This window comes from Lepus europaeus, chromosome 3 (genome assembly GCF_033115175.1).
Source record: "Lepus europaeus isolate LE1 chromosome 3, mLepTim1.pri, whole genome shotgun sequence".
In the NCBI taxonomy this organism is placed as follows: Eukaryota; Metazoa; Chordata; class Mammalia; order Lagomorpha; family Leporidae; genus Lepus; species Lepus europaeus.
Window position 1 is genome coordinate 105,027,986 of NC_084829.1, and position 142,249 is coordinate 105,170,234.

Here is a 142,249-nt window from a genome sequence, read left to right on the forward strand (position 1 = left end):
TAAAATTAATTCTGCTAAATTATTGTTGGCTGTGCCACCTGTCTTGATGAAAACTGCAAGAAACAGGAGTGGGCTTTTGGTACTTGAGATGCCCATGTCCCATGCCTGGGTTTGAGTCCTGGTTTCACTCTGACTCCAGCTGCCTGCTAATGCATCTTCTGGAAGGTAATACATAAGGGCTCAAGTAGTTAGGTCCCTGTCACCTCTGTGGGAGATGCAGACTGAGTTCTGGGCTCCTGGCTTTGCCCTGGCCCAGCCCTAACTCTGAGGGGCATTTGTGAAGTGTACTGGTGGATGGAAGATCTCTTTCTGTCTGCATGTCTGTCTCTGATATTTTTTCCTCTCTCTTCTTTGCAAATAAAATTAAATAAATTTTTTAAAAGAATGTAATAAGTGGATATAGGAATGCTGATACACTTGTTGTAGGGACATTGCCAACAACGTTGTTCATATTTCACCTGGAAACCTCTCCATCAGGCCTCGGCACCTCTGGTTTAGTTGTGTATTTATAGTATTTATTTCCATTGTCCCTAGTAGGTATTTAAAACCCAATGATAAATATCCTTGATGTCTATCCATAAATTCTTAGGCTTTTTTTCTATCCTTATTTATCTCAAAGTTCCCATTTACAGATAATCTGTCATATAATACATATTTCTATAAGTTGACTCGAAGTCCTTTCTTTTTATTTATTTATTTATTTATTTATTTATTTTTTATTTTTTGACAAGCAGAGTGGATAGTGAGAGAGAGACAGACAGAGAGAAAGGTCTTCCTTTTTGCTGTTGGTTCACCCTCCAATGGCCGCTGCGGCCGGCGCATCTCGCTGATCCAAAGCCAGGAGCCAGGTGCCTCTCCTGGTCTCCCATACGGGTGCAGGGCCCAAGGACTTGGGCCATCCTCCTCTGCCTTCCCGGGCCACAGCAGAGAGCTGGCCTGGAAGAGGGGCAACCAGGATAGAATCCGGCGCCCCAACCGGGACTAGAACCCGGTGTGCCGGCGCCGCAAGGTGGAAGATTAGCCTGTTAAGCCACGGCGCCGGCCTTCGAAGTCCTTTCTTTAGAGGGGGAGGAGAAATGAGACATAGAACAAATAAGCAAATAAGCAAGTAATAAGTAAATATAGCAAGCAAGCAATTAACCTAGCAGTTAAGTTACTTGTATGTCACACGGGAATGCCTGGGTTTGATTCCTGCCTCTGGTTCTTGACTTCTGCAGTGATTGTTTTTAAAATGTATTTTATTATTTATTTGAAAGTCAGAGTTACAGAGAGACAGAGAAAGAGAGAGATCTTCCATCTGCTGGTTCACTTCCCAGATGGCAGCAATGGCCAGGGCTGGGCCAGGCTGAAACCAGGAGCCAGGAGCTTCTTCTGTGCCTCCCAGGTGGGTGCAGGGGCCCAGGGACTTGGACCATCTTCCACTGCTTTTCTGTGCACATTAACAGGGAGCTGGACTGGAAGAGGAGCAGCCTGGACGTGAACCAGCACCCATATGGCATGCCGACATTCCAGGAGGCAGCTTAACCCACTACGCCATAGTGCCGGCCCCCTGCCTCTGACTGTCTCCAAATCCTTGTGCCCCACAAAGGTACTCACACCAGGACTCTGCATGGAAATCAGAACGGACACTTTCCTCCAGCCCACTGTTTGGATTTCGATCCAGGGAAGACCCTGGGAAGCAGTGGCAATGGCTTAAGTAATTGGTTCCTGCCACCCATGTAGGAGACCTGGATTGTATCCCTGGCTATGGCTCCTGCACAACCCCAGCCATTGCAAGTATTTGTGGAGTAAACCAGTGGATATGAGAGCTCTGTCTCTGTTGCTCAGATAAATTTTTAAAAAAAAACTGAAAATGAATACAAAACTGAATCCAGTCTGACAGACATGGTGATATGACCATCGTTTGAGCAGCAATCAAATTCAAGCCATTGTAGCAGTGTTGGGAGGTGGGGCCTTCTGGTGATGGGGTCGCTAAGAGGGACAAATGCCCTTCTCTAGGGAGTGGGTTCGTTACTGTGTGAGCGGCTTGTTACAAGTCAAAGGCAGCCCTTCGGCTCTCCTTCTCATACTCCCTTCCCTTCTGCTTTCCCACCAGGCTAGGGTACAGCACAGGATCCTCACTAGAAGCTGCTCCCAATCTTGGACTTCTAACTGCATAAACTTCTTTCCTTTATAAATTGCTTGGGCTCGGCTACTGTGTCATAGCAACAGAAAACAGCATTAGACAGGTCATAATGAGCCTTCACCGGGAAGCCCGGTTTCCTGATTGTATTCACACTCATGTCTCAACAAGCCTTGTGTCACTGCTTGTCTTTCATAAGCCCGCCAAACAGTTCAAAGCTGTTGCAAGCTCATTTCAGAAGAACAGCCACCCCTAATTAGACAGTCAACTATGCTAATCTATCATTCAAAGAAACCTTTTCTAAGTCCCCATAAAATATAGTAGGGTGCAAAAATGACAATCAAGTGACACAATCAATGAATATGATGAAAGTCTGGGATATCTCCTAGACTAATAACAATGAATTTGCATGCATTTTTGCAGGCTCAGCTTGGGAGCACTGAGCCCAGTTGTTCATGGCTGAGAGAGTAAGCTCATAGAAGCTCACAGAAAAAAAACACCATTTGGAATATTCCTGATTTTTTTTTTCTTTTTTAAGTTGGGTGGAATCTTCGTATTTTCAAACTGGAAAGTGCAGTCCTCTAGAAACGCCAAGATGCTTTGGGATGCTTTGGCCACAAGTTGGTAGACCCAGGGCTGAGGTCAGAATCTGCTGCCAGTGGTGTCTCAGCCACTGGACACAGATGGCGCTAGCATAAAACCATGTCTCCCATTGAAGCTGAATGTGCTATCTGCCCAACTTAAAGGATGTATAGCCTGCCAATGGCTCAGAGGGGAGGGGTGCCCTCCATGGCCCCACATGCCCTAAAGGAGATTGCCGGGAACACACAACAGAAGCACTTCATCAACCTTTTGGGGTTGGGACTGGAGGCAAATGACCTTACTGATCTCCAAGCAGAATCCTGATGTGAGTCCCTCTGCTGGGCACAAGGACTTGAAGCCCAAGGTCTAGGCCGTATCTGAGTCAGCCAGCCCCAGCCAGCCACTGGGTCTGGGAGAGCAGAGTCGCCCACTCTCACACCTGTGCCTTTCAATTTGGCTGTAATTTAGAATCACCCGGGGAGCTTTGCAGAACTACTGATGGCTGAGCTCTACCACACCAATGAAATCTGAATCTCCTAGGTCAGTAGAGATGGCAGACATCACCAGTTTAAAAAGCTCCCCAGGTGGTTCTAATATGCAGTCACAGTTGAGAACCACTGCTATAGTTAGACAAGGAGACTGCTTAGCTAAGGAGAACCAAGCTGCCCTGAGAGGCCAGCTGCTTAGAAATAGTTCTTACCGTCTATGGCCATACCACCCAGAACATGGAAGCTAAGCAGGGTTGGGCCTGGTTAGTACTTGGATGGGAGAAATAGCCCCTATCATCCCTTCCGACTCCCCCGCGTTACCTAATACAGCATCCAACATCGACCCTCCCTGCCTCAGCACCACTACTCTGATACTAAGCTAGTGCTATTGCATATTTCCCCTTACTCAACATTACCTGAGCATCCGCTCTGAGTCAGACAGCAGGAACCCAGAAGTAAATAGGACACAGTTCCTACCTTCAAGGACCTCACAGACAATCAACACAACTTCCGTACATGGAAAAAAAAAAAAAAAAAAAACCCCATTGGCCAATGTTTCACAATGACTTGCAACAGGCCAGATTCTCTTCTGAAATTTTGCATATTATTTCAATTCTTCCGAGAACCTTTTGAGATAGGTACCGTGACTATGCAGCCCATTTGATAGACACGACTCCTGGGCTGGCTGTAGAGTATTAACGTAATCACCTAAAGTTCTTTAGCCCTGGCATCCGCATCTTCCATGCTGCACCATGTGGATAAGTAGACGTGCTGTTTGATTCGAAGAATGATTGAGTAATCCAGCATGGGTGGATTTGGGCTGAAAAGGTGGATTGGGGCCAGAATGTGAAAGGTCTTCTGTGTCACAAACAGAAGTTGCTATTGTACCTCCAGCAGACAGAAAGCAGCCAGCCCAAGTTTTAAATTGGGAGCCACCACCTCTTAGGAGATGAGAGTGAGAATAACCACAGGGTGATGAGATAGGCAGAGCAAGACAGTGGCAGCGGAGCAAGCAGGGGACAGACCTGAAGACACTTCTGCCTTGGAGGAATGACAGGGCTCCTGGCTGATTGGAGATGGGGAGAGGGGAGGAAGGCAGCTCCCGGGTTGATAATGAGAGCAGCCTGGCAGGTAGGTGCTCTCAGTAGAGAACGAATGGATCTGTGGAGGGAAGGGAATGAGTTCAGCTTTGGATGTGTTCCGTCTCCACAAACCTTCCTACCTGCCAACTGCTAAGAGGCAAGACAGTTAAACCGTTTCAGACTCTTTGGACTCGGATTTTTTTAATTTTAATTTTTTGCAAAATCATAAATAGAGAAACTTCCTAAATTTGCATAGAAGTGCATTGACTTTGGAATTTAGATGCGATTTGAAGAGAAACTAAGAAGCAAACCAAGATGATGATTTTGTTGTTTTAAAAAGTGCCATCCTACCAAAATTAGAAAAAAAAAAAAAGACTCTTTATACTGAGTAAAGAATCCAAAAATAACCAGGCCAACCCCAAATGAGGTCTATGAGACATGACAAACACATATTTTTCAGCTACCTAAATATTTGACTTCTATTTTAAAGACAGTGGTGGTATTGGGTGTGTGTGGTTAAAGCATGTTTCATTCTAAATAGATTTTCCTCATCTTGACTTCATGGCATTGTGCTTCGGCTAGCTTCTTGGCTGCCTATTCGTGCTTATCTATGAGGCTAAGCTTAGCAGAAGAGACACTCATACAATTGCTACTCATCGCTCAATTTTGTCATAAATTATATGTCCAGTGTTTAAGTGTGCACACTAAAAAATACAAACAGTTCTGATTAGGTTAAAATCATTTTCAAAGAAAGTTAGAGAAGTCATTTCATCTTCCATGATAATTGAGCATTATTTTTTTTTAAAAAAGGACATTTTCTAAAGTGATTATTTTTTTAATCTACTAGAAAGGCAGTTCCCTCCCCGCAAATGTCCACAACAGCCAGAGCTGGGCCAGGTCAAAGCTGGGAGCCAGGAACTTCATCTGTGTCTCCCACATGGATGGCACTGGCCCAAGTACTTGGGCCATCTTCTTTTTTTTTTTTAAGATTTTATTTATTTATTTGAGAGGTAGAGTTACAGACAGTGAAAGGGAGAGACAGAGAAAGGTCTTCCTTTCATTGGTTCACTCCCCAAATGGCCGCAAAGGCCAGAGCTGCACCAATCTGAAGCCAGGAGCCAGGTGCTTCTTCCTGGTCTCTCACATGGGTATAGGGGCCCAAGCATTTGGGTCATCTTCTACTGTTTTCCCAGGCCATAGCAGAGAGCTGGATTGGAAGAGGAACAGCAAAGACTTGAACAGGTGCCCATACGGGATGCCAGCACCTCAGGCGGAGGATTAACCTACTGCACCATGGCACTAGACCCACTGGGCCATCTTCTGCTGACTCCCAGGATGCATTAGCAGGAAGCTTGAAAAGAAACAGAGCAGCTGAGACTCAAACCTGCACTTTGATGCAGTGTCCCAAGCAGTGGCTTAACCCACTTTACCACAACACCTACCATTGATCATTACTTTTTAAAGACATAGCCAGGGGCCAGCACCGTGGCTCACTTGGTTAATCCTCCGCCTGCGGCGCCGGCATCCCATATGGGCGCCAGGTCCTAGCCCCAGTCGCTCCTCTTCCAGTCCAGCTCTCTGCTGTGGCCCGGGAAGGCAGTGGAGGATGGCCCAAGTCCTTGGGCCCCTGCACCCGCATGGGAGACCAAGAAGAAGCACCTGGCTCCTGGCTTCAGATTGGCATAGCTCCGGCCGTAGTGGCCATTTTGGGGAGTGAACCAATGGAAGGAAGACCTTTCTCTCTGTCTCTCACTGTCTAACTCTATCTGTCAAATAAATTAAATAAATAAATAAAGACATAGCCAGGGGGTAAAGCCGCTACCTACAGTGTTGGCATCCCATACGGGCACCAGTTCGAATCCCAGCTGCTCCACTTCTGATCCAGCCTCTGCTATGGCCTAGAAGATGTCCCGAGTCCCATGTGGGAAACCCAGAAAAAGCTCCTGGCTCCTGGCTTCCAACTGTTGCTGACATTTGGAGAGTGAACTAGCAGATGGAAGACTTTCTTTCTTCTCTCTCTCTCTCCCTCTCTCTGCCTCTCTGTAACTCTGCCTTTCAAATAATAAATAAGTAAATAAATATTTTTAAAAAAAGAAAAAAAACCTCACGGGAGACCCAGAAGAAGCTCCAGGCTCCTGGCTTCAGATTGGCCCAGCTCTGGCCATTGCAGCCATTTGGGGAGTGAACCAGTGAATGGAAGATTCTCTCTCTCTGTCTCTGTCTCTGTCTCTCTCTCTGCCTCTCTGTAACTTTGCCTTTCAAATAAATTAATTAATTAAATCTTTTTTTAAAAAATGTATCCAAGGGCTCGTGGTTAAGAAGCCCACATCAGAGTACCCAGGTGTAATACTCGGCTCTGCCTCCTGACCCCAGCTCCCTGCTAATGCAGACCTTGGGAAGCAGTGATAATGGCTCAAGTAGTTGGGCCCCTGCCACCCATGTGGAGACCTGGGGTGAGTGCTTAGCTCCAAACTTCAGCCTGGTCCAGCCTTAGATGTTGCAGATTTGGGAGAGAACCAGCCAACAGATGGGACCCTGCGTTTCTCTCTCTTTCTCTCTCTCTCTCTCTCTCTCTTTCTCTCTCTCTTGCTCACCCTCTTTCTCTCCCAATCACTTTCAAGAAAAAAAGATGCACCCCAAATTTTTACTGTGTCCCTATTAATTGATATTAATTGCAGGGTTGCTATGATGGTCAACTTTAGAATTTGAAAGCAAAGCCCTCCTATCCTCTGCAGACAGCAAGGTTTTTTGAGTGCTCGTTGTAGGCTCATTGCTGTGCTTTAGTAGAGACTGGGTCCTTAACCATGAGCTACCACATGACCTGCCATGTAGAACTGTCTGTTATGAACCAGGTGTGTTCCAAACCACCAGATCATAAAGTCTGGTATGTACAGTGGTGCTCTAGTACCAAATCAAGGTGCTATACAGGATACTTCAAAAGTTCATGGAAGGGGCTGGTACTGTAGCGTAGCTGGTTAAGCCACCATCTGCAGTGCTGGCATCCCATGTAGGCACCAGTTTGAGTCCCAGATGTTCCACTTTTGATCCAGCTCCCTTCTAATGCACCTGGGAAAGCAGCAGATGACAACTCAAGTGCTTGGGCCCCTGCACCCATGTGGGAGACTTGGAAGAAGCTCCTGGCTCCTGACTTCAGCCTGGCCCAGCCCCAGCTGTTGCACCATTTGAGAAGTGAACCAGCGAACAGAAGACCTCTCTCTCTCTCTCTCTCTCTCTCTCTCTCTCCCTCTCAACTCTGCCTTTCAAATAAATAAATATTTTTTAAAGGTCATGGACAATGCATATTGTGAAAAAATTATGCATAGATTTCAAACATTTTTGCACCATAGTACATTTATTTTTCAGTTCCATTTTTCCAGGAACTTGAGACTGGCTTTGAGGAGGCCCTACAGACACAAGTAAGTTACATAAAGATGTGGTACAAATGCCCATGGCCCCTAACCCAGCCACACTGCCTCCTTTCTCCCACCCTGCACTGACGGCCTCATGAAGAGCTCCCTATGATGAGTTGAGAAAGAGGAAACTCGGGTTAGGTTTGTAAGATTCTGCACGGGAGCCAGCGCTGTGATGCAGCTGGTTAAGCCACCATTTGTGATGCCAGTATTCTACACTGGAGTGCTGGTTCAAGTTCTGGCTGCTCTGCTTCTGATCCAGCTCCTTGCCAATGAACATGGGAAAGCAATGGATAATGACCCAAGTGCTTAGGCTCCTGCCACCCATGTGGGAGACCAAGATAGAGTCCCAGGCTCCTGGTTTTGGCCATCTGGGGAATGAACCAACTGATGGAAGTTCTCTCCTCTCTCTCTCTCTCTCTCTCTCCCTCTCCCTCTCCCTCTCCCTCTCCCTCTCTCTTTTCCTTTCTGTCTCTGTCACTCTGCCTTTCAAATAAATAAATATTTAAAAATAACATCATAGATGTCTTTTTAAACAAAAACGTTCTGCAAAATATGCTGGCAGTTTCTGGGCTGAGGCAAGCATTTGGTACCAGTGAAGCGCCTAGTTCAGAGCGCACAGGCTCAAGTCCCAGCTCCCCTTCTGATTCCAGCTTCCCGCCAATGTGCACCCTGGGAGGCAGCAGGTGAAGGCTCAAGTACTTGGGACCCTGGCACCCACATGGGAGACCTGGATAGATTCCCAGGCTCTTGGCTTTGGCCTAGGCTAGCCTTGGTTGTTGTGGGCATTTGGGGAGTGAACTAAAAGATGAAAGATCTTTCCCTGACTCGTTTGATCTCTATGTTAAATAAAATAAATAAGTACGTTTAAATGACTATAACCCTAACTAAAATATTGCTTTTTAAAGACTTATCTATTTGAAAGGCAGAGCAAGACACACACACACACACACACACACGTATCTTCCATCCTCTGGTTCACTCCCCAAATGCCCACAACAACCTGGAAGCAAGGAGCCAGGAACTCCATCTGGGACTCCCACGTGGACGGCAGGGACACACACAGTTGGGCTACCTTCTGCTGCCTTCCCAGGAGCATTAGCAGGGAGCTGGATGAGAAGCAGAGCAGCCAGGACTCCAGCTGGCACTCCTATATGGGGAGTAGCTTAACCAGCCATGCCACAACACCAGTTTCCAAAACATTTTAAAACATGGACCCATGCAGCTCTAAAACCCCTCCAGGACACCCCTCCAGAACAGTGACGTGGGGCGATGCTCTCCTCACAGGGCATTCTGCTCGGAAGGAGAAATACTTAGCAGTCTATCTATCCCGACCACTGGGTTGTGGCCAGTGGTTCGTCTGGATGGAGTTGGAAGTAACATGATTGGAAAACTGGTGACAAATCATCCAGGGGCGAGCACGGAGGGAAATGGGCCAAACATGTGAGATATTCATGTCCCATGTGAATGCTCACCAAGGGGTGACCTCAGCAGATACGGGTTTTAATAATCAATGGAGGGGCCAGCGCTGTGGCGCAGTGGGTTACCACCCTGGCCTGAAGCAGTGGCATCCCATTTGGGCACCGGTTCAACACCTGGCTGCTCCACTTCCAATCCAGCTCTCTGCTATGGCCTAGGAAAGCAGTAGAAGATGGCCCAAGTCCTTGGGCCTCTGCACCCGCGTGGGACACCTGGAAGAAGCTCCTGGCTCCTGGCTTTGGATCTGCACAACTTCAGCCATTTCAGCCAATTAGAGAGTGAACCAGCAGATGGAAGACCTTTCTCACTGCCTCTCCTTCTCTGTGTAACTCTTTTAAATAAATAAATAAATCATAAAAAAAAAAAATCAATGGATAGGGTGACCCATTCTGTGGCTACCAGCTAGCTTCTTTCTCTGTCACTGCTCATGAACAAAGTGGCCATGGGGGCAGAGGCCCAGGACAGAGACTTATTTTCACCATAGCCCACCTGACCACAACCAAGTAGTGCCAACTCAGCTGCCACAGAGACCAGCACTGAGGGCCCTAAATGACACCATCCCTCAGGGTGACTAGCCAGCTACTCGGGGGAAGGTTAATTACACTGGCATTTCCATTGGGAAAGGGACGGTGCTCTGTTCTCACTGGGATATGCTTATTCTAGACATGAACTTGCCTTCCCTGTACACTAAGCCTCTACCAAAAGTGTCATCATGGGCTCTCAGCGTTTTATCCCCCATCACGGCAACCCACACCGCTTCTGACCAAGAAATTCACCTCACAGCCAATGGCGTGTAGCAACAGGCCCGTGGTCATGGGACTCAGTGATCTTGTCATGTTCTCCACCGTCCCGGCTGCATAACAGAGGAATCACCTTTTGAAAACTCATGTTGCAGGGCTGGCGCTGTGGCGCACTAGGTTAATCCTCCGCCTGCGGCGCCAGCATCCCATATGGGCACCGGGTTCTAGTCCCAGTTGCTCCTCTTCCAGTCCAGCTCTCTGCTGTGGTCCGGGAGTGCAGTGGAGGATGGCCCAAGTGCTTGGGCCCTGCACCCACATGGGAGACCAGGAGGGAGCACCTGGCTCCTGGCTCCTGTAGCTCCAGCCATCGTGGCCATTTGGGGAGTGAACCAGCAGATGGAAGACCTTTCTCTCTGTCTCTCTCTCTCACTGTCTGTAACTCTACCTGTCAAATAAATAAAAATCTTAAAAAAAAAAAAAAAAACTCGTGTTGCAGCACCAGCCTAGGACAATGCCTTGCAGGGCTGAAGCAATGTTCTCCAGGTTATATATGCTCTAAACATGGTGCCATTTCCCCTAGGCAAGTGGCACGGATCTAGCAATGCAGAGGCAGAAATGGAGGAGTATCACTCACTATTGCCTCTAGGGGTTCACTAGCAAAGTTCTATTCCCTGTCCGTGAGCCACTATGCTCAACCAGTCTAGAAGTCTTCGTTCCAAAGGGAGAAAGGCTTCCCCCAGGAGACAAAGCAAATGAGCTCGCTGAAGTATCGGGTTGAGCCAGCGACCCAGCCCACTCTAGGCTCAAGCCACTTCCTCAAAAGGCAAAGAAGGGAGCTCCAGGGCTTGTGGAGTGACAGACACTGAGTTGCTACTACACAGTGCAGGATAAGGAAGAGTATGTCGGAAATACAGATCCCTTAGGCACCTGTTAGTATCACCGCGTCCTGTGATTAAAGCAACACTACAAATGAATGCAAGCAAAGGCTTGGCTCACTCTGCCAGGCTGGAGAACCATGACCCTCCCCCCCCCCAGGTGCTTACTGGCACATAGAGACCCTTCATCTGAGCAGGCCTGACTGCAACAGAAAGCACAGAACCGAGGTCCCTTGAAGACACCCCGCCGGTGGCTGCACCCCCCACTGACTCCCTGGAGTTCCAGCCTCCTTTCCTAAACTAAGATGTCAGAGTTGCAAATCCAGGCACGCACTTGATGGGACAAAGGAATCCAGTGGGTGCAAAAGAAACAAAGAGGAGTTAATGTCCAGGAAATCAGTGTTCTTGTAGGCCTCCATGCAGATATCGAAAAAGCGGTGCAGGCTGAAATTTAACACATGCTGTTCCACCCACCGGGAATTCCCCCCCAGATCTTCCCACCAATGTCGTCATCTAGAGCTCAGTATAAACATCTAAGGCACTCACAGCCCTGTCTGACAGCATTTGACAGTATACTGCCCCCTTGTCATTATACAGATGTCTTTCTCAAATGAAAATTTTGTCCGGGGGCAAGCACTGTAGCATAGTAGACTAAGTTTCTGCCTGGGGTGCCAGCATCCCACATGGGATTGAATCCCAGATGCTCCACTTCTGATCCAGTTCCCTGCTGGTGACCTGGGAAAGTAGTGGAGGATGGTGTAAGTGCTTTGGCCCCTACACCCCTGTGGGAGACCTGGAAGAAGCTCTTGGCTCCTGGCTTCAGATTGGCCCAGCTCCAGCCATTGTGGCCATTTGGGGAGTGAACCAGCAGATGGACGATCCCTCCCTGTGTAACGCTGCCTCTCAGATAATAAATCTTTAAAATATACATTTTGTCCAACAAGTTCATCATTCAATCTTCAGTGTCCTGGTATATAACAAGTAGTTGCTGAATCTAAGGGTGCCCCTGTAAAGGCTTAAAGATGTTAACTTCTGGGGCTGGCACTGTGGCACAGGTTAATCCTCCGCCTATGGCGCCGGCATCCCATATGGTCGCTGTTTCTAGTCCCAGCTGCTCCACTTCCTATCCAGCTCTCTGCTATGGCCTGGGAAAGCAGTAAAAAAGATGGCCCAAATCCTTGGGCCCCTGCACCCATGTGGGAGACCCGGAAGAAGCTCCTGGCTCCTGGCTTTGGACTGGTGCAGCTCCAGCCATTGCAGCCATTTGGGGAATGAACCAGCGGATGGAAGATCTTTCTCTCTGTCTCTCCTTCGATCTGTAACTCTACCTCTCAAATAAATAAATAAATCTTTTTTAAAAAAAGTTAACTTTTAGATAGAATTCTCCAGTCACAACTTGATGCTGGTTGGGAATATGGAAATAGATGAACTGTAATAATGCTGTTAACAGGCAACTATTGAGGTACATCCCAAATGGTTTCAGTGAACCATGAGCACACACAATTTCTCTCTCGTACTAGAAAAAATTAATATTCAAGGATTTCTCTTTCAGCCATTTATTTCTTTTTTATTTACAGTTTGTGTTCAATGCAAATCAATTCCATAACATGAGAAGTTACTATGAATCAAAGCATAAATACACAAACACATATACAATCCAAAATAGATGTACAGCATTTAGGTATGAAGCAAAAGGGAGTGTTCATTCACACACACAGTAGCTTCAGATCTGTCCAACCTGGTTGTTCCCATGTAGGTCTCTAGGGATGGTTAAGAAAAAAACAAAAAGACCTTGGTTAAAGACTCCTGTGGCCATAATTAGCTAGTGGAACAGCTAAGCATCAGTGTGTGACCATGCGAACAAAAGATTTCAGGGAGTGTCTTTTTTCTTTTAAAAGGTCTCTGTGCATTGAGGGAGTTGTGAAAGATTTACTGCAGACTGAAGCCAACGTTAGGCTTAAAACTATCTAACTATCTAAAAATATTGACTGGTAACAGAAAGTGTTCCAAATGTGGCTATTCTGATCCATCGTTGTTGGATTCTTTTTTTCTAAAAAAAGTATTTACATAAAGAGTATAAAAGTTTTTGTGAATTTAATGCAAGTTAGCTTTCAGTCTTCACTTCCCAAATACTTGATTTACAGTTTTGGCTTCTTTGCGTTTTTGCCGATTTTTTTATTTCAACATGTCTCACTTCACCTTTAGAACAGACCCTTTTGGAAACTGCAAAAAGTACTCAACAGAGGCAGAAATAAAGCAGCAGCATTTTGAAATTAGTTGAGGTCAGTGCAATTCTACTCTTTGGAATCGGTTTAAATGATCCTGACACTCTTGTTGAAAGAAAATACAGGGTGGAAAATGCCTACCATTTGACTTTATGAGGATAAGCAAGATTTACTCATGCCTGGATTTGGGGGTAGATTCCAATCCATCATTGCCCTGGTACAAGTCAAGTACTACACAAAAGGTCAAATGCAATGTCAAATCCAAAGCCTCCAAGAAAGAGTTCAGTCCTTAAGAGAACAGTGATAACTTCACCATGTGAAACTTTAGAGAGGATCAGCATTCAATTAGTACTGCTGAAACAACACACTGAGGAGCTACAAGAACACCTGGAATTCCTTCTAATGTACATATAAATAGAATCATGGGAGCTTTTTGTATCACCTAACTGGTTTATGGCCTTATACATTTGATAAACCAAATGAAAAGTGAATCTCCATTCCACATCCCACCCTTTATCACTAGGTAAGACAAAAATCTATTTGGATTTTCAAGGTAGAGTTCTAAGTGTTTGTAAATTTCTTCCGCCACATTCAAGGAAATGATGTCTTTAATTTTGGACGTTGTCTCTCTTCATCTTGAACATAAAACTCCAGCAGATTTAATATTGGCATTCATCACCTGGCCAAACTCTTCCTATGTTCTTCAAGCCAATGAAATTTGGGATTCTCAACATTTTCTGTGTCAACAAAACAAGGCATGGAATCAGTAGATTTGATGAAGATCTGGTTTTTCCTGGCCACTCTGGACTTCTAGTCGCCATCTGGATTGGGTTTAGAAGAGGGGAAAATGCTGATGTTTCTTGGTCTGAGTCTCTTTTAACAGTAGAGATGTAGAAGAGAGAGTGAGACCATGAGGAGACTGGCTGCTGTCGACTGTAGGACATTGCCATCTGCCCTACTGGTGGCATTGGTTGGACTTGGAGCAGTCGAAGAAACATTCGGGGAGGAGTTACTTGACATTGTTACAACAGTTGTTTGATTTGAATAAATCTAAAACATACAAAAAGTTAGACTGATAAATTGCCACATGCCACAGCTACCACCATGTACATTCTAACATATAATCAAGGTAGATGATATGTTGTTAGATTTCCCATTGTTCCCTTGCACACATCATTGAGTTCTGAACCCCTGCCCAGTTCCACCAAGGTCATTCTCATTAGTTCCAAAACAAATGACTTAAGAATCCCTAAGGAATGCAACTGGGGAGAGGGCATTTGGAGCAGCAATGAGGCCACTGCTTGGGACAACTGCCTTCCATGTCAGGGTGTCTGATTAGAGTCTGGGCGGCTCCCCTCTCCACCCCAGCCTCCCACTCTCAGGCATCCTGGGAGGCAGTGGGTGTTGCCTCAAGCAGCTTGATCCTTGCCACCCACGTGGAAGACCTGGATTGAGTTCCCAGCTCCTACTTTTGTCCCAGCTGGCTCTGCCTGTTGTGGACATTTAGGAAGTAAACCAGTGGACAGAAAACCTCTATCTTCTTGCCTTTCAAATACATTTTTTCAAAAACACTTTTCAAAAAAGAACACAAGTAGCAACAAGAACAAAACAGTTCTTCGGTAAGTATGATCATTTTAAATTCTGTGCAGAGAAAGAGCCAATGATCTAAAGAAGTTTCTGAGATTATACATACTCCCTGGCATTGCAATGTTTTCTCTATTTTCTTAGGGAAACACTTTAATGTTGTGTGAAATCTTTGGACTTTTCAATATTATAAACAAAACATATGGCTCTATAATTGATTGCATCACTATCCCAGATGGGCTAGTAACTTTCACATTACCATACAGTCTTTGTAATTTTCCCTTAGTCTTTAAAGGGCAATTTCTCCTTTACCTGAAGGGGGCATTCATCCGGGTATCTCATCTGCTCCCTTGAAATACTGAAAAAAAATCTGCTCCCTTCTCAAAAATGGCAATATTTGTTTTAAATTGCAAAAAATAACAAACTCTTGCTTTAAGACAGAATGACTTCATCCACCGAAAACACCATAAAGTCAGGACTTCACAAAAGACAGGGAGAAGGTTTGGTGTTAAGTTTCGCCAGCAGCAGGCTCCCTGCCTGGTCACTCAGTTCAGAGCTATGGCCAAGAACCAAGGTCCCCTCGGTGTCCCAGCATCTGAGTGGCATCATTCACCACTGATTTTTTTTTTTTTTTTTTTGAGCCGTGAAATGCACAGTCCAGTGGAGCACGTGATAATCTCGCCTTTGTCGGGGAACAAAGGCAGGTCCCAGCTTTCAGCTCTCCCTGCGAGGGAGGGTTTACATGGGCTTCTGATTACAGGCGGGAGGGAGGAGGTGGCACCAAGAGTCTGCGAGCCACATGTACATTTGGCTGCCTATTAATCCAAAGATAAAACCCTCCTACATCAGCACTGGGGCCCTTTGTTGGGAACCCATAAACAAATATTGACCGAAGAAATGTACAAATCGTATCAAAAACAGACTCATGGGGCACCTACGGTGTGCAAGATTCAGCTTGCCCTGTGAAGAACCAACCCTGCCACTAACCGGAAAGCGTTAATATGATAAATTATGGAAAACTGTGTGCCCTGTTTGGGAGGCCCGGTGTGGGGTGCCTGAAAAAGGTAACCTGTTCTTTGTTTGTTTAAAAAAAAAAAAAAAGAGCTTTAGTGTAGCAGGTAACTTAAAAAAAAAAAAAAAAGCAACAAAAAAATACTAGTGCATCCACCTGAAAATCTAAGAGTCCACCACACTACCACCCACGGAGGTTCATCTATCAAACTGACACTAAACAAAAATTTTCCCTTCCTAGCTAGGTTTACTTCAATGTGGGGAATAAAGTCGGGTGGGAGAGGGGGTGGGGTGAGCGAGTTGGTTCCCGGCGGCCGCGCCCCTCCCCCACCGGGCACCGAGAAAGGGGAGCGCAGGACAACAAAAGGGTCCGGTTCCCGGGTCCCAGAGCGCTCCGCACGCTCAGGCTGCGCTCCCAGACCAGCCCGGAGGCTAGGTGTCTGGCGACACCACGGACCCAGCGCACCCAACTTTTTGGGGCAGAAACCCCGGGAGACACAGCTCAGAAAACCGAGCTGTGCAAAGTCACCTCTCCACTCCACCCAACCCCACCCTACCCCGGTTCCGCCACGCCCGACCCCCCCCCCTCCAGCCGGGGGAAAAAAAAAAAAACCCTAGTTCCCGCCGGGGGCACCCACGCATTCACCCCCGGGACAGCGCGGCGACTCTCCAGGCTCCCGCGCCGGGGTTCCGAGAAGGGGTCGACGACGGGGACCCAGACAAAGCCTAGCGGGGGGGGGGGGGGGGGGGCTCGAGACAGAAATGTCCCGTCAAGCCACCTCCCCGGAGCGAGCCGGTCCAGGCTAGCGCCGGGCTCCTAAGGTGACAAGGGACGGACGGATAAGGTCGCACCGTAGAGACCACAGGGTCCCTGCCCAGGCTTCGGCGCTGGGTGGAGGGAGGGGGTGGGAGATAGGGCGAGAGGGCAGGGGCTTCCTCCGGATCCCCAAGCCCCCTCCGGCGGTGGAGGAGGGGCAGGAGCCGCGCTCCCCCCAAAAGGGACCGTCCCCTCTCTCTTTGTGTGGCGCGCAGGGAGCGCGAAGACACTCCTGGAGGGAAGCGGCCCTCGAGAGGTGGGGGGGCGGGGGTGTGAGGACCTCGCCAAGAGCCGGGGCTCCCCGGGAAGGGAGGAAGAGGGGAGCACACCCTCTATTCCTGGGTGGAACCTGGGGGTGAGCGTGGGTGGGGGGCGGTGTGCTCCCTGGGGTGGGGCAGGGTCCTCTCAGCCGGTGCATTGTTCCCGGGACCACGGGAAGGGCGGGGGCAACCTGCACGAGGGAGTGCAAAGGAGGGACCCCGTTTTCCTTCCCCCTGGGTCAGTTAGGAAAGATCCTTTTCTAGTCGATGGCCCGAGGTTGGGGCGCAGGCTGGGCCCCGGAGGGGCTGCTCCACCCACCCACCCGGGGCACAGCTCCCCAGCCCCTCTGGGCGCCGGGGTCTCACCTGCGTGGGTAGGAGCAGTGCCAGCAGCAGCAGCCCCAGTCCAAGCCTGGCCACCATTGCTCTGCCCATGTCCGCTCCGTCGGTGCGCGGCGCGTCTCGTGGGATGCCGGGTGCGCGGGGATCGGCGGGCTCCGGGCGGGCGCAGGCGAGGTGGGGAGCGCGGCGCGCCGCGGGACCTTATATACCGGGACCGCTACAATAGGCGTGACGTGGCGCCGCCCGCCCGCCGCCCGCCCCGCCCCCCGCCGGGCTCCCTGCCGCCCCCTCCCCCTGCCCCCAGCCCCCACCCCCCACCCCGCCACCGCCGCCGCCGCCCGGGCGCTCGCGGGCCGACGCTCCCGGGGCGGCTGCCACAGCAGGTGGGCGGGCGCCGCGGGCTCCTGGCACCCGGGGTGTGTTTCCCCAAGCGGGCTGCGTACGGGCTCGCACGGGCGCCCCGCGACTCCCACGCAGGACCCTGGGCAAACACGCGAGCCACACACGCCGCTCTCGGGGCTGGGCCCAAGTTTCCTTTGTTTCTCCCGGATCTGCCATCTTCCTCCCCCAAAGCAAAGTAATAGCCTGCCGCGCGGCGGGGCAGCCGCTAGTCCCGGCTGGGACCGCGACGCTGGGGCCAGAGAAAGGGGGTCCTACTCAGGCATCGGGGGCCTCCCTGGCCGTCCCGCTGGCATTCACTGCCCCTCTCGGGCTTGGTAGGTCCCTGGGTCTGTCGGGCTTGGTAGGTCCCTGGGACCTGGCGCCGGCGCGCACCGGAGCCAAGTGTGCGCTCCTGTCCCCGGCCGCCCCTTTCCCCAGCGCTGGCTTTGTGTCTGGAGCTTCTCGCGTCCGCCGGGCGGTGCCAGCTCCCTGGGACACCCCGGGGCGCACCCTCCCGAGAGCTGGGGAATGCACACTGCTGGCCACTGGGTTTCGCTCCCCTTAAACACACGCACACACACTCCCCGCGCTCCCGCTGCAGTGGCAGGAGGAGGTGGCCCACCCAGTGGGACGTCTCCTCCCTCCCGCACGGAGTAGCTCCCGGGTCCTCCAGAATCCCCCGCCACTCTCGAATTCCTGGGGACCCGCTTCTTGCGTCTCTGGGAGAACTCACTTGCTCGCCAGTCGTTTCGCGAGCAAAAGCGTACAGGCTAAAAGCATTTATTTTCCATCGTTGCCATTAGACAACTTAATGAACTGGCACAAATAGGAGATTAGTCATCATTCTGCGCCTTTTAGTGGAATATTTTTTCCATCCATTCCATTGGGAAAACTTTCAAACATCCGGCAGAAGTTGAAATAATTTTTGGTGTAGTTTTTAATGGCAAGGCTTAATTCTTTTCTGTAACGGATAGATAGCCCGAGTGCTCTAGGTCTCTGAAACAAACAACAGAGCCCCAGCCTTGTGAGGGGTTGAGTTTGTTTAAATTTCACTTTTGCGGAACACTCTTGTAAAAACAAGGCCAGTTTTATGGAAGGCAAGTGACAATGGAAACCACAGTAGCCGGTCTGAAGCAGGCTGTGCCTTAATGGTGAGCCACTTCAGCTCGGTAACTTTCCACGTTTTAGGATGTGCTCAGGAACACACGGGTCTCTGTCAAGCACCACTGGATTTTCCTGTTCAACAGTGTTACCACATTGTATAGAAATAGGCTGGCTTGCGCCTGGCTTCCCCTCTCCTCTCCCAGCGGGAAGAAAGGACTGCTTGTGACTCGGAGCGCCGGGCTCCAGGGCTCACAGTAACCGGCATTCATAGGATCCACTTACCCTGCCCTTCACTTTTTTCCTATTCCTCCTCCTCCTTCTTCTCCCTCGGTCCCCTTTCCTGGCATTAATGTAAGGAAGTGGACTCATGGAGCAGGGAGAGCCAGACTGCCTGCCTTCAAGTCCTGGCCGTGCGGCCTCAGCTTGAGGCCCGAAACCTTGGTTCCTTCATTCATAGAATGGAGCTACCACCACCAGGACTAAAAGTTCCTAAAAGTCTAACAGTGCCTGCCCCACAGAGGTGCTGCTCACTCGATATTTGCTCTCACCCCCACCTCCACTCCACCCCCAAAGGTGCCTGCTTACTTTCTTTGCGGCTCTGTGATTCATGAAAGAAATACCCAGCTCCACGTCGTGCCCCTGGTGGGTGAGCGCTGGGTGTCTGCATGTGGTAAACCACCTCGTCTTTGGCCAAGGAGGCTGCATAACTCACAGAGCAAAAGGCCTTCACCCCTGCCAAGAAATGGCCCCAGCCCGATCCCCGGCTCTCCCAGGGTGTCACTCTGCACTGTGGCAATTCTGTGTCCTGGCGGTTTCTCCCAGCTAATGAAGTCCTCCTGAGAGATCCCGGACAGCAACCCATTTCCTGGACACCCAGGCACTCAAAAAACTGGCTTGAACTCTCCTGTACCATTCTCTCTCTGTGAATCTTTCCCTCTTTTCTCCTAGTTTCCCAAGGTTCGCTTGCTTTTCTCTTGGCCAGTGACGGCTCATGCCATTAGAATAAACTGAGAAACTTCTCAGTTCTTCTGAAATGTTTCTTAAGACACCTCACTGGTTTCCATTTTATAGAGAAAAGAGCACATGAAACAACTTTGAAACAGAATGGCTGCAGGAACTGATGTGTGTGTTTTCAGATTGTCTCATGGGGAGGTAGGGGGCCTCTGTTTTTTACTTTAGCTGTCTTCTGAGTGATATCAAAGAAAAATACTTAAAATTTCTTTGTTTATTTATTTGAAATGCAGAGAGGCAGAGAGAAGACAGAGATCTTCCAGCCGATGGTTCACTCCTCACGTGTCCATCCAGAACAGGTGGAAGCCAGGAGCCAGGAACTCCATCCAGGTCTCCCATGTGGATGACAGGGACCCAAGTCCCTGAGCCATCATCCAATGCCTCGTGGGGTGCACAGTAACAGGAGACTGGATCTGAAGTGGAGACAGACGCAGGCATCCCAAGTGGCAGCTTAATTCACTGGAGCCCCACACCCTGCCCCATGCTACAGTTTCTAAGTACGGATCTGAGAGGAATGAGGGAGAACCAGGCTGACGCAGTACAAAGTGACATGCAGGGTCAGACCTGGATGGGAATCCTGCTCCACCGCCTTCTAGCAGGCTGACTCTGAACACCGTGGGTCCCTAGGGTAGGACTAATAACAACTACCACTAGGGGAATGACCGTCGAAGAGTCAGGAGTACCTAGCACACAGTCAGCCAGGACTCACCAGGCTGCCACTTCTGTTACTACAGGACACGTGCATTTGAGCTTATACAAATCTTTTATGTGTGCAACAATTGCTCTTTGCATCTGTACGTCTGTGAGGTCAGAAGGCATCTGGCATTAATATCACTTTCATCTCAGAGGTACAGAGAAGTTAAATAATTTCCCCAGGGTCACATAGCCAGTTTATAGTGCCACATCTAAAGCTAGCATCAAAGTTTCCTGACCCAGGTCCTGCGAGTTTTCTGCTTCACTAATGAGAAAGTAACCCATGTGTTGTCTCTCCTGCACCTGGCACTCCATCAATATTTGCTGGTGGAATGGACTAATATTTAGGGAGGAAGCTAATTTGCTTTTTTAAAAGAATTTATTTATTTTTATTATTTATTTAAAAGGCAGAGAGGAAGACACATAGACAGAGAGACCTGCCATCCACTGGTTCACACCCCCAAATGCCCACAATATCCAGGACTGGGCCAGGCTGAAGCCAGGAGCCAGGAACTCAATCCAGGTCTCCCCTCTGGGTGGCAGGGACCCAAGCATTTCAGCCTGTTGCCTCCCAGGGTGCACATTAGCTAGAAACTATGGAGAATAGAGCCTGGACTCAAACCTGCACATTCCAATATAGGACACTGAAATCCAAAGCCATGGCTTAACTGCTATGTCAAATGCCCACCCCACATTAAATCCTATTTTTTTAGGGGAATAGAAGATATAGGTGCACATTATCTGACATTTTTAGCACTTTTTGTCAAAATGCATATGAAATATAATGTGAATCCAATAAAGGAGATCCCTTCAGTGCTTCTACAATACTGTGCTGGTGCTGTCTTCATTTACCGTCTCAATAATCTTTTCCCCTTAATTCCACGTCGTCTTGCAGCTGGCTGGCATTGGAGATTTCCATTTATTCTGATCCTTTGTTGCCCGCTCAGTCCCTCCAGCCTGCTCCAACCATGAGATGGCAGTGAAGGTAACAAAGTGAGTTTGCCTTTCTGCCTGATGCGAGCCCCTAAGCCCCCAGCCGGATGTTGAAGCAGCTGGTGGGTTGGAAGCCCACTCTTGGTGGGGATGTGCTGCCCCCTGCTGGCCACAGGGGCCCTACACGCCCACTATCAAAAAAATTCTTTGTGCTAACTATAAAAAGCCCTGAATTTTGAAATCTTGTCTGAGTTAATAAACCACAATGAATTTCTTCTACTGATAGCTTCTTTCCCCCCCTCTATGATCAGGCAAATGTTCCCAGGTCTTAAGCTTCTTTCAAACCAGAAAGCAAATGGAAAGAGAGAGATTTGTGACTATTTTCTGATGCAAATTGAGTAATAGGATGCTCGCCTTTAAGCATCCTGGGGACTTTTTTTTTTGTTTTAGGAAAATGAAAGAAAAAGAAGCAACTCTTAATCTCTTTGGTCAGCATTTAAATTTGCTGTCTCCATTGTGTTTGCAAGGAGGTGAAAAAAAACAGGCCCTCTCTTGAGACTGGGGAGCTTGTAGCAAGGAATCTGACATCCTTCAGCAGGAATAATGCACAGTCCCTCTGAGCTCACCATTCTAACTGGAGGAATTTGGCCTACAGATAAACTAGCACAAATGCAAAAGGATACATGTAAGAGTAAATGTTTGTAAATCGCCTAAGGATACAAAAATCTGGCTGAAGAAATATAACATATCCACGCAATAAAATGTTATGAAAATAACTTAAAATAGCAAAAAGAACACTCCAAGATATTGGTGTAGGGGGTGACTTCTTGGACAAGACCCTCAAAGCACAGGCAATAAAAGCAAAACTAAACAAATAAGACTATATCATACCCAGAAGCTTTTGCACAGCAGGGGAAATGATCCATAAAGAGACATCCAGCCAGCACCATGGCTCAACAGGCTAATCCTCCGCCTTGCAGCACTGGCACACCGGGTTCTAGTCCCGGTTGCCCCTCTTCCAGGCCAGCTCTCTGCTATGGCCTGGGAGTGCAGTGGAGGATGGCCCAAGTGCTTGGGCCCTGCACCCGCATGGGAGACCAGGAGAAGCACCTGGCTCCTGCCTTCGGATCAGCGCGGTGCGCCGGCTGCAGCGTGCCGGCCGCGGCAGCCATTGGAGGGTGAACCAACAGCAAAGGAAGACCTTTCTTTCTGTCTCTCTCTCTCTGTCCACTCTGCCTGTCAAAAAAAAAAAAAGAGAGAGAGAGAGAGAGACATCCAACAGAATGGGAAAATTATTTGCAAACCACCTATCTGACAAAGAATTAATATCCTGAATATATCAGCAACTTTAAAAACCCATCAAGCAATAAAACAACCAATCTAGTTGAGAAATGGGCAAAGAACTTCAATAGACAGTTCTCAAAAGAAGAAATACAAATAGCCAACAAATATATGAAAAAATGCTCAACATCACTAGCCATCAGGGAAATGCAAATCAAAACCACGATGAGATATCACTGCAATCCTGTCAGAATGGCTAAAATCCAAAACGCAGAGAATAACAAATGCTGGCAAGGATGTGGACAAAGGGGAACACTTATACACTGTTGGTGGGAATGTAACTTAGTGCAGCCACTGTGGAAAACAGTGTGGAGATTTCTTTAAAAACTGGAAATAGACTTGCCATATAATCTAGCAATCCCACTACTGGATACATACCCAAAAGACTTGAACACAATGTATCAAAGAGACACCTGCACTACCATAACTATAGCAGCACTGTTCACAACAGCCAAAACCTGGAATCAAGCAAGGTGTCTTTATGTTTGTATACATAAAGAAAATGTGATATATATACACAATGGAATAGTATTCAGCTATAAAAAAAAATGCAATTCTACCATTTGCAGCAAAATGAATGCAACCGGAGGACATCATGTCATCATGTTAAGTGAAATAAGCTGGATCCAGTTCTCACTTTTATGCAGGAGCTAAACTTTTAAAAACAAACAAAAAAGAAAGAAATGCCTGTGTGTATCAGTACTACTGCAAATACAGCTTTGTAAAACTTTGTTTTGTACCTTTGTCAAACCAATGGTTAAGAATGTTATACTACTGGGGCCCGGCACTGTGGTATAGCAGGTAAAGCCACCGCCTGCAGTGTCAGCATCCCATATGGGCGCTGGTTCAATTCCCAGCTGCTCCACTTCCAATCCAGCTCTCTGCTGTGGCCTGGGAAAGCAGTAGAAGATGGCCCAAGTCCTTGGGCCCCTGCACCCACATGGGAGACCTGGAAGAAGCTCCTGACTCCTGGCCTTGGATAGGTGCAGCTCCAGCCATTGCTGCCAATTGGGGAGTGAACCAGGGATGGAAGACCCCCCCACACACACTCACTGTCTCTCCCTCTGTCTCTCTCCTCCTCTCTCTGTGTAACTCTTTCAAATAAATAAATACATCTTTTTTAAAAATGTACCTACTGAATCTGTTTAAAAAAAAAAAAAAGAACCAAAAATTATCATTAAATTAAAAGAAGAGCAAAAGGGCTTTTCTATACTGCAGAGAGATATCCCCAAGATAAACAAAATCAAAAAAGCAATACACACAGCAGTGGACACAGTATGGCACTATCTGTATTTAAACAACTTGGCAAGAAATGGTTAGGCCACTGAGAAGAGCTGGGCAGCCAGGGCTCCAAAGTGACATACGTTTCTTCATCATACGCCAGTTTCCACATAGCTCATGCACAAAGAGTAAATTTGTAAATTAGCACATCAGTACCTTCTGTGGTTTTCCCCTCCCCAATTCCCACAAAGCAAATATGAGCAAAACCATCCTCCTCCCCTCCAACTCCTCGCCCCCCCCAACCAGGTTTTTGAACAGAAATGAAGAGTTTTGCATGAGTTCATCCATCCGATGCTAACTGTGTGACCATGTGCTCTCAGGCGCACTCACTCAAAATCTTTCCGTAAAAATAAAGAAAAATGAAAGAACACCACGCTGTAGAAAAATCCTGAGAGATCTCTTTGCAAACATCAGCTCCCGCATCCCTGTGGGTGCCTGGAGGTATGGAGGTCGTGGGGGAAGCAAAGCTCCCGGGGCAGAGCAGAGCCAGGCTCGGAGCGAGCATCGCCTGGGCCAGGTGGTCTCAGCCCCATAAAGACAACCTAGGATCCCTGCCCCTCCCCGGACAGGAGGCAGAGGCAGGGCCCAGTTGGGATATTTAAGTTCCAGCAGAGATGAAATCCTACCTCCACCTCGGAGAAAATTCCCCAGACCACACTCCAGGGCTTGTCTGAGGCAGGAAACCCACACAGAACCTTTGCAGCCATGGGATGCCTGAGGCTTCTCCCCACGTCGCCTGTTTTTCTCAGCTCCTTCACTTTCCCTCGGGTTTAAAACTGGAGGTCCCTTCTGCTGTGAGACATGAGTATGATTTTCAGTGGAAAGGAAAATTGGAGGAACTGTTTTTTTTTTTTTTTTTTTTTTTTTAATAAACCTAAAGAACAACGGTGCATTTCACGAGATGTTGCATTGAGCCTAAGTCAGGGCTCGCTTTTTCATACTTTATGACATTCTTTCTAAATCTGTCAACAAGCTTGTTCTAAGATTCCACTCCATAATATCCAAAGCAGACACTGGCTTCCATCTTGTTTGATGCTATTTTAAGATGTCATTCCAAGGAAGAAGTCTTCTGTAATAGTTAGCCATTAAAACAAAGCCAGATGAATTTCATTAGCTTTGTTGAAGAAGGACTTCTCTGGTGACAGTACAAGATTTGTGTGTTGGGGCAGCACTGTGGTGCAGTAGGCTAAGCTTCTGTTAATGCGCCTGGAAGAGCAGTGGAGGATAGCCCAAGGGCTTGGGTCCCTGCACCCACACAGGAGACCTGGAAGCAGCTCCTGGCTCCTGATCGACACAGTTCCAGCTGTTGCAGCCCTTTGGGGAATGAACCAGTGATAGAAGACCTTTCCCTCTGTCTCTCCCTGTCTCTGTAACTCTGTCTCTCAAATAATTCTTCTTAAAAAATTTGTAAGTCTTGAAGTTTAAGAAGTTCTTCTGCATATTCTTTTAGATATCCATATTTAAATTTATTTTCCATAATCATAAGGGTAGGACACATCCAAAATAAAAAATTTGGAAAATATAGAAAAGTATAATAAAGATTACTAAAATTACCCCCAGCCTGCTAACCACTAACAATTTTTAAAAATGTATTTTTATTTGTATATATCAGACTATGTCTAGTTGTGTGTTCGTTTTGCTGAATTGGGAGTTAACATGCATGTTTTCTACCTTGCTTTTTTCTTTTTTTCATTCAATAGAAAACATTTTTAAAAAGTAATCACTGGAGCTGGAACTGTGGCATAATGGGTAAAGCCACCACCTGCAGTACCGGCATTCCATGTGGGTGCCAGTTCGAGTCCCAGCTGCTCCACTTCCAATCCAGCTCCCTGCTGTGGCTTAGGAAAGCAGTAAAATTTGACCCAAGTCCTTGGGCCCCTGCACCCACGTGGGAGACCGGAAGCAGCTCCTAGCTCCTGGTTCCTGGCTTCGAATCAGCACAGCTCCAGCCATTGTAGACATTTGGGAAGTTGAACCAGTGGATGGAAGACTTTTAATTTCTCTTTCTCTTTCTCTCTCTCTCTCTCTCTCTGCCTCTGCCTTTCAAATAAATAAATAATCTTTAAAACAAAAAGTCTTTAAAAATAAAAGTAATCCCAACACGTGAGATCACATTCCTGCAAAGTTAATGAAATACTTGGGATGTCCTTTGTAGGTGACCAGCCAGGACTTGTGCAAGATCCAGATCCATCCGGGTCCTGGCTTCAGTTTGGTGCACCTGATGGCATTTATCTGCTCTGCACATCCATGGGGAACATTCTGGATTTCAGTTAGCAGGACTTGCAGGAGAGCTACAGCAATTTTCAGAATCTCTTGGAGCTAGAACCCTGGGGGCAGAACTCCCTGCCCTACTCAGTTCTCTTTCTAGTCCCCACAGCACATGGATGAAAACTTTAATGAATTCCATTAGGGAAAAGCATCTGATGAGGAAACAGTCACTGGATCTGAATTTTTGCACTGACTCAGGACAGAGTTTTTGCCAGGCTTTATTGTTATTTTTCTTTATCATGACATGTTTTTCTTTTTTTTTTTTTTAAGATTTATTTATTTATTTGAAAAGCAGAGTTACAGAGACAGAGGAAGAGACAAAGAGATCATCCATCTACTGGTTCAGTCCCCAGATGGCCCCAATGTCCAGGGCTAGGCCAGGACAAAGCCAGGAGCTTCATCCGGGTCTCCTACGTGGGTGGCAGGGGCCCAAGCACTTGGGACATCATCTTATAGTTTCCCAGGTCATTGACAGGGAGCTGGATCGAAGGTGGCAGCTTAATCAGCTGTGCCACAAGGCCGGCCCCAGGGACCTCCACTTCTGATCCAGCTTCCTGTTAATTTGCACCCTGGGAGGCAGCTGATGACAGCTGAAGCACATGGGTTCATGCCATCCATGTGGGAGATCCAGTGTCCTGGCTTTGACCTGTCTGGGACCTGACTCCTGTAGATATTTGGGGAGTGAACCATCTGAAGGAAGATCCCTACATGTGTCTATCTGTCTCTCTCTCTACCTTTCAAATAAAATGGGAAAAAAGTAACCTCATAACACTATCATACACATTTTGTTCTTGTTTATCATTATTTTATTATGTTCCATTCCTGAAAGTGGTAGTCTGATCTTGAAATCAACTGCCAAACCGTCCTCCAGAGATGTACATTCACAACAGTGGTGTGTCTTGCCTTATCTATAGACCTTTGCTAAATGTGAGAAGCAGAGTGCAAAATATATTCTTTTATTCCATTTTTTTAAAGAGTTTTATTTATTTATTTGAGACGTAGAGTTATAGAGAGGCAGAGCAGAGGTAGAGAGGTAGAGGTAGAGGTAGAGGTAGAGGTAGAGGTAGAGGTAGAGGTAGAGGTAGAGGTAGAGGTAGAGGTAGAGAGAGAGAGAGAGACGTCTTCCATCTGCTGATTCACTTTCCAGTTGGCCACACGGCCAGAGCTGCGATGATCCAAACCCAGGAGCCAGGAGCTTCTTCCGGGTCTCCCACGCAGGTGCAGGGGCCCAAGCATTTGAGCTATCTTCTACTGCTTTCCCAGGCCACGGCAGAGAGCTGGATCAGAAGAGGAGCAGCCGGGACTAGAACCAGCGTCTATGTGGGATGCTAGCACCACAGGCGGAGAATTAACCTACTGCGCCATAGTGCTGGCCTCTTCCTTCATTTTTAACTTGCATTTTCACCATCAAACAGATAAAACTTTTGTCCAGCTACTGACTGACCATTTGGGATTCTCCTTTTAAGAATAAGTTTCCCTATCTCTAGACATGACACACATACCGTAAGTGCGCTCAGGGTAAGGAGAGATGAGACATCTCTGGGCTGGATCAAACAGGGCCCAGCTGCCTGGGGGTTACAGAAGCAGGGCCAGGTAGTCAGGTAGCAAAGCAGGGAAGGCTACAGTCTTTCCCAGGAAAGTCATGTGTTTCCAGTTCCTGGATCTCCTCACTGGGACAAAGAACTGCAGATGATGCCTCTGGGTGAGTGAGGCTGAGATCAGAACTTACAGAAATGTAGTTCATTCTCTCTCTCTCTCTTTCTGTGTGTGTGTGTGTGTGTACACCCAGTCTCATTTCTATGAGGCAAAAACCATCTGCACATAAACGTCTCTAAATGTGTTGTAGCATCCACCTTGACAGGCCAGGCACACCTCAATTTTTTGAATTAAACAATTTTATGAATTAAACATATGATTATGGGCTATGGTACCCTGAGACATGAACTCAGTCCTCTTACTCACTTTCAGCTTGCACGAGGTAACACATCCTGGTTTGAGAACATTTTTGAAAATAGGTAGCAATTTCCCAAACATTTTTTGGATGTCAAGCTAACAAGTCCTTAGATCAGCTTTATCAGGTTTATCCTGTTTCAATCTTGTTTGATTATAAGAGCTCTTTATATATTAAGGAACACTTGCTCATTAGAAATTTATTTGAGTGAGGCTCTTGCACGTATGACTACCAGAGCCGATTTCTAGGTGGGGACAGCTGGACAATGCCAAGTGTAGTGGTCCACAAGGGGCCCAACAGTACCACTAGAAATGAGATGGACAATCAGAGTTCCTTTAAAACCCTTCTTTCTGGTGGAATTTTGGACGTGGTTTCAAGGAATATTTGATATTCACTTGAAAGAAGAAGCACTAGATGATGTTAACTTGTTTCACTGTTATTTACTTTGGCTGGCTAACTTGCCAAGCAACAGAGGAGACATGAGTGTTACAGCAGCTGTTTCCCTCAACTTTTCAAACTCTCCTCTAAAGAAAGGTACAGGAGCTGGCACTATGGCTTAGTGGGTTAAACCACCATCTGCAAAGCTAGCATCCCATATGGGCGCTGGTCCAAGACCCAGGTGCTCCACTTTTGATCCAACTCCCTGCTACTGCACCTGGGAAGGCAGTGGAAGCTGGCCCAAGTGCTTGGGCCCATGCACCCATGTAGGAGACCCAGAAGAAGCTCCTGGCTTCAGCCTGGCCCAGCCCTGGCCACTATGGCCATTTGGGGAGTGAACCAGGGAGCAGAAGACCTCTCTGTGTGTGTCTCTCCTTCTCTAACTCTGCCTTTCAAATAAGCAAAAATAAATCTTTTTAAAAAAGATATGAATAAATATATTTAATTTAAAGCAGAAAGATGCAGAGACTTCCCATCCAGTGGTTCATTCTCCAAATTCCTGCAATGGCCAGGGGCTGGGAACTCCATCCAGGTCTCCCACCCAACTACCTGAGCCATCACCACTGCCTCCCAGGGCTCACATTTGCAGAAGCTGAACTGGGTCTCAAGCCCAGGGACTCCAACATGGGATCCCAACAGCCCAAGCAACATCTGGACTGCTAGGCCACATACCAGCCCTTCAATATTTGTAACTATGAGTTTGAAGGCACAACAACCAGCTGCCCCATGTAGGGCACCCAAATGTCTCAGGTACCTTTGATTTATTCTCAACATGTTTGTCTGTCCTAACATCCTGGAGGGCTACAGCAGTCTCCATTAGTATCAGTGGCTCTGGACAGCAGCAGCTCCCGGTGTGGGAGCAGGAATCAGGACCTCTGGAGGGCGTGTGCTTTCAAAGACTCCCAGAGCCCAGGATCACCAGTCCTGGCATTACAGCTTTCCTAATTAGTCACAAAGGATGAAGCCTGCACCGTGGAGCATTAATCAGCTAAAGGCAAACGTAAGACACAGTGCATAAACAAATAATTCAAAATAATTAGCATTTATTCCCTGAATGTGTAGCTCCCATAGCAAATAAGGAAGTTCAAGATGCCATGTGAAATTTGTGATTGTTTTCTCCTTTTAATTACATCTGCCACCTGCTGTTAATTTGAAACAAATTAAACCCTGAAGATGGCATCCAAAAGTAAGGAACTTAAGCAGATTTCACCTCTGGGCAAAAATTATGCGACAACTTCCACCCATGTTCAAGGGTGAAACGTTCTCTTCCTGAGAGGTGTGCTATTTTCTGTTTCAATAGCATGGAGTGAGAACGACAGTCAGCTCCCTCCGGGGTGCCGAGCTGTGTAAGCCACAGGAAATTCCTGCCTCCCTGGTGTTCAGAGCAGTGTTGCCCAATGCAAATAGGATGCAAACCACAGATTTTTAAATTTTAAGACTTCTAGTAGTTGCATTAAAAAGTGAAAAGGAATAGGTTGAATTAACTTTGCTAAAAAAGTATCTAATCCAACAGACCCCAAATATTATCATTTCAATATCATTTCAATATCATCAATATTAAGCAGTTAGTGATGAGATCTCTTTTTTTTTTTTTTTTTTTTGGTATTGCATAATAAATTACTACAGATTTGGCAGCCTAAGAGAACACAGCTCCCAGTTTCTGTGAGTCAGGGATCCAGGGACAGCTTAGCTCTGCTTCCCTGCCTCTCCCAGGACAGCAGCCAGGGAGGGTCTTGTCCAAGACTCAACGAGGGAAGAATTCACTTCCAAGTTCACACGATCGCCAGCGGGGGATTCCGTTCCTCTTCTTCTCTTAATGTTTATTTATTCTATCTACTAGGCAGAGAGAGAGAGAGAGAGGTGTCTTTCATCTCCTGGTGATTCACTCCTCAAATGCCTACAATAGCCAGAACTGGACCAGGCTGAAGCCAGGAGCTGGGAATTCCATCCAGGTCTCCCACACAGATGACAGGGGCCCAAGCACCTAATTCATCATCTGCTGTCTTCCTAGGATGCATTAGCAGGAAGCTGGATTGGAAGCAGAGTATCTGGTACTTGAAGCAGCACTCCAACATGGGATGCTGGCGACTCGAGAGGCAGCTTAACTGACTGCGCCGCAATGCCTGCCTCAGGGGATTCAGTTCTATGGGAACCAGCAGACTAAGGGTCTCACTTCCCATGCTGGTTGTCAGCCGGAAGTTCCTTGCCTCGGGGAAGGTGGGTTATTTCATCAAAGCCAGCGTGAGAGAAAGGAAGCAGAGTGTGCTAGTGAAATGAAGTTAGACTCTTCTGTAATGAAATCACAGAAGGGCTGTTCCCTCATTGCCACATTCTACAGGCTAGAAGCAGGCACAGGTCTCGCCCACTCTCCTAGGGGAGGAGATTATACAAAGGTGTGGCTATCAGAAGACAGGAATTAATGGGAGCCATTAGAGTCTGTCCATTATATGTACTCAGTCTCTGAGACCTACTGTGCACTTGACATTTACAACGTATCTTAAATCAGATCAGCCACATTGCAAGAACTCAATAGCCACTGGCTGGTGGTTACCATACTGGACAGTGCCATTCTACAACAAATAACCAAAACAGATTAATCAAAGAGTACCCAAGTACTTGGGCCCCTGCCACCCACACAGGAGACTGGAATAGAGTTCCTGGCTTTGGCCTGGCCCAGACCCTGGCTGTTGTGGCCATCTGGGGAGTGAACCAGCAGATGGGAAATCTCAATCTCAAGCTTGCTTGCTCGCGCTCGCGCTCTCTCTCTCTCTCTCTCTCTCTCTCTCTGTGTGTGTGTGTGTGTGAGAGAGAGAGAGAGAGAGAGAGACAGACAGACAGACAGACAGACTCTGTCTTTGAAATAATAAATCTTTCAGCCGGCGCCGCGGCTCACTAGGCTAATCCTCCGCCTTGCGGTGCCGGCACACTGGGTTCTAGTCCCGGTCGGGGCACCGATTCTGTCCCGGTTGCCCCTCTTCCAGGCCAGCTCTCTGCTGTGGCCAGGGAGTGCAGTGGAGGGTGGCCCAAGTTCTTGGGCCCTGCACCCCATGGGAGACCAGGATAAGCACTTGGCTCCTGCCATCGGAATAGCGCGGTGCACCGGCCGCAGCGCGCCTAACGCGGCGGCCATTGGAGGGTGAACCAATGGCAAAAGGAAGACCTTTCTCTCCCTGTCTCCCTCTACTGTCCACTCTGCCTGTCAAAAAAAAAAAAAGAAAGAAATAATAAATCTTTCAATAAATAAATAAATGATACCCAAGCCCTGGTGTAAGCAATCGTATGTTTGTATACAGAATGTAATCTCAAAAGAACTGGCAGCTGGGAGGGATGGAGGGATGGAGAAAGGATGGCTACTGGGTACAGGTGAGCAGTTAGATGGGCGTGGCATCTAATATCCTATAGCACAGTAGGATAACTATGGCTGACAACAACTAATTGAATACTTCAAAATAACTAGTAGACATGATGTTGAATGTCCCCAACACAAAGAAATGATGTATGTCTAGGGTGATAGATATGCCAGTGACCCTAATCTGATCATTACACACTTACACATGTTTTGAAGTGCCATAATACACCACATAAATATGTATAATTATTAGGTGTTGGTTAAAAATAAAAAGTTATAGAGGTATATATTTAGCATAGTAGTTAAATCACCCCTTGAGACGCCTTAGTCCCACATACGAATACCTAGTTCAAGTCTTGGGCCCTCTACTTCTAATCCAGCTTTGTGCTAATATTGGGAGACAGCAGATGATGGCTCAAGTACTTGAGTCCCTGCCACCCATGTGAGAGACTCAGATGGCTCCTGGCCTCAGCCTGGTCTGGCCCTGGCCATGGTGGGCATTTGGGAAGTAAACCAGCAAATGGAAGATCTCTATTTGCTTTCTTATTTTTTTAATAAAAGATTTATTTATTTGAAAAGTAGAGTTAGAGCAAGGTCTCCTATTCACTCACTCTCCAAATGCCCACAATAGCCAGGACTGAGCCAGACCAAAGCCAAGAGCCTCATCCAAGTCTCCCACGTGGATGGCAAGGACCCAAGCTTCTTCAGATGCTTTTCCCAGGCCATAGCCAAGAGCTGGATCAGAAGTGGAGCAGCTAGGACTCAAACCAGCGCCCATATGGGATGCCAGCACCACAGGCAGCAGCTTTATCCACTATGCCATAGTGCCGGCCCCTCTATTGTCTTTAAAGCTGTTCATCATCCTGGATGCCTTTCAGAGTCCCTCATGCACTTCTTAAACACAGCCTCCTGGATCAAACCCCAAACCTACGGGCAAAGACTGCTAACTTCTGTCCTCTTTTTTTTTTTTTTTTTTTAATTATTTGACGGGTAGAGTTATAGACAGTGAGAGAGAGAGACAGACAGGTCTTCCTTCCATTGGTTCACTCCCCAAATGGCCGCCAGGAGCCTCTTCCTGGTCTCCCATGTGGGTGCAGGGGCCCAAACATTTGGGCCATCCTCCACTGCCTTCCTGGGCCACAACAGAGAGCTGGACTGGATGAGGAACGACCGGGACTAGAACCAGTGCCCATACGGGATGCCGACACCACAGGCAAAGGATTAACCAAGTGAGCTACGGCACCAGCCCCACTTTTGTTCTCTTATGTTTGCTTTCATCTCTTCCACAGTCTTTATGCAAAGAAAATGAGAAGAAAAAAACTCCATTTCCCAGCCTCCTTTGCAGCAAGGCATGGCCACTGGATATAAACAAGACATCAAGACATGGTATTTTCCTCCCCTTTTCTCTTTGCTGTGGGCAACAATGGAAATGTAAGCAATTCTTTTTTTTGACAGGCAGAGTGGACAGTGAGAGAGAGAGAGACAGAAAGAAAGATCTTCCTTTTTGCCGTTGGTTCACCCTTCAATGGCTGCTGCAGTCGGTGCATCGCGCGGATCCGAAGCCAGGAGCCAGGTGCTTCTCCTGGTCTTCCATGCGGGTGCCATGGACTTGGGCCATCCTCCACTGCACTCGCGGGCCACAGCAGAGAGCTGATCTGAAAGAGGGGCAACCGGGACAGAACTGGCACCCCAACCGGGACTAGTACCCGGTGTGCCGGCACTGCAGGTGGAGGATTAGCTTATTGAGCCATGGCACCGGCCTAAGCTGGAGCAATTCTATGTGTTAAAGATGCCACAGTAGAAAGGTGGGGTTCCTTGATGACTGTGGAGCTCCCATATTAGGTATGGCTGGCTCATGTTTCCATACAGGAGAAAGGACTCCTGGCTCTTGTTTAAGCCACTACTATTTTGGATTTCTGTCATGCACACTCCAATTTAATCCTAACTTCATTCCCTCTTCTCAATCTATCACTAAACTTGCTGATTCTCCCCCCTCCAGACGCACCACCATTGCCTTAGTTCAGTTCCTCAACATTTCTTGCAAAGATTGTTGTGTTAAGCTCCTAGCGCTCCCACAGCCTCCAGCTGTGCTCCTCCTCAGTGCTGCCCAGGTAAGCGGTTCAAAACCACAACACTGATCAGGAAAAACCCAGGCCAAGCTCCCTCTCTGCTTGAACAGCATCTGTGCTTTCTTTGGGATCCAGGTTCAATGTCACACGCCACGGGAAGCCATCTGTGGCCCTCCAGTCCGGATGAAGGCCATTCTGAGATGTCCACTCCCTGGCTCCCCTGTCCTCACACCTTCCTCCCTGATTTTCTACATGCAACACACATTGCAACTTTCTCCTCACTGGATTGAGCTCCTTAATGGGAGGAAACAGGTTTTGATTTTTGCTGTTTTTTAATTTTTACTTATTTTCATTTATTTGAAAGGCAGAGAGAGAGAGAGAGAGAGAGAGAGAGAGAGAGAGAGAGAGATCCTCTACTCACAGGGTCACTGCACAAGCATCTGCAGCAGTAGGGACTGGGCCATGTGGGTGGCAGGGACCCAAGTACTTGAGGCATCATCTTTCGTCTCCTATGGTGCACACTAGCAGGAAGCTGTTTTGGGAAGTGGAGTAGCTGGAACTTGAACCAGGCATTCTGTTATGGAATGCAGGAATCCCAAGCAGTATCATAACCGCTACACCAAATGCCCACCCCAGAAGCATATCTTGTTGCTATTTGTCTCCCCAGTGCCTAATAAAATCCATATCAAATAACAAGTCCTTCATGAACAAATCACCACAAGAAACTGCCAGAATCCAAGCACATGAGAAAATAGCTATGCTTTATTCTAACTTTACCCACTTGTTTTGACTTAAATTTATTAATACCTGAGGCTAAATTGAAAGCAATTATATATTTCAACCCAAATAGCAATCTTGGAAATATTGCCAAGTAACACTTAAATTAGGATACTGTTGGACCTGTTGGCCAATCACAAGGCCCTTAGCAATTTGTCATTTGTATATCCAGTTTTTTCTAAAAATAAAACAAATTCATCCTATTACAAACTGAAATGTATGTGGGTCCCCCTTCCAAAATTTGCATTTTACTTTTTTTTATAAGAACACTGATTTTATTTATCTATTTGAGAGAGAGATAGAGAGATAGATACACAGAGATCTTCCACCTGCTTGTTCATTCCCTTAATGTCTGAAACAGGCAGAACTGGGCCAGGCTGAATCCCAGAGCCAGGAACTCAATCCTAGTCTCCTATGTGGGTGGCAGGGACCCAACCATCACGGTCGCCTCCCAAGGTCTTCACTGGCAGGAAGCCAGAACTGAGTCTCGAGACCAGGCAGTCCAACGTGTGACACGGGCAGTTAAGCACCAGGCAAACACCCATCCCTGTTTTGTTTTAGCTGTATATGAAGACTTTCACTTGGTTGTACATAAATGAGTTTATCTGTCACAGTGGTGGCGATTTTCCACTAACCCTAGAGTCTACAGTGTGGCCACCCAGGGTACAAAGGGGTTGATCCCTCCTATGTCACCCCGATCCTAGAAGCCTGGAGCCCCATGCTCAGATCTCTGATCCTCACATACACCTTCTATTTGCCTTTCTGAGCCTCCTATCAAATGAAAGCAATCATACCGATCCTGCAGCCTGGGATAGGATGTGAATGTGGGAGCGCTTCCTGTCTCTGTTTCAACAAAACGCCGGGAACCAAGTCCTCCACCTGCCAAAGACAGGGGCCAGACTCTCCCTTCTCCCCAGCCAGGGCAGCGCGAGGCACTTTAAGGGGAGCACCAGAAGTGACCACGTGCCTCTTGGAAATCCGTGCAACACAAACACCTCAGAAGTATAAAGGCTGCAACTGCGGCACAGCCCCGAGGGACTGCATTGTGGGCAGCCCGTGCAGCCTCCAGCGTCAGCCCAGAGGCGCTCACCTCCACGGGCTGGCCCGCTCTCTACTGGCCTGGGGAGCGTTTTGAAAGGCTGCGCTTGAGATGGCCACGGTCATGGGCGAGTCAGCCTCTGTGGAGGTTCTCTACGGAGCGGAAGCCGTGGGAGTCAGAAGCCAGGCAGCCACGTTGCCAGACCCAGGGCTGTCTCCACACAAGAGGTAGACCCTGCGAGCTTGCAGGAGTTGGCTGAACCTTCTCAGGGCACACACACACACACAGGCGTGAATTCACAACAGCTGTTTGCTCTGCTAGGTCCAGAATGCCCTTGGGTGAGCAGTGCTGGCATGGATGTGAAATATAAGATTCATAAAATCAGAGTGAGCCTCTGGGCTAATGGATGCCTGCCCTTCTGACTCCTGCTTCCTGCTAATGTAGACTCTTGGAGGCAGCAGTCATGACTCAATAATGGGGGGCCAGCGCTGTGGCATAGCAGGGAAAGCCGCCACCTGCAATGCCGGCATCCCATATGGGCAGCAGTGCGAGTCCCAGCTGGTCCACTTCCGATCCAGCTCTCTGCTATGGCCTGGGAAATCAGTAGAAGATGGCCCCAAGTCCTTGGGCTGCTACACCCGCATGGGAGACCCGGAAGAAGCTCCTGGCTCCTGGCTTCAGATCAGCTCAGTTCCAGCCATTGTGGCCAACTGGGGAGTGAACCAGCAGATGGAAGACCTCTCTCTCTTTCTCTCTCTCTGCCTCTCCTCTCTCTGTGTAACTCTGACTTTCAAATAAATAAATAAATATTTAAAAAATATAATTGGGTTCCTGCCTTCTGCATGGGGGACCTACATTGAGTCCTGGTTCCTGGCTTCTACTTCAGCCATCACTGAAGGCACTGGGAGTGAACCAGCCAAAAGGAGCTCTCTCTCTCTCTCTGCCTCACTCTGTCACTCAAATAAGTGAGAGATAAAGAAGTAAGTTCTCATGCTGCAATATAAAAACATCCATTAAAACATACATTTTTTGGAACCAAGGTGGAGAAATGATAGTCTAATTTGATTTTCTGTGACAAGTCGGTAAAGGGGAGGCTAGTGTACTGATGCTCATTATAATGGTGTCAGTCGTTAATTCTTCTGGCAAAAAGAGACTCTCCACTTAGAAATTGCATAATATAGGGCAGGCATTTGGTGCAGCAGCTAAGACCCTGCTTGTGACACCTGTGTCCCACACAGGAGCCCCTGGATTGAAGTCCTTGCTGTGTTCCTGATTCTATCTTCTTGTTGATGTAGGTTGCTCTTAAAACCCTAGGAGACAGCAGGTGATGGCCCAAGCACTTGGGTCCCTGCCACCTGTGTGGGGAAACTGGATTGAGTTCCTGGCTCCTAGTTTTGCTCTGACCCAGCCCCAACTGTTGTAGACATTTAAGGAGCGAACCAGCAGATGGAAGATCTCTGTCCATCTGTCTCTTACTGTCTCTCTGCCTTTCAAACAATTTTTTTAAAAAGATTTTATGTATTTGAAAGGCAGAGTTACAGAGAGGTAGAGACAGAGACAGAGAGGTCTTCCATCCGCTGGCTCACTCCCTAAATGGCTCCAATGGCTGGAGCTGAGCCAATCCGAAGCCAGGAGCTTCTTCTGGGTGTCCCACGTGGGTGCAGGGGTCCAAGGACTTGGGCCATCCTCCATGACTTTCCTAGGCCCATTAGCAGGGAGCTGGATTGGAAGTGGAGCAGCCAGGACTCAATTCGGCACCCATATAGGACACAGCACTGCAGGCTGGGGCTTTAACCCACTGCGCCACAGCACTGGCCCCATAGATAATCTTTGAAAGAAAATGAAAAATAAACTTAGAGAACAATTATGAATTATGTGTATCTTTTTAGCTGGAGCCAAGCAGTGGCAGCTCATTGACCGGACAATCAGAAGTCAGCGCTGATAAGGAGACGCAGCAGTGCTGTTCCACCGGCCTGCTGTCATAGAAAAGCGATCATCTCACCCATGCTGTATTTTATCATCAGGGAGGTGCAATTGTCGATGCAGGAGCATAACGCGTATTGAGCAGGTGCGGGCTTGACTTGTAGCCGTTTTGTGTTTAGCCATGCAGGATGTGCCTCCGTCTGCTCGCCCTGCATGTGAGTGATTTAGGATGACTCAGCAGCCTGTTAGCAATCTCTCGGGATGAAGCGCAATGTCACCTGGCACATTGACTCACAACTGTAATCTCTGCAATCACTCAGAAACAAGAGAGGCCCTTTTAAAGGGAAGCTCCTGTGGTCTGCATTGTGGTGGAGCAGGTAACGCTGCCCACTGGGACGCCGGCATCCTATATGGGTGCTGGTTCATGTCCCGGCTGCTCCACTTCCAATCCAGCTCCCTGCTAACGCCCTGCGAAAAGCAGAGGAGGATGGCTCAAGTGTTTGGGTCCCTGCCACCCACATAGGAGACCTGGATGAAGCTTCTGGCTTTGTTATAGCCATCGGGGGCATGAACCAATGGATGTAAGGTTGATCTCTCTCTCTCTCTCTCCTTTTTTTTTTTTAAGAGACAGAGTTACAGGAAGAGGGAGAGACAGAAGAGAGGTCTTCTCTATTTTTTTTTTTTTTTTTTTTACAGGCAGAGTTAGACAGTGAGAGAGAGAGAGAGAAAGGTCTTCCTTTTTGCCATTGGTTCACCCTCCAGTGGCCACTGTGGTGATCCGAAGGCAGGAGCCAGGTGCTTCTCCTGGTCTCCCATGGGGTTCAGGGCCCAAGGACTTGGGCCATCCTCCACTGCATTCCCTGGCCACAGCAGAGAGCTGGCCTGGAAGAGGGGCAACCGGGACAGAATCAGTGCCCCGACCGGGACTAGAACCCGGTGTGCCGGTGCCGCAAGGCGGAGGATTAGCCTGTTGAGCCGTGGCGCCGGCTCAGAAGAGAGGTCTTCTATCCACTGGTTCACTCCACAGATGGCCATAATGGCTGGAGCTGAGCCAATCCAAAGCCAGGAGCCAGGAGCTTCTTCCGGGTCTCCTACATGGGTGCAGAGGCTCAAGCACTTGGGCCATCTTCCACTGCTTTTCCAGGTGCATTAGCAAGGAGCTGTATCAGAAGTGGAGCCACCAGGACTTAAACTGGCACCCATATGGGATGCTGGTGCCATAGGCAGAGACTTAACCTACTATGCCACAGCACCAGCTTGTGACTTTTTTTTTTTTTTAAGATTTTATTTTATTTACTTGAAAGTCAGAGTTACACAGAGAGAGAATGAGAAGCAGAAGCAGAGAGGGAGGTCATCCATCTGCTGGTTCACTCCCTAGATGGCCACAAAGGCCAGAGCTGTGCCGATATGAAGCCAGGAGCCAGCGCCCATATAGGATGCTGGCGTCCCATGTGGATGCAGAGGCCCAAGGACTTGGGCCATCTTCTACTGCTTTTCCAGGCCATAACAGAGAGCTGGATCGGAAGAGGAGCAGCTGGGACTTGAACCGGCACCCCTATGGGATGCTGTGGCCACGCCACAGCACCGGCCATGACTTTCAAGATAAATAAATCTTTAAAAGTGAAGCTCTTCTTGAACATTGTCTATTCACAGTGCCGCCTTATGATGGGATGTCTTAGACAGTGATGGAGTAGAGACATTCCAATACAAGTGGAAAGGTCCTATCTCACAGAGGAACAAGGCAAATTCGGCAGGAGGAAGCAGGTGCACTGAAGGCGACATTTTACCTGTTGTTGAAAGGAGCTTAGTAATGAACACTTAACAGAGGGTGAGGCTGTGTCAGGCTTACTAGCCAGGGAAATGGGGAGAGAAACTGGTCACTTCTAGGGACTCGAAAAGGCATCGAGGAAGAGCAAGGAGAAGCCACTGGTTGGGAGAGAGAAAAGGAACAAAGGTGCAAGGAAAAGGGGCAGAACTGAGATCCATTGAACGCCCACCGCGTGCCAGGCCCACGGCCAGGCATCTCACACGCCCTGACAGACATCAGTGTTTTTGACAGGATTTAATCCACGGAAGCTGCAGGAAGGAGCCCACTTCAAATAGCCCTACTGCATGTCCAGCAAAGTTCACACTTGACAGCAAGGCACAGGCCACCTCTTCCCATTTGTCCCCAGGTGATCACCCCAGCATGGTGCACGTCTCACCCCTCCCTCCCCAGCATGCCAGCTGTTCCATGTCACGATGCCTTCCTATGTGCTGTTCATGAGGCCAATGTTACCTCAGTCCACTGGCAAACTCCTACCCATCCTTCAAAGCCCAGCTCAAATGTCACCTCCTCTATGAGTCTTCCCTCTGCTTCTATAAGAGCCCCCATATCGTCATACATATTAAAGCACTTATTGCATCTTCCAAATGGGTTACCTGGCACCTGTACTGGATATGAGAACCACTGAATGAATGAATGCACACAGGCACTATTTACTGAACAATGACATGGTAGTGACCCACTAGAACACCTCGGTGTCACTTCCTTCATTTTAGTACAGCCTGTTCAGTGAGATCTGAGTGTTGCCCTCCACTCTTGGCAATATCATTGAGACATAGGAAACATGCAAATGAATCAAATGACATATGGCACATGTCAACATTTGACAACAGGGTTGGGCATTTGAAATAGTGGTAAAGAATGCTGAGGAAACATCATGCCCCATATTGGAGTGCCTGGGTGGGAGTCCCAGCTCCACCCCAACTTCCTACTAATTCATACTCTGGGAGGCAGCAGATGCTGGCTCAAGTACTTGGATCCCTGCTGCCTACATGGGAGACTCAGATTGAATTCATGGTTCCTGGCTTTGACCTGGCCCAGCTGTGGCTGTTGCAGGCATCTGGGGAGTAAACCAGTAGATGGGAGATCTTTTCCTTTCTCTTTCTATCCCTCTGCATTTCAAATGAAATAAAAGAACTTTTAAACATACACCGTGACAGCAATAGACTACTTTAGACCAGCGCAGCCAAAAGAGCATCTGCAATGATGGAAATAAGGCTATTTCTGTGCTTGCTGATAGCCACCAGCTGCAGGCAACTTTCAAGGACCTGAAATGCACTGAGAGCAAATGAGGAAATGAATGTTTAATTTTAATTTAAGATAACCACATGTGCTTAGGAACTACTATATTGGACAGCATAAATTTAAATGATTTTTTAAAAGATTTATTTATTTGAAAGGCAGAGAGAGATCTTCCCTTTGCTGGTTCACTCCCCCCAAGCCCCCACAGTCACTAGACCGAGGCCAGCCAAAGCCCAGAAACTCCATCTGGATCTCCCACAGGGGTGGCAGGAACACAAGTCCCTGGGCCCTCCTCTGCGGCATCCCAAGTGCGTTCACAGGGAGCTCGATCAGAAGCATGGAGAAGTCAGGACTCAGCCAGGTGCTTGGACTTGGGACACAGGAGCCCTCAGCTGAACCATAACACCTGTCTCTGGATTAACTAACAACATAGTAGGGAACTTCTAACCGTCATTTTTCTGTACCCCCTCCCCACAAAAAAAAAAAAAAACACAAAAATTCCCAAAACTTGGCCCCTTGCAAGCTGAGAAATGCCCTTCACCCTTCTTTCTCATTTTAGCCTTCTAAACCAAGCAAGAGGGACTGGATCTGTAAAACCAACAGCTCCCAGCTTAGTGCAGGCTCAGTGTTCTCTGGGCTAGATTTCAGCAAGGACAGCTGAAGGAGCGCTCTGTACGCCTCCCCAAGCAGGAGACAATGCTCATGCAGCCACAGGGAGTGGACCGCGGGTGTCCTCTGCAGAATGACAGATGTGGATTCACTCCGATCAGTGAGTCAGGACCCCACGCCAGAAACAGCAGCGGGTCCTCCAGGCCTCAAGTCCTGCAGCTGGTGCAGTTTGGCAGCTCATGGTCTGTATGCAGCTTCTCCCCCTTGGATTTTTGTGCCTCTTGTGAAGCCTGCCAGACTTAGTCAGGTTGACATAGCTTGCCTTTCTTTCACCTGCAAAAAGTATGTTTGCAACCTCTCAGCTCCAAGGAGAGAAAATGAAAACTCCACTTCCCAGGTTCTCTAAGACACCAGGACTCCTGTGTCCCTGGCAGCTTTGGAAGACCAGCCCTGGCCCTTTCTCCTAAAAGCAAAGTGGGTAAGAGGGTAGGAGGGGAAGGAGCAGAGAGGATGCAGGTCTGGGGGAAGAGAGAAGGAATGGGAGGAAGAGGAAGGTGAAAAGGGCAGGAGGACAGCAGCTGCTGTAGCTCTAGGCTGGTGATTCTCCAAGCTCAGTGTGCGTCAGACTCACCAGCACAGTCTGTTAAATTAGAGTGCTAGGCCCTACAGGATCCATTATGTACAACTGCTGTATATATATATATTTTAAATATTTTATTTATTTGAAAGTCAGAGTTACACAGAGAGAGAAGGAAAAGCAGAGAGAGACAGAGAGTCTTCCATCCATTGTTTCATTCCCCAATTGGCTGCAGTGGCCAGAATTTCACCAATCGGAAGCCAGGAGCCAGCAGCTTCCTCCGGGTCTTTCCAAGCAGGTGCAGGGGCCCAAGGACTTGGGCCAACTTCTACTGCTTTCCCAGGCAATAGCAGAGAGCTGGATCAGAAGAGGAGCAGCTGGAACTCGAACCAGTGCCCATATGGGATGCTGGCACTGCAGGTGGCAGCTTTACCCGCTACGCCACAGCACCAGCCCCAGCTGTGTATGTTTATAGATAGTTCTGTATGGTGTGTGTTTCTTTATGACCACACACTCCAATCCCTTCAGAACTGCAGCCTGGGAACCTGGTGGCTGCTGCCAGCCACATGACCCAGTGCAAATGTCTGGGAGAACTTTCCATTGATTCCAGTTACCTGCCTGGGGCCCTTGGTGAAGGGCAGGCATGCCACAGCTACCTGGCAGGACACTCATTTTGCCACCACAACTTGTCAAGGGCCATTGTGCTAAGCAGCATTATCGTCTCCTGTCAATAATAAAGAAAATTTAGAAATATGTAAGGTTCTTTGACAACATTGTAGGTTGGTCATTTATGAGGGAAGAGTTCATATCTTGACAGAGGAATCAAGGTTAGGATGACTAACTGCCCAGTGCAGAGGCCAGCGCCATCACATAGCAGGTTAAACTGCCAGCATCCCACATAGGTGCTGGTTCATATCCCAGCTGCTCCACTTCTAATCCAGGTCCCTGCTAATGCACCTGGAAAAACAGTGGAAGATGGCCCAAATGCTTGGGCCCCTGCCATCCACGAAGACCTGGGCGAAGCTACTGGCCCCTGGCTTCGGCCTGGCCCGGCATTGGCCATATGGGGAGTGAACCAGAAAATGGAAGACCTCTTTCTATAACTCTGCCTTTCAAATGAAAAATAAACAAAATTTTTTAAAAAAATAAATTGTCCAGTGCATTGAAGGACATTACACAGATGTTCTGCCTCTAGGCAAAGACTCATATTTTCTTCTTTTTTGTAGCATTTATATTTTACGTACCATGTGTCAAGTTCTGATCTGAGTACTTTGCATATATAAGTTCATTTAACCCTGAGCACAATCCTCTAAGATGCACTTATTGTTCCCACTTTACAGATACAAAATTGGGCATAGTTTTTACATGACATGGCCAAGGTGAACCAAGATTTGAACTCCAGGTATCTGGCTTCTGAATGCATATTATAATCAACCTATACACTGTATTTTCTGTTCATCTACTTTACTCATTTGTCTTGAGAAAGATTATTGACAAGAAAAGAATACTTGGGTGGAAGGGCCAGCATTTACATCTCCCAAAAGGAAAGTCTAGTTGAGAAACAGCCTCCAGACACATAGAATCAAGATAATGCCAGCTGGAAGACCTCAGCGACCCTGACAGCCAGGCTCATGCACAGAGCTCCTTCCACTAACTGACCAAGAAGACATGTGTTAACCAGCTGGCCAGTGCCACAAAGCATTTGTCCTGCCCTTTCCTATGTGCAAAGCATGCTGTGAGGTCCTGGGTGATAGGGCTAGGAAACAGGAACAAATCACAATCCCTGCCCTCAGGAAGCTTATGGTCCCGGGGAAGTTGAAGAGGTGAACACTAGAATACCACAGGTTACGTTATAGCAGGGATCAGTCAGGCTGCTGGGTGAGATTTGAGAGATGCCTTCCCATTTGTACAATACCCTTGATGGAAACACAGGAAATGGCTTTTATTTATTTGCACTGGGCACTCTAATGAACACATTGCTCAGACAGAGTTGCCAGATAAAATCCAAGCTGGAAAATGTGAATGCATATGTCCTGTGCAATATTTAGAACATACTGATACTAAACAGTATGCTAAAATTGCACACTATAGTGTTTGCAATTCCGCTGTAATTTATAGATTTTTTAACTAATTTATTTTCATTTTATTTGAAAGGGAGAGAGAGAGAGAGAGAGAGAGAGAGAGAGAGAGAGAGAGAGAGAGAGATATCTTCCATTTGCAAGTTCACTCCCCAAATGACCACAACAGCTAGGGCTGGGTTAGGCTGATGCCAAGAGACTGGAGCTCCTTCCAGGTCTCTCTTATAGGTGTCAGGGACCCAAGTACTTGAACCACCAGCAGCTGCCTCCAAGGGCGCGCATCAGCAGGAAGCTAGAATGGGGAGTAGAGCTAAGACTCAAACCCAGGCACTCCAATGGTGGGTGTGGGCCTCCCTAATAGCATCCTAACCACTGTGCCAAATGCCTGCCCCTGAAATTCAAATTTAATTGAGCATTCCCAATTTTTACTTTCTAAATCTTGCAATGCCACACATAGATTAATGTTAATTCTCACAATAATTCTGTGGTGTGGACACCATTCACACATGCAGAAACTGAGACACAGTCAGACCAAGTGACATATCCATCTGCTGGCACACACTGCGATACCAAGCTCTCAGGCATGGCCAATCTCATGCATTCCGTGTTAACTACCATCATCCACTGAATCCTGTTTTCTGGCCTTGTTTGCAAATTATCAGAAGACATCCCACTTAGCAATTAATATGCAAAGCTCTGGACCCCAATTTTCAGAGTTAAAAAGAACTTCAAGAGAGGCATTTGGCACAGTAGTTAAGATGCTGCTTGGAGTCCCAGTTGCTCCACTTCCAATCCAGTTCCTTGCTAATGTACCTGGAAAAGCAGTAGAAGATGGCTCAAGTCCTTGGGTTCCTGCACCCACATGGGAGACCCATATGAAGCTCCTGGCTCCTGGTGTCAGCCTGGCCCAGCCCCAGCGGTTGCAGCCTTTGGGGAGTGAACCAGCAAATAGAAGATATCTCTCTACTCCCTCCCACTCTCTCTCCCCATACCTCTGCCTTTCAAAACAAAACAAGCAAACAACAACAACAAAAATTCAACCTTAACTTACTTAGTAGCTTTGAATTTTAAAGTTTATCAACATGTGACACAACTACTTTAATTTTCTCCCATTTTTTTTTTCCTGTAGCCAAAAAGGGAGCTTTCATGACATGGCATGGATTTGCTTCTATTCAAGCTCTAATTATACAAGGCTGAGCCATAGGAAATTGCTATCTTTGTCAGCTAAAAATGGTCAAACATCAGCAATTTCATGTGGTTCAACTTAGTATAAATACACAGGCTACATAACTCACTGCATTCCTCCCCCTATCCTCCAGACTGGTGGGACTACAACAAAACAGCCCCCAAGCATCCTGATTACCTGTACAAGATGCACCCAAATACAGAGCTTCGAAATTAGGGACTAGCAGAAAATGAATGGTGGCAAAGGGGGGTATTCGTGGAAAATTAGGACAAATTACAGATTCAGGCCTCGAACATAATTACACAAAACATGAAAAGCTGCCCAGGAGGACATTCCACATCACGTGGTTCAAAGAACTGAGGCCATTTCTGGCCAAAGAACTTTTCATTCTACTAGAAAGCTCTAATTTTTGGTTTGTCCTTCTGGCTAGGGTAGAGAACAAATAAAAAGAATATTTATGCGGCAGGCCTCTGGTGCGGCAGTTAAGCTGCTGCTCGGGACACTGGCATCCCATACTGGAGTGCCGGGGTTCGAGTCTCAGTTCCATTCCTGATTCCAGCTTCCTACTGATATGCATCCTGGGAGATAGCAGATGATGACACAAGGGGTCGAATCCCTGTCTCCCACACGGGAGACCCAGTTCAGTTGCAGACTCCTTACTTTGGCCTGGCCCAGCCCCTGGCTGTTGCAGGCATTTGGAGGTATGGAAGCAAATGAAAAATCTGTCTGTCTGTCTGCCTTTCAAATAAATAAGCAAAAAATGTTAAAAGAACATCTATGAAGACAATTGTCATTTTCCTTGATCAACTGTTTGACACTTAAGCAAATATTTGAGAGCTGACACCTTCTCCTCACTGGTTCATGTTTTGGGCCACTCGCTTCATTGTTTACTACTGGCATTGCCTTATCACCCCTAGGATTCTACAATCCTCATGACAGGGAAAGTTCTCAGCTTTGCAGCTTTGCACAGTTTTAAGGGTGAGTCACAGCCGGTGCCATGGCTCACTTGGCTAATCCTCCACCTGCGGTGCCGGCACCCCAGGTTCTAGTCCCGGTTGCTCCTCTTCCAGTCCAGCTCTCTGCTGTGGCCTGGGAGTGCAGTGGAGGATGGCCCAAGTGCTTGGGCCCTGCACCCACATGGGAGACCAGGAGGAAGCACCTGGCTCCTGGCTTCGGATCAGTACAGTGCGCCAGCTATAGTGGCCATTTTGGGGGGTGAACCAACAGAAGGAAGACCTTTCTGTCTCTCTAACTCTGCCTGTCAAAAGAAAAAAAAGGAGGGGGGGATGAGTCACAACTAAAATGCACAACAGATTCACTTCACCTGGTGGATAGGAGGGGGTGTGAGCAGTACCTGCTGCAGGATTCCCACTTCCTAAACTGACTACTGCCACGACCTACAGTTAGTAAATGTGCAACAAATGTAGTTTACTCTATAAATTCATCTATACCATCAACCCCAATGAAAGAATAGAACTGGAAATACTTGTGGGGTACAATTAGAGCAGTCCTTAGAAATACATAGTCTTGGCTGGCGCCATGGCTGACTTGACTAATCCTCCGCCTGTGGCACCGGTACCCCAGGTTCTAGTCCCAGTTGGGGCACCGGATTCTGTCCTGGTTGCTCCTCTTCCAGTCCAGCTCTCTGCTGTGGCCCAGGAAGGCAGTGGAGGATAGCCCAAGTGCTTGGACCCTGCACCTGCATGGGAGACCAGGAGGAAGCACCTGGCTCCTGGCTTCAGATCAGCACAGCACGCTGGCTGTAGCGGCCATTTGGGGGGTGAACCAACAGAAAGGAAGACCTTTCTCTCTGTCTCTCTAACTCTGCCTGTCAAAAAAAAAAAAAAATTACAGTTCACAAAATAAGAACATTGATAAGCTAATCGTCCAGCTAGAGAAATTACAAAAACACAACAAAATATACTAAGACAAAGTACAAGGAAGGAAATAAAGAAAAAAGCAGAAATTGAGGTGGGCTTTTGGCATAGTGGTTCAGCCACCATTTGGTATGCCCGTATCCCATACTGGAGCACCTGGGCTTGAGTCCCAGCTCTGTTTCCAAACCAGCCTCCTACCAATGTGCACCCTGAGAGGCAGCAGGTGATGAGCTCAAGGTAGTCCCTGCCACACATGTGAAACCTGGATTGGAGTTCTTGGGTGCTAGCTCCAGGGTAGCCAAGCACCAACCATTACAGGCACTTGGGGCATGAACCAACACACGGGAATTCTCTCTGCCCTTCAAGAAAATAAAATAAATAAATTGTTCATGTAGGCATTAGCTAACTAGAAAGTAGATAATCAAGAATTTTTTAAGATGTTATTTTTAATTTGAGAAGTAGAGTTATAGACAGAGGGAGAGACAGAAAGGTCTTCCATCCACTGGTTCACTCCCCAAATGGCCTCAACAGCTGGAGCTGGGCCAATCTGAAGTCAGGAGCTTCTTTTGGGTCTCCCATGCAGGTACAGAAACCCAAGGACTTGGGCCACCATCTGCTGCTTTCCAGGCACATTAGCAGGGAGCTGGATTGGAAGTGGAGCAGCTGAGCTCAAATCAGCCCCCATATGGGATGCCAGTGCTACAAGCTAGGGCTTTAACCTGCTGTGCCACAGCGCCAATCTCAGAAGATTTCTTGGCCGGCGCCGCAGCTCACTAGGCTAATCCTCCGCCTTGCGGCGCCGGCACACCGGGTTCTAGTCCCGGTCGGGGCACCGATCCTGTCCCGGTTGCCCCTCTTCCAGGCCAGCCCTCTGCTGTGGCCAGGGAGTGCAGTGGAGGATGGCCCAAGTCCTTGGGCCCTGCACCCCATGGGAGACCAGGATAAGCACCTGGCTCCTGCCATCGGATCAGCACGGTGCGCCGGCCGCAGCGCGCCTACCGCGGCGGCCATTGGAGGGTGAACCAATGGCAAAAGGAAGACCTTTCTCTCTGTCTCTCTCTCACTGTCCACTCTGCCTGCCAAAAATAAATAAATAAATTAATTAATTAAAAAAAGAAGATTTCTTAAAAGCTTAAAGTTGGCCCCTGCACCCGTGTAGGAGATCTAGAAGAAGCTGGCCAGCGCTGTGGCTTAACATGCTAATCCTCCACCTTGTGGCGCCAGCACACCGGGTTCTAGTCCCGGTTGGGGCACCGGATTCTATCCCGGTTGCCCCTCTTCCAGGCCAGCTCTCTGCTATGGCCCGGGAAGGCAGTGGAGGATGGCCCAAGTGCTTGGGCCCTGCACCTGCATGGGAGACCAGGAGAAGCACCTGGCTCCTGGCTTCGGATCAGTGCGATGTGCCGGCCATGGCGGCCATTGGAGGGTGAACCAATGGCAAAAAGGAAGACCTTTCTCTCTGTCTCTCTGTCACTATCCACTCTGCCTGTCAAAAAAAAAAAAAAAAAGAAGAAGAAGAAGAAGCTCCTGGCTCCTGGCTTTGGATCAGTCCAGCTCTAGCTGTTGTGGGCATTTGGGGAATGGACCAGTAGATGAAAGATATATCTCTCTCTCTGTCTCTCTTTCCTTCTCTGTCACTGTCTTTCAAATAGATAAATCTTTAAATAACTATGCAACTTTCTTTTTAAAAAAAATATTTGCTTATTTGAAAGGCAGAGTTAGAGAGAGAGAGGCCTTCCATCTGCTGGTTCACTCCCCAAATGGCCACAACGGCTAGAGCTTGGGGCTGGGTCAGGCCAAATTTAGGAGTCAGGAGCCAGAGTCTCCATCCATGTGGGTGGCAGGAATTCAAATACTTGAGCCATCACCTGCTGTTTCCAAGTATGCATTAGCAGGAAGCTGGATTGGAAGTGGAGTAACTGGGACTTGAACTAGCACTCTGTTATGGGACATGGGCATCTGAAGTGGGGACTTAATCTGCTCTGTCCCAATATCTGTCCTGAAAGTTAGGTATCTAAAAACACCATTAAAATTAATCCTTGGCAGAGTAGGTGTTGTGGCACAATAGGTTAAGATGCTGCCTGTGATGCTGGCATCTCATCTGAGTGTTGGTTTGAGTCCCAGCTGTTCCAGTTCCAATCCAGCTATCTGCTAATGCACCTTGGAAAGCAGCAGAGGATGGCCCAAGTACCTGGGCCCCTGCCACCCATGTGGGAGACCTGCCTGGAGTTCCTGGCTCCTGGCTTCAGCCTGGCCCAGCCCTGGCCATTGCAGCCACGTGGGGAGTGAACCAGTGGATGGGAGATCTTTTTCTCTGTGTCTCTTCCCTCTACCTCTGTCACTTTCCCTTTCAAATAAATAAAATAAATCTTTTTTAAAAATTGACCTTTGGCAAGACAGACCAAGGGACAGAAAAGCTAAAAAAAGGATACTGTAGCTACATACATCAGAGGTTAAAAAGAAAATATTATAAACAACTTTACATCATTTATTTGAGAAATAATTAGTGAAAATTTTAATTTACAGTTGAATGATGAATAAAAAGTCTGGATATTCCTGCACTACTTTTTACAGAGATAAGTGAACTGGTAGATAAAACTCAACACATGGGGCTGACACCATGGCATAGTGGGTAAAGCCACTGCCTGCAGTGCTGGCATCCCATATGGGCACCAATTCGAGTCCTGGCTGCTCTACTTCTGACCCAGCTCTCTGCTACGGCCTGGGAAAAGAGTAGAAGATAGTCCAAGTCCCTAGGCCCCTGAACCCATGTGGGAGACCCAGAATAAGCTCCTGGCTCCTGGATCTGTGCAGTTCCAGCTGTTGCAGCCAACTGGGGACTGAGCCAGTGGATGGAAGACCTCTTTCTCTCTCTCTCTGCCTCTCCTTCTCTCTTTGTGTAACTCTGACTTTCAAATAAATAAATAAATCTTTTAAAAAAATAAAACTCAACACATGTACACGCATGCATGCATGAGCAGTCACACACACACACCAAAACAAGTGCAGGGGGCAGGGCATATTTTTCCCTTCCCTTCTTAGGTTCATGGCTGGAGCCCCCATAAGAAAGAGAAAAAATTACTCAGATTTCTTTAGTGCAAGTTTTTTCTGACAGGGAAACCTTCAGAAGGAAATGAACACCTGAGGAAAAGGACACCCTGTGTACTGTCCGTGAGCTTTGATGAAGAAATGGATCATTACGGAGAACTATGATTGAACAAAGGGTGTGTGACCTCACAGCAACAAGCTGGGAGGAACATAACAGGGCTTGTTCGTTCAGATTCTTTTCTGTGTCTCTGTGTGACCTTCCTTCCCCCTGGGGAATGAGGGAGGACACCATCACATGTGGGTCTCATTACCTACTTTCAAGGGAGGTAGGTCAGAGAATCCTTTTAGGGACAGAAAGGCAGGAGAAGAGAAGGTCAGAGAGTGACCTCCAGGGTGCCCTACTTGGGGTCCTGCACCCTGTCACTCCATTAACAATCCAAAGATGCCATAAAGGAAGTGGAAAGACCACCACAGACTTAGAGAAGGGATTTGCAACACCATAATCACCCTAGAATTGCAGCACAGGGGAAAGGAATGGATTCCTGCGCATTTACAAGGATCACCTGTATTGGCTCCCTGCAGCTGCTGGAAGCAGGTGCCCCAACCAGGGGGACTTCAAACAACAGACACTTCTTCTCTGAGGACTCAGGCCAGCGTCTGAAATCCAGGGCTCGGCAGAATGCATTCCTACTGGAGGGAGCACCTGCTCCATGCCTCTCTCCCAGTACCTGGGGTTTGCTGGTGCCCCGTGGTGTTTCTTCCACTGCAATCTTGGCCTCCACTGGCCTCCTGCCCAGGGTGTAGGGCCTTTCCCAGTCCAGTGGGACATCATCTTAACTTGGCTCTATCTACAAAGACCATATTTCCAAATAGGGTCACAGCCACAGGTAAAGAGGGTTACGACTTGAACATATCTTTTGGAGGAACAGGACCTAACACAGAAAAATAAAAATCGAAGAAATAGGCAAAACACATGGAGAAGAAACAGAAACTGCTAATAGACAAATGAAAAGATGCTTACCCTCATGGGTAATCAGAAAAATGCAAATTCAAATCACAATGAGAGGGGCTGGCACTGTGGCACAGTGGGTTAAACTGCCATCTTCAGTGCCAGCATCCTATATATGCACCAGTTTGAGTCCTGGGTGCTCCACTTCCAATCCAGCTCTCTGATAATGTGCCTGGGAAAGCAGTGGAAGACGGCCAAGTGCCTGGGCCCCTGCACCTGTGTGTGAGACCTGGATGAAACTCCTGGCTCCTGGTTGTTGTGGCCATCTAGGGAGCAAACCAATGGTTGGAAGAACTCTCTGTCTCTCCCCCTTTCTGTAATTTTGACTTTCAAATAAAATAATTTTTTTAAAAACCACACACATACACAATGAAATACCATGTCACATTCCCTTATTTCGGTAAAAAGTAAGAAGTCTGTGAGACAGGTGCTGTGGCAAAGTAGGTTATGCCCCCTCTTAAGACAGCCACATCCCATCTAGTAGAGCTAGTTTGAGTCCTGGCTGTGTGGCTTCTGGTTCAGCGTCCTGCCCATGCACCTTGGGAGGAGATGATGGCTCAAGTGCTTGGGTCCCTGCCACCACCCACCTGGGAGACCTAGATGGAGTTCTTGGCTCCTGGCTTTGGCCTGGCCAAGCCCCAAGCCCCAAGCCCCAGCTGTTGTGGGCATTTGGGGAGTGAGCCAGTGGATGGAAGATCTCTCTTTGCACTTCATGGGAATGATGAACAGGTGAATGCATGCTGAGCTCCTGGAGTTATGCACACTTACAGGTGGAGGTACTAGCAGGACAGGCCAGCAAATAGAAGAAAAAACCAGGGCGGGGGTGGAGGTGCGGTTTACAGTATTGGCAATGTCCTAGCTCTTTGGATGATAGGCTGAGTGAACAAACTGGCTGAGGTCAGTTTTTTTCTTTTCTTTTCAAGATGTATTTATTATTTGAAAGGCAGAGTTACAGAGAGGCAGAGACAGAGAGAGAGAGAGAGACCTTCCATCTGCTGATTTATTCCCCAGATGGCTGCCAACAGCCAGGGCTGGGCCAGGCCAAAGCCAGCAGCTAAGAACTCTATCTGGGTCTCCCATCTGGGTGGCAGGGGCCCAAATACTTGAGTCATCTGCTTTCCCAGGTGCATTAGCAAGGAGCTGGACTGGAAGTGAAGTAGCTGGGATATAAATCAGATCCCTGTGAGATGCCAGCATCGTGGCTTAACCCACTGCACCACAACATAGGTCCATAAGGTCGGTTTCTGACATGAAGGTCCCCAGGTGGCCAGATCGCTACATTCCTCAGCACTGCTACAAGGAAAAGACAAGCACACAGAAAAAAACGGTCAAAGGTTATTAATTGGAAAATCAAAGAAGAGAACACAACAAGCCAACAAGCATATGAAAAGACCCTCAGTCTTACTACCAACCTGGGAAAGTTTACAGGTCAAAACAAGGCACCACTTTCCATCCACGAGACTGACAATATTTAAAAATCTGATGATATGAGCTATTGAGGATGGGGGGAAAGTATGATTTCTGTAAGCTTCTGTAACTGTCAGTTGGCATTCACAGGCCACTTTTAGTAAGACTGAAGATAAATGTTCTCTTAAGATGCAGAGATTCTTATCCTAAGTAAACACCCTAGAGAAACTCACACTCTGATAACCAGTATAAGTGCTTATTGCTACTCTCCAGGAAAAGCAAACTTGGAATACTTTATATCTGAATTAGTCAAAGGAGTCAAAATGCATATATAATGATGAAATGAATCTTAAAAACAAAGTAGAGTGAGAAAAGTACCAGCACACATTTGTACTATATTTTGCAAACTTAACATATACTACCAAATTTTAAAACAATGCATATATCTAAGATATGTAATACATGTATCAACTATAATAAATTTGTTTGCTGACCTGCAAGAAAGATCTAGGTGAGCAAGGGAGAGAGATGAATGAGTGAAGAAAGAGGAGAAGCTGAAGGGTGATCTTCCTTAGCAGGAGAGAAGCGGTGGGGTCCAGAGTCCTGGTGGGAGAGAGAGGCTTTATAACAGTTTGTTCTGAAAATACCTTTATTGATTGCCTAACCTTGAGGTTTGGGATAAACAAGGTGAAGCAATGGGAGGCATCTTTCTGCCCCAGGCAGTTTTTCTCCACTAAAACAAGCAAGCAAACAGGTAGTAGATAAAATGCGAGAGAAAACAAAATCCAACACAGAAGGATAATCAGAGATTAGGAAGTAAGGCTACTCCTCCAGCAACAAAACATTAACAAAACTAAAACACATCTACAGGGTCCCAGCCGAAAGCACTGTGTGATCTGATCCTCTCCCTGGGTAAGAGTGAGTACTGGAACCAAATTAAAAGTTGGAGCCCAGATACATGGGTGCACCTGGGAACTCAATTCTCGGTATCCTGTGGTCGGAATTAGAACAACTCTGTAGACTGAAACCCATCTCCACTCCCTGGGTGGTCTAAACCTGTGAAAACCACAGTGCCCATAATGCACCACAGCGGGGGGGGGGGGGGGTTTCCAGCCCAAGAAAGAAAGGAGTGGCACTTCACTGAAAATGAGTACATACACTGCTTGTGAATCTCATCTCAGCTGTAAAAGTTAACTAGCATGTTTAAGTTTTAAAAAGGAACTTGATTCATTGAATGAAATGTTTACTTTTTAAACATTTACTTTTATGGGCAGGCATTGTGGCCCAGAGGGTTAGGCAGCCACTGAAACACCCACATCCCATATTATAGTCCTACCTCCACTTCCGATCCAGTTCTCTGCTAGCTCACATCCTGCCAGGTAGCAGATGACAGCTCAAGTGCCTGAACCCCTACCACACACGTCACAGATCAGGATGGAGTTCCTGGCCCCCAGTTTCCGCCTGGTTCAGACCTGGCTGTTGTGGCCAACTGGGGGAGTGAAACAGGGGGTGGGGGATCGCTCTCCCTTTCTGCGTCTATATCGCTCTGCCTTTCAAATAAATAAAAGCCAACAACCAAGCTGACAGTAATCCATATCACCTTACTCTTTTAACTCTTTCCATAATTGTGCACCACTAGACACCAATTTTGTCAGTTTATAATAATTAACTTCGGTTCAGGGCAGATTTACTAACAATGTATTTGTAATCTTTTACAAATGACTCAAACCAGTAAATGCTACTTTGTATCACCCACTGACCTATTCAGTTAAGCTTAGTCACATACTTTAGGAAGCTGTAACATTTCAACACTTGAAACAATTTGTAACTGCTGTGTCTTAGCACAAATGTAACCAAGTAGCCACTGTGTGAATCCACGTGAAAGCAGTAGAAATACATATGCCAAATAGAGCTGGTTGTAGAGCTGTTAAGGGAGAACACTCTGAAACAAACAAACAAAAATTCACGATTTCTTATCTATTTTTATTTGAAAGAAAGAGAGACAGAGAAAATTCTCATCCACTTATTCACTCCCAAATCTTAATCCAGCTCTCCCACATGGGTGACAGGCACCCAAGCACTTGAATCATCATCTTGCTGCCTCCAAGACTACTTGCACACCAGCAGGAAGCTGGAATTAGGAGTAGAGCTGAGACTCACATAGGATATAGGATTTGGCGTTGTTAGGTAGGAAGTTGGAAATTAGCTTGTGTGAAAGGAGACTTAGAAAAACAGAGCCCCTGTGGAAAGGAACACAGCACTTAAGGCAGCCTGGAAAGCTCCCCTTGGAGCCAGCCCAGCACTTTACCACTTCACACTACAAAGTCCCGCCCAAACCTTTGCTTGGGGGGAAAGGCACCTTAGTAGAATTCTCTCTGCCTGGTGCCAGGTGACCTACCCAGCCTGATAGCACTGGTTAATAAAAACCTTAGCAGGAATTTTACCTATTTCTCACCCACAAAGTGGGGGGGGGGGGACAAAAGAACTGAACCCCATTCCTTGTAAGCCTCAGTCTGAACACAGACTCTGTGCTCAGTCTCTCCTGAAACACTTACCTTGCTCTATCGGGTGTAGTTCTCTCAGTTCTGCGCTGAGCTGCCTGCCTGGCTTGCCAGGTGCATCCTCTTCATCAAACTAGGTAACCTTGCTTTCCACAGTCTGAATGGCTTGGCACGCTCAGATTCTGTCCAGAGAGGTGCCCATTCGTTCTGACGGATGCCTTACCCATTAAACCTTGCTACCTTGCTTCCGACTGCACCTCTGTCTCCCTCTGAATTCCTTCTTGTGGGAAGACAAGAATTGCTATTCCACCCCTCCAGGCTTGTTAGCAGCTTCTTAACCGCTAGGCCAAATTCTAATTTAAATGCCCCTAATTCTAATTTAATAGAGCAGGTAGCTCCGTAAGCATTAATGCGAACACGTAAAACTTGGTGAAACACAGACCCCTGCAAATGCTTCATTATAGGTTCATCTTGTTAGATCTAAAAGGGCTGTTTCCACAGGTGCACTGTTAAAGCAGACTTTTCAGCGACTATTTTTTTTTTTTTCCTTGCCATGAAATCACCTACTGCATGACAGGTACGCTGGACAAGCAGGTGCGACTCTCTGGATCCTTCAAACCGCTTCATTCTTGAAAAGACGGTCGAAACTTCCTTTATATTCTAAGTTCCGGCATGCGCGGATATCTTTGCGGAGTCAACGTCTTGAATTCTCAAAGATGAAGTTCAGAGAGGTTTGACTCCGGAGAAAGAACCAGCGCCTTAAAACTCAGCTCGCAGGGACCACTTGGAAGCACGCACGCGCCGGTCGAGCCCGGGGCTGCTCTCTCCGCGCCCTTACCCGCACAGTCCTCCGAGGCACGGCCTCCAGCAGGGGTCGCTGTGCCGCCGCCGCCGCCGTGCGTGCCCGCGTCCCCCGCCCACCTGCTCTCGCCGCGCCGGCTCCGGCGGAAGAGGCGGGGCATGGCCGGAGGCGGCCGGCGGGCGTGAGACGGCCGCGGGGAGGGACTAGCGGCCCTGACGCGCAGGTAAGTGCGCCCCTACCGGCGCGCCGCGCCCCCGGCCCGCGCCCCCTAGCTCACTTCGCCGCACACGCGCGCGCGGGCAAAGCCGCGCGGCTCCGCAGCCCCCGGGTGTCGCCCACGCTCCTGCCGGGGTCTCCGCGGAGCCGCACCGGCCTCGGGGCACCCCGCGAGCGCAGGGGCCGAGGGGATCGGGCCGGCGGAGGCTCCAAACGCAGACCTGGAGCCCGGGGACGGAGGTGTCCGGTTTCCTGTGACCTTGGGGGCTCGCAAAGGGGCGCAGCCCGGAGGCTGGGGAGGGAGCGCCGGGAAGCCGAGCCGATCCGAGCAGTCGGCGAGGGAGGTGTCCACGAGGAGAGAGCGTTTTTGCGGCGGTGCACGCCAGCCTTGAGGCTAGGTTCTCCAAACGTGCAGCGAGTCCCAGCCCCTCGCAGGTCAAGGACGGCGCCGCCCCCGCATGCCAGGCCGTGCCCGGCTCGGTCGTGGGTTAGCTCACACCGCTGCCGAAGGTCTCCCCCAGAACCCCTTCCAGCCTGGCTGCCCTCATCATCCCCCTGCTCCGTTCACATCGCCGCCCAAGAGATTAAGTTTTATTTTCAGACGCGCTCCTGTCGGGTCATGGCCCCTACCTAAGATCTTCCCTTGGCTCCCACGCCGTCTGGGTCAGGTCCAGACTTGTGTACAGTGGCCCTTGGAGATCCAGCCCCATCTTTGTGTGTTCTTCTCTCGGTTCATTCTGTTGCGCCAGTCCCGCCAGTCTGCTTTCCTTCCACACGTGTTCAAGCACTTAACATATGCCGGGCGCTACTCTGGACCCTTGGGATGCAGCAGTGGGGGAGGAAAAAAAAAAAAACTGGGGTGAAGATTTCTACTCTTGTGCAGGTGATGGTCTAGAGGGGGAAATAGGCAAGCAATATTAAATCATGAAATCCGATAACAGGTGGTGAGTGCTGAAAAACTGGGGTACGCTTAGGGATTGGGGAGACAAGATGGAATAGAGCTGGAGTGGGTAGGGTTACTGAGATGACATTGAAGACTTACAGGCGAGGAGTTAGCATTGAGGGTATCCAGGGCAAGAGTGTTCTAGGCGCAGCTGGATCACAGATCCCTGCTGTTAGGAGAACGGTGTAGTCTTGTCTGTGGTGCACTCTATGCCCGGGACACCATCCTAGGCTCTATCCCCTCTGTGCCATTGCTGGAAGCCTGGTGACCAGGTGGCCCAGCCACAGGTGTCAGCTCCACCCCCACCCTAATGGGATTAGATGCTTCTACCTCCCTGCCTCTGGCAAAGGTTTAACAGGACCTGCTCCCAGCACAGGTGCCCTCCCCATCCCACCCCCCCACAATAACCCTTTCCTCAACTTGGGTGTTTGGTGCGTTTTGGGGTGGCCTTGCATCTGCTATGTTGTGTGCTGGGAAAACGTGGCCCCCCGTGCAGTAGCATTGAAAGGTGGACTCTGAAAGGCGATCGCGTCATGAGGGTTCTGTGCTCATGGATGAACTCCTTCACCCACAGATCAGTGGGTTACCGAAGCAGTGGTTTTATGATAAAGCAAGCCCTCTGGCACGCTTGCCCTGTTTCATCGTCCTGCCCTCTGCCACGTTACAAAGCAACAAACCCTTCACCAGAGGCTGGTGCCTTATCTTGGACTTGTCAGCCTCCAGAACCATAAGCTAAATAAACCTCTGTTCTTTTTAAATTGCCAGGTCTTTGTTACTCCATTAAAGTGACAGAAAACAGATTAAAGTAGTTCATAGTCCAAAATGTGCCTGTTATGTATGGTATGGGCCTGAGGAGGGCCAGCATGGCTGGAGCTGTGGTCAGACAGGAAGTGAGGTCAGATCATCTAGAGCCTGTTCACTGGTAGGGACCTCAGGGACTCCTGTGAGAGCTTTTGTAGGGGGTTGAGGAAAGCAGTGACTTGGTATGACTTTAAAAGAATCACTCCTGAGGAACCTGCATTATGGCACAGCGAGTTAAGGCACTGCTTATGATGCTGGCACCCCATATCAGAGCCCTGGTTCAAGTCTTGGCTGCTCCGCTTCCAGTCCAGCTCCCTGCTAATGTGTCTAGGAAAGCAGAAGAAAATGGCCCAGGTGCTTGGGTCCCTACCACTCACATGGGAGATCTTGGCTGAGTTCCAGACTCCTGGCTTCAGCCTGGCCAAGCCCTGGCTGTTGTAGCCATCCGGTGAGTATCAGCGGATGAATGATCTCTCTCTCTCTCTCTCTCTCTATCTCTGCTGTCACTCTTATCTTCCAAATACATAAAATACATAAAATGAATCTTAGCAAGGATCACTCACAGAATAGACATTTGGCACAGCAATTAAGTGACTGGATATCTGCATGTAGTATCAGAGTCCCTGGGTTCCAGGCCCAGCATCCTGCTATTGCAGATCCTGGGAGGCAGCAGATGATGGCTGAAGTGATTGGGTCCCTGCTACCTGTGTGGGAGACCCAGAGTGAGTTCCAGGCTCCCAGCTTTGAGTTGGCCCACCCCCAGACGTTGTGGGCATTTGGAGAGAGAACCAGTAGATGAAAGATGCCTGTCTCTTAAGAAAACGAGAAGGAAGCCGGCGCCGCGGCTCAGTAGGCTAATCCTCCGCCTTGCGGCGCCGGCACACCGGGTTCTAGTCCCGGTCGGGGCACCGATCCTGTCCCGGTTGCCCCTCTTCCAGGCCAGCTCTCTGCTGTGGCCAGGGAGTGCAGTGGAGGATGGCCCAAGTGCTTGGGCCCTGCACCCCATGGGAGACCAGGAGAAGCACCTGGCTCCTGCCATCGGATCAGTGCGGTGCGCCAGCCGCAGCGCGCTACCGCGGCGGCCATTGGAGGGTGAACCAACGGCAAAAGGAAGACCTTTCTCTCTGTCTCTCTCTCTCACTGTCCACTCTGCCTGTCAAAAAAAAAATTAAAAAAAAAAAAAAAGAAAGAAAACGAGAAGGAAAAGAAGGATCTGGTTGCTCTGTGGAGAACACGCCAGTGGAGCCTCAGTGGCACCGCTGGTGGTGGGTGATAGTAGCATGACTCTGTGGTAGCAGTGGAAGTGGTGAGAAGCAAGGGGCTCTACACCTGTGTTGAAGATAGAGCCGATGGGAATTCCTGATGCGGTGCGCCTCAGTGTGGGGACAGAGAAGACCCAAGGATGAAGCTTTTGTTCTCAGCAGCCGGAAGGCTGGAGCTGCCACTCACTAAGTCAGCGAAGGCCGCAGGTGGAGCGGATTTGGAGCTGGGCATGTGACAGGAGTTTATTTATGGACAGGTTAAGCGGGAGCTGCCTGTCGAGCACCCACGTGGAGATGTCACGCAGGCGGTTGGATGTTGTGCTGGGAGACCCCCAGGTTTATTGATTTCGGTAAGAGGACGCAACATAGGATCACGCGGCTGTGATTTATTACAAGTAAAGAGTCTGAAGCAAAATAAGCTAAGGGAAAAGTTGGACCAGACCAAGTCTGGAGGGACTGGCATAGCCGTAGAGTCCGCTCCCAGGGGAGCCACCTGGGACTCGCTTGCTTCCTCCAGGAACACACTGACCTCCCATGTGAGATGTTGTCTATCAGCTTATGTGAGAGTCACTGCCCAGGATTTTTCCTGGAGGCTCATCACGTAGGCACTCTCTGCCTAGAACATACTGAGACTTCGGCCTTCTAGAAGAAAGCAGAAATTCCGCATAAAGCGAACGGTCCAGTTTCCACACAGTGAGCCACTCCTGCCGGTTCTGGGAAAGTAGAAGAGGACCAGAGACAGCCCCAGGGCCCGCCAGCAGCAGACTGTCAGGGAGAAAGGTGGAGTCTTGGAGAAGCAGTCGCCAGTGAGGGGGCAAACCCAGAGTGACAAAGGAGGGGGTGATCAGCTTTGTTAAGTGCTGCATTTAGGAAGCCATGGAGTTGAGGGGAGCATAGACCACACCTCTGAGGAGTTGTGGCATAAAGAGGAGCCAAGATAGGTAGGACCTGGGGCGTGGTGCAGTTAAGAGACGTGTCCATCTACTTGTTTTGGAGTGAGAGAGTTAACAGCATGCTGATGTAACAATGCTGTCTCTCCACAGATGGGTTTCAGGCTGCCTCTGCCATCAGACCTCCCCCTAGGTGTCCCTGCTCCGGGCTGCAGCTTGTGCAGGCTCCAGCCTCTGTCCCTGTTTCTAGTCACGCTCTCTGATGGCTGGTTTACTTGACCATGTTCCACTTAAATGGCACTTCCTTGGGGGATAAGAACTGGCTGTTTTACATGGAGGTCTAGCCACATATGAGTAAGTGAGTGGCCGTAAAGGTAGTGAGTGGGCAAGATGCTTTTTTCATTTCTAAATAGTTGAATCTGCAACTTCAAAAAAAATTTTTTTTATTTAATTTGTCTGAAAGATGGAGAGACAGACTGAGATCTCCCATCTGCTGGTTTACTCTCCAAATGCCTAAAAGAGTGAGGGCTGGGCCAGGCTGAAGCCAGGAGCTAGGAACTCAGGCCAGATCTCCCATGTGGGTGGCAGGGACCCAACTACTTGACCCGTCACTTGCTGCTTTCCAGAATGCTCATTAACAGGAAACTGGGATGGAGAGTGTGGTCATGACTCAAACTGAGGTGCTCTGGATAATGGGGTGTGAGCATCCCAAGTGGTGGCCTAACTACTTGGGCAAACACTTGGCCCCTATTCATTGAGTTTAGTGTGTGCTGAACAGATAGGGGCTGGGAGTGAAGAATAAGACCAAATGCCTGCCTCGCCCTTACCCCTAGCATTTGGGAGATCAGAACAGTCCAGTGAACTTACTAGAAAGTGACAAGACACACGGTATTGGGATGACCAGAGTCTGGAATAGCTTGGATAGTGCAAGGGTTGGTGGAAGATGAGGGGGAGGCTTGGGTGGAGGAGGTCATGCCAAAAGGGCAGAAACTTTGTCAATAGTAGCATCCTCTTCTTCTTCTTCTTCTTCTTCTTTTTTTTTTTTTTTTTTTTTTTTTTTTGAGAGGAGAAAGGGGCATCAATCTCCTATCCACCTGTTCACTCTCCACAAGTGCTGTGTTGGGTCAAGGTGAAGCCAGGAGCTGGGATTTTAATCTGGGCCTCCCATGTGGGTGGTAGAGACCCAAGAACTTGAGCTACCACCTGCTGCTCCCCAGGATTCACATTAGCAGGGAGCTGAAATGGAGAGTTCAGCTGTGCCTCAAGCCCAGGCACTCTGGTAGAGAATACAGGCATCCTAAGCAGTGTCTTTACCACTATGCCCAATGCCTGCCCTCTCTTTTTACTCTTATTTTTCTCAAATGAAAGACAAGGAGCCCAATATGCAGTGGCACCACTCTGATTGAAGAGGAGCTGGGGCCCTGGTTAACCCCCTCCTCTGGCACTCCCCACTCCCAACTCAGGGCTACCCTGACCAGTTCAGGGTTCTGAGACAGAACCTCAGTTCTCAGACCCCTCCTTGGTGGCCCTGCATGTCTGCTGCTGGTATCTCCAACTGATCATCATCTCCAGCAAAAATTAGGTGACTGGCTTTTCTCAGTTTTGTGTCTCTCATACATTTCATCTAAACACTCAGAACTTGCCAGCGTTTGCTAGAAAGTGAAGCAGATCGCAAAGTCAGGGAGTGACCAGGTAACACACACAAAGATGGCACTTGACAGTTTGGTGTCTGTGGTGTGCTTGGTGTTCTTACACATGAGTATGATTTTAAATTGTCGCCTTCTGTGAGTAAAGGTTTCCCAGGGTGGGTAAATAGAGCTACCTGGAGTATGTGCAGGGGGCAAGATCAGATGCAGGCGTTCTTCAGGGAAGCAAGTGCAGTTGGTTCAAAGCTAGGCTTTCCAGATGAGGAATACGGACACAGAGGGACTGGTGCAGAGACGAGACTCAACCCCTGCCTACCAGCACTTCCTTCTCTGTGCCTCCTCTTAGGATTTCCTCCAAGTTGGTGGCAATTCCTGTCACTCCACCACCCTTGAAACTGTCCATTCTTTCTGGTATTTGGTAAATGAAGGTTGCCTTTCATGCAAGAAGGTTTTTTCTTTTAAAGATTTATTTATTTGAAAGGTAGAGTTACAGAAAGAGAGGGAGAGACAGAAGAAGAGAGAGAGATCTTCCATCTGCTCATTTACTCCCTAGATGACCATGATGGCCAAGGCTGGACCAGGCAGAAGCCAGGAGCCTGGAACTCCATCTGCATCTCTGACATGGGTGCAGGGGCCCAAGCACTTGGACCACCCTCTGCTGCTTTCCCAGGCACATTAGCAGGGAGCTGGACTCTGGGAAACTGCAGTGGTTGGGTTCCTACACCCACATGGGAGACCTAGATTGAGTTCCTGGCTGCTGGTTTTGGCTTGACTCAGCCCCTGCCATTGTGGGCATTTGAAGAGTGAACCAGTGAACAGAGGCACATCCTCACTTGCCCTCCCTCTCTTCCTCCCTCCCCACCCCCTTCTCTCTGTCTCTGCTTCCCTGCTTCTTCAATTTAAAAAAAAAAAAAAAAAAAAAAAGACCTGCTTTATTTCTCATTGAAGATTAAAGTCCTGAGTCCCAAGAGCAGTGAGCTTGTGTTGTCTGTTCATTCATGCCAGGAATATAAGGCCCCGAAATGTTGAATATAAATTGGAAGTCAATAGCTCTGTGTTTTCCAGTGAGCCATATGGATAATTGCTGTTGTCAGCTTTGTGATTAATGGAAAGTAGGGGAGAAAAATCATGAGAATCATTTTCAGAGAAATCAGTGTTGGGGCAGTTTGTGGTGCAATGGGTTAAACCTCCTCTTTTGTTGCCAGCATCTTGTGTCAGAGTGCGGATTCGAGTGTGGTTACTCTACTTCCAGTCCAGCTTTCTGCTAATGTGTCTGGGAAAACGGCAGAAAATGATTGAAGCGCTCAGGTCCCTGCCATTCCTGTGGGAGACTCCTGAGTTCCTGGCTGCTGGCTTCAGCCTAGCCCTGATCTGGCTGTTGTGGCCATTAAGGGAGGGAACCAATAGATAGAAAAATCTCCTTCTTCCTCTTTTCTGTTTCTCTCTGTGTCACTTTGCCTTAATAGACAGATAGATAAATAATAAATAAAATCTTTAAACAACAACAAAAAAGTTCATGAAAAAATGTGTACTATGATGTAGCTATACATGGATTGCAAAGGAAGGAAGGAAGGAAATGAGGAAACGTAACCTTGGCACAAAAGAAAGCCATTTGCAAACCTGGAGTACAAGGATGTTGACCACGTGGAAACCCTTCCCTAAAACCATCTCGATGCACTTCTGGAGGTGTCCCATCATCACAAAACAACGGTTTGCTTTGTTTGGGAAAGAGATGCAAAAGGAGGTGAAATGCAGATTTGTTTGGTTTACTCATTGCCATCCCTGACTTGCTGGGGTGGAGGTTGAAATAAACTGTACAGAGTCACTCTGGGTTTTATGAAGTGGTATTCTGGTGTTCTTCCTTGGCAAAGTTAATATTGTACATGTCTAACTTATGTCAATAAGCAGTCTTTCTCCCTGGATTTTCTTTTCTTTCTGAAACAAATCATTGAAAACTGTTGCTAATATTTTTCCATAGCAACCAGTACCCAAAGCTGCTTTTGGTGAGGGAGAAGAGTAGAAAGAGTGCTTTCACACATTCTAGTATGTCATCAACCACCACCCCCCTCCCCACCCCCAGCCACAACCCCGTGAGCTCAACACATTTATTGTAGCAAGAAGACTCGGTATGGTATGATGTATGGTCTTCAGTGCATGCAGGCCGATAGATCTAGAGTCTTGTAGGAGGGCATAAGTACAGTACTGGACATAAAGTGTCCATACTGTGTACGATTTATTTTGTAGGAACACCGTGTCACTGCACTTGTGAAATAAAACTGAGTTATTGTCTCTTCCAGGTCTGTGCACCATGGCTATGACTAGTGTGAGAGTACTGGCTGGTGTTTTAAGAAAGCCGGATGCCTGGGTTGGACTCTGGGGCGTGCTCCAAGGGACACCTTCATTTAAACTCTGTGCTTCCTGGAATCAATACTTGTATTTTTCTAGTACCAGGTTAAACACATCAAATCATAAGCCACTTTTCCATAGTGTTTTCTCGCTGAGAATCCCAGGACTTTCAGTGTCTCCAGAATATATTTTTCCATTTTCCATAAGACTCAAAAGTAACCTAAGCTCTAAAAAGTCCACTAAAAAGACTATGGAAAAAGTGCAAGACGTGGACTCTGATGAAGAGAGTGATCATAATGAGATGAGTGAGCCAGCAGAAGAGCTTCAGGATGACCCCAGTGTGGTCAGGGACTACAAAGACCTGGAGAAAGTCGTGCAGTCTTTCCGGTATGACGTAATCCTGAAGACAGGCCTCGATATTGGCAGAAAGTGAGTATGATATTTTATTGTAAAATATCTTGTTTTAGTGCATAATTACAAGTCAGGCCATATTATAGTGAAGGAAAACCACAATGAATGAAAAGACCTTTAAAAATATTTTTGATTTAGTATTTATTTGAAAGGCAGACATCTTCCGTCAGTTTGTTCATTCCCCAGATGCTCACAGCCAGCCAGAGTTGAGCCTGGCTGAAGCCAGGAACCCACAAGTCAGTCTGGATCTCCCCCATGGGTGGCAGGGACCCACCTTGAGCCATCACCTGCTGCCTCCCATGGTGCATGGTAGCAGGGAGCTGGAATTGGAAGCCCAGCCAGGGCTCAGCCCCAGGCCCTTCAATATGGAGTGCTGGAATCTTAACTGCTGCATCAAACCTACTCCAGAAGGGCCTTACAGGTCACCTGTCCGTCATCTTAGATGAGTAAACTGATTGCCAAAGAAGTCACATGCCTGCAAATCCCACGTGCCATAGTTTCTTAATTCTAAGGCACAGCTGGCTATAAGATGATCCATCGATTTAATAACAGCAAGCATAAAATGTATCTGGATTTCACAAATGCTACAATGAGAGAAAGGACCTCTCAGAATCAACAGGGTGAATATAAAGTATTGATTAAGAATGCAGGCTCTGGAACCAGACCACCAGAGGCTCAATTATTCTCTCTCTGATGTTGGGCAAGTTACTCATATGCTCTGCATCTCAGTTTATCTGGAAAATGAGGGTAATAGAATCTGTTTAGAAGGTGGTCACTGGGAGTAAATGAATATCCGTCTAAAGCATTTGTACCCGGCACATAGTGTATATGCAATATGATAGCTGTTATGAAGAGAAAGCTGTGTGTGTTCATATATAATAAAGAGATGATTAAATGTAACTTTCAAGGTTTCCTTGATATTCTCATTCTCACCCTATTAGAATAACTCTATGAGAATAGGGACCCTCATTGTCATTGATTTCTTTAGCAACCATTGATTGTGTGCATGTTACATACAGGGTAAGAGTTCTGGTATGAATACGTTCAGAAAGATTTCCTTGTGTAACTTGTACCTGTATGACCTAATTTAATGGGATAGTTTAATTTTTAATCTGTGAAGTGAAGGAGACTCAAAGATGACTGAGCCCACAGGCCCCCTCTTGGCGTCATGATCAGGAAGTGTTGAATGTTCTCTAAGATATGACAGACTCATTAAGGAACCTCTCCTCTCTTAGAGTAGTAGCTGCTGCCATTTTTTATTAATTTATTAATCGCTGGTGTCAGTCAGCTGGAGTCAGGTCATCAAAGGGAAGGACACTGGTTTTTGTCTGAGCCCTCAGCTGGTCCGGCTGCCCCAGTGATTTAAATTCCTGGACATCAGCAGCTACTGGGTTGGAAGTTCTCCAGCTTCAGTGCAGACTGGCAGAGAATTTCTTAGTGACCTCACGGTATATGTGATGTCTGGTCTTCCTGTAAGTCCAGAGCAGGTATCAGAGGGGAAAGAGACGCCCACTCACTCTGGTCACTGTGACTCACCAGAGCCACAGCCTCACCATGAAGTTGCTGCCTTGGGAGTCAGGTGGAACACCCCAGGCCCCTGTGTGGAACGGAGCTTCATAAGTATGTTGAACCCCAGCCAAAGACTGGCATTGTGGTGCAATGGGTTAAGCCGCCACCTGCAACACCAGCATCGAGTATGAGTGCTGGTTCAAGTCGCGGCTGCTCTACTTCCAGATCCAGCTCCCTGCTAATGGCGCCTGGGAAAGCAGCAGAAGATGGCGTAAGTACTTGGGCCTCTGTCATCCACATGGGAGTCCCAGATGACATTCCAGGCTCCTGGCTTTGGCCCGGCCCAGCCCAAATCATAGCCACTTGGGGGGTGAACTAGCGGATGGAAGGTCTCTAACTCTGCTTTTCTAATAAATGAGTAAATTTTAAAACATAAAAAATCAAGTAAAGTGCATGATGGTGCTAGCAGATCTTTACAGCACCTCAGCATCTCTCAGAAGGGCCCACTGGTCTCCCTGTCCTGGGTATATATGGAAGCAGTCAATTTTCACTTTCCTGGCACCCAAACTGGAGAGTTTGTGGGGAATCACTGTCGGGATAAACAATTACAGCAGGTATTTTATGTGAATGTGTATAATTGTATATTTTTAAGCACTTTGTCTACTTGTTTTTTTTAATAGCAAAGTGGAAGATGCATTCTACAAAGGTGAACTCAGACTGAATGGGGAAAAATTATGGAAGAAGAGCAGAACGGTGAGATATTAAACCTGTAGTGACATCTAGATGTTTTTGTCTGCTGCTCCGCTAGTACTCAGTTAACGCTGCCCCAGGTTTCCCCTCAGGCTCCTTAGCTTTCCTGAGGTCCTGGGGTCCCGCACAGGCCGCTGGGAGTCACCAGCCTCAACCACACAGGCCAGTTTCTCCTTCACAGCCCTAATGACGTTGTGAGGCAGCTTTCCCCTTTTTCTTTCATATGTTAGGATGAGCTACTACCAGGACTGGCAAAAATCCATTAATTAAACTCCTGGGTTATGAATGTTAGCCTCTATGGAGTCATCATAATTGGATTGCAAAGTAGCACTGATTCACCTAGAAGTGTTTTTTGGTGTTACCTGAGCAGATGTGTAATTCTGTTCAGTCCAGCACTACCCACTGAGCGCTTGCTACATGTGCTGCTTTAACTGTCAGAAGGGATAGTCTAGATTTTCTGACAGGTCTATATCAGTGCAGAGCAACAGAGAAAGATCTTCCATCTGCCGGTTCACTTCCTATATGCCCCCAACAGCTAGGGCCTGGCCAGGCTGAAGCCAGGAGCCAAAAACTCAACTCAGGTCTCCCAGTGAGTGGCAGGAACGCAATTACTGAAGCCATCACTGATGCCTCCCAGGGTCTGCAGTTGCAGGAAGTGGGAGCCGGGGCTGAAAATTGAACCCAGGTCCTCCAGGGTGGGACCCAGGCATTTTAAACAGCATCTTAACCCTAGGTGAAAAACCATCCAGAAATTTATATTTCTATAAAAATAAACATGTTTGCATATACCTAGAATTAAAATGTTACTACTACAAGGAACTATCATGGAGTGGGGCTTTATGGGTTATAGAAATTTCCTCATGCTTTTTAGTTTTTGATTTTTTTTTTTCTTTTACCCTGAATTTGGCTCACTTCCGTAATTGGGAAAAGTGACACCAAGAATTAACAGGGACCCTTAAAACATTTGGAAGACACAAGAGTGTTGGAAAGCATCATCTCAATGTCCGGAGGCAGAATGCTCCAGACCAGTGAGACACTTTTGGAAGCTGTTTTCCTTTGCTCTTGTTCATGTTTCACCACCCCTGAGCTGTATCCTGCTACCCTGGGACACAGAGTGGATGGGGAAACTGTCAGCTGTCCGTCTGGGGGAGCACTGAGGCTTCCTCCAGGGCCTGCTCCCAGGGGTCATCCACACTCTCACAGGACAGAAGGAGGGAAAAGGCCCTGAGCCGGGCTCAGCCCCCACAGTCCCTCTGACAGCAGCTGGGCCGCAGGTTCAGACGCTGGCACATCAGCCACTGCTCTGTGGGCTGCATGAAGCTGGGTGCCCCAGACAGGCCCTTCTCCCTTCGTTGCTTTTTCCTGAGCGTAGCCCAGCGTTCTTCTCCGCAGCCGCAGGATTCCCGACACGAGGCCTGTCCTGGAGTCCCTGAGCACCTGCCTTGCCCAGGTCTCATTACAAACCCCACAGGCCGGTCTTTCTGCCTGAGCCTTGAGATGTCGTTAACTGCAGCCTAATTGCTGCTGCTTCATTCTGCCTTGGGTGTTCTGTTGTCTCGGCTGCCTTCCAGATTGCTCCTGAGGGTCAGCAAAGAAGAGGCCAGCATTAGCACTCGGCTGCCTTGTTACTAGGAGGCCTGGTAGCCATAGAAACTGCAGCTAAAGGGAGATTTGAAATGTAGATATTTGGAACAGCCCCTAATCCCAGCCAGTTTGGCTTTGTGTCTGCTGACGGCCAGGGTCTTGGAGGGGAATGAAGAATGCGTGGCCTTCCTTGGCCTGCTCTGTGGAGCCCAGGCCTGGCTGCCGGCGCTGGAGGGTCAGCACTTGTCTGATGCTGCCGCTCTAACCCTGGCTGCCTGCAGGTGAGCAGAGCTGTTCTGTGAGCTGCGAGCCCCAAGTACAGCAGGTGCTGGGTGGCTCCATGTGAGCAGTGGGCGTGTGGAGCCCACGTATGGGATTGAAGCTGTCCTGAATTCTCTCTCCCTGGGATCAGTGAGGGGAAGGACCAGCACCGGTTCCCTAGTCTCTGCTCTGGGAGGAAGCCCCCAGGGGACTTGCTCTCCAGCCACACAGCAGCCTGCTTTTTTAAAGGGCAGGCACCATGCACAGTACACGCACGGAAGGGCACCTGAGAACGGCTGCTTTCTCTTGTTGTGTGCTTTTGTATCCTCAACTTTGTGTCACGTGTGTATATCATTCATTGAAGACTTTTAATGAAATAGTTATTCCATAAGAGGTAAAGGTGGGTTCGAGGACTTGTGGTGACTTTGTGAAGACAATGACTTTTTAAAATGTCCACACAGATTGAAGTGGTCATTTTATTATTATTATTATTATTTTTGACAGGCAGAGTGTGGACAGTGTGAGAGAGAGACAGAGAGAAAGGTCTTCCTTTTGCCGTTGGTTCACCCTCCAATGGCCGCCGCAGCCAGCATGCTGCGGCCAGCACACCGCGCTGATCCGAAGGCAGGAGCCAGGTGCTTCTCCTGGTCTCCCATGGGGTGCAGGGCCCAAGCACTTGGGCCATCCTCCACTGCACTCCCGGGCCATAGCAGAGAGCTGGCCTGGAAGAGGGGCAACCGGGACAGAATCTGGCGCCCCAACCGGGACTAGAACCCGGTGTGCCGGCGCCACTAGATGGAGGATTAGCCTCTTGAGCCACGGTGCCGGCCTTGAAGTGGTCATTTTTGTAATTGAACCCAGCAGATCTGCAGGTGTGCGACTCCCCTCTCTTCTTCTCCCAAGAGGAGAAGTGGTCTTGATGCCTGACTGTGCTGTGAGCCTTCTGTTCAGCCCAGAGGGGAGGGAGTTAATGGCTGAAGATCGGCTCCTGCCTCAGTTTCCCAACCTGCTACTCTGGGCTTCCCGGCTTGTCGAGCGCAGTGTGGTGGCACCATGTATGTGTGCCTGTCTTGTAGACTAAGTGCGAAGGTCTTGAGTGGGTGGGGAATAATTAAAGGCTTGCCTTGGTGAGCTACCATGTTTGGACAGTCTGAAGTCATGTCTGCCCCAGAGGATATTCATTGGAAAAGAAACTAAATAAATAAGCATTTGACACCAGAATTCTGAGACAGAAGCCCTTCACTGGGTGAAGACAGAAGACAGAGGACAGACTTGGGTGTCCACTTGGGATCAGTGGCCCATGCACGGGGTCGCTGCTACCATTGGAAGCAGTGGGGGGGAGGGGGGGGCCAAGATGGCCTCCAGTCATCCCTGGCTTGTGTTGTAGTAGAAGCAGCAGCCTGTGGCACCTGGGTCTGTGTAGCCCCTCTTTGAGGGTTTGAGCAGACTTCCTGAGATCCTATACCAGGTATCTGTCCTGGGCTGGCCACAGCATCAGCCCAGACCCAAATCCTCTTGGAGCTGACACAACAGCCTCAGGGTGTGTCTTGAACTTCTAGCTGAACCCAAAACTCACTTCTGGGTAAGAATGGATTTGACCTCAGCCATTAAAAAAAAATATGTGTTGGAGAGGAAGAGAAAGACAAAGAGAGCGTCCACCCTGCAGGTCACTTCCTAAATGCCCACAACAGCTAGGCTGAAGCCGAGAGCCAGCAACTCAATCCAGGCCTCCCACCTGAGAAGCAGGGAGCCAGCTACTTGAGCCATCACTGCTGCTTCGCAGTCTGCATGAGCAGGAAGCCGAAGTCAGCTGCTAGCGCTGCACATCACACCCACACACTCCACTGCAGGATGCAGGCACGGTAACTGGCAGGACAAACACCCAGCCCGACCTCGGCCCTTCACAGCCAGTCAGCTCGAGCATCTCTACCCTTTATTCTGGGATACTTTACCTTTCTAAGTTGAAGCTTGTCTCTCTTGATTAAGTGGGCTCACTGGGGCGATCTCTTTGATTTCTCTACTGCTGACCAATATGTTACAGTGACTAATTTCCAGCAAACTACCCCATCCCCATCCCAGCTAAAATCAGAGAAAAGTGTGGCACTGGAAATTGTCTTCTCGGTGCATGTAGCAATTACTGCGCATGTGTGTTCTCTGCCACTGTGTCAAATGATACCAACCTAAATGCATCCATTTAAATACTCCCTGCAGTCACCCGGCAGGTGTGTTTGAGCTGCCCCACACAGGGACTGCCTGCAGGCACGCGTTGTCTATTCCTAAGCGGGGAGACCAAGCCCCTGGCGTTTGAATGCCATCCCGGTGAGGGCCTTTGTGCCAAGGCACTAGGGGCAAATGACAGTTCCACAGGAGACATGGGCCTTGTCTCCCGGTCCTTGTTCTGTGTGACAATCACCTGGTGAACACGCCAAGCAAGGATGCCTGCCTTGGCCTGAGTTCTCCCGCATGTGATAAAGGCTCCATTTTCTTTTCATTTCCAGGTGAAAGTGGGAGACACATTGGATCTCCTCGTTGGGGAGCATAAAGAAGCTGCAACAGAGACAGTGATGCGGATTCTCCTGAAAAAAGTATTTGAAGAAAAGACGGAGAGTGAGAAGTACAGAGTGGTGCTGCGACGGTGGAAGAGGCTAACGCTGCCAAAGAAGAGTCCGTCTAAATAAATGGCTGCCCTGGGAGTGAGGCGGTGGGGGAGGGGCCGCCGAGAAAGGACATTTTGGTTAAAATAAAGTTCTCGTCCCATCTGCGGCGTCCGCTGAGGCTTTGGTGGAACTTGGCATGCATGCCCGGAGATGGTTCCCTCGGGGGTCCTGTGGACCTCGGCAGCCTGAGAGCCCTTCGGCGGTGTGTGCGGGCTGCACCGGGCCCAGGGAGGTCCAGTGGCTGGCCCCTTGGCGGCCGCCTCTCCCTCAGTGTCTGTGTTTAGGTGGTTTTCCCTGTCTAGGGTCCAGCTGTCCCAGGCTCAGGCTGCTTAAGGCAAAACCAAGCAGTCAAGGGCACCCCCCGGATCACCAGGCAGGAAGCACTGGGCGAGCCCTCTCTCCACCTCCCCTGCGCGTGGGCCTTCTTTCCTTTCAGTTTGTCTTCAGAAGTCTGGGTGAGTAGGGGGGCTCCAGCTGTTGCACAGCCCATTTGCGGTGGTTTGCTTAGGGCAGGGGCCGATAAGCTAAGGCAGCCAGAGGCTTGTTTTCTGGGTGACTCTTGAGCTAAGAATGGTTTTCACGTTTTCTTTTTTTTTTTTTTTTTTTTAAGATTTATTTATTTATTTGAAAGTCAGAGTTACACAGAGAGAGGAGAGGCAGAGAGAGAGAGAGGTCTTCCATCCGCTGGTTCACTCCCCAACCGGCTGCAACAGCCGGAGCTGAGCCGATCCGGAGCCAGGAGCCTCCTCCGGGTCTCCCACACGGGTGGCAGAGGCCCACAGACTTGGGGACATCTGCTTTCCCAGGCCACAGCAGAGAGCTGGACGGTAAGTGGAGCAGCCGGGACTAGAACCGGCGCCCATATGGGATGCCAGCGCTTCAGGCCAGGGTGTTAACCCGCTGAGCCACTGCGATGGCCCCGGTTTTTATGTTTTCAAAGCAGTTTTTAAAAATATACAGCGGAGACCTAAAATATATACTGACTTTTTACCAAACAAATTTGATGACCCCTGGTTTAGGGTAATAAGCTGAGGGTTTAATTTTCAGGTAAAGGCAGCAAATACATAGATTTTTCTCAAGGAGAATAAAGAATCAAACAGATCATTCTAACTTGGGAACCACTAGAGGCGTACTTGGGGGAACACATGCACACATTTCCGTCATCTGAGACAGGTGCATCTACACAAGCAGCTCGGCCTGTGGAATCCCAGGGGCCATGGCCTGGCCCTGGGAAGGGGCGCTTCCCTGGCAGACTGTGGGCGGGCTCTCACCTGCCACCCACCCCCGGGACTGGAAGGCACCTGACCAGAGCAGGGAGCTGTCTGGAAGTCTCACCAGCTCATGGTGCAGATTTGTATTTGAAAGCTTAAACTGTCAGGAGGAAATGGTACAGGGAGTTTTTCTATTTCACCACTCGTTAGTGTGGCTTTACTGAGTCACCAGTGAAAATGGTGTGTTCAGTGGCTACAAGACTTAGTTACAGTGGAGGTGCTTGTGTGTTCACACGTCTCAGTTTCTTCTCCCTCCCCCAACCTCCGTGATTAGAGAGGACACAGAGACTTGCGAAGTGAGGGGCAGCACTGAGCTGACGGCGCGGCAGGGGTCCTGCCGCTAGTCAGGTGGGTTGCTCTGCTCATAGGTTAACCCCTCCGAACCTCAGTTTCCTCGCCAGCTGAATGGGGGTCAGGATCCTGTCACCTGCCTTGTGGGCTCTGAGAGAAGGAACGGTGACGTGTTGTTATGAGGCAAGCTGAGCCGACAGCAGCCAGAAAGCGCACGGAAGGCCTTGTGAAGCTCCACTGGCACTCAGACGCTGACTCAGCTGCTTGCCAGGGTGCAACCCGCTCAGGGGCATCTGATGACAGAGAACGTTGGTTTGGTCATGGCAGGCGGCAAACACAGATCTCTCACAGCTGTCTACAGTGCAGGGATTCGGAACGTATGTAAGAAGCAGTAGCAGAAACATAAAAGCAATTCATAAACATTGTGCAACTCTCGCGACTCACTCATTTCATGGCCCCCCAATGACAGCCCTTTAAAATGCACTCCTGCCAAGGCATTCTTGGTGACAATGTGACCAACGTAGGAAAGGGTGGTAGGTAACATCTGGACACACTCTAAAGCAGTGGTTCTCAGCTGGGGCCGGTTTCTGCCCCCTGGGGACGTGTGGCAGCGTCTGAAGCAGGTTTGGGTTGTCATGGCTGAGGAGGTGCTCTGGGCACCCAGTGGGTGGAGACCAGGGCTGATGCCCAGCATCCTGCGACGTCCAGACAGCCCTCACCACCAAGAACTGTCTGACTCAAAATGTCAGTGATGCAGAGCCGGAGAGACACTGCTCTAGCAGGATGAGGAGGAAGCGGGTTTTTCGCTTGTTGGTTTTAGCGTAGTGTTCTTGCCTACCCAGGAAAGTCTGAAAATGCTTCTGGTTTTGCAATTTTAAAGGCTGAGCAATTTAAAATTATGACTGTTTTGGAAGAGGCCTAGCTGGCCTTTTTATTAATAATGGTAATCGGTTCAAAAGACATATGTCTCCTCTAAAAAAAAAAAATCATATTCTGTTTTCTTGCCAAATAGAATTTGCTTATATTCCTGGAAATTTACGTATCTAGGTAGGCAAGAGTTGGATTATCCTTTTCGCATTTGCAGGGTAGAAATAGGCATTTGGGGATTATTCTAAAGTCATGGTTTATTTGAGCAATAATGGTTCGGGAACCATTGGGTCCCTGCCACTCACACTGGGGACCTGCACTGAGTTCTTGGCTCCTGGCTTTGGCATGTCCCATCCCTGGCTTTTGTGGGCACTGGAGAGTGAACCCCTAGATGGAGGATCTCTCTCTCTCTCTCTCTCAAATAAATAAAGTAGATACAAATTGGGGGGGGAGGGATAGAGTCATAAGAATCACTACTATTTTTCAAGGAGACAGAAGAAAGATTTCAGTTTGGAGTACACTATATGTTCCTAACCTTAAAGGGTGCGCCACATGAAGACCTGCCTTGAGTTGCTGGCTCCTGGCTTTGGCTTGGCCCAGCCCCAGCTGCTGTGGCATCTGAGGGACCCAGCAGTTGGGAGATTTCTGTTTGCCTTTCAAATAAGTGACAATTTAAAGGGTGTGCAATGGGTGGTAGGCAAGTGACATGACACTCCACTGAAGTTCTGCCTTATATTTTGGTTTCAAAAAATTACTCTTGGAGACTTACCAGTCCACAGCATCCGAGCTCGCCAGGGCGTGGAGAAGGAAATGATGCATTTGCATGCGCAGACTCGGGACAGCAGAGGGTGCGTTGTCCAGCTTTGCTTGCCGTGAGTCACATATCTTTACTCGGAAACCGGCAGACTCTACCAATCAGGATCTCTCCTTTGCCCTGGGAGCAGTTGTCAAATATTTACCAGCACCCCATTGGGTGGACCAAGGACCCACACCCGTGTGTTTTTCCATTAGGGAACTGCCCCAGTGTCCACCCTACAAGTTGCATGTTTCCCCGCTTGCTGTCCCGTCTCAGCATATCTTCTCCCACTCTGCGGGTCATTTTAGTGTGTTCGGTGGGTGTCTGTGTGTGTATGCAGTCTTGTGAAACATGTTCTGTGTGTGTTTTCAGTTTGACTGAATGATTGCTGGATATTTCATTCACTAACTTCTTTCACTGAGAATGGTCTTGAGGCTTCATCCATGGCACCGCAGGTATCTAACCCGCTGCTTCTCACTGCTGCACCTGCCACATTTAGCCTGCTCCCCCAGGGGTGCTTAAGCCAGACTCCTCCCACCACAAAAACCAGATGCTTGCTGCCTTCCCTGCTGAGCCACACGGAAGCGCCCCACTCAGCCCCTGGCATCAGCCAGCTTCCTCGGGTGTAGTGCAGATAGCAAGGAGACTGTTCACCCGAACGCTCCTTTCTTGCACACTGCAAGCCCGCCCTGCCTTTGACCCACAGCTGTCACCCATCGATTGCTTGGAATTTCCCACAGGGCCCTGAAACTGGATGCCGCTTTGCAAGAGCAGCACTTCACTATTTCTCTCGAGGGCAGGCTGGCTGGCCCTTGTTTGTTTTAAAGGCCTTTTAGCTCATAGTCATTGGTGAACAGCGTGGGTATGTGTATCTGAAGCGGGGCGCTCCCAGGAGAAGGGTCCTGAGGTCAGCTGCCCCTGGTCGACCTTGTCCTGGGACCTTCCCCATGACTGCAAGTGAAGGCCCAGTGACTTCTCAGGGGCACACAGGTGTCCCCACAGGGCATTCTCTGTGTAGAGGTCAGGATAGGTGAGCCTCATTCCTGAGCCTCGCCTACTTCTTCAGAGAATGCAGAAACCTTTCCTTTGGCTTGCAAGGGAAACAGACAAAGCAAAAATGAGGTTAAAGCCACAGTGGGCCACCTTTTGGACTCATCCAACACAATCAGTAGAGAAGGCTGCCATCCCACAGGGCCTCCCACAGGCTGTATGGACCTGTCCCTGGGCTAAGCTTGCAGCTCGTCAAAACCCCAGGAGGGCTGATGTCTGGCCCTCAAGTCAGACAAGACCAGGGCTCCTGCATTCTGCAGCCACCACTCACAGGCCCCTTGGTGTGCTGTCTCAGGCTGGAGAAACCGGAGGGTCCGGAAACTTGTCCTGGGGCTGTGCCTCAGGCCAGCGCCCAGCCTGCTGAAGGCCCCAGTGTGATTACATCCACCTACAGTCTTGGACATCAGCTTCAGGCAAGAGATGTCCGTGTCAAGCTTCTCTCTGAGCTCAGAGGGGCTCTGAACTAGCCACTCGTGAGGTGGGGACTTAGAATCGCAAAGCTGTGCCTTCAGAGAGCTGCCCTCCAAATCTATTTGCTGAATGAGTGAACCTGCTCTAGAAGCAGAGATTATTCTAGGTGGATTCCTTTTTTTGATTTTCTGTGGCACTGAAAGTTTTCCTGGGTCAAACACTTTCTTCCTAGGGCAGATCCAGAAGCCCAGAAACTGAACAGTCAACAAAAGCCCAGGCTAAGTCACAGGGAGCACTCGGCAGGATGGAGAATCTTACTGTGCTCACAGCTACCCAAGTAGTGGCATCAAAATCAAATGCACAGGCTTTGAAGCCAACCTGGCAGCCGTGGAAGTCTCCGGCTCTGCCAGCCGCGTGCCCTTGGCCAAGTTACTTAACCTCTGGAAATATCCATTTCTTCATCTGTCAAATGGGCTTCTATGTGGGTTAAATAGTTTATGTCCAGTTCCAAGCACTTCCCTGACCCATTACGTACAGGTGCTTGAAAACGGGAGCTGTTCCCAGCCACAGAACCCCCTTGGGCAACCTCGGGGCCCACGGGCACTCTGGAATTCACGCTGCCACACAGCAGCAGAAGCTCCTGGGAGGAGGGGCGAGGGCACCTCATGCTGTCAAGCTCTGTCAAGGACGTGGTTCCCCCTGGAACACAAAGACTACTTAGAACACACAGGGGGTGGGGTGGGGTGGGGTGGGGGTGGGCTGCTGTTTCGTGCAGCCATTAAGACACCACTGGGGACACCGCACCCCATGTTGGACGAGCCCGGTTGAAGTCCTAGCTCCTTTTCCTATTCCAGCTTCCTGCTCATGTGCACCTGGGAGGCAGCAGGTGATGGCTCAGGTAAGGGGCCTCCTGCCACCTACATGGGAGACTTGGATTGAGTCTCTGGGCTTCTGGGTCTGCCCAGTCTGGTCCTGCATGCTGTGGGCATTTGGGAAGTAAACCAGCAGATGGAAGTTATCTCAGATAAATAAATAAAATTGAAAACAAAATAAAACAAAACAAAAAACAAACAATAAACCAGAAATAGAGGCCAGCATTGTGGTGTAGTGGGTAATGCCGCTGTCTTAACCCCAGCATCCCATATGGGCACTGGTTCATGTCCTGGCTGCTCCACTTCTGCTCCAGCTCCTGGCTAATGGCCTGGGGAAAGCAGTGGAAGATGGGCCAAACACTGTGGAAGACCTGGAAGAAACTCCTGGCTCCTGGCTTTGGCCTGGCCCAGTCCTGGTCATTTCAGTCATGTTGGGAGTAAACCAGAGGATGGAAGCTATGTGACTTTCAAAATCAATCAATCGATCAATCAGAACTAAGTAAACCCTCACTCACTATAGGCAAAGTGTTTAAACCAGGAGGCACAAATTCTATCTTGTGATCCCTGAGCCAAAATAAAGGTCTTCTGAGAGCTTGAGACATTGTTACTAGGCAATATTTAAGGTTAATGATCTATAACTAGCCATAGAAAAGAGAAGGTGAGAGAAAACATACATCTGCTGAGCGGCTAATCATGCATCGGCCTTGAGGGGCTCCACTGCATTGCTCTGCCCAAGTGACCTCTGCGGGGCAGCCGGGCACCTGGCCAGGCAAGGTAAGAAACGCTCAGCCGGCCTTCCCACCGCGTGGCCAGGAAGCTGCGTGGAGAAACAGGGCGTGTTGGGGGGGGGGGGGGGATGGCGCTCATCAGGCGACTTTGACTTTGCAGTCGCTCAGCTGTGGCCACGCTGAAATCCTGTGAGCTGGGCCCTGCCTCACACAGCCTGCAGGCCCCAGACACTGAGACCCCCGGGGGCTCCCCAGGGAAGGGGGTGAGGGGAGCACAAAGACAGACAGACACGTGCTGAGACCAGCGCCCTGGCAAAATAAGATGTTGTGAGACCAGATGTTTTCCATTTTTATAACATTTTATATAACTCATAAAACAGTGCTTGTATAAAAATTCACACAAAGTTGCTAGAAGCATAACAATTTCCAAAAATGTCCTGGGTTTTTGTTACATTCAGTTTTCTAAGGATGCACTCGACTCAATGGTAAAATGCAGACATTAATGTGATACTTCATTATCTTTGGTAAAACTATTCTCATTATTTTGTCTCCTCACAGTAGTAACTCTGATATCCACTTTGTGCAGGATCTGCTAGTACTAGGATGTCAGAAGATTAAGGCTGGATCTACAAGAGGCAGGTATTTTCCAAGTAGCAGTAACAGCCTTGGTCCCCACCCCCACCGCAGTGTCTACACAGCCGGGCAGGGTGAGGGCTCCATGGCCTCCACAAAGGAGTTCCCAAGATCCCCTCTGGGTTGGGCAAGAAGCAAACAGTTGGGGTTTGGAAAGGAGGACACAGAGGCCACCTCCATGGGACCCAAGTGGCTGTGCTGTGGGGTGGTGGGGCCAGCGGCTTTTACCCCCACAGCCAGTGCACGCCCCCTTGGCGTAGATCCCATTGGCTGCTTGATGATTGCTGGAGATGTGGCGCCCCTCCCCCCGGACTGGAAAGGAAGCTTTGGGACCAACACCCCCAGCGCAAGGGGAGAGGAGTGGGCGCTGGACACCAGACCCGACTTCCCTCCCTGTCAGGCAGACACAGCCGTGGTGAGCTGCAGCAGGGTTCGGACACTCGGTACATTCACAACTAGCTCCATACGTTCTGCAGAACTCACTAACAGAGAAAGCATGAGCGCTACCAGCTACTGTGACTGACGACGGGGCCTCGCGTCAGCGCCTGCCTGTGCTAACTCAGTCTTCCAGACACAAGGCGAAAACAAAGAAAAATTCAAAAAGCAAGTAAAAAGCACAAAGAAGTTCGATAGGGCCAGGATGGGGGTTGCCAACAGATTTATGGAGCACACTAGATTTTGAAAAAAATAGTGTACTTTCTATTGCTTTGTGAAAACCAAAACAAAGCCCCGCCCACAGCCGCTGCCGGTAGACGGAGCAGGGCCTGCAGGCGCTCCCTGCTGCTCCAGGGCCAGGGCGCAGCTCCTGCACCGAGCTGTAGGATTTAGGGAGCAGAAGCCCTGCACAAAGAAATTGCCAGAACAGCTTCCCCAAATTCACCATGCTCTAGGTCAGAGACATAGCGAGTTCCTAGAAACCGTCGCTCTCCCTAATGTGGGTAGAGGCGTTTGTAAAAAACGACTCATCAATGATTGTGCTTCTGAAGCTGCAGGGCCGGGCCGCCCCAGAGAAACAGCAGGGAAGCTTTCACATGGCTTGGAATCCTGTGGGAGACGAGCTGGCGAGCGCGAGGCTGGCGGGAGAGCGCCACAGCTGTCTTTGGGAAGGGCGTGTACATGTGTGTGCGTGCATGTGCTGGGGAGGCTAAGGCAGAGAGAGGGACCCAAACAAGGGGGCAGGGGCGGGAGGGGGGTTCTCTGGGCTGCTCCAGTCCCTTCTTTCCAGGCACAAGAAAAAAAGGTGGACTCCTTATCTGTGTAGGTCCCCTTCATCTCACGTCAGTTTTCCAGCAGGCAGGAGTGTGTGTGTGTGTGTGTATGCAGGTGCACCCGCATATGTGTGTGTGTGGGGGGGTGGGTGGGTGGTTGCAATAACTTAGGCTTGCAGCTTTAACAGCAATAACCTGCAGTGACATTTACAGCAACCGTCCATTGCTCAGAATCCCGGGTCACAGGAGAAAAATGCCCACTGGGGTGGGCGGAATTGCATCACACAGCCACTGGGACGCAGTCCTTCTCAGGCGTATGAAGAAAACTCACAGGCTAGTTCTAGTATTTCTACTTTTTAAGGTAGTAAAGAATATCAAGCCATGAAGTTATGAAATCTGCAACCCGCCGCAAGGGCTTGCAGGACTACCCTGTGCGGTTCCATTCGCGCTCCGGGTCTCTGGGACACGGCATCCCTTCGGTTCCGCTTGCGCCGCTTCCTCTCCCTGCTGGGCACCTGAAGCCAGGAGATGGGCCGGGGGTGGGGGTGGGGTGGGGGCAGCAGGGCCCGGACAGTTCCGAGGGGCCCTCTGAGATGACCTGCAGCCTTCCAGTGCCAGGTACCCCCAGTGGGCCCCAGCCCAGGGCCCGCCCTGAGGAACAAGGATGTGCTGCTGCCTGGAGGCGCTGACACTGGAGCCCGGGGAAGTCGGCACCGGCTCCCAGACCCGGATTTCGTCCACCAAGCACACACACGGAGAGTAAACAGTCCCGGTCGGCCCCAAGGGGCCCAACCCTTAAGTCAAACAGGAAGCCAGATGTGCACACACATTATTTTCCAAGGAAATGCGTCTGGCCCTCCAACCAGCATCCACATACGGAGAGGGAACAGGATGGGGGTCGTGGGAGCGCACAGCTCAAGCGAAGACGTCTTGAGCGCGTGTCTCCACGTCTATCTACATTCATGTCAGCGTCGTCGTCACCATCATCATCATCACCATCATCATCCAGTGTTCTCGTCTACAGAGAGTGCGCCTAACATTCTAACCCACACAGCCCTGAGGGACGGCCCAGGCCGCAGGGGTGGCCGGACCCTTCCAAGACCACATGGACAAGGTCGCCCGAGCCCCCTGGAGCTATGCCGAGCCATCCTGCGTGAACATGGCACTTCTCAACATTTCATAAATCTAAAACCATCTTTAAAAAAAAAAATCCCAGTAACTGAAGTCAGTTTACAGTACTTCATCTCAAATATTTAAAAAGATTTTTTTATCCTAAATAAATTGGCCCCCAGAGAGCCCAATAATTTGGTTTTTGTTTAAAAAAAGGATTTCTTTTTAATTAAGAAAAGGGGGAGAGGAGGTGGGGATAAAAATGGAGGATGCAAAATGTGGGAGGAGGAACAAGAGAGCTGCTGATGCGCTCTCTGAATGGCGAGGGGCAGGCGGGACCCTGTTCCTCTGGCCCCTCTGGCCCCTCTGCCCCCACCCCCACCCCCATCCCGGCTGCACCACTAGGAGGACGCAGCACAGAGTCCGAGAGACCCAATTCCAGGCTGCCTGCCCGCGGCGGGGCCGGGGTTCACGCGTGCAAAGGCGGGAAGCCGCATCCCGAGACGCCCCCGCTCCCTCCCCCGCCCCCTCCGCGCACCTGCCGGCTCGGGCTCGTGGCCAGCCCACGTCTTGGGGGGCGGCCTGCGCAGACCTGTCACTTCTCCACTTTCTTGGCTTTCTTGAGGATGTCGCACTTTTTCCTGTTGGGCCGGCGACAGCGCTCGTCGATGCTGGGGATACATTCATAGTGCCACACCTCCTCCATCTTCTCCACGGGGTAGACGGCCTCCACGTAGTGGCGAATGAGCCGCAGCCGCGTGGGGTCCAGCTGCTTCTTGTTGCAAGCCCCGGAGTGGTTGTACTGCAGCCGGAGATTCTCGGCGGTGAAGAGTTCGGGGAAGAGCCGGACGAGGAGGCGGGCGGCGAAGTTGCCGACCGACAGGCTCTGCTGCACGATCTCGCGCACCTCCTTGTCCGACAGCAGGTAGGGAGAAGGCACGGGGAAGTCGGGGGAGGGCACCACCAGCTCGTCCAGGGGGATCTTGCAGAAGTCCTTGCTGCTCCTCTCGGGGGGTAGCGGGGGCCCCTCGAACTCCTCGCGGAACCGCTCGGGATTGACCGCGTAGCTCGCCAGGTCCCTGCACTCGGGGCCCGGCACGTGCACCTTGCGCTGCTGCTGGTAGGAGCGCCTCTGCTCCGTGTCCCGGCGCCGGCAGCGCTCGTCCAGTTTGCCCACGAACTCCAGGGTCCAGACGCGGTCGTTCTTGGCCCGGGGGTACAGCAGCTGCACGTAGTGGCGGATCAGCTTGATGCGGGACGGGTCCAGCTGCTTCTTGCCCAGGGAGCCGCTGCAGTTGTACTGCTTACGCAGGTTCTCGTGGGTGAAGAGCTCGGGGAACAGGTGCACCAGCAGGCGGGAGGCGAAGTTGCCGATGGACAGGCTGCTCTCGTAGATGCTGCGCAGCTGCTCCTTGCTGAGCAGGCAGTCGGCGCCCGGCAGCTCGAAGTCGGGCTGCGGGATCTCCAGCTTGTCGAAGTCGATGGGCACCAGCCAGATCTTCTTGGAGCGCCGCCCGGGCCGCTCACCCTCGAAGCTGTCCTCCACCTTGACCACGGAGATGTCATCGGGCAGGCTGGAGGAGTCGTAGCAGTCGTCCCGCGGGGCGTCGCCGTCGCTGCCCCCGTCCAGCCCCAGGCCCTCGAGCTCGTCGTTGAGGCGCTGGGCGCACTGCTGCAGCCAGGCCTCCTCCTCCTGCATGTCCGGGAAGTAGATCTCCGTGTAGTTGCGGATGATCTGCAGCCTCTGAGGGTCCAGCTCCTGCTTGCCACCGTCGCCGTAGCAGCTGTACTGCTCCCCCAGCTTGCGGTGGTCAAAGAGCTCGGGGAAGAGCCGGTGCAGGAGGAAGACGGCAAACTCGCCGGGCGACGAGGCTTCATCCAGGAACTCGGTGAGGTCCTGCGTGTCCACCACGTGGTCCGAGGCGATGGTGCTGCTCCGGTCCAGAGACAGCGCCTCCTCCTGGTCTTTGCTGTCCAGGAAGTGGCCGGCCTCCACCTGCTCGGCCTCAAAGAAGCCGGCCACCTGGCCGCCCGGCTGGCTGTCCTCCATCTCCCGCTGGGCCCAGAAGCGGCTGAAGAAGTCGTTGAGCTGCGGCAAGCACTCGGCCTGCCACACGGCCGTGTCCTTCACCGAGGGGTAGTAGACCTCCACATAGTTGCGGATGAGCTGCAGGTGCAGCGACTCCAGCTTGCGCTTGGCGGCGAAGCCGCAGGCGCTGCAGCCGCGGGAGAAGTCCACATCGCTGAAGAGCTCGGGGAAGAGCTGCACCAGCAGGCGGCAGGCCAGGTCGCCGCCGGACAGGCTCTGGTCCACAATCTGCTTGAGCTCGGCGGCCGTGAGCTGGTACTCGGGGGGCGGCTGGAACTTGGCCACGAGCTCCGTGGGGCTCACCTGCTTCTTGATGCGGCTCACCTCCAGCGAGAGCAGGTCCACCTTGCTGTGCAGCTGGGACATGTTGGAGGTGAGCGTGTTGAGCATGTAGAACATCTTCTGGATGAGGAAGTAGATGTTGGGGTCGCTGTCGCTGGCCGCCCCGGCGGTGCCGCAGTCCCGCTTCTGGGGCTCGCTGAGGAGCCGCAGCGGGGAGGGGCTGCTGCCAGGGTTTGCCTTCTCCAGGAGCTCGTAGGTGCCCAGCAGGTCCCCGGGCGGGGGGTTCTTCTTCTCCATGATCTTGTGCGAGATGCCGTACAGAGGCTTCTTGTAGGACGCGGTGGCCATGTCGCCGCTGGGCTCCTCCTCACCTGGCCACGCCGAGCCCAGGTTCCTGCCCCTGCCCGCCTGCTCCCCGTTGCCCTGGCAGGGTGAGCTGTTCTCGCGGTTCCGCATGCCAGCTAGGAGCGCCTGCAAGACAGAAGGTGTTGCCCAGAATGTTAGGCGAACGCGCTGATTGAACATACCAGCCACGAATCTGCGTCTCGTGTTTGTACACAGAGCAGCCCCGGTCACACTCAGGAGCTCCCGAGAGACAGAAACCCTCGCCCTCGAACCGCTCTGCCCACTTGCAAAGGCCCCGCCTGCACATGGCTGCTCGCGCTCCGGCTCCCTGGGGAACGGCGCCTGCTCCTGTGGGGCACCAGCGCCGGACCTCCCGTCCAGAGGGCAGGGTAGGCAGCTGTGGACCAATGCTGGTGAGACCGGGCAAGAACTCGGCAGGGGGCGGCAGGGAGACGGAGGGAAGGCGGGGGCTCCCCGAGCAGGGCACCTCACGGATCTAGGCCTTCGTCTGCTCTCGGACAGTGAATGGGGCAGCGCCCTCCGGGGTACCCATGCTGGCTGTGAGAGCCCCGGGGCCTGCAGAGGCACTGTCTGCGGCCAGCCTGACCACTGGAATCACAGCTGAGCTCGAAGCGGCACAGGGTAGGCCCAGAACTGCCCACAGCCCACGCTGCCGCGGCTCCAGGGTTCTCCCACTGCAGCAGCCCCTCTCCTGCACAATGCCGGGAGAGGTGAGGCCCCCTCTCCAGGTAACAAAGCAAGGTATGCAAGCAGGCCTGGGGTATTGTGCAGCCTCACTCGACCAGCGTTCTCCAAGAAGCAAGCCCCACCAAAAACCAGCCCAGGGACTCTTGTCTTCATTTTCCCAAGGTCTGTTCTCTCAGGACAAGCTCAAGCTACTCTTCAAAGATCCCAAAGTACGGGGCAGGCGTCTGGCGTGGTGGTTAAGAGACTGCTTGAGGTGCCTGCTCCTCATACTGGAATGCCTGGGCTTAGAGCCCGCTGGGCCTGCTGATTCCAGCTTCCAGCCAGTGCACACCCTGGGAGGCGGCAGGTGACGGCTCAGGGGCCTGTCACCCATGTGGGAGCCCTGGTTAGTTTCCATCTCTCGGCTTTAGCCTAGCCTGTCTCAGATGCTCTTGGAATTTGGGGAATGAACCAATGGATAGGAGTTTTCTTTTCATCTCTCTCTCTCTAACTCTGTCTTTCAAATAAATAACAACAACTGCTGCTGCAGATCCTGGAGCGTGGGTCCGTGCTCCACCACCAGCAGGGAGCCTCGAGTTCTCACTGCTTCCTCGGCGGTCTGTAACCTACTTCCAGGTTCCCAGCGTTTCATGAGATTCCCATCAGGGCCAGGTTGTGGCTCAGCAGGTAAAGCAAAACCCCAGGTTAAGTCACAGGGAGCACTGGCAGGTTGGAGAAACTGAATTATTCTGCTCACAGCTACCCAAGTAGTGGCATCAAGATCAAATGCACGGGGGCCGGCGCCATCACACCGGGATCTAGTCCCAGTTGCTCCTCTTCCAGTCCAGCTCTCTGCTGTGGCCTGGGAGGGCAGTGGAGGATGGCCCAAGCGCTTGGGCCCCTGCACCCGCATAGGAGACCAGGAGGAAGCACCTGGCTCCTGGCTTTGGATTGGCGCAGCAATGGCCAAGCGGCCATTTGGGGGATGAACCAATGGAAGGAAGACCTTTCTCTCTGTCTTTCTACACTTGATCTTAGCCAAAAGGCCGAGAAGCGATTCTCTTTCTCTCTCACTGTCTATAACTCTACCTGTCAAATAAATAAAACTGGGGGAAAAAAAAAAAAGATCAAATGCACAGGCTTTGGAGCTAACCTGGCAGCCGTGGAAGTCTCCGGCTCTGCCAGCCGCGTGCCCTTGGCCAAGTTACTTAACCTCTGGAAATATCCATTTCTTCATCTGTCAAATGGGCTTCTATGTGGGTTAAATAGTTTATGTCCAGTTCCAAGCACTTCCCTGACCCATTACGTACAGGTGCTTGAAAACGGGAGCTGTTCCCAGCCACAGAACCCCCTTGGGCAACCTCGGGGCCCACGGGCACTCTGGAATTCACGCTGCCACACAGTAGCAGAAGCTCCTGGGAGGAGGGGCGAGGGCACCTCATGCTGTCAAGCTCTGTCAAGGACGTGGTTCCCCCTGGAACACAAAGACTACTTAGAAAGAAGGGGGGGCGGGGTGTAGCCATTAAAATGCCACTGGAGACACCTCATCCCAAGTTGGACAAGCTGGGTTGAAGTCCTAGTTCCTTTTCCTATTCCAGCTCCTGCTCATGTGCACCCTGGAAGGCAGCAGGTGATGGCTCAGGTAATTGGTTGGAGACCCAGATGAACCTCCTAGCTCCTGGCCCTGGCTTCAGTCTGACCCAGCCCTGGCCATTTCAGCTATCTGAGGAGTAAACCAGAGAATAGAAGTTCTCTCTCTCTCTCTCTCTGTTTCTTTCTCTTAACTCTTTCTAACTAAATAAACCCTAAGAAAAGACATATAGCTATCTATATAGTTAGCAAATGATTTGTGACAGATGTCAAAGGTAATTAAGTGGAAAAAGGATAGTCTTTTCAACAAATAATTCTGAACAATTGGCTATCTATGCAAAATATATATTTTTCCATCCACATCCCAATATCATATACAAATATAAACTCAAATGGATCACAGACCTAAATGTAAAATTTAAAATTCTATTAAGTCTAGAAGAAAATATCAGGGAAAAAAAACCCAGACAGCAAGAAGATATTTGCAAATCGTACAGGTGTATCTGGTAAAGGATGTGAATACAGAATACACACAAAACTCAGTCTAACAATGACATACCGTTAGTAATTCCAGCAGGCAATCTGAATGAGACATACACATGGGAAATAAGCATATAAAAAGATGCCCACTAATGACATGGAAATTAAAACCACACAGTGTCATCCCCATCAGGATAGGTAAAATAAAAAAGACAGACAATACCAAGTACTGGAGACGGTGAAGGGCCTGCAGCTCGCCTGCTCCACTGGTGGGGATACAAAGCAGGCTAAGCACATGGGAAACTCTTGGCAGGCACACACGGACCCTATGACCTGGGTACTCAATTCCTCAGTATGTGCTTATTTACCAAGCAAAAGAAAGCACAGGTCCACACAAATGTGTGCAGAATCATGCTGGCAGGCAGCTGCGTTTGGAAATATCCAAGAACTAGAAGGACAGAAGCCACGTTTTTCTCGATACCTAGACAAACACACGGTGTGACAGTCATACAGTGGAATAAAAAGAACGAGGGCACTTGCAACACAGCTCCAAATCACTGCTGAGTGGAAGACGCCGGACAAACAGAAGGAGCTGCACAGTTTGCTTCTATTTACATAAAATCCTAGGAGAGGCAGCCTTATCGACAGTGACAGAAAGCAGATTAGTGGTTGCCCAGGGGTGGCGGATGGATTCAGAGGGACACAGGAGAACTTTAGTGGGTAATGGATACGATGATGCTCTTGATTGTGGCGATGGTTTCGCTGGCACACCGTACACAGATGTCAGAACGCATCAGACTGCACACTTTCCATGCCACTCACTGCATCTCTGTCCAAACCCAATCAACCTGCTTTGGGCAGAAGCTGAATGTGACCCAGAGACTTAGTGGAATATATTTTTGAGGGTTTAATTAAGCTGGCAGGCTAATTAGTGAGTGCCGTCGGGGAGCAGGCGGAGCTGAAGCACAAGTCCCCACTTCCGTCAGCGTGGCCTGCCTCAGGCAACTGGAGAATGGACAAGAACAAAGTGCCTCCTAGCACACGGTGTCCGCACCTGGGAAAAACACTGCTGGCTTCGGCTGGCCCGGCCCAGCGCCTCGTAAACTCAACGCCATGTCACCTGGGGTCTCGTTAGAATGCAGAGCGGGAAGCCTGGGGCTGCGCTTCTAACAAGCTCCCGGTGCTGTGGGCCTTCCCTGGGTGACCAGGGCCGAGAAGAGAGTGTGTGCTCTGTCTCTCGTCCCAGCAGATGTCATGCACAAGGCTTCGGTTACCTAACGCCAGAACAAAACAGTGCAGGAGGGGGTTTTGCAGCCTAGGACAAAAGAGGGCAAAGGACCCTCTCAATAGGCTTCCTTTGCAGGGCCGTGTCCCTTCGGGGTGCCTGGGCTTGGTCCCCAGCTTCAGCTCCTGACTCCAGCCAGCCTCCTGCTAATGTGCACCCGTGGAGGAGGGAGGTGACAGCTGAAGTTAATTGAGTTCCTGCCACCCACGTGGGATGTCTACCTCACGTTCTTAGCTCCTGGCTTTGGCCCCTGGCCAAGCCCCAGTCACCATGGGCATCTGGGGAGTGAACCAGCAGATACAAGCACTCTCTGCCTCTCAAATAAATTTTTAAAAATTAATTTTAAAATATATTTTAAAAAAAGAAAAAGTCAGGGGCAGGGCACCAGCATTTTGGTACACCAGGTTATGCCACTGCTTGTAACTCCGCATCCATATCAGAGACCCGGGTTGAGTCCTGGCTGCTCCACGACTCATCCAGCCCTCTGCTAATTCCCTGGGGAAGCATTGGGAGATGGCCCAAGGGCTTAGGCCCCTGCACCCACATGGAGACCCCGTTGGACTTCCAAGCTCCTAGCTTTGGCCTGGCCTGATCCTGGCTGTTGTGGCCATTTGGGGAATGAACCTGCAAACAGAAGACCTCTCTCTCTGTGTAACTCTGTCTCTCAAATAAGTAAATCTTAAAAAAATAAATAAATAAATAAAAATGCTGTGCATTGTGGGTTGAGCTGCTGCTTGGAACGCTCACACCCCAGGGACTGAGTCCTGCCCCCACTGCTGACTCAGTTTCCTGCTACTGAAACAAATTATGGCCCAAATACTTGGGTGCCCACCACCCACTTGGAAGACCCTGACTGAGTTCTGGGTTCTTGATTTCCACTGACCCAGTCCCAGCTGTTGCAGGCATCTGGGGGACTGAAACAATGAGAGGTCTCTCTTTCTGTCTCTCCTTTTGTCACCTCTGCCTTTCAAATAACTAGATTAAAAAAAAAAAAAAAAAAGCAAGCTCAGTCTGCCATGGCAGTGAATACGGTCCCGAGAGCAGGTGGGCCCACGTGGGAAACCGTCCATGGGATCACAGGAACATGGAAAACTTGGAGCTGCTAAACATGCTGATCTCACCTGAAGTAGTTACTTCCTATACCTTGCCTTGTGGATAATAGAATAATCTTACCCCTATAAGAGAAAGGTTAATTTTTCTCTGAGTCTCCACTGATAACAGCTTGCTAAATAAAAGTTCCTCAGCTCTCCAGGAGTCTACGGATGAAGGATTCTGGTGAGTGCTTTGGTTCTCCCGGGAACTGGCCCACACTTTCTGCATGGTTGGTTTGTATAGGAATCTTCAGCAAGTTCAGGGAAAATGTGTTGTGTAAAAACTATGCATGCATTTCAGGCCGGTGCCGTGGCTTAACAGGCTAACCTTGCGGCGCCAGCACACCGGGTTCTAGTCCCGGTTGGGGTCCGGATTCTATCCCGGTTGCCCCTCTTCCAGGCCAGCTCTCTGCTATGGCCCGGGAAGGCAGTGGAGGATGGCCCAAGTGCTTGGGCCCTGCACCTGCATGGGAGACCAGGAGAAGCACCTGGCTCCTGGCTTCAGATCAGCGAGATGCGCCGGCCGCAGCGGCCATTGGAGGGTGAATCAATGGTAAAGGAAGACCTTTCTCTCTGTCTGTCTCTCTCTCTCACTATCCACTCTGCCAGTCAAAAAAAAAAAAAAAAAACAAACCTATGCATGCACTTCAATTTTTTTGCACCAAAATAAGTCTTTCAATTCATTTTTCCACAATATTTTTCCCCCTTTGAGAGGCACAGAGAGAGACAGACACAGAGAGACCTTCCATCCACTGGGTCACTTCCAAATGTCCACGGTGGCCAGGGCTGGGTCAGGCCAGAGCCTGGAACTCAATCCAGGGCTCCAATGTGAAGTGTCAGGAACTTAATCACTCGAGCCCTCACCACTGCTTCTCAGAGTCTGCATTAGCAGGAAGCTAAAGTCTGGAGCTGGAGGCAAGGACTGAACCCAAACACTGCGCTATCGGACACAGGCACCTTAACAGGTGTCAGGTGCTGGGCCCAGCGCCTGCTCCCATGACCTTTTTCAATACCCGACATAAGCTAAAAAGGGATCAGTGGCACCTGTCCCTCATCTCTCTGTCACACACACACACACACACACAGAGCAGAGCAGCAGGTGGGGGGAGCCTGCTACAGGTGGCTGCTACCTGCCACACTGCCCCAGGGCCTCTTCCTCACCGTCCCCATTCTCACACTGCACGATGGGGCCATGTCACCCCTGGGTCCATCCCAGCCTGGCCACTGTGGGCATTTGGGAAGTGACCCAATGGTTGGGAGCTTTCTGTCTCTGTCTCTCCCTTTGTCTCTGTCGAAAGAAAGAAAGAAAGAGAGAAAGAAAGAAAGAGAGAGAGAGAGTGAGAGAGAGAGAGAATGAACTGGAAAAATGATATTAAAAGATTATTTTGGTGCAAAGAAATTCGAAAGCTGAAAATATCAGAGGGCATTGTACACGGTAAATATATTTGGGAAAGTTTTCCTACATTTCTATGTGTGTCTGTGTATTTACAGACGAATGAGTCCATGTGTGGGTTCCTGTTGAAAAGCAGTAACAGATTCAAAAGTGTCTTACGTGTTAATTCCTGCAGACTGCTCTAATTGGATTTTTACTCACCATCATGTTCTAGTACACCAACATAACTTTCGGGGTTCCACGGATCAGGAGAATACTGTTTACCAAGACAGAGATCTGAGCTTGTAACGTCAGTAACTAGGGGCCAGTGCAGTGATGCGGTGGGTTTAGCTGCAGCCTCCGATGCCAGCATCACATACGGACGCTGGTTCGAATCCTGGCTGCTCCACTGCTAACACCCTGGGAAAACAGCAGAGACTGGTCCAAGTCTTTGTGCCCTTGGCACCTATGTGGGACACTGGAAGAAGCTCCCAGCTCCTGGCTTCGGCCTGGTCCAGTCCTAGCTGTTGTGGCCATCCGGGGAGTGAACCAGCGGATAGAAAATCAATCAGAAGAGCAATCTCTCTGTAACTCTGCCTTTCACATCAATCAGTCTTACAAAGAAAAATGGTTGACAACATCCAGGGTGGCTTTAGAAAAGGAGCCTGCTCTACAAGCAGTCACCCTGGTCACTTGGGGGAGGCGCCCTTGCAGAAGCGGGGTCATGGGAAACACACGCCCTGCAGCCAGAGCCCAGGCTGCAGAGGGAGACCTGCCCTCATCAACGCCCAGCACCGGAAACGAGCACGGGGGAGCTTCTGGGGGCGCTGCCGGAACACCACACCGACAGCAAGTGTCTCCCACTCCCCCGCATTCCGGAAGTGGGCAGAAGGCGGGAGTCCATTAGGATTGGAAATCCCCTCTCTAACTCTCAATATGCGGCCTCATTAATACAAATATTTCTGTTTCCACCAAGCACGGCAGAATCGCTGCAGTCAATAGAAATATTTTTGGCGAAACTGCTCGGATAAAAAATGTTCCAGTCCCAGCAGAGGGCAATGTTCCTCGCTCCCAGAAACCCTGCCTGCACAATCCAACCCAGCACGGAGAGCAGGCTCCGAGAGATCCCCACGCTGCTGTCCTGTCAGCTCGGCGCTCCAATTAATTCCACAAACGCTGCCGAGCCGACGACGGGCTGGCTGCATTTGCTGCCGACGATAAAATCTCTGCTCAGCTGTCTAGGAGTATCAAGAAATCTTTAAATCTGTGCTACTTGGCACAGGGTGTCTGCTTGACACGGTTCCCAATTCTCTGAGGCTCATCTTCCAGCCATATGGGAGCTCGGCTGCAAGGCTGAGGCGCGGTCATGCCAGCACGCAGCCCGGATCTGCACTCCCGGGGCCTTTCGCTCTACCTTGGGCACCCGCAGACTCGGAGAACGGAATGAATTAGGGGAGGCTGACGCTGGGTTACAAGTGAGCGGTAAGGGGAACTACTCGGTGTTGGTGCCTGTTGACACCCTAGGGGCTGGACCCTGCACCTCCCAGGTATCAGACCTCTTCATCAAGACCCCAGACCCAGGAGCAGTCATGAATTCAGCGCCTAAATGGAGCCCCGAGTCAGTCAACCAGAACCCCAGGACAGCAGCACCACCCAACCTCCAGGGCAGGGCGGTGTCCACCGGCGGCCAGGGGCCTGAGGTCAGCCTTCGGGGGTCACTGCAGTGAGGATGAGGCCTACCCTGTTCATTTTTTAACAGCATCGTTCTCTGCGGCATCCTCCTCCCTCCCCAAGGGACCACCAGTGTCTGTGTGCCCAGCATCTGGGCACACAGGAAACAAGCCCCACGCAGTCTCTGCACGGTCAGGCCCCCGTGCCTGGGAGAGGGAGCAGCTCCGATGGAGAAGAGCAGAAGAGAGAACAAGATGCGGGTGTGGCTAAGGCTCCTGCTGCCCCTTGCAAGTATCCGACAGCGCAGGGTCTCGGGGCACGGTTCTGAACCAAGCAGGTGTGGGGTGCAACCTTCGCCGGGGCTCATGACCTATCTGCTATGGCTGTGAGAGACGTCTTATGAGTCCCTGTCCCATACCCAGGAACCGCCGCCGGGGAGTGAGATGGTGTCTCTGTTCTGCAGTTCAACCAACCAACCCAGCGCAGGAGAACAAAGCGCACCTCCGCCTGGCACACGGCTCTTCAACATCGCCCCCGCTTCCGTGAACAAAAAGATGATCACCAATAAAAACTCTGGCTCCTCACCTCCCACAGCTGCTGTATTTGGCTGTGCAGCCCTCTCCGGTAGAGGTGCCAGAGAATTCTTTAAATAGCCCTTTGTCAGACTTGTGCAGGGAGCTTTCGCTTCTCCCCCGAGCACCGAGCCGGGCTGTGGACATCGAGAAGCTCCACCGGGATGCACGGTTAGCAGCAGGGGCACCGCGCAAGCCCCCTTCCCCTGGGGTCGGGGAGAGAAGACGCAGGCTGAACTGTGCTCACGGATGGTCCTCAGATGCAAGGGGACTCAGGCCTGGGGGTCCAATGGCCTCCCTGCTGGTCCTAGGTCAGTTTCCTTGTGACTCTGGGGCAGTTGGTCACAGGGGTGGGAGTTGGAGACAGGGGCTAAAGGCCGGTGGGGGCAGGGCCAGGCCCGTCTCGTGGGCTCTCTCACTGATCCGGCCCGAAGCCAGCGAGGCAGGCATTCCCTTCCTGCATCACGGCGCAGAAACCTGTGCCTCGGAGGCCACGTAGTTGGCCCTCTGCCCCCTTATCTGACTCTGGAGTCTTGGCTCTCTCTGGTGCTTGCTATGCAGTATGTGAGTCAGAGAAGCTAAGGGCAGCGGGGCCGGTATGTGCCCAGCCACCCCGGAGGCCTCACGCCAGAAGCAAGGAGGCCCCACTGGCATCCTATGTTTAGTCGGCATGCCTGGCTCGGCTCCTCCGTCTGGGGAAGACAGTAATTCCTCCCCCTCTTGCTTGCTAGATGGATGCAATGGTGCTCCTGTGGACCAGGTACTGATGACTGACAATGCACCTTCTTCCCACGTTTCTCGGGATGGCTCCTTTCCACCTGCAGGTCCCTCCCGTCTCCTCTGGTGGGGAAAGTGCAGGCACTCCTTGCCCAGCCCTGCCGCCACACACCTAGGAAGGATCAGCAAAGGCCGGGGGCGAAGGCAGAATATGGTTCACTCTGCATCAGGGCTGGTCTTATTCTGAAAAATCCACAAATTCTGAGGCCAGCACTGTGGCGCAGCGGGTTAAACCACAGCCCGCAGTGCCGGCATCCCATATAGGCCGAGTCCCGGCTGTTCCACTTCAGATCCAGCTCCCTACTAATGTGCTTGGGAAAGCAGCAGAAGATGGCCCAAGTGCTTGGGCCCCTGCACCCATGTGGGAGACCTGGAACAAGCTCCTGGCTCCTGGCTTCCATCCTGGCCCAGCCCTGGTCATTGTGGTCATTTGGGGAGTGAACCAGCAGATGGAAGAGATCTCTCTCTATAACTATGCCTTTCAAATTAATAAATAAATCTTTAAAATAAATAAATAAAACCCCACAAATTCTATAATCTCAGTAAACAGACAAATGATTCTCAAGGCCTCTGGGTTCCAACACACCGACTTGCATACACTTTTGAAAAAGCAAATACTGCCTTGAATTCACATGACACCTTTCTACACGGAGTTCCAGGATTTCAAAATGGAGTTCCAAGGTTTCAAAAGGGTATCCAGACTCACATTCTTTTTCTAGAAGAGGAAGGAGAGCGGGACGTGAGCCTCACTTCATTTACACCAATGGAAATCTACAAAGTGAGTAATAAAAAGGCCCCCAAATCAGATCCAGGGCTTACCCGTCTCTGCTACTCTAAAGCCTATGGGTTAGAACCACCTTCTCTGTCGCCAGCTCACTCCCTCACGAGCGCGTGGGACCATGCTGGTGGACGCAGCCGGGGTCGGCCCCGTCAGGACTGCTCAGACACGGCTCTGGCTCCCTTCTCCCCAAGCACAGCCCAATCCCTGCAGGGCGCCTGCAGCTCCAGCCAAGGCTGCCTGCCTCTCCCAGCAATGGCTGCATTTCCACACCTTTCCTGCGTCCTGGAAAACCGTCCTCCAGCAGCCTGAAGGAAGTCTAGCCCCATGCTCGCTGTCCTGAGCTGTGCTGAACAAAGGCTTCAACTAAAGAGCGGAACCGTAAGAACCATGTCCTTGTCTTTCTGCCCAAGGCTACGAGGATGCTCCCCTTCCCAGCATCCCATGACAACAAACATTTAGGGACAGAAAGGATAGAACGTCACCGCCCAGAAAGCCTACCGGCCGGCCCGCAAACAGCCACAGCGCGGCGGGAGAGCCTGCTCTTCCTGCCCAGTGCACTGTTCACAGCAACGGCCCCAACTGTGAAGGCTTCTTCCCAGTGTAACCTGGTTGCTGCTGCCAACAGGAAGTAGAGTCTGTTTTTCACTCCTAAGTCTAAATTTGGTCCCGCAACCTGCTTTGACCAATGGGACGCAAGCAAAAGTGATGCAAGCAGAGCTTCAACAAGCATCAGTGCTGCGCAGCAGGTTCACCCCCACTCCTAGGAGCTCCTCCATCCTCCTGCGAACAAGCCAAGACCAGCCTCCTGGAGGGGCAGCCGGGCCTCAAGTCATCCCAGTCCAGACCCCCAAGTGACGCCCCTGCAGGCTGGTCAGCTCCAAACAGGGCAGGTGGAACCAGAAGACACAGCGGCTGGTCCACAGAGCTCGGAGCAGAGGAATTGGCAGTGGCTTGAAGCTAAGGTCTGGGGTGGTTGGTTCCACAGCACGGGAGAACTGCTGGGACACTGCCTTCCACTTCCGGAACTCTGGCCTCAGAGCCTGAGGCAACATGACACACAGCAGGGAATGTTTCTGCAGGACCTGTCCCCAGCGCGCACGGGCATCGAGACCCCAAAGGCTCGTGTCACTGGCACTGAGAGGGCAGGAACGTGGTCCGCTCATGCAGTCCGGTGGAGGGGCTTGGGGGAGGGACTGGAAAGGGTCGGTGGCCAGGGTGCAGCCCCGATTAGTCACAATGGCTTTAGGAGAAGACCCCCATGAGGGCGCTCCCAGTCCCTCGGCCTCTGCCATCTTCCACCCTCCTCGGATACCTGACCAATGGGAACCACACAGTATTTGTGAACTCCAAAAGTCGTGAGCAAAATAAACATTACTTCCTTTCAAAGCAACTTCTCTCAGGTGTCTGCTACAGTGACAAAGCTGACCAGCACGGGTGTTCCTTCACGAACTGGACGTACTGCTGCCCAGCGCTTTCAGAACAACCCTGCCCTGCTCAGACACTCAGACAAGGCGAGCAGCTTGATATATGTGAGCGGCAATGACACAAAACTGGAAAACACCTGAATACGAACCATTAGGATACAGGGTAATAAACTGTGCTTCAATAAAACAAAAGAAAAAGCAAAGGGTTAAATGCTTCTCCAGGGGCCAGCACTGTGGCGCAGCAGGTTAAGCCACTGCTTACAACACCTGCAATCCCATCTGGGTGCCGGTTCCAGTCCCGGCTGCCCCACTTCCGATCTAGCTCCCTGCTAAGGGTGGGGAAAAGCAGCAGGAGATGGTGCAAGTGCTTGGGCCCCTGCCACCCAAATGCGAGGCCCAGATGAAGCTCCTGACTCCTGGCTTCAGCCTGGCCCAGCCCTGGCCATTGTGGCTATTTGGGGAAGTGAACCAGTGGATGGCAGATCTCTCTCTCTCTCTCTCTCCCCCCCCTTTACCTCTGTAATTTTGCCTTACAAAAATAAATCTTAAAAAAAAAAAAAAAAAAAAAAAAAAAAAGTTCTCCCAACAAGCTTCTCAGCTAACCATCTCACACTCTTTATCTGCCAAAGAGCAGGCACGAGCAGTAGCCTGGAATCTGTGAGTTGAATCCAGCCATCACTCACAACATGGGAAGCTGCCTTCCATGCCCAAAACCCTTCCTCCCATCCCAGGGGAGGGAGCAAGTGGCTGATTCAGGCAACCAGAGATGAGGCTGGGATATTTCTAATTATTCCTTTATTCAAGGGGGGGGGGGGGGGGGCTGGCTCACAGATGTAAAAGAAAACCCATCCCTTTTCCTGAGCATTGCAGAATTTTACAAATGTAATGCTCCAGTACTACTCAGAAGGTGGAAACAGGTGTGGGTATTTGCACAGCAACTAAGATCTCTCTTGGGATTCCCATATCCCTTATCAGAGTGCCTAGGTCCAAGGTCTGCCTCCACTCTCCACTGCAGGTACCTTCCCTGGGAGGCGGCAGGTAATGGCTCAAGTCATTGAGTCTCTGCCCCCCATGGGGGAGACCATGATTAAACTAGGAGTTTCCACTCCACACTAACAATAAGTAAAAGGCTAAAACAATGAACCGAATATCAACAACTTTTCTTAGATTGGTAAGACAGGTGAGGTCACAGGAAAAACTACTGCTCCTTAAACTGGAAGGGGAAATGACTGGGGCAGACACCAAGTGCCCGAGAACCAATGGCTGGGCTGGGGAAACCTGCACTGCAATTGCTGATGTGCTGGGGGTTCCACGTGGGAAGTCAGAGAATGGATCCATTCATGGGGGCACCCGAGCTTTTGTAGGCTGTACGTCAAAGAGCCCTACCGGAGTCTCTCAGTGAATATTAGAGAAAAATCCCCCTGCGCCCGTGGAAGGGAAAGGGGAAATGGAACCTCTGTGAAACCCTCCAGCGTATTCTGTTTTTAAGAAGATGGGTCGGCCGGCGCTCAATAGCTCAATAGGCTAATCCTCCGCCTGAGGCGCTAGCACTCCGGATTCTGTCCCGGTCGCTCCTCTGCCTGTCTAGCTCTCTGCTATGGCACCAGGAGTGCAGTGGAGGATGGCCCAAGTCCCTGGGCCCTGCACCCCATGGGAGACCAGGACAAGCTCCTGGCTTCAGATCAGCGCGGTGCACTGGCCGTAGCAGCCATTGAGGGGTGAACCAACGGAAAAGGAAGAATTTTCTCTCTGTCTCTCTCTCACTGTCCACTCTGCCTGTCAAAAAAAAAAAAAAAAAGAAAAAAAAGAAAAAGAAAAAGATGGGTCCTGGGGGCCAGAACTGTGGTGTAGCAGGTAAGGCCACTGCAAGCAGTGCCAGCATCTCATATGGGCACTGGTTTGAGTCCCGGCTACTCCACTGCCTATCCAGCTCTCTGCTATGGCCTGGGAAAGCAGTAGAAGATAGCCCAAGTCCTTGGGTCCCTGCACCCATGTGGAAGACCCAGAAGAAGTTCCTGGCTTCTGGCTTTGGATCGGCCCAGCTCCAGCCATTGCGGCCATCTGAGGAGTGAACCAGCAGATGGAAGACCTCTCTTTCTCTCTCTCTCCGTGCCTCTGTCTCTCTGTAGCTATGCCTTCAAATAAATAAATAAATCTTTAAAAAAAAAAAAAAGAGAGAGAGAGAGAGAGAGAAGAGAAGAGAAAAGAGAGGAGAGGAGAAGAGCAAAGAAAAGAAAAAAAAAAGAAGGGTCCCAGGGCAGGTGCCGTGGCCCAGCAGGTCAATCCACTGGTTGGGACATCTGCATCCCAGAAGGGAGTGTCTGAGATCTAATCTCACTCCTGCTCCTAATCCTACTGCTTACCCTCTAAGGCAGCAGCTGACGGCTCAAATACTTGGGCTCCTTCCACTCACAATGGAGACCTGGATGGAGAGCTGGGCTCCTCGCTTTGGTCCAGCCCAGCCTCAGCTGTTTGTGGGCCAGCGGATAGAATATCCATCTCTCGCTCTCTCTCTCTCTCTCTCACACACACACACTTTCAAATAAAAGAAATAATAGGAGATTTGTCCGCAGGAGAAACTACCCAGATCCTTTCCTGCTGGTGTCTCACCAGAACCTACCTATCAGAGGTGCAAGAGTGTTGAGCAACCAAGTCCTACTCACAGGGCTCAGCGGAGCTTCCCCGGCCCCCACAGATCACTACCGCATCGCCAGAGGCCTACTTACAGCAGCACCTTTCACCCACCACGTTGGGTGTGGCTATCTAGAAAGAACCCGCAAGATATACTAAGACCAAATCAGACTCAAGTATGGGAGGAATGTGGGAATTGCCAAACAAAGAGTTTGAAACAGCTATGATGAATATGCTCGGGGCTCTGATGGGTAAAGCAGACAGCATGCAAGAACCAGAGAGACAATGTGCACACAGATATGGAAATTCTAAGAAACGAACAGAAACGCTAGAGGTAAATGGCACTGTAACAGAAACGAAGAATGTCTTTGATGGGCTTATTGATGGCTGGATAGCACTAAGGAAAGAATCTCTGAGCTTCGTGATATCTCAAAAGGAAACTGCACAACTGGAGAGTAAAGAGAAAAAAATGAAGACCACAACCAGGGCCTGCTTATGGCACAGGGATTTAAGCTGCTACTTGTGATACGGGCATCCCATATAAGTTCAAATCCCTGCTACTCCACTTCTGATCCAGCTCCCTGCTAATGCGCTTGGCTGGGAAAGCAGCAGATGATGACCTAAATCCTTGGACCCCTGCTACCAGACTTCTGGCCACAGCTTGGCCCAGCCCTAGCAGCTGCAGCCATTTAAGGAGTGATATGGCTGACAGAAGATCTCTCTCCGTCTCTGTGTCTCTCCCTCTCTCTCTCTCTACCTTTCAAATAAATAAATATATCTAAGAAAAAAGAAAGAAAGAAAAAGAAACCACAACAGAATAGCCAAGAACTATGGACAACTACAAGAGGTATAACAGGCCGGCACTGTGGCTTAACAGGCTAATCCTCTGCCTTGCAGCGCCAGCACACTGGGTTCTAGTCCTGGTCGGGGTGCCGGATTCTATCCCGGTTGCCCCTCTTCCAGGCCAGCTCTCTGCTATGGCCCGGGAAGGCAGTGGAGGATGGCCCAAGTGCTTGGGCCCTGCACCCGCATGGGAGACCAGGAGAGGCACCTGGCTCCTGGCTTCGGATCAGCGAGATGCGCCGGCCGCAGCGGCCATTGGAGAGTGAACCAACGGCAAAAAGGAAGACCTTTCTCTCTGTCTCTCTCTCTCTCTCACTATCCACTCTGCCTGTCAAATTAAAATAAATAAATAAATAAATAAAAAGAGGTATAACATTCACATAACAGGAATACTAGGAGAGGAAAGAATGAAAGGAACAGAAGAAATACTGGAAACCATGATGACCAAAAATATCCCAAATTAATGTCAAGACACCAAACCATATATCCAGGAAGCTTGGAGATCACCAAGCAAGATAAATGCCAAAAACCTAGAAATACCAATTTCAAACTAAAGAAGACCAAAGATGAGAAAAAAAACTCTGCAAGCAGACAGACTTGGGGATGGGGGAACCTTACTTATGGAGGAGTAGCAACAAGAATTATACCCAGCTTCTCTGCAGACACCATGAAAGCAGGATGGTGGAGTGAAACAGATAAAGTGTGCTAGGAAAAAAGCTACCAACCTAGATTTTTGTGCCCTATAAAGTTACCTTTCAAAAGAGAACGAGGGGTTGGTGCTGTGGAATAGTGGGTTAAGACGCCACCGGTAACATGTGTATTTCAAGTAGATGCTGTTTTGTATCCTGGCTCCTCTACTTCCGATCCAGCTCCCTGCTAATGGCCCGGGGAAAGCAGTGGAGGATGGCCCAAGAGTTTGGGCCCCTGCCATCCACATGGGAGATCCAGATGAAGCTCCTGGCTCCTGGTTTTGGTCTGGCCCAGCCCTGGTTGTTGCAGACATTTGGGGAGTGAGCCAGTGGATGGGGGTTCTCTCTCTCTCTCTCTCTCTCTCTCCCTTCCTCCCCAACTTCCCCCCCTCCCATTCGCCTTCCTGCTCTCTCTACAATGTGTTCTGTCTTGATGAATATTCCACGTAAGTTTGGAAGAATGTGTATTCTGCTGTCACTGGGTGAAGCAGTCTACAGATGTCAGTTCTATCCAGTTGTGCTGGGCCCAACTATGTCCCAGTGCATCTTCTGCCTGTTGGATCTGTCCATTCCGAAGGAGGAGTGCTGAAGCCTCCAAGGACAATAGGAACTCTCTTTCAATGGGTGGAGTCACAGTATGTGGTGGTTTCCAACAGAACTAAACATACTCTTACCTTTGATCTAGTCATTACACTTCTTGGTATTTACCCAAAGGTGTTACAAACTGGATGCACACACGCTCTACACGTGGACATTCTCGGCAGCTTTATTAATAATTGCCAACACCTGGAAGTAACCAAGGTGTCCTTCAGCATGTGAATGTATAAATGTAGTCTGTCTAGACAATGGACTATGAGTCAGCACTAAAAGGAAATGAGCTATGAAGCCATGAGCGGGAGTGGAGAAAACTTAAGTGCATATTGCTAAATGCATGAAGCCAATCTGGAAAGGCTATGCGCTATATGATTCCAATCAGGACATCTTGGAAAAGGCAGAACTGTGGGCTGTAAAGAGACCAGTGGTGGTCAGGGGCCAGGTGGGAGCAGCAGGGGAAACTACCACAGGGCAGTGAAACTACTCAGTGCACTCCAATGGCAGACACATGTCATCATCCATTTGTCCAAACCCAGACTACCTAACACCCAGAGCACATCCTAGCACAATGGAGGGACTCTGGGAGACAATGGCCAGGGAGTGGATGGGGGCAGAACAGGTGTAGAGGCCAGTGACAGAAGTCTGCACCTTTTACATGTTGCACCTGCTCTGAAAAACAAAGTCTACTACAATAGATAGAAAGGAATGACATACCAATACATGCTACAGTAAGGATGAACCTTGCAATCACCACGTTGAGTGAAAGAAGCCAGACTCAAAGGGCCACAGATCGGTCGATTCCATTTACACGCAATGTCCAGAACAGGCCAACCCACGGAGAGAGGGGAAGTGGAGCAGAGGTTGCTGTCAGGAGCGGCTGCTCGGGGGTTAGGGCTTCTCTGTGGGGTCTGCACACGCTGGAAAATGGACAGTGTTCACGCTTCTCCTCTGTGAACACACCAAGCCCACTGAGCTGTACAATTTAAATCGGCTTACTGCATGTCACAGGAATGATATCCCAAAACACCCAAATAAATAAGATAAGATACATATGCCTATCACTCAACAGTCCTGACGTAGAAGGTAGGACCTCATGCAATATAAGCATGCATATTTAAATCCTGGTGAAAATATTACTCTCATTATGCTAATGAAGGTGACGGATACATTTTACCGAATGAAGCCTAACCAAGATCACCAAATGCACAAGTGCCCAATGTTTATGGATCTGCCCTAACATCGGCAGAGGAGAACCTAACCGATAAAATCCGAGAGGGTCCCAGGCCAAAACCCCAGCGGGCTCAGGCTAATGACAATGAGCCTTGACAACCTGGGGCCTGCTGAACAGCACTGATCTCTGTCTCCAGAGTGCTGGGGAGGGCGAGTGGAGGCGCACTAGACTTGGGAAACCGCTACACCAGGAGTTAAGGAGTAACACCTGACCATGCCTTCAGCCAGCCAGCCAGCCAGCCAGCCAGCCGGCCGGCCAGCCCCTGGAAGCCCCAACTGCTGTGCGTTCCTGTCTTGTCTCCCACCCAGACTGGAGGCTGCTGGCAGGGACCACCACGCCCGCTGGCATTTTCTACTTTCAGTAGTTAGCCAATTCCACATAACCAGCACGTGGTTAAGAAATAAAGCAAATTTTTAAAAAAAAATTCTATAACTTAGGGGTTAACAGGTACAATATGAAAGAATTCTTCACTCCATAAAAGCACTCACTAAAGGGCTCCCAGATGCATCGAAAAATGGGTTTAACTTCTGAGAAGGCCTGCCAGCCCCGCGGCGCTCCCAGGAGTTGGGCTTCATGGAGAGCCGGGCGGGCTCGCATCAACTGTCATTGCTACCATCACGTGCTCACTTCCCCCTGCGGAGACCAGGAAAACCAAACTCCAAAGTGGCTGCACGGAGACTCCCCTCACCCCACAAGGAATGCAGACAGAGACAGGACTTCCACCTTCTAGAGACTGGAGCCATCACGGGGCAGCTCGAAGCGAACGCCGCTCGCGCCCCAGGGCTCAGCAGCTGCCCTGGCGCCTGACAGCAGTCGGAGGTTCAGCCCCAACCCAGAGAAGCTTAGAGCCAGAGCGGAGAGCAGAAGGAGCCGGGCCCTCACCTCGGGGATCAGCCGCCGCCTCTTCGCGCTGGGGACCGAGTCGGGCTGCTTGCGTTTGCCGGCGTCCTGGAGGGCAGTGAAGACGCTGTCCAGAGGGTGCTTCTCAGAAGTCCTGGCGCTCACTGAGCAGTCCAGGGCAGCATCTTCGGCCTCTGTCTCCACTTTCACAGTGTTATTTTTCAGAACTGTGGCAGAGAATAAAGAGGACTCAGGGGGAAAACACCAGGGCCGCCCGGAGCTCAGCAGGAGTCCCTGGGTGGCAAGGGGCTGTGGTCGCTGTCGCTCACGTGAGGATTTCTACGAAACCTGTGCTTCCCAACGACACCCTTTTCCTCTTCTCCCAGAGCTGCATAACCAAACTAGGTTTCCAGAATATCTGGTTCAAACTCAGTTGAAAAGTCTTTTGGGAGAGGGGAGGGGAGGTGAAGGGACTGAACTGAATCTTATTTGTGCTTTTGAAAATTAACTCGCAAGATGCACAAGGTGCTTGTAACAGGTGTTTGGGTTCCAGGGCTGGGAGGAGACTGGTCATCATATGCCTGTTCATATTCTGACCAGGTCACGTGCATGGATGACCTAATCAAAAACATGGCATTCAAAATGGGTTTATTATTTTTTTTTTTAAAAAAAGGCATGTACATTTTTTTTTTTTTACCTTCTTCTACATCTTCACTGAATTCAGCTGAGTTCATCTTCTATTCCACTAAATGAAAAGACAAAGATAAAGTCTTGATTTATGGCTGGATTTATTTCTTCATCTCTACCCACAGAGAAATCGCCCTGCCCTCCCCCCCATGCCGGCTCTGGGTCCGAGGAGCGGCAAGGCCAAGCGGAACCTTGGGAATGTGTGCCTGTCTCATCCTGTCTGCAGGTGCCCAGAGCAGCCAGCCCTGTGTGCGCCCGCTGGGCAGAGCCTGTGCTGTCTCTATGAAACAATTACTGAGTGAGGGCAATGCTATCGGAACAAACCAGGTCTTGCAAATGACCCCAGTCTGATGACCTCCCTTTAGTCCTGACGTGTAAGTCCAGTGAGAAAACCCACGAGGGTGAAGGAGGGTGGACAGAAGCTGCGGGCAACTCAGACAGACCCGGGCTGAGGTCTCAGGACTCTCATAAAGCGGTCAAGGGACCCGCTGTTCCCCGTGACAGCAGCCTTGCTGCACCCAAGGTATGGCTTAGTCCCAAGCCGTAAGTCGGAAACACACGCCACGGCCAGCCACGAAACATCTCTCTGCTGACTGATTCATATCGATCACAGATGGAAGTGGTAATACTTGGGGACTTACTGGGCCGAACGCGTCATTAAAATGAACTTGGCCTATTTCAGTAAAGCGGCTACTAGAAAAACTCCAGCTAGCTCTGTGGTCATGTTACATTTTCACTGGATGGCACTAATCCCGTCCTTCTTTCAGATGCAATGGGGAGAAAAGGACACGACGGTATGTGACGCGTGGGCATGAGAGTGTCACGCAATCTGGTCTGAACGGCGCAGCCCCCAACTCCTGCCACCCAGGTCCCGACACAGCTGACGCAGGGCCAAGCTCATCACCACCGTCTCCGAGCTCCCCCAACTCCTCCCAGCAGGAACATCCACAGCGCGTGCTGCACAGGGGCCTCGTCTGGGAAACCTCCGTGTCGACCATGGGGAACTGATGAAGCTGATGAAGCTGATGGACATGCAGGCTTCTCCTGTGGGTTAGGGGTCGGGGAGGACAGGACCTGGGAGCTTCTCCTGAGGAACTTCCGTAAGAGGGATGCCATCGCCGAGGGCTAGTGACCCACTGCCTGGGCGGCTACAGCCGCTGTGTGGTCGCCCTGCACCCCTCGCAGAGGGGATGGAGAGTGTGGTCAAGAGCAGGGCAGGAGGGGCCGGTGCTATGGTGTAGTGGGTGGAGCCACCACCTGCAGTGCCGGCATCCATATGGGTGCCGGTTTGAGATCCGGATGCTCCACTTCTGATCCAGCTCTCTGCTATGGCCTGGGAAAGCAGTGGAAGATGGCCCAAGTCCTTGGGACCCTGGCTCCTGGCTGCACACTCTGGCTGTTGCAGCCATTTGAGGAGTAAACCGACAAATGGAAGACCTCTCTCTCTGTGTGTAACTCTGACTTTCAAGTTAAAAAATAAATAAATCTTAAAAAAAAAAAAAAACTGAAAAAAGAGCAGGGCAGGAGACATGTATCTGGCTGACTCCAACATCCACTAACCGCCACACTTGCCCAGCGCCTGCACAGCGCATGCGGTTTTTGTCATTCCTGTACACTAACTTCCAGGAATGACAAACAAGATTTACTTGAAACTGAAAACGCTTCCTGCTCACCAAGCTTCCCCCACCTGAGAAACTGAACACAGTGAGGCTGAAGGAAAACAGACAGGGACCCAGGAGCTGCACTGCCAGAGGTGCCCTCGGACCCGAGCTGGGGGCCGGTCAGCAGCCAGCGGGGGTGGCAACACCAGGTGCAAACCCAGACCTGCCTGCCAGCCCGGTGAGGGGCTCTCTCAAGGAAACATAGTTCAGATCCCCCAAATGCACTGAGCTGGCCCAGTGTCCTCGGAAACTCTGCCACGTGGTCACAGACCCCACTCCCCTCCATCGAGGGCAGGGGCAGAAGAGATGGGGAGGCAGGCGTGCCGGGCTGCTGGGGGCAGGGAGCCCGCACACACGGGAAGAGGCAGGAAAGGAAGGAGATGCGGTGCAGACTCTGGGTAAGCGGAAAGCATCAGGACATGAGCACATGCTAGCAGGCAGGAGTGGACGGAGGGGACAAGGCTCAGAGAACCCCAGGTGCAGGCGAGGGCCTCTTTGACTTACTGACCCCTGCACAGGCCCTCCCACGTTGCTCTGCCGGCCCATAGGGAGCAGCGTGGAGCTGGCCCAGTGGGTGCTGAGGCCGAGGGAGCCTGACAACGAGGAGCAGCCGGCCGCTGGGTGTAGCCGGCCAGGAATGCGGCTCACTGAGCAGAAGGGCTATTTTCTGAATCACCACAGGCACAGTGAAAACGACAGGGGAAAGGCACACACCTGAGCCGCCCCGAGAGAGGGGAGGGGGAGGGGGAGGGGAGAAGTGGGGGTGGCTGGAAGGCTCACAGGGGTGAGGTGGGAGGAAAGAGCTGCCAGCTGCCAGGCTTCAAGTCACCCCAGCGCATCTGCTTTGGAAAACATTGCTGTGTTCATTTATAGACCAGTGACAGATGCGAGGTTAGAACCCAAGGAATCCAGAACGCTGGGTGCTGGGCCCCTTCCCCCCAAACCAGTGCAAGGTCTGCGAAGCGGCACTTGCCTGGGCCTGGGATGGTGGCGGGGGACTGGGATCCAGGGGAGGGTCCCCTCTAACAACAGGAGTTCATGGGGGCCGCATGCCAGGCACCTGGATGGCCATGACTCTGCCTTGCCCTGGGCTCCTCTGCTCCCAGTTGGCAGGTTAATTCGCCCAGGGTCTGTCACAGAGCCACTGAGGGGCAGAACCAGGACCTGGGAGTGAGTCTGTACCTCCTGCAGCAGCCAGAGCGGGAAACAATCGCGTCCCCTTCCTTCTGCTAAGGTTCTGTGGCAAACACCCTGCCTGTTTCCTGACTTAGGGCCTCTCTGTCCTCTCTGGGGGCCCCCAAACTCCTTTCGCCCCGTGGCTACCAGGAGGAGCAGTCTGCGTCACGCCTGGAGGCAGACTGCATGCCGCTGCGGGACAGGAGTTGCTGCAAGAGGGGCGAGGGGTCACTCCCTGCCTCCCGGAGCTGACAGAGACAGCCACGGACACTGTTGCGTTGCAGCAGGTGGAAAAGAGATGGCTATCACCTTGCTCCAGTCATTTCCTGGTCATCTGCTGGGTGGAGGGTCACAAGCTCTGTCCTCGTGGGCAGCCCGGGGGCCTGGCGTGTCCAGGAAATTCCTCCTGCTTGCCTAACACAGGTGCTGGAGGAGCTGGGCCTTCTGGAAGCTTCTTCTATGCCTCTCCCCCGCCTGCTGGCCTCCAGGCCTTGCATCCCTTTAGTTAAAGGTTTTGAACTCTGTCCACAAACCTCACACCGTGGGCCCATCCCACAATGCACCATGTCCCTCAGAAACCCCTGACCAAGCCAAGGGAAGAGTTAAGCGGGTAAAGACGAGAGGCCATGGGACCTGTGCAGCAGCTCTCAAAAAAGATCACTGTCCAGCGGTTAACTTAATGAGGGAAAATGCTCTCGTCTCCTAAAACCAAACGGCCTAGGAAGCCCCGGGCAGAAAGTTTCAAATGCTGCAGAGTGCCCAGCAGTCCACAAGGTTTCATGACGGCGTCCACCAGACTCCCTCCATCTGCCCAGCAGGGACGGGCAGGACACGGGGTGGAGGCTGGGGAGGTCATCAGGACAGCCTTTGGTTTACAGAGGACACAAAAGGAGGGACAACCTCGAGAGTTCAGAAACAACAAGATGTTTCAGCCACTTGTCGATATCAAATTGACAAGAATAAGCTGTTCAAATTTGCTACAGAAATGCAACAACTTGCAGGGTTTGAGGCTACCTCTGTGCCTCATGCTTAAAAGTGGATGAATCAGAATCCTATCAGAATGCCCCTGGCCCGGGGCTGGACAGGGTGCTGAGGATGCCGGAAAGTCTTGGAGAAAGACAAGAAGGCAGAGAAGTGAGACCCATGGCGCGTAGAAGGACCCATGCCTTAAAGAAATGGGAAAGCGACTGACACATTACACAACACTTTCCATTTTTTAGGGTCCATTTTCAGAAGGAAGAACTCTTAAACTCTTTTTTTTTTTTCCCTTTTTTTAAATCAGGTAACATGAGGTGTCTTCAAAAGATTCGTGGGAAATGAATGCTATGAATAAACTATACACTGGGGTGGGTGCTATGGCACAGTAGGTTAAGCCTCTGCCTGCAGTGCCGGCATCCCATATGGGCACTGGTTCTAGTCCCGGCTGCTCCTCTTCCGATCCAGCTCTCTGCTATGGCCTAGGAAAGCAGTAGAAGGCGGCCCAAGTGCTTGGCCCCCTGCACCTGTGTGGAAAACCCGGAAAAAGCTCCTAGTTCCCAGCTTCAGATAGGTCCAGCTCTGGCTGTTGCGGTCATTTGGGGAGTGAACCAGCAGACGGAAGACCTTTCTGTCTCTCCCTCTCTGTCAGTAACTGTACCTCTCAAATAAATAAATAAAATATTTTAAATAAAGAAAAGAAAAAAAACTATGCATGGATTTCAAAATGTTTTACACCAAAATAAACCCACGCTGATGTGTTACAACACATTTGCACAGGATCTAGTCTGAGGCACCAAGAAGAATAAGACATCAGTTTGAAAAGAGCCCCAAGAGAGCAACATGGATTCTACTAAAATTGAAGCAAAAACAAACATTCAGTTTATGATGAAGCTTGGGTGACGTCACTGAAGCTTTATGAAAAGCTAATGAGCACAAGACCCAAAGAAACCAGCAGTTAAAAAGTCAGCCGTTTGTAAAGATTTACTTATTTATTTGAAAGGCAGAGTTACAGGGAGGCAGAGGCAGAGGCAGAGAAAATGAGAGAGAGATCCTCCACCCGCTGGCTCACTCCCCAAATGGCCACAATGGCTGGAGCTGGGCCAATCCAAAGCCAGGAGACGGAGCTTCTTCCAGGTCACCCGCACGAGTACAGGGGCCAAGAACTTGGGCCATCTTCTACTGTTTTCCCAGGCACATTAGCAGGGAGATGGATTGGAAATGGAGCAGCCGGGACTTGAACTAGTGTCCGCATGGGGTGCCAGCACAGCAGGCGACAGCTTTACCTGGTACGCCACAGCACCAGCCTGTGGATAACATTTTTAAAAGAAGTGATGAGACTGGTTGAAGATGAGGCCTATAGTACCAGACCATCCAGAGGGAAATTTTGAGGGAAAATTAATCCATAGTGCTATGCCCTAAACTGAAGTCAGCCAATGGCTAACAGCAGAAACAACAGCTAACACCACAGACATCGCAACTGGTTCAGCTTACAGAACTCTGAGACGTTCAGGTAGCGCAAATTTTTTGCTCCGTGTGTGCCAAAGCTGTTGCATCCAGATCAGACATGAGCAGAGCCTTCAAATGGAAACTTTCAGTAAGTGGGAGCATGATCCCGAAGCATTTCTTTGAAAGTGCAAAGAGAGGAACATGACCTCACCGGTATGATCCTGAAGACAAAGCACAATCAAAGCAATGGCTACCAAGAGGTGGAAGTTGGCCAAAGTCAGACCAATAAAGAGCAGAGGTCATCACAACAGGCTTTGTGTTTAATGTTTCATTATTTTTCTTTTACTTGAAAGGCAGAGTGACACAGAGATCTTCCATGAGCTAGTTCAGTCCCCAAATGCTTGCAACAGCCAGGGCTGGGTCAGGCTGAAGCTAGGAGCCCTGAACTCCATCTGGGTCTCATACGTGGGTGGGCAGGGCCTGAAGCACTTCACCCATCTCCCGAGGCTCCCCGGGATGCATCAGCAGGGAGCTGGATCAGGAGCAGAGGGATCTGAAATGGGATATGGGCGTCTCAAGCAGTGGCTTAACCCGCTATACCTCAATACCTGCCCCAGCAACAGGCTTTCGGGGATGCTCAAGGCACTTCTGTTAACTTTCTGGAGGGCCGAAGAATAAACACATCTGCTTATTATGAGAGTGTTTTGAAAGAGCCAGCCAAAGCTTTAGCAGAAAAGCACCTGTGAAAGCTTCCCCAGAGTCCTCTTCCACCACAGTGCTCCTGCTCAGCTCTCATCAAACAAGGGCGATTTTGCAAGCTTCAATGGGCAATCATTATGCACCCACACTACAGTCCTGGTTTGGCTCCTTCTGACTTGTTTTTGCTTCCTAATATTAAAAAATCATTAAGGGACACCCATTTTTTTAGTCAATCATGTAAAAGAGAATGCACTGACAGGGCTAAATCACCAGGATCCTCAGCAACTCTGAAATGGGACAAAGGGCTAGCAACACCACTCACAGAAGTGTCTAAACCTTGACAAGAGCTGATAATGAGAAATAAAAGTTATCATTTTTTAATTTTTCTTTTTTAATCCCACTGCCCTATGAACATTTTGCCCCCTCATACATGGAACATAATTCAAAGGGCATGAGAGAATACTTGGTTAAAAGGCCACGGTTCAGGGGGCAGGTGTTGTGGAGCAGTGGGAAGCCAGTTCGAGTCCCGGCTGCCCCACTTCTGATCCTGCTCCCTGATAGTGGGCCTGGGAAGCAGCGGATGATGGCCCAAGTACTTGAGTTCCTGCCACTCCATGAGGCACAGGATGGCGTTCCTGGCTCCTGGTTTCAGGCTGGCCCAGCTGTGGTCATTTGGAGAGTGAACTGCTGGATGAAAGATCTCTCTCTGTCATGGTGTCTTTCAAATAAAGTAAATCATCTTTTTAAAGGCCACTGTTGGGAGCAGGCATTTAGTCTAGTGATTAAGACGCTAGCATTCCACATTAGAAAGTCTAGGCAGGCATCACATCCCATATGAGCACCACTTTGAGTCCTGGCTGCTCCACTTCCAATCCAGCTCCCTGTTAATGCACCTGGGAAATCAGTGGAAGATGGCCCAAATACTTGGGCCCTTGCCACCCATGGAGAGGACCCGGATGGAGTTCCAGGCTCCTGGCTTCAGCCTGGTCCAGCCCCAGCTGTTGCAGCCAATTGGGGAATGAATCAGTAGACGGAAGATCCCTGTCTCTCCCTAACTCAGTCTTTCAAATAAACAAATCTTTAAAAATAAATAAAAGAAAAAGAAAAGCACGCAAGCAATTCCCAGTTTCCGAATGCAACATTCTGCAAATGTGCACCCCAGAAGGTAGCAGTGATGGTTCAAGTAATCAGGCTCCTGCCACCCACCTGGCAGACCTGAATTGAATTCCTGGCTCCTGGCTTCAGCCCCAGCCAAGGCCCATCTTGGCATCCGGGGACTAACCTGGCAAAATGGGAGCTGTCTTTAAAAGAAAAGAAAAAAAGATAAAAATCCGCTGTCCAGGCCCTGGGTTAATGGACAACCACCTTGTGTGTCCTTCCATAGAAGTTCTTTATCAGTGGTTCTCAAGCATGATGCTCAGAGAAAGGCAATGTGCTGGCGCTGGCCTGCGTGGCTTGCACAGTGGCTTGCCACCATCAGTAGCCAAGTTAGTAGCCTGAACTTGGCCATGGTGGGAATAGTCACATGGAGGAAATTGACACTTGCTGCAAACTAGGCTTTCTGCTTTTTTCCTGTTTGGGAAGTTGCTTTACCAAAACATGCAAGACCCTCTGAGGGGTTCCATGAGACCAAAATTATTTTCAGAATAACACTAAGGTGTTATTCTCTTCCACTCTTGTCTTCTCACCAGCATATAGGGGAGTTTTCCACGACACAGTATTTCTCCGAAGACTAAATACAGAGGCAGACACAAAAATTCAGCTATCTTCTATTAAACAGACAAGAAAGAGATTTGCAAAACTGTAAACAAAGCCACTGTTTTCAGAAAGGATTTTAAAATACAGCTTATGTTATAAAAATGTTATTGCATTCTAATGGTTCCATTATGGTCATTTAAAAACAAATACTTACATGTTTTCCATTTTAATTTCAAACATAGTCAATATGGCTCAAAATAACCCACAAAAACAAAGCTCTTTGGAGTCCCCAATCATTTTTTTAAGAGTAAAGGGTGGGGGGGCCGGCACTGTGGCATAGTGGGTAAAGCTGCCGTCTGCAATGCTGTCTGCAATGCCGGCATCCCATATGGACACCGGTTCGAGTCCCAGGTAATGACAACCGGAGAGGTCACTTTCAGGACTCACCACCAACACAACGGCCGGGATGGGAGGACGCAGGGGATGGAAATGGGCAGAGCGGGGCAGGATAGCATGGGAAGACAGGGGAGCAGCACGAACCCCAGGCTGGCGGGTGCTGATAGGTTTCTATGACAACCGGAACTCACGCCCAGCCCATACAGCCATGGAGAAGACCCCCAGCACCCGGAAGTTTTTGATCCGGACACAAACATTTTTAAACTCCTAACCAACGAGAACTTTGTTCCTCGGAACATCAACTAAGGCCAATTCAAGGGGGAAAATCCACTTACAAAATAACTCACTCACGGCAGAACTCGATTTCCCCCTCACTTTCAGCTTCTAAAGACCTACGTCCAGACCTTAGGACCTGCACAGCCTCAACACCTGAACCTTCTCATCCACAGCCACAGCGATGAGCAAAGGACGCACGGGCTAGGAGCCTGGGCCAGGATGGCTTCTCCTGACAGTCGGTCTCTGAAGCCGGGGGCGGGGCTGTGAGGGCGGCCATCTTCCTGCAGCAAAGCTCCCCACACCCATTCACTGTCACTAATTCTTTTTAAAATTCTACCTTGTCTACTTAATATTGGGAAGGCAGAGACGGACAGGCAGAGATCTTCTGTTCACTGGTCTATTCTCCAAACACCTGCCGTAGTTGGGGTGGGCCAGGCCACAGCCGGGAGCCAGGATCTCCGTCTGGGTCTCCCGTGTGAGTGCAGGGACCCAACTACTTGAGCTATCATCAGCTGCTTCCCAGGGACTGAATTAGCAGAGAGCTGGAACCGGAGCAGACCCAGGCCTCTGACTCACTGATACGGCACGCGGGTCTCCCAGGCAGCGTCTTAACCACTTTGTCACCCCAAAAGCTGCAGAGAAGGGCAGAGACAACACACCAAAGGTGATCGGGACTGAACCCGCCTTGAGTCACTGTTGTTCTCTCCATCATGCAAAGTTAGAGGCCTTTTCTCAACTTAGGGCTCGAAAACCTCTATTGACAGAAAGAGCTGAGCATTAAATTCTGTGTAAAGATTCAAAATCAATTGTTCATTACAGGCTGCTCGGTCAATAACAACATATTTCAAAGTTCACTGGGGATATCTCAACTATGTAATTAAAAAATGCCATAAACTAGCTGGAAGGAAATACGCCAAAAAGCTAATGACCTCCAATTAGGTGGCTTACGGATGATTCTTTCTGTACATTTCCCCCCACTTTCCTCATATCCTACAGTAGGCACGCAATTCTTTGATACCGAAAAAGTAATTTATAAAAACAGAAAATGGTTGCGTCCAAGGACAGTCGTGGTGACTGCCCAGCCGGGTCACCTTCTAAGTTACGTCCACAGACGCAAGCTGAGAATGTCTGTAAAATTGAAGTGTCACTTTTAAATTCTGAAAGCACTGCTGAGCTAAGAACAAACCAGTGGAGGTTTCTCACGGCACCACTGGCCCTGGATTGTGGCCTCTGACGGAGTGCAAAGGTCGCAGTACAGGGAGAGGGGACTGGAGACCGCCCCTGGCTCACAAGGTGAAAAGATCAACCTTGAAGATACGGAAATGCCACTTCCTGGCGGTGCCTACAGGCACTATCAATTCCTCGGCTTGATCCTTGGGTTGCTTTTCATGGGAGGGAAAAAAAGAACCCCAGACCCAGTCTTCTGCTTTAAGAAGGGACCCAAGCCAAGAGCAGACACCAGGGAGCTCAGAGGGGTTACGTGGCCGGCTGGGGAGACTAATGGCCCAGGTTAGCTCTGCATACTGAATGATAGCCACTCCCTCTGCCCTCCTTGTGGGGCTCACTGTGCCCCTCAACCTGGGAGAGGTTATGACCTGTGCCTGGAGCCTTCCTTCCCCAACTCTTCAAAACTGGACCTAGGGTGCCAGCCAGTACTGTGGTGTAGCAGGTAAAGCCTTCACCTGCAGCATGGCATCCCACATGGGCGCCGGTTCATGTCCTGGTTGCTCCACTTCCACCAGCTCCCTGCGAATGTGCCCGGGAGAGCAGCAGAAAATGGCCCAACTGGTTGGACCCTTGCACCTATGTGGGAAAGTCCTGATATCACTCGTGGTATCAACTTGCTGGTTGTGGCCATTTAGGGAGTGAACCAGTGGATGGAAGGTTCTCTTTCTCTCTCTCTCTCCTTCCATTTCTGCCTTTCAAATAAATAAATCTTTAAAAAAAAAAAAAAAAAAAAAAAAAAAGAACTGCAACTGAGTGGGCACCTGGATGCCTGCCCCAGAGGCTGCGACTCCAGGATGAAGAGGCGGCGGCAGTGGGAGAGGGAAGCAGTGGAGAGAGGCTGGGCCCCTGAAACAGGAAGGAGCGTGGTGAGGTCACTGTGAAGGGTGGGTAAGCAGGGAGGCGTGCAGACTCAGCCTGCAGGGCGGCCAGGCCACGAGCCGACAGTCACGCCAGCAGGCAGGCAGACACACACACACTCCGCTCAGGACCACCGGGCTCCTCCCTAACTGACCCATGAGTTCCCAAAGGCACCTGCTCTCTGGTGCCCCAGTGGTAGCCGCAGAGGTCCCTGGCACCTCTCTCTCCAGTTGGGAGCCGAGCCCGTGGTCGCCCCGCAGTGAGACCAGGACTTTTGTGAGTGCAGTGAGAGGCTAATCAGGACTGCCAGAAGCTTCCCCTCCAACCCCCTCTCCCCCCCGTCACGGCGGACAGGCAGCAGGCCCCGAAATGGGAAGTACTTGGGCTTCCTGAAACTTCAAGGCTCAAATCCCAGCCAGCTGACTCTAGCCTCTGCCTTGCTAAAACAGCATTGTGTGTCCCCGGGCTTGGGACTCCACACTGGGCTCATGTGCAGGTCAGGGAGGGGCTGGCCCCGGCAAGCCGGGCCTCAGGCCACTAGAGCAAACCCCACCCCAAGACCCACTTCCGGATGGAAAGCAAAGCAAACGGCCAGACTGCCCAGAGAGTGTGAGCGCCAATACGGGGATGTGACCAGGACCTGAGCCGATGGGGCTTTGGCTGGGGCAGCCCTGCCACCACACACAAAAGGTAAAGTGGACAGAGTATGCTCAGATCATCTAAAAGATGTTATTAATAACAAACCTGAGGATTCTAAATGTTTATTCATAGCTACTTGAATGGCAGAACAGAGACAGAGCTGCTCGCTCTGTCTTCTTCCCTTTACAGGTTCACTCCCCAAATGGCTCCAACAACCAGGGCTGGGCCAGGCCGAACCCAGGAGCCAGGTTGTCCAGTCAGGGGCCCAGGCACTTGCACCATCACCTGCTGCCAGCCAGGATGCATTAGCAGGGAGCTGGACGGATGTGGCACTGCCGGCAGACAACTAAAGTGATGGCTTTACCTGCTGTGCCACACTCTGCCCCTCAATGACTTTAAGTGTAACTAAGAGAAAGGCATTCGGCCCAGCAATCAAGATGTCAGCATCCCACAGCGGACTACCCGGGTTAGAGTCCCAGCTCCAACTCCTGACTCCAGCTTCCTCCTAATGCAGACCACGCTCAGAGGAACTGGGCTCCTGGCTTCAGCCTGGCCAAGCCCTAGCTATAGGGAGCATTTTGGAGGTAAGACTGGCAGATGGGAGCTCTCGGTCTCTCTCCCAAATAACTTTTAAAAAATTAAAATAAATTTTAAAAGGATTTTGAATCATTAAACCAGCATCTACAACAGAGTAAGGTGCTCACCTACTCATCATGGCTTAGTTCTTTCTTCTGTAAAATGCAGCACAACACATGTACCTCACCTTGGAGGCTTTGTGCAAATTACAAAGGAGAAAGTGCCTGGCACACCACACTCAATGTTACCTACGTAACAGGTTTGTTTAAAATCTTTTTTTTTTAAGTTTTTTAAAGGGACCGCCATTGTGGCACAGAGGGTTAAGCTGCCACCTGCAACACTGGCATCCCATACGAGCTCTGGCCCAAGTCTCGGCTGCTCCACTTCTGATGCAGCTCCCAGCTAACGACATCTGAGAAAGTGGAAGACAGCCCAAGTGCTTGGGTCCCTGCACCCATGTGGGAGACCAGGAAGAAGCTCCTGGCTCCTGGCTAAGGCCTGGCCTAGCTCAGGTCCTTCAGCCATTTGGGGAATAAACCAGGGGGTGGAAGATCTCTCTCCCTTCCTCTCTGTAACTCTTTTAAATAAATCTTAAAAAAAAAGAAAAGAAAAAACTGCAAATTTGCAAAAAGTGGCTTAAAGATCTGAAGAGTTTAGGGGTCGGTGTTGGGCCATATCCCGCATCACAGTGGCTGGACTCCATGCCCAGCTCAACCTCCTGACTCCAACTCAGTGCACATCCTGGGAGGCAGTGGTGATGACTCAAGTGACTGGCTTCCTGCCACTCAAGTGGGAAACCTGGTTTGAGTTCCCAGCTCCTGGCTTTGGGTCCTAGCCCCTGGCCTGCTGCGTGTATCTGGGGAGTGGACCAGCACGTGGGAACTCTGTCCATCTGTCTCTCTCTGCCTCTCAGATAAAACAAACAAAAATGCTTTAAGTTCCGTAACTTGTCTTTCAAGTCAAAGAAGCCAACTGGAGGGGAGTGAAATCAAATGGAAGGCGTCCCCGCCGCCCCCCCCCCCCCCGGGCCCCGGGCAGGAGGAATGTTCCCATGCCACCCACTCCTGCAGCGCTGGGAGCCGTGGGGCGCTCAGGACCCAGCCCTCTTGCCAGTGGCACCCTGCCCGGAGGACTCTGCAGGACATGCTCATAATTTGTTTTTATTTTTAGACACATCTGCAAATGCAGTCTGAAAAACTACCAGCCCTCACAAAACCAGGGCAATTTTCTCCTGTTTTTCTAAAGCTGTAATTGTCACTGCCTTCTTTACTCGGGCGGCGCACAGCCGCCTCTCCGGCACGCCGCCTCGCCTGCCGCGGGTCTGCCACCCGACCCTCAGGCGCTGGCTGAGGGTGACGCCTCCCCTGGTGCTCCGGGCCTGTAGGCCTCACCTGGGCATCCGGAAGTGCGGGCCAGCACATCTCAGCAGCCACCCTGTGGCTAACCGGACAGTGGCAGCCGCTCAGTGTGCTGGGAGCCGTAAGCAGAGCTTCCTCTGCGCTGCCGGCGTGAGTGTTGTCTTGCAACCATACGGGCTCATCAGAGTTCAGGCCACAATGTGATGTGAGCAAGCCTGGTCCCTGGCTTCACTAGCTCCCTGCATAGGAACAAAGGCCAGTGCTGTGCAATCCATGTCCTTAGGGTGGAAGTGTGTTTCAGACAAGTGGAGGGAAGACGTGGTTGGTGGGAGAGAACAGAAATTGAAGAGGCTCACTGTAAGTGTGCGTGTTTCAAGTTGGATTAAACATGGTGGGAGAGCCTGGTATCAGGGGAGCTGCTGAGAAAACTCACACTTTATGATCCAGCTCCCAGCTAACGTACCTGGGAAAAGCAGCAGAAGATAGCCTGTGTCCCTGGGCCCCCACACGCCTGTGAGACACTCGGGTGGAGTTCCAGGCTCCTAGCTTCTGCCTGGCCCTGGCCCTGGCCCAGTCAAAGCTGGGCCATATGGAAGATCTCTCTCCCTCTTTGTCTTTCTCTCTGTTAACACTTTCAAATAAACAAAATAAAACTTTTTTAAAAAAGTTTGCAACAGGATGATTTTCAAACAAAAGCCATAGGCTTGCGTTCTGTGCATGAACCGCCCCTCTGCACGAGGCAGCCCCTCGTGACACACGCGAGGCCCAGTGCTAGCACGGGCACGGGGAGCCCTTGACCTGGCCCGTGCAGGGCACTTGTGGCGCCAACTCCAGAAGCCACGGGAGCTCTGGGCTGAAATAACAGCACCATAAGAGATACTGGCGAGTCGGAAGGGGCGGGGCGCACTTGTCAATCTGGTGGGGAAAGAAATTCGAGAGGCAGGAGAGAAGGATCCGTTTTGGGGACAGGTGTGCACTTGTGACTTTAGAGTTTATTGTCCCAAACGTCCCTGGCTCGATGAAGGCCGTGCAGGTACACAGCCCTGTAAACTTCACGAAGAGGGTACAGGAAAGCTCCGCCCCATCCCAAAGATGGGATGCACCTCTGCCAATCAGGGGTACAGCTCATCCCTTGTCATCAAAATTCCAGGCTAGGAACGGACACAGCAGAGCAACCTCCCAGCCCCTAACACCAAATTATCTTTGCTACCCGGCTACTGACTCACCGGGTTCTTTCTGCATGCCACAATCTGAAGCATTTAAACTTTCCACCCCAGTGTCCACCGCACATCCAATCTCAGTGTCTTCCTCACTGCCTCTGGGGTTTTCTAGATAACTCTAGAAGTGGTAGGTAGGGCGTCCCTACAGGATGCTAAGTTTTCAGCTAAACAAGCCTCCGCCAGGGTGGGCGCCAACCCTTCTCTCCTGAATTAGCAGGCATTCTGCCAGGCCTTTGCTCACACGAGGGACTGAAAGGGAAGGTGTGTGCAAACAATGTGTCTGCGCCCAGGGCTGGAGGAAGGGAGAGGGACAGCAGCACCAGGCTCTCCTGCTAAGTTGTTTCTTTAACAAGGAGGCAACACCTCTGTGAAATCCCATAGTGGCAGTTTTTATTAAAAAAAAAAAAAAAGTTAATTGAAAGGCATAGTTACAGAGACACAGAAAGAGAAAGGAGAAGAGAGATCTTCCGTCTGCTGGTTCACTCCCCAGTTGGTCCCAATAGAAAGGCCAGGAGCCTGGACTCCATTTGGATCGTCCACGTGGGAGCAGGAGCCCAAACACTTGGGCCATCTTCCACTGCTTTCCCAGGCCATAGCAGAGAGCTGCACTGGAAGTGAGCAAGTGGGACTTGAAGCATCCCTCATACAGGATGCTGGCGACACAGGTGGCAGCCTAACTCGCTGTGCCACAACGCTGGCCCCTCAGTGGCAGTTCTTAATGTGACAGATTCTGGTCTTCTTCCTGGATTTTAAGAAGCACGTGCACACCAGCTAAGCCATCAGTGGAACTGGCTGCTCTGGCCCCAGCTTTCTTCTCACAGCCAAGAGCCCCCCTGCGTTCATTTAGCAAGTATTTACAGAGCGCCTAAGTTAGCAGACACTGGGTTAAAAGCTAGCGACATAAAACTGAAGACACGAAAGTTTGCCCAACTCCCGGCATTAAGTAGACAGGTACTTGTGTGGTGTTTAAAACCAAAAATGGCACAGGCCTTTGGCAGAGTGGTTAATACACCTTCAGTTCTTAACAGAATGCCTGGGTTCAAGTCCCAGCTCCTGTCTAAGGCACACCCTTGGAAGGTAGCAGGAGATGGCTGAGGGTGGGGGGGATCAGCCTGGCCAGGTCCTGGCTGTTGCGGGGATGAGGGAGGTGATTCTGCAGATGGGAGATCTGTCTCTGCCTTTCAAGGTTAATAAATAAGTTAATTAAAGAACTGGGGGGGGGGGGGGGCTGGTAAACCGCTGTCTGCTGTACCGGCATCTCATATGGGTGCCAGTTCAAGTCTCAGCTCTCTGCTGTGGCCTGGGAAAGCAGTAGAAGACGGCCCATCCTTGGGCCCCTGCACCCATGTGGGAGACCCAGAAGAAGCTCCAGGCTCCTGGCTTCACTCTGGGGAGTGAATCGGCAGATGGAAGACCCCTCTTTCTCTCTCTGCCTCTAACTCTACCTTTCAAATAAATAAATAAATCTTAAAAAAAAAAAAAAAAAAGCTTCTTTGAAAACCAGAAACTAAGGATGGATGGTTGAAAAAGAAAGCACCTGAGGCCAACATTGTGGCACAGCATGTCAAACCACGGTCCGCCCGTAAGGCCAGGATCCCATCTGGGCGCTGGTTCGAGTCCCGGCTGCTCTACTTCCGATCCAGCTCTCTGCTAATACGTCTGGGAAGGCAGCAGAAGGTTGCCCAAGTGTTTGGGCCCCGCACCCACGTGGGAGATCCAGATGGAGTTCGGTTTCCTGGCTGGGCCAGGCCTTTCCGGCCAGCTGGGGAGTGAACCAGCAGATGGAACAGCTCCCTCTTCACCACTCTGCTCTCTGCAACAAGGGCTTTCAAATACAGAAATAAACAAATCTTAAAAAAAAAAAAACTCCCGTGGGAGTGGAAGTGGCTGATGACCAAGTTAATCCCGAGGGGCTCAATTCCCTGGATCGCTGGCTGGTACTCTGCGCATGACTGAGGCGCTTTAAACATTTGCAGTTCAACAGTGAAAAGTTCCTTTAAGGGGAAATCCAACATGTCTTGCTCAAGCACTCCGCCCTGCCCCGCACACCCCTGGTCCGGCTGGCCTTTCGCTCCCAGAGCGCTTCCAACCAGGTCCCCCCCCCACCTACCCCCAGCAATCAAATCCGTTTACTTTTGCAAAAGCACCTTGTTTCAGTTTAAAAAAAAAAAAAAAAGGCACCAGCACAGAGGAGCAGACAGAACCATGTCTCTCTCTGTTTGGTCACGCAGGCCCTGAACATAGGCACTGCACAAGGCCAGGGCAAAGTCTGCGTGGGAAACCACGTTTGCAACAGCGGGGGAGCCGGGGCGGTCACGCGGGGCGGCGAGCGCCCAGGGCTCCCGCTCCGGCCGGCCAGGAAGGCCTCGCGCCAGCCCGGGGTGCACACCCAAGGCGCCGGGCCCGCCTCCAGCGGCCGGGCAGCGGGAACCGCGAACCGCCGTGGAACGGCCGGCGAGGGAGCGCCGCGCCCCCTGGCGGCGGGGCGCGGGCTTCTCCGCTCCCGGCCGCCGCCGCCGCCGCCGCCGCCGGCCTGCCTCGCTCCATTTGCAGGCTCCGGCGGCAGCGTCCTCCGAGCCGCTGCTGCTCCGGCCTCGCGCTCCCTGCTCGGCATCTCCCCCAGTCCCCGCCCCCTGCTCCCGCTCGGACACCCCCTTGCAGTCGCCGAGCCGTCCCCAGCCCCCCAGCCCCGCCGAGCGCGAGCGCCCGGCCGCCGGCGGCTCGGTGAAGCCGGCTCCGCACAGCCTACCGCGCGGCCCCGGGCCGCTCCATCGCGGCGCCCGGCGCGGGTGTGGGGCCGGCGCGCTGCGCGAGTGGGGCGGCGGCGGCGGCGCAGACCGTTCCCCTGCGCGGCCCCCGCCCCCGCGCGGCGCGCGTGCTCCCCGGAACGCCATGGGGCCGCGGCGTTCCGAGCGGGCACAAAGGGGTGCGCGGCACAATGGGCGCGGCGAGCCCGTGGGCGCCGGCTCGGGCGGCTCGGCCCTGCGCGGGGGTGGGCGCTCCCCGCCGGCGGGCGCGCTCGGCGCAGCCCCCCTCCGCGTCCCCTCCCCTGCTCCCGCCCCCCACCCCGGCATGGATGTTGCAGCCACGCTCCCGGCCGGCTGCCCCGGAGCCGCCACCGCGCGGCCGGCTCGGTCCGCCCCGCACTTACCTGGGACGCGAGTTCTGGACTTTGCAGAGCGGGCCCGCGCCGCCGAGTTTGGGCGCCACGTGGGGAGGGGGGTGGGGGGGGAGGGCGCGGGGCCGAGAGTGGGGGCCGCGCGCGGAGGGGGCCTGGCCGGGGCGGCGGGCGGGCGGCGGGCGCCGTGTATTTTCCCCTCTCTTTGTGTGTCCGTGCGCTGCGCTCTCGCGTGACGTGACGGGACTCCGTGTGTCATTTCCGCACAAGGACACAGGAGCCCCCGCTGCAGTGGAACCACAACCCCTCCGCCCCCACCCCTGGCCCGCCCCTCCCCCTCAGCGGGGCACACGCGGGACCGGCGGCGGCGGCGGCGGCGGCGCTCGGGCGTGAACGGCCGCGGCGGGGAGCTCGGGCGCGCACTCCGGGGGCCCGGGCGGCCCGGCGCGCTCGGCCGGCGCCGCGCCGCTCGGCTCCACGTGGGCCCGCGCCGGCGGCCGCGCACCCACGGCGCGCCGGGAACAATGTCCCCCCTGCGCGCCGTGCGCGTCCCCCCCCGAGTCATTTCTGGGAAACGTGTCTCCTCAGACCCGAGCGCGTCTCCTCAGACCCCCGAGCGCCTCTTTCTCTACTTTTTTTTTTCTTTTTTTTTGAAGCCCCCACGGGACGGCGACAGTGCAGAGCGTCTCCGCCCCCGGCACCCGCGCCTCTCCCGAGGTTCCCGGCATTGCGGGCCGTGACGCTGGCCCCCGGGCGGGTGTTCCCGCGCCGGGCACAAAGACACGGGGGTCCCCGGGTGGCCTCGCGCGGGGCCTGGAGTCCGGCGGGACGCGGGAGGGGACCCCCGGCGCTGGGAAACGCTGGCTCAGGCCACTCCCCCAGCGGGGTGTTGCAAGCCTGAGAGCTAAAAATCTGCTTTCTACTTGGCAGGCGAAGTTTTGAGGTTTGAGGGTGCGGAGCGGGTGCGCGCGGCCCCACGGAGCGTCCGCGCCCGGCGCTTACAATAGAGGCACACGAGTCCCCAGGCTTGGTACAGGCTGGCTCGTTTCACTCCTAAGTGGCTCCAGCCTGCGGATCGCGAGTAGATGAACACGAAACCTACCCCTCGGGTGTTTTTCTCAAGTCTCAGTGATTTGGGGGTGGGAGTGGGAGAGTCGAGGACGCCCAGTTTCCACAGTCAAGCCACGTTTGTATTTTAGACAATGCGAATGTAAAAAAAAAATTTTTTTTAATCCTTTAATTTGCCGATCGAAGAAAGTATAAAAAGAAAAATGCAAATGATGCCATCTGCTGCTCACAGCTGACTGGCTGCGCGAGAGGACCATGTGGCCCAGCCCCGCGCGGTCAGCGAGTAGGTAGAATAGAGTTTAAAAGCAGGCATCTGCTGGCTGCTGGCTCCCCGGCCGCAGCGAGGGTTTGAATTAACGTAGAGTTTTTGGAATTACCTTATCTTTCTCCAGACCGCTCCAATTGGGAATTTTGATCATTTTGCAAGCTCCTCCTCTTCGAGTTTGCTTATCGAAAGGCTCAGAGTTCGACTCTGCGAGACCTTGGAGGAATCCTGTGGAACATTCTCGAGCTATATTTGGGTTGCAGACTCGGAGAAGTCAGGAGCAATTGCTATGCAAAATTAGCAAGTAGCCTGGAGGAACGAGCCGCGGATCCAGGGGGTGCTTTTTATAAAAGAAAGCTATACGTGCTCAGTGTCATTCAAAACAGGATGATGAAAAGAATGGGGCCGAGATAGCAGCCCTTCAAATTCAAAAGACTTGGGACGCCCTATCTACATTTAAAATAGGGCGGGGGGAGGAAGGGAGGAGAAGTGCTTGAGGGAGAATGGTTAATTTATACATTCCCAGAAGACAAAGTGCAGGCACTTGGATTTCTGCGGGGAACTTGACTTTTACACACTTGCACGTTAAATAACACGGGTGATACAGTACACCGCTTGCCTTGCTTAACAGATACAGCAGTTTTATTCTCACCTTCAATTTAATGTGACAGTTACAATTAGAATTTTAAAGTGGAAGTTGCATTTCATTAGTTGAGTTTTCTAGGATTTCCCAGTGGAAGACTTAGGACCGGTTAAGGGTAGCATTTAAGCTCGTTTTGCATTTAAACCACTTGGCTGTGAATGTAAAATGACCTTGTTAAATTTTTAGAAAGGACCGGGTGAAATCTGTGCTGTGAAAGGATGTATCTTTAGCCAGCTATTCACGGTGACAACTCAGGTATTTAAAGACATATTAAATAATACAATAATAGAGGCAAATGATGCAAACCCACAGTCAAGCCACGTTTGTATTTTAGACAATGAGAATGTAAAAAAAATATATTGTTTCAAACCGAGGATTTTGCCGCATGCAGTGTTTCTAATAGCTAGTACCCAAGGCAGGCAGCTGCCTTTGACATAGCTGACTGTCTGAAACGTAACCCTCAGGAAACTCAAACTGACCTGCACTATTATCGTGAAAGCATGCATCTTAAATTAGTAGAACTGGATCGATCTCCTTAACCCAGTAAGCTGTTTCAAAATAAGTTATTAATTGAAATGGAAGGTCATTGCTATCTAGGAAAGAAAATTACCTTCAAGTGGTGTTGGACATTTATGTAAGGGAAATATATTTCCATGAGTAGATAAAGAGAAATGAAAAAGCAAAGTGCATTAAGGCATTGACATGTATTGGGACAGCTGTACTTAACTTTGGAAATACAAAAAAAAAAAAAAAAGTTCCGAAAGCACGGTTGAATAAAAGTAATGCCAGCTGGGGAAATGCTAATAAACGTGGTTGTACTTGGGGAGAAGAATGAGATAAAAAGCACAGTTTACCCTAGAACGTCATGGGTAGTAGTAGTTCATGGATCACAAGGATTTATCTATAAAGACCTAGAAAAAAACAACCACCTAGTTTTTAGAGATCTGTTTAATTAGAAATTTTTGGAGTAGAAATGCATTTTTGTCTTTTAAAATATATATATTTATTTGAAAAAGAGAATGCTCCCATTGGCCTGTTTGGTCTCCAAATGCCTGCAGTGGTTGAGGCGAGGCGGGGCGGGGCGAGGCCAGGCGGAAGCGAGGAGTGAAGCCGGGAGTTGGAAACTCAATCCAGGTCTCCCACGTGGATGGTAGGAGCCAATTTATTTGAATCATTCCTGCTGCTTCCCAGGGCCTGCATTGGCAGGCAGCTGGAGTTAGGGGCCGGCGGCGGGCACTGAATCCAAGCACTCCAATGTGGGAGGCAGGTCTCAGCCAGAGTCTTCACCCCTAGGTTAAACAGGGCTCCCTTCCCCTGCCAGAAATGCGCCTTTCAAGATTTCAAATCTGACTTGCTGTAATTGATCTAGTCAACTTGATTTTAATGTCACCTAAGCGAAACGCAGCAGGGGCAAAGTTGGCTGCTTGGGCCGTGTAAAACACTAAGTGTAAGAACTCAAGTGGAAAACCACATAGCGTGGAATGAAGAGTGGGGTGATGCAAATACATAATTAAGAGTGGCAGACAGACAGACATTGCCAAATACCTCTTAACTGTTACTCCAAAGACTTTATCATTGCTAAAATATATTTATGGTTGCCAAGACAATGTTTAGTAGAGTTTTTTTTTTTTTTTTCGGTAGTTAAGTCTTAAAACAACGCAACAGATTTTACTGTTACTTGTGAGACATTTCCACTTTATTTCTTGCCTGCTGGATGTATAATTTTGCCAAGTCTTCAACTTCAAACAGAAGTAGCTGGCAGATCCAGATTCCATGAATACTCACAACAGAAAAGTTAAGAAGAAGAGGGGCAGGGGCACTCATAATTGACTTTATTAAGCAGACCTACAGAAAGCTGTGCCTGGTGCTTTAACCCCTGTGTGCTGAGCCGGGAGGGTGGGAATCTCCTATTACCAAAATCTGGAGCAGGTGACTCACCACGACCCAGTGTGGGGAGAAAAAAAATGTGGCCTTGAATGAAAAGCTGCAGAGAATTTAAGCAAGGTCTTCTTCCTTAAATGAAGAACTGTTTAATAATTTACAACGGCCTGAGATGTTAAGCACCCAGCACAGCCATTAGGATCTGATTTTAGTGGAGTATCTGTTTTGCCCAACAGGATTCTGCAAAAAGTAACATTAGGGAGAGTGAAAACTGCTGCAATCCTACTCTCAAGTTCAAGCCCTTGAGAAAACGAATGCCAATCTGAGCTGTGGCTCCTTCTGAGCCCGGAGTGCTGACTGCAGGCGCTGGAGCCGCGGAGGCTCCTGCACCCAGAGGGCTGCCCAAGGGCCTGCAGTCAGGCAACCCTCCACTGATCACAAGGCTGCAGGCAGGAAGCAGGGAGCAAGTGGAGGCTGGTTTCCCGGCCAATCAGAGCCCGTGAAAAAAAGAGAAAGGAGACAGGCTGCTCTGGTAATTGACGATTTTTAAGAAATCATTTCACGCTGTGCATCAAAAGACTCTAAATTTAATGGTATGTACCAAATTAAACACTTCATGTAAACCAACTCAAGATCCAGTAATTCCACTTCTAGGAATCCTTCCTGGAGAGATACTCAAGCAATGCTACACATGTACAGAATTTTCATTGCAGGATGGTTTGTGATAGCAAAAAATTGGGGGGAAAATGTTAATAAGTGACACCTGTTATGGCATACTGTGTAGGCTTGAGAGAGAGAGAGGGGAGGGGTTCTTTTTCTTGGGTATAGAAGAATTTCTCTGATACATTGCTGAATAGAAAAAGAAAGTTGCAGGTTTATGTATGGGGTGATCCTGTTTTTGAAAAAAGAGGAAAAATTGGCCAGCGCCGTGGCTCAACAGGCTAATCCTCCACCTTGCGGCGCCGGCACACCGGGTTCTAATCCCGGTTGGGGTGCTGGATTCTATCCCGGTTGCCCCTCTTCCAGGCCAGCTTTCTGCTATGGAGGATGGCCCAAGTCCTTGGGCTCTGCACCCGCATGGGAGACCAGGAGAAGCACCTGGCTCCTGGCTTCAGATCAGCGAGATGTGCAGGCCGCAGTGGCCATTGGAGGGTGAACCAACAGCAAAAAGGAAGACCTTTCTCTCTGTCTCTCTCTCTCTCACTATCCACTCTGCCTGTCCAAAAAAAAAAAAAAAAAAAAAAGGCCGGTGCCGCGGCTCACTAGGCTAATCCTCCGCCTTGCGGCGCCAGTACACCGGGTTCTAGTCCTGGTCGGGGCACCGATCCTGTCCCGGTTGCCCCTCTTCCAGGCCAGCTCTCTGCTGTGGCCAGGGAGTGCAGTGGAGGATGGCCCAAGTGCTTGGGCCCTGCACCCATGGGAGACCAGGAGAAGCACCTGGCTCCTGCCATCGGATCAGCACGGTGCGCCGGCCGCAGCGCGCCTACCACTCTGCCTGTCAAAAATAAAATTAAAAAAAAAAAAAAGAAAAGAAAAAGAAAAAAGAGGAAAATATGGGGGTGGGCGCTGTGGCAGCAGGTAAAGCCGCCCCCTGCAGTGCCGGCATCCCATATGGACGCTGGTTCTAGTCCCAGCTGCTCCACTTCTGATCCAGCTCTCTGCTCCAGCCTGGGAAAGTAGTAGAAGATGGCCTAAGTCCTTGGGCCCCTGCACCTGCATGAGAGACCTAGCAGAAGCTCATGACTCCTGGCTTTGGATCGCTTCAGCTCCAGCTGTTGTAGCCATTTGGGGGAGTGAACCAGAGAATGAAGGACCTCTCTATCTGCCTCTGTCTCTGTAACTCTGCCTTTCAAATAAATAAGTAAATGTAAAAAAAAAAAAAGAAAAAGAAAAGAAAACATGGATGTAGATCTCCTTGGGTGTGAAGAGAAAAGCCCTGGAAAATGCAGGGGTCCTAGGGCTGACCCCTGAAACGTGGCATGGCAGAGAGGAGAGTAGGCCTTTTGCTTTCTCAGTGTGTAGATTTATGAATGTTTGATTTCATTTCCCCCACACAATAGGTATCTATTGTTTTTGTAGCTCTTTTCCTCTCTCAGACACTAAAAAATACAGTTATCACCACAGCTTAAAAAGCAAAAGTCAACCTAAAGTAGCTAAGTCAGGACAAGTTGGTGTGACAGCCTACTCATGTCACCAATTCCCTCTGTCTTTGCATATTTCCACAGCTTAAGCAGAGAGAAAGCAATTAATTTTTTTTTTTTTTTTTGACAGGCAGAGTTAGAGAGAGAGAGAGAGACAGACAGACAGACAGAAAGGTCTTCTTCTGTTGGTTCACCCCCCAGTGGCAGCTACGGCCGGTGCACTGCGGCCAGCGAACTGCACCACACCGATCCAAAGCCAGGAGCCTTGTGCTTCTCTTGGTCTCCCATGCAGGTGCAGGGCCCAAGCACTTGGGCCATCCTCCACTGCACTCCCGGGCCACAGCAGAGAGCTGGACTGGAAGAGGGGCAACCAGGACAGAATCCGGCACCCCGACCGGGACTAGAACCTGGTGTGCCGGCGCTGCAAGGCGGAGGATTAGCCTAGTGAGCCGCGGCGCCAGCCGATAGCTCCTATATCTCTAAGGATGTCCCCAGCATCAGGAAACGTTAGGACCTGAGAAATAATAGATATCAACTGCCTGGTTTCATCAATAAAGAAACTGAGGCAAGAAGAGATGGTGGTTTGCCCATAGCTCAATGCCTTTGGAATGGCATTTCTGGGTTCCTCCTCATATTATTTCTACCAAAGGCCAAAGAGGTTAAAAAAAAATTACAACACAGATGCTACCAAGGAGGGAAATAGTCAAGATTTGTGCTCACAGAGTTGCATTTATTCATACCAACACCCTGCCCCCAGCCTCTACCTCCCTGGAGGGGCTTAGGCGCCCCAGGCCTGGGCTGGGGGCTGCCTGGGCTGGGGGTCCCCCACGCTGTACTCCCACAGCAGACTGCCCTTTCTCATCATGGAGACTTTTCCGGATGGCACTGTGCCCCTCCCAAGTTCAGGTTGAAGTCTCAACCCTCAGTTCACCTCAGAAGGGGACCACAGGTAGAGATAAGGCCCTTGAAGAGGTAACCGGCTTGTTAAATATCAGTGTTCCAGTCCTCTTGGTGTAGAGAGAGAAACAAAGGGTCCGCAGTTAAGAGCAAAACCATGGGCATGATGCCTTCAGGAACTGTCCCCGCGTGCCCTGTGCTGTGAACAAGGACCGGCCCAAAGCAGACTGCTCCATCAAGGCAGGCCATACTGCACCACCTCTAAAGTAACGGCGATAGCAAGAGCCGTCCACTTCTCAGCCTTTCTCTTTCCATGTGGTCGTGGTGTGCTTGGGCTACAGAACAAAAAGGCACAGACTGAGTGGATTAAATAAAAACGTCTTTTCTCACAGTTCTAGAAGACAGGAGTCTGGATCAGAGCGCCTGGTAAGAGCGCTGTCCCTGGCATGCAACCAACTCCCTTTCTGCTGTGTCTCGCATTACGGGGCTGGGGAGGTAGGCAAGTTAGTCTGGGGTCTGGGGTCTTGGTTTTTTGTTTCTCCTAAAGGCAGAATTACGGGGGGGGGGGGGGGGGGGAGTGTGGGGAGAGAGAGACACAGACAGATCTTCTATCTGCTCCCTAAATAGCCACAATGGTTAGGACTAGGCCAGGCAGAAACCTGGACCCTGGAACCCCATCTGGGGCTCCCATGTGGTTGGCAGTGGTCCAAGCAGTTGGGTCATCCTCTGTTGCTTTCCCAGGCACCTCAGCAGGGAGCTGGATCTGAAGTGGAGCAGCAGGGACTTGAATCAATGCTCAAATGGAACGCTGGCTTTCCAGGCAGTGGTTTACCTCACTGCACCACGATGCCTTCCCTGGCATCTGTTCTGATAAGGCACTAATCCTGTCAGGCCCCACCCTCATGATCTCATCCAATCTTAATTAGACCCATGTGGTTCCATCTCCCAATACTAGTGTATTGGATGCTAGGGCTTCCACATCCGAATTAGGGGCGGGGCTGGGGCACAAAAACTTTTGTTTTAAGATTTATTTGAAAGAGTTACAGAGAAAGGGAGAGATCTTCCATCTGCTGGGTCACTCCCCAAATGGTTGCAACAACTGAGGCTGGGCCAGGCCAAAGCCAGGAGCCAGGAGCTTCTTCTGGGTCTCCCACGTGGGTGCAGGGGACCAAGCACTTCTACTGCTTTCCCAGCACATTGGCAGGGAGCCTGATCTGAAAGTGGAGAAGCCGGGACTAGAACTGTTGCCCATATAGGATGCTGGTGTCACGTTGGCGGCTTAACCTGTTAGGCCACAACACCGGTCCCGGACACAGAAATGCTTAATCCATGATAATAATGTTTTCTTTTTAAAAAATTTGTATTCATCTGAAAGGCAGATAGAGACAGAGATAGACAAGTATCTTCCATCCACTGGTTCACACCCCAAATGCTGGCAATAGCCAAGCTGGGCCGAGTCAAAAACCAGGATCCATAGAATTCAAGCCAAGTCTTTCATGTGGTGACAGGGACCCAAATATTTGAGCCTTTGCTGCTGCCTGCCAGGGTTCCCGTTAGCAGGAAGCTGGAATTGGAAGCAGAGCTGAGACTTGAACCCAGGCATTCTCTGATAGGGGATGCAGGCGTCCCAGAGTCTTAGCTGCTGTGCCAGACACCTGCCCCAGTGTTTTAAATTTTGTTATCTTTGTGTGTGTCCTTGACCACAGACTGGAGAGAGATGGTAACAGGTGTCACCAATCTGCCCACACCAATCACCCATTTCTGAGAAAGTAATGTCCAGAGAGAGTACATGGTTTGTAGTTGACTCTCACAAATCATTGTTGCAGGTCTAGTAGGTGGCTTTTGTTTTATAAAGAACATGGCTAATTTAACTTTGCTGGTAGCATTGGAATCCCAGCCAGGTGCAACATGAACCGAGTGTGTGATTCTCGGAAGCCTTTGGCTTATTCATAGCATGAGGCGACCCCGTCCGGGAGGATGGTCACACAGAGACAGTCATATGTACCCGGTGCAGCGTCTGGCACCAGGTTGGTCTAGTGCAGAGTGGCTGTTATTTTTATTGGTTATAACTGAGGTCAGAACTGTTGAAATAAGTAGCCCAGGCGTTCACACAACACACACCCCAAAACACACTTCCAGTTTGGCAGCAAACGCACGGAGGTTCATAGGAGCAACCCCAATGCCTTCTGGAAGGCAGCCCAGAAAACACCACTTTTCATCCGCCACCCAGAAAGTGAAACAAAATGCCCGCGTGGATGGTCTCTGCTGGTCTCTGCACCTGGCTCCCGGAGATCTGAGGGGGTGGAGACTTCATCCAACTCCCCATGCCTAGGAGGCCTCCATGGAGGCCCCTGGGCCACGGGCCACCTGCCCTTGGTGACCCTGTCTGGTCTCTACCATTGCTGTGGGGGTCTGCCCCATCCTGGATTATGAGCTTCCAAAACCTTGAGCCAAAATCAGCCTCCTCCTTCCTTCCAAATAGCCTCTCACGGGTGTTTATTATGGTGGCGGAAAGGGGACCATTCCAGACCCCAATCAAGGATTTCTGATGGCCGCTGTCCCCCTCTCCAGGACAGGTTCTGGCACTTTGGGGTCACTAGAGCCCTGAGCTGAATAACCAGGCCAATGAGAAAGCATCGGGAGCCAGCGTGAGCAAGTCCCAGCCCACTCCTCCGAGCGTAACTGTTTTTTATTATTTACTTTGTGTGTTGAGCCCCCTTCTGGAGTCCTCCGCAGGCCCCAGGCATGTGCCCATGCAGGTTTGGGCAGAGCCGGCGGGCCCTGCGGCAGTGGCCGTCATGCCTGACCGGGGACACAGCTCTCTCTCTCTCCCCTCAAGGCTGCCTAGGACAGGGGCGTGCAGGGCACAGGCCCACAGGGAGCGGAGAGGAGGGTCGCGGGGTTGGCGTCCTACCCAATTTCACAAGGAAACACCAGCTCTCAGTTTTCTTGCAGCAGGAGCCTTCTTCGGTCTTTGTTCATTTAAAAAAAAAAAAAAAAAAGGAGAGAGAGAGCAGAGAGAGCGAGCAGAAAAAAACAGCTTGGGTGGAGAGGAACCTCTGTTGTCCGGAAAATGACAGAGCGAGCACCTGACCCTTGGCCTCGGCTCAGAAGCTGTGAGAAGCCAGGGCGACCGTTCCCGCTGCGGTTGGCACCTGGTTTGCGTTTGTCCCCCAAGGGTTCCCGCGTGGGGAGGTGCGGGGAGGAGCCTGGGGCTCTGGGGTGCATGTCGTTCCCGCGTACCCCTGGGTCAGTTCTCAAGGGCACAGCTTCTTCCTGCAGTGTGGGACCCCAGCCTGTCACTTGCACTCCTGCCCCAGGCCTTTCCCCGGGGGCCCCGCCCAGAGGCGGAGCCAGTGGGGTCGCGGGATCCCGGACTTCTGGAACTCAGCGTCAGGTATTTCATTACGGTAACAAGAACTGGACGAATATCCTTCTTGTCTCAAGCTGGCGACCACGTGAGAGACTGAGGATGTCGAAGTCTGGGTTTTTAATATGATGTTGCCGGACTTTTTTTTTTGATGTGGAATGATTGACATTCACAGGGCCAGACAGCCTGCCTGCCGGTCAGCCCCCCCCCCCCCCTCCACGGCCCCCAGCGAGTGAGGTGGCCCGGGCAGCGGCCATTTGGAGCACACTCCCGGCTCCCAGGCAGTCACTGGGAAGCCCTGCAGGGGCTCTGCTCACTCCCTCACAAAGAGCCACCACCCTCTGCTTAGACATTTTGCCTAAGGCTCAAATCCTTTCCCTGTTGAACTTAAGCTTTTTATTTTATTTATTTTTTACCTAAAAGCACAGAGAGTGAGAGAGAGAGAGAGAGAATATCTTCCATCTGCTGGTTCCCTCCCCAAATCCCCGCAAAAGCCAGGGCTGGGCCAGACCAAAACCAGGAGCCCAGGACCCCATCCAGGCAGAGACCCAAATGTGGAGCCATCACCTGCTGCCTTCCAGGATGTACAGTAGCAGGAAGCTGCATTGGAAGTGGAGCTAAGACTGGAATCAAGTCCTCGTTAAGGGACATCCCTAGGCCTTAAGCTTTGAGGAACATAAGCTTAAAGCCACGTCAGCTTGAGGGTTATTTCACTTTCTGTCCCCTCGCTTCCCATCACCAAAACAATAAGCCCAGGTGGGAATATCTGGAGACAGGAAAGGGAAGAGGGAAATACCAGGAGAAGAAAAGCATAGGTTAAAACCTAGCGGCAGGCATTGTGGTGTAGTGGGTTGAGGTGTCACCAATGATGCCGGCATCCCACATGAGACCACTTAGGGTCCTGGCTACTCCGCTTCTGATCTAGCTCCCTGCTAATGTGCCTGGGAAAGCAGCGGAGGATGGCCCAAGTACTTGGGCCGCTGCACCCACTCCCAGATGGAGTTCCAGGCTCCTGGTTTCCATCTGGACCAGCTCCGGCCTTGGGGAGTGAACCAGTGGCTAGAAGTTCTCTCTCTCTTTCTCTTTCTCTCTCAACTCTCTCACTCTGTAACTCTGCCTTTCAAATAAATTTTTGAAAGGCAGAGTTACAGAGAGAGAGAGAGAGATCTTCCTTCTACTGGTTCATTCCCCAAACTGCTACGTTGGCCAGTGCTAGGCCAGGCCAAAGCCAGGATCCAGGAGTTTCTTCCAGTTCTCCCAGAGGGGTGCAGGGGCCCAAGTACTTGGGTCATCTTCCATTGCTTTCCCAGGCACATTAGCAGGAAGCTTGATGAGAAGTGGAGCAGGTGGGACTCGAACAGCACCTTTATGGTATGCCGGCATTGCAGGCAGTGGCTTAACCAGCTATGTCTCAATGTTGGCTCCAAAATAAAAAAAAAAAAAAAAAAAATTCAGGGCTGGCGCTGTGGCCCAACAGGCTAATCCTCCGCCTAGCGGCGCCAGCACGCCGGGTTCTAGTCCCTGTCAGGGTGCCGGATTCTGGCCCGGTTGCCCCTCTTCCAGGCCAGCTCTCTGCTATGGCCTGGGAAGGCAGTAGAGGATGGCCCAAGTCCTTGGGCCCTGTACCCGCATGGGAGACCAGGAGAAGCACCTGGCTCCTGGCCGCAGCAGCCATTGGAGGGTGAACCAACGGCAAAAGGAAAACCTTTCTCTCTGTCTCTCTCTCTGTACAATCAGCCTGTCAAAAAAAAAAAAAAAAAAAAAATTCTAAAAAATATTAGCCTGCCCCATGTACTTCATGAACATATTTGGTTTCAGGTTATTTATTAAAGTTTCATAACTTCTCCATGCTGTTTGACCTCTAAGGTAAGGAAGCACTAAGCAAGTCCTTTAGGGAGGAAATCCCAATTCAGCCAATTAATCTTATATTCTATTTAACACAGCATCATCTTTGGTGAAACAGTGTCTTTTACTGGAATGGGGTCTTGTTTTCTTGATTCTGCCATGGGCGATATCTGAATTCAATTATAATGTTTCTGTAAAAACATGTAATGGGTTGCTACATCAAAAGGCAGTTAGTACCTCGCAGGCTTATGGGCTGAGTTAATAGTAAATGTGTGACACTAGTTATTACTGAGTCCTCATGGCTTAAAGAACTAATGGGCTTACTGGGCCATTCCTGGTTTCAGCCACTAAAGCGATACAATGCCTGTGCTCTAGGAAGATGATAAATTTGGGAGCAAGAAGTTCAGACTCGAATTACCGTTGTTTCCTCATTTTCTTTGGTGGCAGGAGAGAAGCTAGTCTCAGTGTGATACTGATTCCAGTGGTCGGGAGTGGGGCACGAGTGTTAGAAGCACACCAGATGAAAATCCATCAACTCAGTGACCGTGTCACCCCCCTGACCTATGCAGTCAGCATGGAGCAGAGAGGAGTAATTGCCCTTTGGAGCCTGAGATGGTGATTTTGAGGGAAAGGGGCCAGAGGAATCCAATGCTCCATGTTTACCTGCTTCCTCCCTCTGAACATTTGTGCAGTAGAAATAATCACCAGTGGGAGTGCCCACTCACTCTCATTAGAAATGAGAGCTTTCAGTGCTGAGCTTGGAGGAGGCCAGGATGGGACTTGCTGCCTTTGTCTGGAGTCCAGGCTCATCTGATACAAGCTGTCTCCACCATGCTGCCCAGGTTCAACCCCGTGAGATCAAGGTTATACACCTGAAGTACACCAGAGGCAAAGTCCATGCCAGGTCTGCCTTGGCCTGCAAGATTGGACCCCTGGGCCTCTCTCCAAAAAAGATTGGTGGTGACATTGCCAAGATAACCGACAACTGGAAGAATCTGAGGATCTCAACGCATGGTGAAACTGAGCATTCGGAATACGCAGGCCCAGCGTCAGTGGTACTCTCTGCCTCTGCCCAGATCAGCAAAGCCCTCCAGAAGACACCACGAGACAGAAAGAAACAGAAGACATTAAACGCAGTGGAAATGCCACTTTCGATGACACTGTCAACGTTACCCAATAAATACGGTGCTCATCTTCAGCCAGAGGATTCTCTGGAACCATTAAAAAATCCTAGGATGGACTACCCATCTGACAGGGGACTGGATCATGTCTGTGGGTTGCCACCCTCATGAGATCAACAGAGGTTCAGCAGAATGCCCAGCTAGTTGAGAAGTACAGAGGAAAATATTCCAGTAAAGGATCATCTGACAACAAAAAATATAGTAGAGAAGTTTTGGGTTTTGGGTTCCTTTTGTTTGTTTTTGTTTTAAACTAATAGCATCAGCAGAAATGAGAGGCATTTGTATGGTGGCACAGTGAAATATACAACCTGCTTTGGGACGGCTCGCCACTTACAGTGTGATTCTCCAACACTCAAACAGGTAGTACTTCATGAATTCTCTTTGTGGAGCTACTGACGTTTCTAAAGGGCATTTAAAATTAAATATATGACGTCCACATTGAGAGTCAATGATTTAGTAACATTTAATACTAAAAAAGTGAGATACCCGAAACATCCAGCTCCTAGAGCCATTCAGATTCTTCCGGATACGCACGTTACGATCGATCCTGGCTTTCAGTAAGTGTTATACCTGTGCAAAGCGCATCCATGAGGCCTTGGAAGAAGAGAAGTGAATTCCTTCAGACACCAAAGGGCCCTCTGACGAAGGAGCCTTCCTGATGCCTGCGTTCTCAGACGCTGTTTGCAGGGGTAGCATCTGGCTCATGTCCATGGTAGAGAGAGCACAGTACGTAAAGACGGGGCTGGGCACGCAGGCAGTGTCCAGGAGATGAGGCCTCTTCTTGTGAGATAGCCTGGCCAGCTTTCATGGGACAAAAGCTGTCAAAATGGAACAAGTGCTAACCAAGCATCTATAATTACAAAGCTTTGAGTCCTTTGGGGAATTGAGAAGTGGATTACCTGGGGCGGGGTGGGGGGGATGTTGTGGTTAGTGGGTAAAGCTGCCGCCTGCAATGCCAGAATCCCATATGGGTGCTGGTTCAAGTCCCAGCTGCTCCACTTCTGATTCAGCTCCCTGCTAATGTGCCTGAGAAAGCAGTAGAAGATGGCCCAAGTGCATGGGCCCCTGTACCCACATGGGAGATTTGGAAGAAGCTCCTGGCCCCTGGCTTCATCCTCGCCCAGCCCTGGTTGTTGTAGCTATTTGGGGAGTGAACCGGTGGATGGAGAATCTCTCTCTCCCTGTCTCTCTCTAGCTCTGCCGAAAAAGAAGAAAAAGGAAGGCGGGGGTGGGGGGGTGGGGGTGGAGAGAGGAGGGGGAGGGGAGGGGAGGGGAAGGGGGAAAGGAGGAGGAGAAGAAAAAGAAAAAGTGGATAAGCAAGGCCCTGTCTTCACAGAGCTTTCCATCTGACAGCGGACTGGATCATGAATGATAGAAACCGTGATATAAGCAGAAGGGGACAAGAGAGAGGAGGCCCAAATGGAAGTGAACAAAGAGCCAGAGAAGTCAGGAAAGCTCCTGGGAGGAGGAGGGGCCGAACGGGATTCACACCCACAGAGCCCAGCAGAGGGAAAGGCAGGGGCCGCAGCTGAGGCAGGACGCTGCAGGCCAGATTTGGAAAATTATCGATCCAGTCGCGAGCCCAAATCAGCGAGCCCTGGAGGAATGAGAGGGCAGGAGTAGCAGGCCAGGCCTCAGAGACATGGTAAGCTCTCTCTCTGTGCCACAGTCTCCCTAAACCCAATCAGCCTGGTGCTTGTCTACCTCATCCAAGACCAATGAGAGGCCCCGTGGCCACAGGCCAAGACGACCCTGATCCAAAAACTCTCAGTCCACTGCCCTCAGTAGTGAGGGTCTCTCAGAATGCCTGTCTCCTCGCTGTTTTGGTGACCCGGCACTGACCTGGAATTGGGAGGGTGCCAGGCAGCATGGAGAATAACCAGTCACTGGGGTGGGCATTTGGCACTGAGGTTAAGACAAAGCTTGGGAGGACTACACCCCATATCCAAGAACCTGGGTTCAAGTTCAGGCTCCACTACCAATTCCAGCTTCCTGCTAATGTGTACCCAGGTGATAGCTCAAGTTTGTTGGTCTCTGCTGTAAACATTCAGGGAGTCCTTGATAAGCATGGGGAAGCCTCATCAGAACGCGTGTGATAAAAATATAATTTTAGGTAGAATGCAGAATTGGCAGCTGGCCCCTATCCTCTGCTTTGCTTCCATTTGAGAAGCGGGCTGTTACGCTGGGGGAGGGTTTGGGGTCTTGGAGTGGAGGGCAAGGCCGGCCGTGAATGTGGGAGAAAGGCTTGCACACCTGTTGTAGAAAGAGTAGCGGTGAAAGGTGAGTTTCTGGCCCTCACTATTCTTCCGGCTGAATTTGTGACTGACCAATCAACTGAGAGATTTTGGGAACCACCAAGGTGGTGCGGCAACCTCTGCACTCAGAATCGTTCCCAGCGACATTTCAGCTGGGGCCCACCACCACCACCAGGTGGCATCAAATCACAGCTGAGTCTGGCATGGACTTGGGCAGCTGGACTCCCAGAATTCCTTACCAGCCAGCTTGGCTGCACAGGCCCACGCTAGCCATTTACTGTTAATCCTAAAATTGTGACTTTACGTTTCACAGGACTGGGTTCTTTGGGGTCTTACTGTACTGGTTTATGATAACCAGTAATTGAGGCAAGTACTCTCTTAGTAGACTAGAGCCCAGTGGAGACTAAATTAGACCTTGGGCTAATTATTTTATATGCATTAATTAATTTAATCCCTGCAACAACACACGAGGTGTAAGTTTAATAGGAAATTGTCATTTTTATAGGTCAAAAGTGGTCAAACATTGACATTTTCATAGTTTAACCCAAGTTATTGTCAATTAAAGCATTCTGTAGGTATAGCGTTCTATATATGCACCTTATAGCTTAAGCTTATTATTTTATTATTATGACTTTTTTTTTTAAAGATTTATTTATTTACTTGAAAGTCAAAGCTACACAGAGAGAGAAGGAGAGGCAGAGAGAGAGAGAGAGAGAGAGAGAGAGAGTTCTTCCATCTGCTGGTTCTCTCCCCAAATAGCCCCAATGGCCAAAGCTGTGCCAATCCGAAGCCAGGAACCAGGAGCTTCCTCCAGGTCTCCCACATGGGTGCAGGGGCCCAAGGACTTGGGCCATCTTCTACTGCTTTCTCAAGTCATAGCAGAGAGCTGGATTGGAAGTGGAGCAGCCGGGACTCAAACTGGCACCCATATGAGATGCTGGCATTGCAGGCAGCAGCTTTACCCGCTACGCCACAGCACCAGCCCCTCTACAATTTTCAAGATATATGTCATAAGTGCTTGATTTATCAATTTCTCTTTTTTTGAAATTTCCATCTTACAATACAGTTTTATAACACTAGTTATTGTTTTTAAATTTATTTATTTTGAAAGTCAGAGAGAGAGAGAGAGAGAGAGAGAGAGATGATTTTCCATCTGCTGGTTCACTGTGCAAATGGCCACAATGGCCAGCACTTGACCAGGCTGAAGCCAGGAGCCAGGAGTTTCATCAAAGTCTCCCAAGTGTGTGGCAGGGGCATGCTCTGATGCTTTTCCCAGGCCTTTAGCAGGGAGCTGGATCAGAAGTGGAGCAGCTGGGACATGAACCAGCAATCATATGGGATGCTGAGGTCACAGCTGACAGCTTTACCCACTATGCCACAGTGCCGGCCCCTGTATCACATTGGTTCAAATGCATTTCTCTACAACTGCAACAACATAGCTCCCTTGGAATTATGTGGCATTCTTAATGTGTGACTTTAACAATGACCTTGAGGCTACACAAACAAAATTGCAAACTTTTAAATGAATGGATTCTTATCGTTAGAGGGGGACTGGGGTGTTCATCTCCCATATAAGACACTTTGTTGACGGATCCACTTTCAATCAGGACCTTCAAAACACGGGCAGAACAAGAGTCTAATAAAATAAGTTTTTGCAGCTTAAGACTCCCATAGCCTGGCCGGCGCCGTGGCTTAACAGGCTAATCCTCCGCCTTGCGGCACCAGCACACTGGGTTCTAGTCCTGGTCGGGGCGCCAGATTCTATCCTGGTTGCCCCTCTTCCAGGCCAGCTCTCTGCTATGGCCCGGGAAGGCAGTGAAGGATGGCCCAAGTCCTTGGGCCCTGCACCCCATGGGAGACCAGGAGAAGCACCTGGCTCCTAGCTTCGGATCAGCGCGATGAGCCTGCCGCAGTGGCCATTGGAGGGTGAACCAACAGTAAAAGGAAGACCTTTCTCTCTGTCTCTCTCTCTCTCACTATCCACTCTGCCTCTAAAAAAAAAAAAAAAAAAAAAAAAAAAGACTCCCATAGCCTAACAATCAAAGAAGTGAGGCAGGGGTTTGCACTGTGGCATAATAGGTTAAGCCGCAGCCTGCAACGCCAGCATCCCATATGGGCACCGATTGGAGTCCTGGGTGCTCTGCTTCTGGTCCAGCTCCCTGCTAAAGCACTGAGAAAGCAGTGGAGAATGGTCCAAGTCCTTGGGCTCCTGCACTCACATGGGAGACCTGGATGAAGCTCTTGGCTCCTGACTTTGGATCGGCCCAGCCTTGGCTGTTGCGGCCATTTGGGGAGTGAACCAGTAGATGGATGATCTCCCCCTCTCTCTGTCTCTGTCTCTCTCTCTCTCTGTAACTCTTTCAAAAAAACTAAAACACATAAATAAAAAAATTCAGTAAATATTAGCTATTATTATTAGAAGAGAGGCAAAGTTCCTTTCCTGCAAATGAAATGGTGTCTTGTACTTCCACATAATTGTATTTCAGAGATGGATGCCCAAGACATGTTCATCTCTACACCATCTTGACTCTGGTTGCATTAACTATGCCTGAAGACCTTAATACCCACCCAGGTCCAAGGCAGAGGAACACACACCCTGGCATGGAAATGGGCAGGGGTAGACAGTAGAAGCAGAGGCTGGTGGTGCAGGTGCAGCCCTGTGGAAAGAGTTCTTCCACAGGGGCCGAGTAGAACAGCCCTTCTCAAGTGCAGAGAGAGCAGTCTATGTAAGGGGACAGAAATATTCCTCTCTCCCACATGCCTACCACTTTGCTTGCTCTCTCCTCTCTCCTTAAGATTTTATTTATTTATTTGAAAGTCAGAATTGCAGAGAGAGAGAGGGAGAGACAGAGAGAGATCTTGCATCCCTGGTTCACTCCCCAGATGGCTGCAACAGCCAATGCTAGGCCAGACCCAAGTCAGGAGCCAGGAGCTTCATCTGTGTTTCCCACGTGGGTGCGGGAACCCAAACACTTGGGCTGTCTTCCACTGCTTTTTACCAGGAGCATTAGTAGGGAGCTGGATCAGAAGTGGAGCAGCCAGGACACCAACTGGTGCCCGTATGGGATGCTGGCATTGTAGTCGGCAGCTTTACCCACTACACCACAGGGCCAGCCCCTGCCACCTTGTTTTTCCAGAGTATGAGGTATTAAGCAGATTTGGTTGTGTTTTTAAACTTCATGCTCTAGTACTGCTCTGTTTCCTCTTACTTCTGGTTTTTGATGGGTCCCCTTCGCTGCCTATGGTATGGTATTAGGAATCCCACCAATGATTGCACAGCTACTCCCAACTCTTCATCAGTTCATTTGTGGGGTGGCTTAGATGCAGGCATGCTGGGAAGTCCAGCAGTGCCAGGTCAGACACCGGGCAGCTCCTCCACTATCTCGCTCCCATCTGGATCTGTGGAGGCCACAGCGTCTATGGGTGGCCCCAGGCTGCGAGCCCAGATCCCCCACGGACCTGAGCCAGGCCTGCCACAGGCCCCCCAGGCAGTGCTGCAGTGAGTCTTCTGCCCTGATTTATCAGCTTCTTAAAGGTATGTGTTAAAGCCCTTCAACCAGATCTATTTCTCCTTGCAATCTTTTCATTTGCTCCTTGTCGATCGTGAGACTGTATTGTTAGATGCCTACTTGCTTCTGGATACTTTAATCTTCTTCCTCTATTGTTCCTTCTCCAGTATAGGACACCCTTCTTCATCCTTTATATATTTTTGTCCTGCATTCCCTAATGTCAGATATTGAGATTTTTTTTTGTTCTCTTTTTAAAAAATATTATTTATTTTCATTTTTTTTACTTGGAAAGGCAGAGAGACACAGAGACCTTCCACCCGCTGGTTCACTCCCCAAATGCCTGCAATAACTGTGGCTGGGCCAGGACCCTAGAACTCAATAGGGGTCTTCCATTTGGGTGGCAGGGACCCAGTACCTGAGCCATCATCCACTTTACCCAGGGTGCACAGCAGCAGGAAGCTGGAATTTGTAACAGAGCTAGGACCAGAGTTCATGCACTTCAATATGGGATGTGGACATCTTAACTGCTACATCAAAAGTCCACTCCATCACTCTTTCCTCTTTTTTTTTTTTTTATTTGACAGGTAGAGTTATAAACAGTGAGAGAGAGAGACAGAGAGAAAGGTCTTCCTTCTGTTGGCTCACTCCCCAAATGGCCGCTACAGCCAGTCCTCTTCTTTTTTAAAAAAGATTTTTTAGGGGCTAGTATTATGATGTAGTGGTGGATAGACCTGGCATCCCATATGTGCACCAGTTCGCGTCCCGGCTGCTCCACTTCTGATCCAACTCCCTGCTAATGTGCCTGGGAAAACAGCAGAGAATGGCCAGTGTTTGGGCCTCTGTCACCCACGTGGGAGACCAGGAGGAAGCTCCTGGCTCCCGTTTTCGGCCTGGCCCAGACCTGACCATTGTAGGCATTTGGGAAGTGATAGAAGATCTCTCTCTCTGACTCTATAACTCTGACTTACTTAATTGAAAGGCAGAATGACAGAAGGAAAAGCAAAGGGAGGGAGAAGAGAGAGAGCGAGAGAGAGAGAGAAACTGTCTATCTGCTGGTTCACTCCCCAAATGGCTGCAACAGCAGGGGCTGGACCAGGCCAAACCCAGGAGCCAGAGCTCCCTCCTTGTCTCCTATGTGGGATGCAGGGACTCATGTACTTGGGCCATCCTCTGCTGCCTCCTAGGGTACATATTAGCAGGAAGTTGGATCTGAAGTGCAGGAGAACTTAAACCCAGGCACTCTGGTATGGAATGTGTGCATCCCCAGTGGTGTTTTAACCACTGTGCCAGATCCCTGCCCCATATTTTATTTTAAATTTTCTGGGTCTTTTGATTTCAGTTTCCCTTGTAAACAACTTATTAGACCTGCTTAATTCAATCCTAGAGGCTATATTTAAATTGATGAAATTAATTTACATTTACTAGTAATTCATTACCATCTAAGTAGCGATTTATGCTATTTTCTTTTCTTTTTTTTTTTTCCTTTTCCTGAAGATTTGTTTTATTTACTTGAAAGGCAGAATGACAGAGAGAGGGAGAGACAGAGAAAGATTCTCCATCCACTGGTTCACTTCCTAAATGGCCACAGTGGCCAGGGTTGGGCCAGGCCGAAGCCAGGAACCAGGAACTTCTCCAACGTGGGTGCAGGGGCCAAAGCACTTGAGCCATCTTCTGCTGCCTTCCCAGGCACGTCAGCAGGGAGTCGGATCAGAGGAGAGCAGCTGGCACTCTAAGTGGCACTCCAGTATGGGACACTGGCATCACAAGCGGTGGCTTAGACTGGTAGGCCACAATGCTGGCCCCTCTGCCATTTTATTCTACACTGTTCACTTACTGCATGTTTTATGCTTCTTTTTCCTTGCTGCTTGTCTTTGGGTAGATTTTTCTTTTCCTTTTGCTGGCTTAAATATGAAGCAATCCAGTCTGCTTGGAATCTGTCTTATTTCAAAGCTTATGTCTATCAGCTGCACTACACCAAGAATTAGGTATCATTGAAATCTTAAAAATTTATTGTCTACCCCAGTGGGTCTAAAACCAGAATACGTGTGTGAAAATTACCTGGAAGTATCTGAAAAAAATGTGGGGCCTGAGTTGCACCTTCAGGGATTCCGGCTCCGCGGGTCTGGATTATTCTAATGCAAGTCCTTGGTCTTGGTACAGGTGGTTCAGACCACGTTGTGCTAATACTTTCCCCATCTATGTCTGTATGTAACTTTCCAGAGGTAAGCGTTACACTTGTTGGTTGTTGTTTAAACACTGCTTTCTAAATCTGCTCTTGGGTGGGCTCTACCCACGTCTTCTGTAGACCTTTCTCACCTCATGTTGTCCTGTATGTTAAGTCTCTACACCTACCTCCTAACCTATGCTTGTCTAGAGTGGCCCATCCATTGCTCTTTTTTTTTTTTTTTTTTTTTTTTTGACAGGCAGAGTTAGACAGTGAGAGAGAGAGACAGAGAGAAAGGTCTTCCTTCTGTTGGTTTACCCCCTAAATGGCCACTACGGTCAGCGCGCTGTGCCTATCTGAAGCCAGGAGCCAGGTGCTTCTCCTGGTCTCCCATGCGGGTGCAGGGCCCAAGGACTTGGGCCATCCTCCACTGCCTTCCCGGGCCACAGCAGAGAGCTGGACTGGAAGAGGAGCAACCGGGACAGAATCCGACACCCCAACCGGGACTAGAACCCGGGGTTTGGGCGCCGCAGGCGGAGGATTAGCCTAGTGAACCGCGGTGCCGGCCACCCATTGCTCTTTACTGTTACTCTGTTTTACTTGCTTACTTCATCATTACAAAAAATGTGTTTCCTTTAACAGACACATGGCTGTCTCCATTCTACAAGAAAACACATAGAAACTTGGAGAATTTGCCTCACATTAGCCGGAGAAGGTGGAATCTGAATCCATTTTCTGTCACTTCTATGTCATATTCCACAGCGTTCAAAGATAACCTGATCCCAGGAAGCCAACAGTATGGTGGGAGAAGACAGAGTTTCATTGTATGGTTCATCTTTGTACCCAAGACAGACATTTGCACATAGTTAACACTTAATAAATGCCAGTGAAAAGAACGTAGGAACCTGAGGCCGGCGCTGTGGTGTAGCCGTAAAGCCACCAGCTGCAGTGCCGGCATTCCATATGGGCGCTGGTTCTTGTCCAGGCTGCTCCACTTCCAATCCAGCTCTCTGCTATGGCCTGGGAAAGCAGCAAAAGAAGGCCCAATGAGCTAGCGCTGTGGCACAGCAGGTTAACGCCCTGGCCTGAAGTGCTGGCATCCCATATAGGTGCCGGTTCTAGTCCCAGCTGCTCCTCTTCTGATCCAGCTCTCCTCTACAGCCTGGGATAGCAGTAGAAGATGGCCCAAGTCCTTGGGCCCCTGCACCTGCATGGGAGACCTGGAATAAGCTCCAGGCTCCTGGCTTTGGATCAGCGCAGCTCCGGCCGTTGCAGTCAGTTGGGGAGTGAACCATCAATGGAAGACCTCTCTCTCTCTCTCTCTCTCTCTCTCTCTCTGCCTCTCCTCTCTCTGTATAACTCTGATTTTCAAATAAATAAATCTTTAACAAATAAACAAACAAACGAAAAGAAGGTCCAAGTCCTTGGGCCCCTGCACCTGTGTGGGAGACCTGGAAGAAGCTCCTGGCTCCTGGCTTCAGATTGGTAGAGCTC

At 50.3% G+C, this 142,249-nt stretch overlaps 2 protein-coding genes across 3 annotated transcripts; one reads left to right on the forward strand and one right to left on the reverse strand.

Annotated features, from left to right (window-relative positions):
- Positions 1 to 55,877: 55,877 nt before the first annotated feature.
- Positions 55,878 to 71,105, forward strand: MTRES1 (mitochondrial transcription rescue factor 1). The gene is made up of 4 exons (XM_062186572.1): positions 55,878 to 55,959; positions 63,792 to 64,269; positions 66,441 to 66,513; positions 70,854 to 71,105. The coding sequence occupies exons 2-4, from the start codon at positions 63,803 to 63,805 to the stop codon at positions 71,031 to 71,033; spliced, it is 720 nt and encodes a 239-aa protein (XP_062042556.1). The 5' UTR covers positions 55,878 to 55,959; positions 63,792 to 63,802; the 3' UTR covers positions 71,034 to 71,105.
- On the reverse strand, positions 56,646 to 119,632 carry BEND3 (BEN domain containing 3). 2 transcript variants are annotated; one of them, XM_062186571.1, is made up of 6 exons: positions 119,570 to 119,581; positions 118,126 to 118,243; positions 102,221 to 102,268; positions 101,566 to 101,750; positions 80,788 to 83,091; positions 56,646 to 56,769 (listed from the first exon to the last, which is right to left on the reverse strand). In XM_062186571.1, exons 3-5 carry the CDS (start codon positions 102,255 to 102,257, stop codon positions 80,845 to 80,847), a joined length of 2,469 nt encoding a protein of 822 aa, XP_062042555.1. In that variant the 5' UTR covers positions 102,258 to 102,268; positions 118,126 to 118,243; positions 119,570 to 119,581; the 3' UTR covers positions 56,646 to 56,769; positions 80,788 to 80,844. The 2 variants fall into 2 exon arrangements, with proteins under 2 accessions (XP_062042555.1, XP_062042553.1); XM_062186569.1 differs by lacking the exon at positions 118,126 to 118,243 and having other exon boundaries at positions 119,570 to 119,632.
- Between the last annotated feature and the right edge of the window lie 22,617 nt (positions 119,633 to 142,249).

What these genes read in the sequence shown, in the direction of transcription:
- MTRES1 (XM_062186572.1), top strand. Translation starts at nt 63,803, where the DNA reads ATGGCTATGACTAGTGTGAGAGTACTGGCTGGTGTTTTAAGAAAGCCG. An exon ending in GGCCTCGATATTGGCAGAAA is followed by an intron (nt 64,270 to 66,440) that starts GTGAGTATGATA and finishes TTTTTTTAATAG; the next exon opens with CAAAGTGGAAGATGCATTCT. An exon ending in TATGGAAGAAGAGCAGAACG is followed by an intron (nt 66,514 to 70,853) that starts GTGAGATATTAA and finishes TTTCATTTCCAG; the next exon opens with GTGAAAGTGGGAGACACATT.
- BEND3 (XM_062186569.1), bottom strand. Translation starts at nt 102,257, where the DNA reads ATGAACTCAGCTGAATTCAGTGAAGATGTAGAAGAAG. An exon ending in CAGTGAAGATGTAGAAGAAG is followed by an intron (nt 101,751 to 102,220) that starts GTAAAAAAAAAA and finishes TCTCTGCCACAG; the next exon opens with TTCTGAAAAATAACACTGTG. An exon ending in GGCGGCGGCTGATCCCCGAG is followed by an intron (nt 83,092 to 101,565) that starts GTGAGGGCCCGG and finishes TCTGTCTTGCAG; the next exon opens with GCGCTCCTAGCTGGCATGCG.